Source organism: Capra hircus, chromosome 21 (genome assembly GCF_001704415.2).
Source record: "Capra hircus breed San Clemente chromosome 21, ASM170441v1, whole genome shotgun sequence".
Lineage (NCBI taxonomy): Eukaryota > Metazoa > Chordata > Mammalia > Artiodactyla > Bovidae > Capra > Capra hircus.
The window spans coordinates 64,967,742-65,089,637 of NC_030828.1; the positions used below are offsets into that span (position 1 = coordinate 64,967,742).

General features: G+C 52.4%; 2 protein-coding genes, 2 long non-coding RNA genes and 6 other non-coding genes across 15 annotated transcripts; 9 read left to right on the forward strand and 1 right to left on the reverse strand.

Annotated features, from left to right (window-relative positions):
* Nucleotides 27,226-62,248, forward strand: LOC102191280 (proline-rich receptor-like protein kinase PERK8). Of its 4 annotated transcripts, XM_018066001.1 has the most exons (8): nucleotides 27,228-27,345; nucleotides 30,070-30,215; nucleotides 30,380-31,102; nucleotides 32,772-32,887; nucleotides 36,835-36,943; nucleotides 37,340-37,473; nucleotides 47,149-47,224; nucleotides 61,874-62,248. In XM_018066001.1, the coding sequence occupies exons 3-7, from the start codon at nucleotides 30,979-30,981 to the stop codon at nucleotides 47,212-47,214; spliced, it is 549 nt and encodes a 182-aa protein (XP_017921490.1). In that variant the 5' UTR covers nucleotides 27,228-27,345; nucleotides 30,070-30,215; nucleotides 30,380-30,978; the 3' UTR covers nucleotides 47,215-47,224; nucleotides 61,874-62,248. The 4 variants fall into 4 exon arrangements, 3 of the variants coding, with proteins under 3 accessions (XP_017921490.1, XP_005695466.2, XP_005695467.2); XR_001919850.1 differs by lacking the exon at nucleotides 61,874-62,248 and adding an exon at nucleotides 47,548-51,407 and having other exon boundaries at nucleotides 27,226-27,345; nucleotides 32,772-36,943; XM_005695409.3 differs by lacking the exon at nucleotides 36,835-36,943.
* LOC108638502 lies at nucleotides 54,002-60,187 on the forward strand. Its single transcript, XR_001919851.1, has 2 exons — nucleotides 54,002-59,701; nucleotides 59,740-60,187. It is a non-coding gene; the product is annotated as an uncharacterized LOC108638502 (long non-coding RNA).
* MIR493 (microRNA 493) lies at nucleotides 69,411-69,525 on the forward strand. Its single transcript, NR_129767.1, has one exon. It is a non-coding gene; the product is annotated as a microRNA 493 (primary transcript).
* Nucleotides 78,081-78,176, forward strand: MIR665 (microRNA 665). Its single transcript, NR_129789.1, has one exon. It is a non-coding gene; the product is annotated as a microRNA 665 (primary transcript).
* On the reverse strand, nucleotides 81,149-86,173 carry RTL1 (retrotransposon-like 1). The gene has a single exon (XM_018066614.1). The coding sequence runs from the start codon at nucleotides 86,091-86,093 to the stop codon at nucleotides 82,092-82,094; it is 4,002 nt and encodes a 1,333-aa protein (XP_017922103.1). The 5' UTR covers nucleotides 86,094-86,173; the 3' UTR covers nucleotides 81,149-82,091.
* On the forward strand, nucleotides 83,221-83,350 carry MIR433 (microRNA 433). Its single transcript, NR_129753.1, has one exon. It is a non-coding gene; the product is annotated as a microRNA 433 (primary transcript).
* Nucleotides 84,318-84,434, forward strand: MIR127 (microRNA 127). Its single transcript, NR_129569.1, has one exon. It is a non-coding gene; the product is annotated as a microRNA 127 (primary transcript).
* MIR432 (microRNA 432) lies at nucleotides 85,818-85,907 on the forward strand. The gene has a single exon (NR_129752.1). It is a non-coding gene; the product is annotated as a microRNA 432 (primary transcript).
* Nucleotides 86,002-86,093, forward strand: MIR136 (microRNA 136). The gene has a single exon (NR_129585.1). It is a non-coding gene; the product is annotated as a microRNA 136 (primary transcript).
* On the forward strand, nucleotides 95,681-121,415 carry LOC108638533. 3 transcript variants are annotated; one of them, XR_001919934.1, is made up of 7 exons: nucleotides 95,681-96,184; nucleotides 96,669-96,831; nucleotides 99,828-99,941; nucleotides 110,877-110,947; nucleotides 113,737-113,824; nucleotides 120,537-120,622; nucleotides 120,880-121,415. It is a non-coding gene; the product is annotated as an uncharacterized LOC108638533 (long non-coding RNA). The 3 variants fall into 3 exon arrangements; XR_001919933.1 differs by having other exon boundaries at nucleotides 120,537-121,415; XR_001919935.1 differs by lacking the exon at nucleotides 99,828-99,941 and having other exon boundaries at nucleotides 120,537-121,415.

Sequence of the window (121,896 nt, forward strand, 5' to 3'; positions counted from 1 at the left end):
CCATATAGCAGAAAATTGATAGAGAAAAATCAATGAAACCAAAAGCTGGTTCTTTGGAAGATTAGTAAAATTGATAAACTTCTTGCCAGGCTGACCAGGACAAAAAGAGAGAAAATAAAAATCACCAGTATCAGAAACGAAAGAAATGCTATCACTACAGAGCTACTGGTATTAATATGATAATAAGGTAATTTTATGAATACCTCTGTGCCTATAAATTCTGCAAGTTATATGGTATGGAAAAATTCTTTGTAAGAAACAAACTATCAGAGTTTATTCAAGAAGAAATAGATAACCAAATTAGCCTTGTATGTGTATTAAAGAGAAGGCAACGGCATCCCACTCCAGTACTCTTGCCTGGAAAGTCCCGTGGGTGAAGGAACCTGGTAGGCTGCAGTCCATGGGGTCGCTGAGGGTCGGACATGACTGAGCGACTTCACTTTCCCTTTTCACTTTCATGCATTGGAGAAGGAAATGGCAACTCACTCCAGTGTTCTTGCCTGGAGAATCCCAGGGACGGGGGAGCCTGGTGGGCTGCCGTCTCCGGGGTCGCACAGAGTCGGACACGACTGAAGCGGCTTAGCAGCAGCAGCAGCATGTATTAAAGACATTGACTTTGTAGTTAAAGACTTTCCCGCAGAGAAAACCCCAAGCCTACTGACTTTACCAGAGAACTCCACCAAACATTTAAGGAAGAAATAACATTAGTTCTACACAAACTCTTGAGAAAATTCAAAAGGAAGGAATATAGCCTACCTTATTCTATGAGGCCAGCATTAACCTCACACATAAACTGGATAAAGATATTACAAGAAAAGAGAACTGTACACTAAAATCCCTTATTAACACAGATGCAAAACTTTAGCAAATTCAATCAAACAGTAAATAGATAAAAAGCAAATATTCATCGCTTAATGGAGCTTATTCCAGGAATGCAGAATTTAACATTTGAAAATCAATCAGTGTTATTCACCGTATTAACACACTAAAAACAGAAAAGCCATAAGGACATTTTAATAGACACAGAAAAAGCACTTAATCAAATTCAACATCCATTTATTATAAAACAACTCCCAGTAAACTAGGAACAGGAGAAGACTTCTTCAACGTGACAAAGAGGGTCTGCCAAAATCCTGCCCACAGCTAGTCGGGAAAGACTGAATACTCCTCTTCAGCGGACAGGAATCAGACAAGAATGTCTGTTTTCACTGTGTGTGCCAGGGGATCTCATCTTTCCGCTAGCGTCTCCATTAGAAAGAAAGGAAAAGAGAGAGAGGGGAAGAGAGCGAGGGAGGGAGAGAAGGGGAAAAGAAAGAAGAAAAGGCATTCAGATTGGAAAGGAAGAGGTGAAACTCTGCTTGCAGATGACAGGATCATCTCTGTCAGAAATCTCATGGAATGGAGTACAGGGCTAGTAGAATAATAAGTATGTTTAGCAAGACTGCAGATGACAAGAGCAATATAAGAAAAAAATCAAATTTTTTTATACACTAGCAACAATCAGAAATTGAAATGAGGAACTTGCCTGGAGCTTCCATTGCAGGGAGCACAGGTTCGATCCCCGGTCAGGGAACTAAGATCCTGCCTGGCCCGCCAAAAACAAAACGAACAAAGAAATTGATATGGAAACACCATTTACAATAACATCAAATATATTAAACACTAATAGGTTGATCTGACGAAAGATGTGGAAGATCTGTTCGATGAAAACCATAAAACTGTTGACAGACATTAAAGATGTAAAAAAATGAAGATATACCTTGTTCATGGACTGGAAGACTCACCGTTGTTAAGATTTTATTTCTCCCCGAATTACCCTCCAGGCTCCTCTGTCCATGGGATTTTCCAGGCAAGAATACTGGAGTGGGTTGCCATTTCCTTCTCTAGAAATTAATCAATAGATCAACACAATCTCAGTGAAAATCCCAGTCAGATATTTAAAAATAGTAGCTGGTAAATTCATTCTAGGCTGTTTCTCAAATTCATTCAATAATGCAAAAGATCGAGAATAGCCAAATCAACTCTGAAAAAGAAGAATAAAGTTGGTAGGTTAACGTTACCTGGTTCCAAGGCTCATGATAAAGCTATAGTAATTAAAACCATGAAATATGGCTTAAGAGAGAGAGAAGATAGATCAACGGAACAAAACAGAAACTCCAAAAACAGAGCACGTGTATATGGAGACCTGCTTTTGACAAAAATCTGTTCATCAATACTGTTAGAAAAATGCCAGTTAATGCCATAATGATAATGCGGTGGATGAACCTAGAATCTATTGTACAGAGTGATATAAGACAAAAAGAGAAAGACAAACATCGTGTATTAATGCATATCCATGGGATCTGGAAAGACAGTACTGACGATCTTACCTGCAGGAAAGCAAAGAAGGCAGAGACATAAAGAACAGACTTTTGGACATAGTAGGGGAAGGAGAGGGTGGGGTGATTTGAGAGAATAGCATTGAAACATATACAACACCATATGTAAAATAGATAGCCAGGGGGAATTTGATATATGATGCTGGAACCCAAAGCCGGAGCTCTGTGAGTGATGGGATTGGGGGAGCAGTGGGAGGGGGTTCAAGAGGGAGGGGACAGATATATGCTATGGCTGATCCATGATGATGTATCACAATACTGTAAAGCAATTATCCTCTAAGTAAAAAATTTTAAAAATGTTTTTTAAAAAAATCATTATAAGATGCTGCTGCTGCTGCTAAGTTGCTTCAGTCGTGTCCGACTCTCTGCGACCCCATAGACAGCAGCCCATCAGGATCCCCCATCCCTGGGATTCTCCAGGCAAGAACACTGGAGTGGGTGGTCATTTCCTTCTCCAATGCCACAAAGCTATTAAAAAGGCAAAAATTATAGCCTGATCATAACAAGTTTTAGCGAGAAACTGGAACTTTAGTTTATTGCAGAGAATGTAAAATGGCTCAGACACTTTGAAAAACAGCTTGACTGTTTTAAAAAGTGGAAGACAGGCACCTTAATCACTCCACTCCTACACACGCATCACCCCCAAGAAAAGGAAGCATATGTTCACTCAGAGATTTGCACATGGATGTTCATAGAAGCTTTATTTGTAATAGCCCCAAACTGGAAACAATTCATATGTCCATCAATAGGTAAATGGACAAATTGTGTGGAGAAACTTGGGTTGCTTCCCTACCACGGAATACTACTCAGCAATAAAAAAGGAATATGCTATTCATAGTGGCAACTGTATGTATGATTCTCAAAATAATCATGGTGAATGAGAGAAGCCAGGCCCAAAGAATCACATATGATGATTCCATCTTTATAGAACTCTGTAAAATGCAAACTAATCTACAGAGACAGAAGGCAGGTGAGGGCGTGCCTGGGGAAGAGGAGGCTGGCAGGGAGGAATTACAAAGGGGATGTTTGGAAATTTTGGATCATAGCGGCTGCATTCATGAGCTTAATTGTTCTGATGGCTTCATGGTGGTATACATGTTAAAACATTATTGTGCACAATTTAAATATATTCAGTTTATTGTACATCACATATGCATGTATTTTGTTGTTGTTGAGTCAGTAAGTTGCGCCTGACCCTTTTGTGACACCATGAACTATATAGCCTACCAGGCTCCTCTGTCCATAGGATTTCCCAGGCAAGAATTCTGGAGTGAGCAGCCGTTTCCTTCTCCAGGGGATCTTCCCAGTCCAGGATCAGATCTGTGTCTTCTGGCATTGGCAGGTGGATTCTTTACCACTGAGCCACCTGGTCACATGTACACATATTTTTACGGAGGTAAAGATATCTTGAGGGCAAGAGGCTAAGGGGGCAGCAGAGGACGAGGTGGTTGGAAGGCATCATTGACTCAATGGACATGAGTCTGAGCAAACTCCAGGAGATAGTGAAGACAGGGAAGCCTGGTGTGCTGCAGTCCACGGGGTCTCAAAGAGTTGGATACAACTGAGCAACTGAACAACACAAACAACAATATCTTGTCTTCTTCGGCGTGATTAACTAGGGTGGAGGTGAAGGGGTCTCCAAGATTTCAGGGTGGGAAGGAAACTTCTGGCAACTTCGACTTGAAAGAGCCTTGCTTGACCTCCAGTAATTTTATAGCAGGACTGGGAACTCTGGACCATTCGCTGTGCCCTTCCTTGCTGAGGGCTGGCTAAGTGTGGGTTCACCGGGGGGATGGGCCCCACTTCTCGGGAAACACCTTAGTGATTTGAGTGATGGAGGATCAGGATGAGGTAGTGTGTGGCTATGACACAGAAGGTCTCAGAAACACTTCACACCCTCCATCCATGTCGCTTTTAAATTCAATTTTGCCTGGGAATACTCTGAAAGGCTTATAGAGCATTTGCCCCCAGATATCCCTATGGGTAGAGGCCATCCCAGTTGAGAAAGGGAAACTTCTAGAGAACCCTGTGCCTGGCTCTCTAAGCTTGTCCCAAGACCCTCGAACAGATGAAAAACAGTAGGCATTTGCTGGCCCCAGAATGCCCTCCCTTTCTTCCCAGGCACAGGCCAATAAACATCCGTCACCAGCGGTCGTCATGCCCGGAACATTCCGCCTTGCAGCTATTTTCACTTTTTACTCACCAACTTCTCCACCATTTCAGTTTCTTAAGGACCCAGGAAGAATGATGTTTGTAAACTGTAAATTAACATTGCACAGCTACCGTGCGGCTATTATGACGTGATTTCCTTTGTGTTATGATCCCAACCCATCTCATGTGAGACAGTATAGGATTTAAGGGACGTGACAGAGCTGAAAACGGAGTCACCACCGCCAATGCAAACTTCGTGTTCGTTGTTTTGAAACGTCCGGTATAGGACTGCGGGTGTCTTAGGGTGATAAGAGTGTTGCTTTAGATAAGGAATTCATTTGGCAGCGTCCGCGGCAAGACTTCACTGGAACAGAAGGAGTAACTGATAGGGCCCCGCGGCCCAGAGCCGTTCCAGATGGACGCTCCCGAGGCTCTGGCAGAGCAGGGGGAGACTTACCACTCAGGCTTGTCGGGGGACCGCTTGCTGGACCGGCCACCACCGCTCCTGCCGAGACGCCTCCTCTCCGCGTTTCTCTCTGCAGTGACTCATGGCCCCTTTTCTCCTTTCCCTACGTTGACTAACCTGTGCTGTGTTCAGGTTGGATTCGGTAAAGCCGCGTGACTCACAAATTGCAATTGATCATATTTTTGGACGCCTCCAACCCTGTGATTCTTTCTGGCATCTTCACTGGACCCTGCGACAGAGGCCTAAGTGGGAGATAATTCCATCCTGGGGATGGGTCATTGTCAGCATGGCATGTCTCCCCTTCCTTCTGGCTGGGTTACCAGGGGGAAGGACATCAGGGATGCTCCTGACACAGGCAAGAAATGAGTAGGGTGGGGATGCGACCTCCGTGGGCCCCAGGTAGAGGCCCCCACCCCCGCCAGACTCAAGCCTGTCTCTCTGCACAGGGCCCTGAGGTCACAGTGGCTCCTGGGCTGGCCTTGGGGTCTCCCCTCCGCTGGCATCTCACTGCTGGGGTGAGGGTCTTCCCTTTGACAGCTGCCCCACGGCCTACTCCTATGCTGAGAAGCCCCGAACAAGTATCCCCTCTACTGCCTCCTTCTTTTATTCTTAGAGGATGGACAGTGGTGTAGGAGGTCAGAGATGGTGTTCTGGTGTTGTCCATGCTGTCCAGGCCAACGCTGAGCCCTGGACACAAGCCCTGACCTTGGCCTTCCGATTGAAAAGCAGATGTGTCCAGATCTCTGCCGTTGAGGAAGGTCAGAAGAGATGAGCCCAGGTCTGAAGCGGAGAAGCGGCTCCTATTTTCCAGCCTGGTCCAGCCGCAGACCGCTGGGAGTGAAGGTGCTGGGGCTCTGCGGTCCTGGGCCCCGGGACGGCCGTCTCTGGACTGCTGCTGGATTCCTGGGCCACCAGGGTTCGCTGTCCAGAAGGGGATCGTTGGAGCCTGGCCTTGGCCGCCAGCACCCCACTCCCTCCATCCAGCCCCAGGAGGCCCAAGTCCAGGCCGCCACACCGACGTCACCCAGGCCCTGAGCGGCGGGCCCTGGTGGATGGGGGCAGATGAATTATGGCAGTCAACCGGCGGCCGCCAAGCTTTCCCTAGAGACTCAGGGACGGCAGAAGGGCCGAGGGGGGGGCCCCGCCTCCCGAGGGCTCCGGGGGCACCGAGCTTCCTGCCCTGGGTCAGTAAGCAGAGCGGATGGAGGGCGGCCATCTCATTAGTTTCATCCGACTCCCTGCTCACCCCGTAACAGAGCCCTGGGAATGAGGGTCTGGGACTGTCTGGGGCCCTGCTTTCCCCCGGAGAGGGAGGGGACAGGGAGGTGCTGGGTCTGGGGTCGGGGCGGAGGGGAGTGAGGGAGAGCTGAAAAGTGAGCCCCAGGAGGAAGGAGATATACAGTCCAGCCGCGGACACCTGGCCGAGGGGAAGGGAAGAGCAGACTCCCCCAGGCTCTGGATCTTTGTTCAGCTGAGTGATTTCCACTGACCCCAGTTGCCTCTCATTTCCTCCTTGGTTAAAGGAGAACCTGCAAGCCCACTCCCTGGATGTTGTGAAGCTACAGCCGCCCTCCCCATCCCCCCGACCTCCCCCTGGAAACCATCCCCTACAGTTCCCAGCCCAGGAGGGCCCATCAAGAATTCATTCTTCTGTTTGCATTTCTAGAGGGAGAAGGTTGCAGGAAGGAAGGGATTCCTAACTCGCATCTCCCTAAGTCAGCGATGTCCCTCCCCTTCTAAGCCTTTTGGGGTTCACCCTCTACCCCAAACTCTCTGAGATCGACCTCAGCAGAGCTGATCTGAGAGGGCTGGCTGCCTTCACAAGACACAGAGGGGCCCCCTGATCGGCCAGCATCTCCCCCCACCCTCCTCTTGGCTCCTTCTAAAACCCAGTGTGCCCTCTGACCCTCTAGTGATAACAGGGACTCTATGGAGAATAAACTCTTCCGTCCACATCCACCCTCCCATCCCCAGCATACCTGGAATCCCAGAAACCCACCTGGATCAGGATCCCCCCTAACCCCAGGCAGCTGGGGCGAGAGTTTACGACGGGAACCAGAGTCACACACCACTGCCTGCTTGGGTTTTTGTTTTGTGTGGTTTGTTCTTATTTAAAAAAAAGAAAAAGAAAGCAACTGAGAAACAAGAATCATTCCCATAATTGTCTTAAAGGTTAAAATATTATGACAGTTCCCTGATTGGGCTGTTGGAAGAATTAAATGAGATAAGGCTCCAGGGAACATCAGAGTGGCTTTCTGGAGCTTTCCAACTGTGCAGGAAAAAGAACGGCCCTTCTGCCACCAGGCTCCTTTGCCTCTGCTGTCTGTGGGGAGCTGTTTGGTACCCGAAGCTTGTCACTCATCAAACCCTGGCTACTGGCATCTTGCATGTGACAGATTCTCCTACAGGTTCTCCAGGGAGGCCTTGCATCTTACTGGCGCACTTAAGTCTTTGAGTGGCATTTTCAGTCATAAAGAACTTTCAGGGCACAATTCTTATTAGAATATTCAACCCCTTCAGACCTGCCATGCTCCCATCCAGGCTCGCCTCTCCAGCCAGGGCGTGGATTCCAAAGCCAACCGCCTGGACACGGCTCCTGGCCGCTGCCTGCCCGAATCCCTGCTCCAAGATCCTGTGCTGTGGGGTGGTGGCGGGGGCGGGGAGTCCTGTGCCCCCATCTTGGCCTTCTGGGCAGGACACAGGCCTTGAGTCACAAGACTGCAATCCAACCGTTTTAGCGCAGTGAATGCAGACAGTCAAGTTTAGGCGTCTGTAATGTAGAAGAACAGAAAACACACCTCCAGGGATGGTCGTGAGGATTCTATCAAATAAATGCCGAGTAAAGACTCTGGAGATCGCAGCTAAGTGAAGAGTAGGCAGCAACCAGACGCCTGGGGTCCCAGCAGAGTTGCAGTGGGGAGGGAGTGTGGGCCCTGGGCCCCAGAAGGCAGCAGGGAACCTGCTCAGATCTAAGCCTGGAGTCCGGCAGCTCCCCTCTCCCAGCATGAGGCAAGGGGAGAGGACGGAGCAAAGACCCCCAGGTGGGGGGATCTTCAGAGGTTCTCCAGCTGCTCATTTAAGAAGGGAAAGAATTCCCCTTCTTCCCACCCCCACCCTCATGCTTCCAATAAGCAAAATCCACATTATCTGGCCCCCAGCGCAGTGGTGCTAGCTTGAAAATGCCAGAGAATTAGGGGATGGGGAAGTTGAGGGGGTAGGGGGAAGGACTGGAGACCAATGAAGCTCCAAGCAAGGGGAATCGGGCCTTTAGGTACCTGCAAGGGCCACCCCAGAATTACCCAGGCCACTTGGGTGCTTCTTGGCCACATGCTTACCTTTTGGAGCAAACAGAGGGAGTCCTAATGCCCAAATGTGTGGTGGGGCTTCCTGATGGTTGGGGGGGTAAATGAAAGTCACTCGGTCATGTCCGACTCTTTGTGACCCCACCGACTATACAGTCTGTGGAATTCTCCAGGCCAGAATACTGGAGTGGGTAGCCTTTCCCTTCTCCAGGGGATCTTCCCAACCCAGGGATCACACCCAGGTCTCCCATTGTGGGCAGATTCTTTACCAGCTGAGCCACAAGGGAAGGGCTGGGGCGTAAGGGGGGTGCTAAAATGCACTGAAGGTGCCTGGCTGCCAGTCCATGATTTCAGTTGTTAGCGAGGCTGTGAGAGGGGACAGCTCCTGGTGGGGCCAAGGCTTGCCGTGGTCCCTGTGCTGATCATGGGCCACGCTGCTCAGCTCAAAGGCTGTCCTGCCATCGTTCACGGTGCTGTGGCTGCCTGGCACTCCATCACTGGCTCTCCACATGGGCTTGTGGTCCATTGTGACCTTGAACTCCTAGCAGAAGCTCCTTCAATGCCTTATGAAGGCTGGGGATAGGTAGGGGGAGGGTTTGTTACGTGGAGTCTTTGCCCTAATTTCTGTTTTCTGGACTGAATTTACCTAGGATATGGACATTTTATTGTTGTTTAGCTGCTAAGTCGTGTCCCACTCTTTGCGACCCCATGACTGTAGCCCACCAGGTTCCTCTGTCCATGAGGTTTTCCAGGCGAGGATACTGGAATAGGTAGCCATTTCCTTCTCCAGGGAATCTTCACGACCCAGGGATTGAACCCTGGTCTCCTGCTTGGCAGGCAGATTTTTCACCACTGAGCCACCAGGGAAGGATATGGACATGGTTGGGCCGAATAACAGAAAGAATTTTGAACTCTTAAATCGGACCCTCAAACTTTCATATAGATCTGACGTTGAACTCTTGGGGCAATGGGTGTAAATATGTATCTTTTGCTCATTTTTATAAAACTTTTGAATACTAGGATTTACTTGCAGTAGGACTAGGTTTTAAAAGTGTTTGTGCTTATACGAATAAGAAGTGCTATTTCTTTCCTGTCCTGCAGCTTTAGAAAAATAACTTTTTTCCTTGCTAATTATATATTATGGTGTTTTTGATAGATTTTTATCAACTGTGGGAAACTAACCACAGAGCTGGTAATTTTTCTTAAAAACAACCCATAGTAAAAAAGACATAAGACTTATGGAGAAATATTTTCCCAAGGAATTAGAAAAGAAAAACTGTCTGTATTCTCAAATAAGATGCAACTGAAGCAAAAAAAAAAAAAAAAAGTGATCCCAATGTACAGTTTTATGAGTTTGAACTTCAAAAATTTGACATTCCTCTAAATTATCTCATGGAATTTTGGCTAAAATTCAGCGATGCAAGTAGCTCACAGTCTGTTTTTGTTGTTTTAGTCACTAAGTCGTCTTCTACCCTTTTGCGACCCCAAGGACTGTAGCCCACCAGGCTCCTCTGTCTATGTTATTTCCCAGGCAAGAATACTGGAGTGGGTTGCCATTTCTTTCTTCAGGGGATCTTCCCCTCCCAGAGATCAAACCCGTGTCTCCTGCATTGCAGGCAGATTCTTTACTACCTTATTGTAAACATGAAATATGAATATTTGCTTAGATGGTAGCTTTAACTAAAGCATAGTGACCTAGGCTGGCCACATCAATGCTCATTATTGGATTCCCATGTTTCCCAGGAAAAAGAAAATTTCCTGTTTTGAGGAAACTATTTAAAATGCCACAATTTCAGTGTTACAGTTATCAATGTAAAGTGTGTTTGGTACTTACTAATTAAAATTTTGTCCTAAATCCATTCCCAGCAGAGCCTGACTGTGACTTCTCATGGCTGCTCCTAGGTTTGTGTGGTCTGGTCTTCCGCAAGCCTGAGACAGAGCAGTTTGTGGTTTTATTGGGTTGGCCAAAAAGTTCATTTGGGTTTTCTATAAGATGTACCAGAAAAACTTGAACAAACTTTCTGGCCAACCCAATACAAAACTGGAAGTTAGAAGACCCATTTCCTAGGTTTGTTGTGTTAAGTAAATGCTAAGGTCCAATAAAGCACTATACATGGTAAGTGGGCAGGACCCTCACCTTCTAGATTCCCCCAAATCTGATACACGGAATGGAGTGTAGGAAGGAAAATGACACTAGCTTCTCCCCAGATATAGGGAAAGGATGATTTAGCCAGAACTGTTGTCAAATGCAAGTACATATGCCCGCTGCACAGTGAGGCCAAACAAATAGAAACTTTGGAGTTTGGAGCAAACAAAGGTTTATTGCAAGGCCAAAGAAATAGAACAGGCAGCTCACGATTGAAATACCTGAACTCTCCAGTGATCTTCAGGGAAGAATTTTTAAAAGCAAAATTTGGGGTGATGACTTCAGGGGCATGGTTGTCTTCTGAGGTAACACGGTGTTCCAGGAATGTTAACCGTCAACCTTCTGGTTCGGACCAGTCTGAGGTCTCAGCAGGTAGTGACCTGGGTGGGGGCCTTAGTTCCTGCAAAACAACTCAAAGATGTGTGCCAGGTTGTTCTGTACGTCCCTTGAGGAGCTGCTAGGACTCTGCTCTACGGCTGTACTTGTTTCTTGACTGCTTTTCCTTTGTTTTTGCATTCTCTTACTTCCCTAATCAGTAATTGCTTGAATCTGTACTTTGAAACTCAGGGAAAGTTCAGGAAACTAAACCCTTTTTCTCCACAAACCAGAAACAGAAGACAAGAAAAGGCTTTTGTATCCAGGAGGGCCCTGCAAGGTTTCAGAATGACTGGCACTCCCAACATCTTTGGATACAACTCCGTGAGTCCCCACCAGGGAGATGGTAGAATATGTACGTGCTTACACACACACATGCTCACACCCTGCTGCTGTCCTCAGCTCCCAGATGAACTAGGTAATTTTCCAACTTGAACTACCCTTTTAAGGCTGCCTAGAGATCCTCTTCCCCTTTAAGAGAAGACCCACAGTGTAGGAAAAGAGGAAAGAGCCAAAGGAATTACCATATTCTCTATCTCTGGACTACCCTCCTGCTGCGTTGTAATGGCCCAGTCTACTGGAGGCCTGCACGCCGGGAAGGACAAAACCCCCCAAAGAGTGGGAACAAACCCAGCCCTAGGTTAAAGAGAGCACAACTCTCTTTTTTCAGCCCTGGGGGCTATAGAACTGAGCTCTGGGATTCCAGGTGTGGTTTGGCCCCTGCTGGGTTCCCCTGTGATCTTCTAGAGTGCCCAGCCCAGGCACTGCCAGTGGCTAGGAAGTGAAGAGGATTTCCATGCCACAGACCCTAAATAGGGGTTGCAAAATTTGCCGGGCTGTGAGAGGCAACTTCCTCTGGGTCGCGGTTTGCCAGTGGCCCGTGGTCAGGCTGCATCCGGCCCCGTAATCCTGCACAGATGCTGAGGCTCACCACGGTTCCTCTGGCCTCCCTGCTCCACCCCTGCCAGACCATGATCTGTGCCCACAGTTCACCATGATTTGCCAGGTTTCATAACATTTGCTCAGCTCTCTGATGCTTTAAGTGGCATGCGATTACTCCCGGGGTCTGGGGGACCAAAAGGTCTGGGGGTACACTCTGCCTCTCCTACCTGGGGAAAAGGGATCTCAATGTAGGGGCTAAAAACCTCTCTAGGACAACTTGAATGTCACCCTTTGGGCAGCTCCTGAATTACGTGTGACCTGTTTCTTTAAGAGGGAACTCAAAAGCCTACAGAATTCTGAGGGAGGCTCACACACCCCTTACTGTCTCGCAAATGGCTCACTTAGCCGCGGTGGGGCTACCGCAGAGACTGGCGGCATCTTTCTCTTTGAGTCCCCGGGTCTAAGGAAATGAGTCCAGGGTCTTCGGGGAGGGGGGGCGGTTTGGCACCTGCAGCGTCACTCCAAAATCATTAGCTATTCCTTTGGCCAAAAGGAGCACAGTTTGAACCAGGCTCTGCCAGTTGCCCACGGCCCACAGTTGCCTGCGGTCCATCAGTTGCCCCTGGCCCGCTAATTCCCCAATTCTGCCAGTATTCCATGGATTGCCAGATACCCACGGCTTGCCAGTTTCCCAATGTCTGCCAACTGTTCGCGTCTGCCAGTTGCTCAGAACCCGCCAGATACCTGTGACCTGCCAGTTGCCCGAGACTTGCAAGTTGCCCGCGGTCCTCTGCCAGATGCCCATGCCTGGCCAGATGCCCATGACCGGCCAGATGCCCGTGACTGGCCAGATGCCCAAGACCCACCAGTTGCCCGTGATCCACCAGCTCCCCGCGGTCTGCCAGTTCCCTAAGACCCGCCAGTTGCCCACGGTTCACTAGTTGCCCGCGGTTCACTAGTTGCCCGCGGTCCACCAGTACTCCATGACCCGCCAGTTGCCCACGGTCCTCTGGAGGGTGAGTCCCACCAGATGCCCGTGACCGACCAGATGCCCAAGATCTTCCAGTTGCCCGCAGTCTATCAGTTGCCGCCACTCTGCCAGTGGCCCGTGGTCCGCCAGAGGCCCGAGACCCGCCAGTTGCCCGCGGTTCACTAGTTGCCCGCGGCCCACCAGTACTCCATGACCCGCCAGTTGCCCACGGTCCTCTGGCGGCCTGAGACCCCCCAGACGCCCGTGACCTGCCAGATGCCTGCAGTCCATCAGTCGCCCCCAGTCCGCCATTTGCGCGTGGTCTGCCAGTTGCCCGCGGTTCGCCAGTTGCCCCCAGTCCATCAGTTGCCCAAGATCCGCCGGTGGCCCGAGGCCCACTGAGCTGTCTTCCAGCAGCGTTGTAATTGCCTCATCAGATCTGCCCTGATGCCCTAGGGGTCCCAGCCTTTCTTGGCTTCTCTGTGATTTAACTGCTATTCACCCTTGTTTGGGACTTCCCACACCTCTGTGATTTTCAGGTTCTCATTTCAAGGTACACACGATATAGTGCCAACCCCAGTGATTCTCGGGCAACTCTGGGCATCCTCTTGAGGGTGTGCTGAAATTCTGCTGTGGAGATGGACCCTTCTTCCTACTTAGGGAAACCGTTGAGTGGGGGGCGGCTCCAAAGATCCAATTCTCCTGCTGAGAGCCTGTCTGTAACTCTGTCTTTCCTCGGACAGTTTGTGTGGTTCTGGCCCCCCACCTGGTGAATGAGAGAAGCCAATTTGGGATTCTCCCAAACTGGAAGACAAAAGACCCATTTCCTCTCATTGTTGTGGTAAATAAATGAAATAAGCGTTGTAGTGTGGTTCCTGAAAATACTGTGAATTGTGTGAGCATGCCAGAAGAATCAACGCCCTCCAGAACCACAACATGTGGGTGACCACGCTGGCTTCTCTCCACATCTGGGGAAAAACAGTGTTGACAGAAAGGCTTTGCCTGGGCTGTGGCAGTAGCTGACCTCCCGCCGAGGTGAACCCTTATATTTCATCCTTAGAAGCTGTTCCTTGCCGCCCAACTGGGGACACCCTGCTACTTTAAGAAGAGAAAGAGGGGTAAAGACTTACATACTTCCTGACTCCAGAGGTGGGGTGGCCCCCAACCTAGCCTGCTGTTTGGCAAATGTCTCTCCCCTGCGGCGCTGAACTGTTGGGGAACTGTTGGAACTGTTGGGGTGGGGGCAGCCTGATGTTCCTAGAAGGAGATCGGCACACCCGCCTCTTTCAGGCCCGGGATCTAAACTGTTGAGTTTTGCAGATTTGGTCCCTATAGCTCCGCTCTTCGAGCGAAGAGACCACAGCTCTGGTGCACCGAGGGGAGGCTGCGGGGCAGCCCGGGGGCCAGGGCAGTATGCAAGCCCCAGACTCAATCGGGAATTGCTAAGAAGTCATGGGTCTGAGAGGAGACAGCACTTGCCAGCCTGATGCTGTAACCGGCACACCGCTTTGCCTTGACCCCTGGGCTTCCAGGTGCTTCTTTGCCCAGATGCATCTCCCTTCAGCACAGCTTCCCGTGATTCACCATCATTCGCCATGGTTGGTGATTTCACGGGTCTCGGTGATTCTCCGTGCTGCAGGATATCCACAGTCTGCGGGCCACTTTGCGCGCAGTCTCCAGTCTTTAGGGGAAAGGCTACAGCCAAATTGCTCTGGGCCCTGGTCCTGCACCTCCCCCATCTGAAACTCCGCTTTTCTAGAAGGACTGATACTTGACTCTTAGGCGACCCTCCCTCCCCCAAGGCTCTTGGTTCCCAGGGAATTATTCACCTATGGTGGGGGATGGTCATCTCCTGCTGCCTGAAGACTTCAGCCTTCTAGGCTGTCGGAGTCGAGTCCAGAGGTGGTCTAGAGGTGGTCGAGTCCTGGGGGTCCCAGATGTGCTTAGAGGTGATGCCGAGCTGGGCATCACACTCCTCCAGGCGTAAGTCTGAGCAGTGTCATGTGCTACAACCTGCCTCACGCCCACACCCGCCACATGCACACGTATGTCTGGGCCAGCTCCATCCACAGGAAGTGGCCTTAGACTGCTTCCTAGTTCCAAAGATGGGGGGCCTCCAGCCCCGTTACTCTGAGAAGCAGCAGTTTTGCTCCCTAGCACTGAGCAGAGCCCCGGGTCCTGCTTTTCCAGAAGCCTCTCCCACGACAGTCTGGCCCTCATCTTAGAGTTGCCAAATCGGAGCTGGGGAGCTCAAACGAATCTCTGGGCTGCCGGGAACCTCAGCGGAGGCTTTTATGAAAGGGAAGAGTGGGCAGGATTTGGAGGCACAAATAGGAACATAGGTCATAGCACGATCCCCCAAGTCACGATCCATTGTAAGGAGATGCCTAACTGGTTCCGCAGGGACCCAGAAAGAGCACCCCACCCCCATCCCAGGCTCTGGCATGAAAACTGCCCACGGACGGGATCTCTGGGTTCCCTCCTGGAGCCTGGAGTGTGGATAGTGCCGCTGAGCCCGGGAAGGGAAAGAAAACGAATTTTCTCAGGGGAGGTGGTCTTTGGTCCAGGGGCTGCTCCCAGCTGGGGATGCTCTGTTCCTTTAAGAAGGGGAAGAACTCTCCTGCTGGAAGTTTCAGGCCCCCAGCCTGGTCTGGCTAGTTTGCAAATGACCGGGTCTGCGGTGGGGGGAGGAGTGAAGCGGCCCTTCCCCCTCTCCTCCTGCTCAGTCTTGGGGACCAAGGAAAGGGCTTTAGGGTCAAGGAGTCTCAGAGGAGGCGTGACACCTGCAGGTTTCACCCGAGACTTCCGAAGCCCCTTAGGCAATTACTAGTAATATTTACCTGTGGAGTAAATGCAAACGAGACTTTGGGAAGCGCCGGTGTGCGCCTGGGCTGCTTGGTGGCCTGGAAAATACGATAGTTTAAATGCTATGGGCTCCACACCAGTGGTTTTGAACTGTTTGTGTTCCCACAAGAGGCCAGGATCCTTGGCTGGTACGTGCGCCTGGCCAGTTACCCTGGGCTGCTGCGCTTCGGCTCAGCGAGCTTCCCCTGGGCCCCACGGCCTCTGAGGCCCCCGGTGGGCGACGCACGGACACCTGTTCCCCTGGCCACGGGGCCGCCGTGTGCAGCACCGCAGCTCACTCGGCTGGCAGTGCAGGGAGCCCCGGGATGGCGGGGCTGGGGTCCTCCTTCACCGCACTCTCTGCAGCATTGCTGGAGTCGTGGTGGGAACTGCGACAGGCCATTCTCCCCAGCTAGGGAAACCAGGAAGCCCAAAGACCCCAGGTTCTCTGTGGAGGGTTAGCGCAACCTGGTTTCTGTGTGGTATCCTCACACCAGGTGCAATGATGCCCCACTCCCCAGGATGAATGCGGGTCTTATCACAGCTGGAGGAGAAGGCATAACCCCCAAACTGGAACGTCCTGCCCAGAGGATCTCCCCCAGGGATTCCTTGTCACCGGCATGGCCAAGACCAGAGTTCCACGGCTTGAACCTTGGCGTGTTCTGTGCCTCCCGGTGGGCAAGGTGGGGGGTGTGGGGAAAGGTGATTGCAGCGCAACAGAGAGAAGCGCGTTGTGGCAGGAACCCCAGGGTGGCTCCTCACTAGCTGTTTCTCTGTGCCTCAGTTTCCATATCTGCAGACAGGCGTGATGAAGTGCAGGGGTGAAGGTTAAAGAGCTATTAAATAGTAAACAGGCACTCAGAGAACCCGCCGGGCAGAGCACACGGTCGGCATTGTTTTCCGTTTGCCTGCTGACAGCCCCATGCGGCTCTGCGTCTCCGCACCCTGCACAATCATTTCCGCGGGAATCGATTCTAGAGGAAGTGGCAGGGCTCAGACTCCTGCGCACTTAAATGTCGGCGGCTCTCTTCTGCCAGAGGGCTTTCCAGAAAAGTTGTGCCCATTTAGATGGCAGGTGTGGTAACAAGTTGATGAGGGAAACTGCATGTGTGCCTGTGTGCCTGTGTGTGTGTGTGTGTGTGTGTGTGTGTGTGTGTGTGTGTGTGTGTGTGTGTGTGTACGGGGTGGGTGGCATTTTACGATGAATATTCCAAATAGTTTAGTAAAAGAATGTAGATCTTAAACAAACAGAAGTCCTGTGGAGACAGTCTGCCTGGTCCAAATCAGGCATTGCCCTTTTCGCTTTGCAGCCCCCTTGGGGCGATGCTGGCCTGGGATCCAGAGTCTCCCTGGCCATCTCTACTGGCTGCAGGTGGGGGCGAGGGATGCTGGAGAGTCACAAAGCCGTCGTGGCCTCGGAACACGGTTTTGCCTAGAGCAAAGGCTGAGACAGGTTTTTGCACTTTTTTTAGGGGGAACATGGGTTCAAGTGTGAATCCTGATCTAGGGGAACGCAGCTTGGCACCCAGGCTCTGCTCAGCACAGACGCCCCGCGGGGGGCTGCGTGGTAGCCTGAGCCCCAGTCCCTGGTTCAGAGACCCCCGCCCCAGCCTTCGGGGTCAGGATCCCCCGACCCCGGGAGCAGACGTTCAAGTCCCTCACATAGCCTGTCTCTCCATTTGGTTCAAAATGGAGGCATAGCGCTGCCTTCACCACATGGGAAGTGGCAACAACTTTTGCCAAGGGCCTAGCCCCCTCCTGGGACCTGCCACAAGGTCGGGGGGCGGGGGAGGGTAGGAGTGCTGCTGAAAGGCAGCAGGGTGAATTGCTCCCTGTGGTCTGGGCATTGCCCTTGTGAGCAGGCTGGGCACAAGATGCCCTCCTTTTCGGCTGCCTTCCTGGACCCCCAATCTTTCTCTTCACTCACAGGATGTGCAAGGACCCTGGGGCAGGGCGGAGCGACCAGGGGCTGCCTCCCGGGTTCCTCCAGCTGTGTGGGTTGGGGGCTCCCCTTTCTGGGTGCCAGGTCAGCCTCTTGTTGGGGTGTACGACTCCAGACTTGGGACTCCCCCATTCCTCCCAGCTCAGGTTGCTCGCTAGGCGGAGAGGGGCAGCGTCTCCACCAGGCTCTGGGCCCCTGCCCCACCTTCTGCCTCGGTCACCACAGGGCTGTTTGTTTTGAGCCTCTGCTCTCCGGTGAGCTGGACTGCGGGAACTCAATGCGGATGTTTTATTCTGAGACTACAGGAATAGGATGCGGGAAACAGAGGGGCTTCCCTCGGGAGTCGGGGCCTTCCTGCTGGCCCCTCGCTGTCTATATTTCTTCTGCCGCAGTTGTTCCTGGGCGGGACTGGCCAGCACATCCTTTATAAAGATAAGGTCCTGGGACAGGGCAGGGTGGAGCCTTCTGGTTTACTGTGGACATGCTCTTCCCCTGTGGAAACCTCACCCAGAGAAGGGACTTTGAGGGGCCTTGCCAGAGAGCACCCAGTCACCTGGGCCCCCTGCCCACTCCACCCCCATCGTCCTCTCTCCTCCACATTCTGCTCCCCACCGTCCCCCCCCACCCCCCTCCCCCCGTATTTCAGGCTCCCTCTCCAGCTTGGTGGGAGATGGCAGTTTACGCACATCCGCAGTTTCTTCCTGGCACTCCCATCCCCCCTTGTCTAATTGCACTGGGGTTTCTCCCAATTAGGGCTTTGAGTTGGGGTGTGGAAACCAACCCAAATCCGGGCCTGGGTCTGCACTGTCTGTGTGTGAGGGTCCCGTGGGAACCCTTGGAGCAGGGGGCTGGGGGGTACACTGAGGCCTTCCGGGGTCAGCTCAGGCCAGGCAGCCAGACAGTTTTGCTTGGATCTCTGGGGCTGCCACATGGCCATATGTATACCGCTCTGAGACGTGGGTGCCCCAAGCCAGCCGGAAAGGGACTAACGGCCGAGAGCAGGATTTGAACGACTTCTGTTGTAGGGAGGCCCCTCAGAGTAAACAGGGAGAATTTCTGGGAAATGTACATGACGCCAGACTGTCGGGAAAGGACGTGGGCTCAGAATTCCTGATAGTCAGACCCGGCAGAGAGATGGCAGCTTTCCCCCGGGTGTCCTGGCCCCTAAGGGGCTCTCTCTCTTTTAGTTAAATGATAAAGCTGCCCCTTGCCGATTCCTCCTTCCAGGGAGGGTGGGAGGCGCTCACTTGCTTTCAGGGCCTGGGCTGAGCACACCGTCCATCCGAGATGGGAGCAGAGGTGGCCAGAGCCAAGCCTGGTGCACAGTTGGTGCAAGGCTCAGCTCCGTGAGTCCCAGAGGCAGGGAGCGTGCCCGGCACTGGCTGTCCTACCCCCCAGCACTTGAAACAGTGCCAGCCTTAGGCATCCAATAGGTGTTTCTTGAAAGGGGTGAATAAATGAATGAATGAATGCATCAACAAAACTGTCTGGAATTCATCTTTCAAAGTTAACAAGGCACTGGCTAAAGATGCGGGCCCTCGGTGGTGCATCTTGGGGGCAGGCAGTGCTGGGTGTCCGGGCTCCGCTGCACGTGTCCTACCTATCGGGTGACTGACTCAGATGGTCCACCTCTGGCCATGGCCACTGACCCTCGTGGCCATTGACCCTCCTAATAAAGCGGGAGGCTTTTTTGTTCTTAGCACTCTGTTCTTAGCAGTTCTTAGCATTCTGTGTTCTGGGCCCACCTGGGGTGTGAATCCCTGATTTCCATATTTTTGCAGAGGAAACCAGAGCTCAGTGGGGTGAGTGGGCAACACTCTACTCTAAGGGCCTGGGCTCCCCAGGGCCTTCCCGAAGCCCTCTGCCCCCACGGTTCACAAAGGCGTCGCTGTCTTCAGGTTGGAGCAGGCTTTGAAAGGTGGCCTTTGTTTGCTTTTCTTTATCATCAAATGTGCAAGGGCAGCTCTGTTTACCTAAAGGCAGGCGCCTTTAAGCTCATCCTTTCCGCAAACACCTAAAGGGTATGTTGAACATTTGAGCCCGTGTCTCCGAGGGCCAAGCGTTTGCAGAGCCGTAAGCCTGAGCAACTGGGTAGACAAAGGCAACGAACAGGGGACCTGTGGTGCTCAGAGATGACCCTCTGTGACCTGTGGTCACCCCCAGCCACCTGGTGGTGGAGCTCCCTTCGTGGTGTGGAGGGGGTAGCTTCTGGGGAAACTGAGGCCTCAAGATGTTTCTGCACTCTGGCTTGAGGAAGGGCACGCAGCAGGGGCTGGCATACAGGGTAACTGGTCATCCTTAGAATCTTTGCCTCTGTCCCTACCCCACAATTCCCAGGACGGAGAAGCTCATAGCTCTCATCTGCCAGGCCCAGAGCTATCTCTCCTGAACCAAGAGACTGTCGCCAAGGTTTCTCGCTCTGCGTCCCCGTGGGAAGGATGGCCTTGTGAGATCAACTCTCTCTGGGACAGCACGGCCGTCTGTGTGGGGGTGGGGAGGATGCCACCTCAGTTACCAGGGCACCACTGGGTACTCAGGCGCTGCTCTGAGGCCTTCACACGTACGCCTCCCTCCTCCGTCTCAACAACCCTTGGGGGGTGGGGGCGGGCACGATGGTTGTCCCCATTTTACAGATAAGGAAACTGAGAGACAGAGGGGCATGAGACCTTCCCTCGAGGTCAAGTTACGAGCAACAGATGGTATCAGGTTTGAGTCGGGCCTGACGTCAGAGCCTGCATTCTCACCCACCTCTTCCTTGGCTGTCAAGGCTGCCTCCTTGACAAATGTTTCATGTTGACCCCAGAGGGCCTGAGTCCTACCAGGGACAGGAGAACAGGAAGAGGGGGAGGAAGCAGGCCAAGTGCTGTGGGGATATTTTTATCTGGACGATCTCTTTCCCACCAAGCTTGTGGACTGTATCTCACATTCTCATCTTTGGGATGGGGGTCCTGTTGAGGAGGAGACGGGGCTCTTGGTGGTGGGGACAGAGGGTGCTGGGCTGGGTGGCTGCACCAGGGTGGCCAGCCTGGTCTGCAGAGAACCCATGGGGCTGAGCAAAGAGGCTGAAGTTGCGGGGGCATGATTCATTTTCCTCTCCGGCTGATTGTGGGGGCCAGCAGAACCCATTCCTCACGCTTTGAGGAGCAGCAACCAAGCTCTCAGGCATTTTTGAGACAACAGCAGTCAAGGTTGTCCACCCATGTAGGAAGGGCATCTCTGTGTCCATGGCAGGGTAATGAGGCACCCAGCACAGACCTTGGCTCACTTCTAGCACGTACGCTGGATTTAATTTTTGTAAAGTACAGAATAAATGCATGCTTCTTATACAGTAAAAGCAAATAACATAGAAAACAAGATTTCTAATTGCCATCTGCACCCTTGGTGTCATGCGGATTGGAGACACATGGTGATACAGCGTATGTTTTTTTTGTTTTGTTTTTTTCTGTCCACTTAATCTTACCTCCTGAAGGAGACATTTACTCTCCAATCTACAGACTCTGAAAACGAGGTTAAACAACTACCTTAAGGTATGTGGGTAGCAAGCGAGTGAACTTGCCTCTGAAGTCTAAACTCAGAGCCCAAACTCTCACCCACTGGCAAGACTACTGGTCTACCCAAGAGCTGGGACCAAACACTAGCAATCGGCACCGTGATTACAGGGTCTCAGCCCTTTCATTTGGGCTTCCCTGGGGGCTCGGTGGTAAAGAATCTGCCTGCAATGCAGGAGACGCAGGAGAGATGAGTTTGATCCTTGCGTCAGGAAGATCCCTTGGAGGACAGCATGGGCAATCTGCTCCAGTATTCTTGCAGGAAAATCCCACGGACAGAGCCTGGTGGGCTACAGCTCATGGGGTTGCAAAGAGTCAGACAGGACTGAAGCAGCTGAGCGCGGCACAGCACAGCCCCCTCAGTTCAGGTGGCCAGTGTCACCAACTCAATGTAGGGCAGCCCCTGCTCAGAGTGGTCCCCACCTGCACGTCGCTCTCTGCCCTCCGCTGGTTTCTGATCTCCTTTCACCCCTAGGAGCACCGTGGGTGGCAGGCACACCACTCCCCTGGAGACTGTTGCAGATGAGCTTCTGAGCTCTGCTCTCAGGCAGGAGTCATGTAAGTGTGGTTCCTTCTGGCTTTTTGGTGAAGGGGCGGGAGTCTCTCTGTTTCTGGGTGATCTCTCTGAGGCCACGGACATCAGTACACCTAGGGTCAGCCAAGGAGGATGGTGTGTGCCCCGGAAGTCAACCTCTGAGGTCACACGGGCTCCAACTACAGGGTCCTCTGGGTGCCCTTGACTCTACTGGTGAGCTAGTGGCTTCTGGGTGAGCTCGGAGACTCAGGTATCAGCAGACTTGGCCCGGGGAAGCCAACCGTGGGCTTTGGAAGGATCCAGACCTTGAATGTTTAAGCTGAAAGTGAAAAGTGAGTCTGCAAATGGTCCTCTTTCCTTGGCTGTTAAGGAGACAGGTCTTTGCGACGGACCTCGCTGAATTCTAGCACAGATGTCTTCTCCTGGGGCCTCTTGGGTGGGGTGGCAGTTTTTCAACTGTCAGCAACCTTTTAGTTTAAAAAAAAAAAAGCAAACTTTCCAGTCCTGTTCTACCTGGAATACATTTTCTCCTTGGGGGCCCCTCCCCAGGCCTCTGCAGTTCTGTCAACATAGCAAAGCCAGCCCCCTCCCTAGCCGCAGGCAGTTGAATGAAGCAGTTCTTTGCTCCACCGAAGGAAATATTTCCATGGAGTTGGGCCAAAAAAACCCCTTGCTTGAATCCGGGCTGGCCCACACCCAGAGCTAGGGGGGCTGGGTGGGGGCGTGGCTGGGCAACGTGGCCACCTTCTCCTGGTGTCAGGATGTGACTTCTAAAATCCACCCTGTGGTGGTGGGCTTCCTCGCCAAGACCCCATTCTTGGCCTGCCTCGTCCCCTAGTAAGTGGATTTCCTTAGGTCCCTCTGTGCACGGGTACTCACTGACATTCCATTTCTTTTACTGTTATCAGCTTGGAATTTGTTCACCTCCACGATGGGATCAAGAGAGACTTTCCAGGTATCAGGTGTGGCTGTGGGGCTGCCCCCAGACCCCTCACTCCCATCCCACGCCCAAATGTCTCCATCCGAGGACAGTGCCTTGAACTACTCAGGAGGGGGAGTCCTGAGTCTCGTGATTTTTATTTACTTACTAGAAAAATATTTCCTATTTGAGGCCTGTCAGAAAGAGGCTCAAATGGTCAGTCTTCTTGGATTGCTGCATTTTCAAAGAAAAATAAAAGCAATACATGTCAGTAGAGAAATCCATAAAAGTGGAAAGAAGACAAACCACTCAGAATTTATTCGCCCAGAACAGCTAATGGTTTGGGGGTAATTTGGAGGTATTACCTTCCAACTCCTTTTCATTGGCTCTAATCATGAAAAGGATCTCTAAAGAGCAGCCCACCCTCTCTCCCCCACACTACACACCCCAGAGTCAAACACAACACACTGCCTGGAAGGCCAGCAGTCTACTGGGAAGTCAGCTTTATCCGTGGCCTTTCATGAAAGGCGCTGCATTTTATTTGTCTTTTAATATCTACAGTTTGGCAAACTCTTCTATGCAAAGGTTGGGGCTGCACCCGGAGCTCAGGTTTCCAGGGAGCAGCATGCTCCTGACATTGGGGTCGTGGGTAGAAAATCCACATGTGATCAAGAAGCCATGAGGCTCCCTGCTTACCAACCACAGGATCACGACACACCACAGGGACCACCAAGACTCTGACTTGCAGGGCGTGTGCGTAGGAATTGTGTTTGGATAAGTGAGAGCAGAATGAAAAAAGGGAATCCCTCCTATAAGTCCTTAAATGCCAAGCTCAAGTGTTCAGGCTTTATGTTGAGGGCAAAATCAAGTTCTTGAAAGGTGGTTAGTGTAGGAGTCACAGATGAGTGTGTGTTCTAGAAGTGAGTGATAGTCGCTCAGTCGTGTCCGACTCTTTGGGACCCCATGGACTATAGCCTGCCAGGCTCCTTTGTCCATGGATTTCTCCAGCCAAGAATACTGGAGTGGGTTGCCATTGTTCTAGAAGAGTTACTGTCAATTCCAGCATCCCAGAAGACAGGATTGTGTTAGATCATTCTCCCTGAATCCTTGATGCCCAGTTTTGTACTTTACAGGAGGCACAGAGGTGGCATCTGATAATTCCAGTCTCCCCCACCGCAAAGCAGGTTCATAGGAAGACCCTCTGTGTGCCCTTCTGCTTCTTTGCCTTGGGATGAGGTCTAGGGGGAGTGAGGGTGGTTCAGGGATGTGTGATTTGGGGGGTTTTGAATTGTCAGAGGCTGGCACTGGTCCTGGCATCAAGAAGGCAGAAGCATCAGCCATCACTGTGGCCAGCCTCAGGATGTGTGGAAGGAAGACAGCTCGGGGGAGAGATTTCTGGGGAACACTAGCATTTTACCTGGAAGACTGAGAAGGTCAGCTTAGAGGGGCAGGCACTCAAGGGTCGCTGAGCAGTAGAAGCCTGAGCGTGGTTTTGAATAAGGGAACACATTTACCCACGCCTGGAAGACGGCTATGGGAGGAGCTTGTCTTCATTTCCTGGCTGAATCTTAGGACGTTTGTCTACTTGCCCACAAGTATGTACATGTGGATAGGAGACTGCTCACATGGCTTTTGAGGGCTCCCAAGAATGAATTTAAAAAAGAAGAAAAATGTATGCTTTGAATTAGATCTACGTGAAAAAAGAGAAAGAGAATGAGGCAGCAGGCTAAACTGTGTGTCTGGGCCACTGGCTCTCCTCCAGGGATCTTCAGGAGAGTTGGGTTTTAGCATGTACAAAAAGAAAGTGAGCCATTTCTCAAACTTGGATTTCCTTGTCTGTTTTGCCCTATCGATATGATCTGAGCCTTCATATGTCTTTTTTCCAGCAAGTAAAGCTTACATGACATTGTTCAGATTGAGAAGCAGTTTGGATCCAAATATTACCATAGAGTTAGCTCTTTCAAGTTCTTTTTTTTTTTTTGCTTTGGACCAACAAATGTTTAAAAAGTTAGGTTCTGAGCTCCAGAAAAGCCAGGAAAAACATTTAAACATATGGACTCTGTGTGTGTGTGTGTGTGTGTGTGTGTGTGTGTGTGTGTGTGTGTGGTTAAACCAAGCACAGTAGAGATTAGTTTACAGCAGTCTGTCTTTCTCTCTGCCTTTTCCCCCTTCTATCTCTTTCTTTCTTTCTTTCTTTTAGGAAGCCAGAAGGATAAACACGTTGCCATGGAGTTCTGTTTAAAATAAAATACAATGGAAAGAAAAGCAGCATGATGAAGTAACCACATGGACGGCAGGATACACCTGATACTAATTACTGTCATGCAGAATGTTCTGGAAGACATTTGACTCGCCTGATGTATACATTCAAATCAAGCAGAGCAGGACTGGAAGGCTCCTTGGGGACCATCTTGTCCAACTCTTTCCTTTTTCCAGATGAGGAAATAGGGGCCCAGAGTGAAAGGCCTGGACAGCAGCCACCCAGTTAAAGAGGGAGCAGAGCTAGGATTCAAACCCGCGGCGCTTTTGTCGGAAACACAGGCTTTCCAGGGTCTTTTACCTTGGCCTGTCACTGAGACCTTGAAAAAGAGGAGTGGGATTTACTGTGAAGCTCTGAGCAGCAGGCCAAGGAGCCAGGAAAAAAAAAGCAGAGAGGCGGACTCTGCGCCGGGAGGCCCACCTCTCCTCCTGGGGGCCAGGCCTCGAGGACGGAGATGCGCATTGGCCATCTGGAGTTTCTCTTTCCAGGGCCTCTCGGAGGCACCCCAACCAGAGCTGGGGGCTCCTCCCAGAGCATCGCTCATGTCCATTCGGGGCTGCAGGAATGACGCCAGGAGGCCGTCTCTGGAACAGCCTCCAGGGACCCCTAGTGCGTAACTACTGACGCTCTCTGGTGGCCGCCTCCGCTCCCACGCAGACTTCCCACGCGCGCGGAGGGTGATCTGGCGCCCCCATGACAATGCGCACCCCTCTCGCCTCTGCCCCCGAGAGGCTAGCAACCGGGCCTGCGGGTGTCTGATTGGCCGCGCCGGCTTGACGACAGGGGCTCCTGGCCGCTGATTGGTCCCTGCTGGCTCCGGCTGTTTCCTAGCTATTAATACCGTGGCTAATAAACGCTCTCCTGTTGACGAGGATGCTCGGAGCCATGATTTTTTGAAGCTTTCTTGACACCCGTGGTTGGTGCGGGCCTTTCTGTTTTGCAAGTCCTGCGGCCGGGGCTCTAGTCTCTGGGGCACCTTGCATGCTCTCAACCAGGCTATAAAGGGGGTTCTCGTCCCCCTCTTACGTTATCTGACACTTTTAGGTAGCTCCTCGCCATGGACCCCAAAGGCCACTTTATCTTCATCTGCCCAACAGCCCGCCTGTAAATGAGCCCCCTGCCCAAGGCTCGGTGTCTCGTGCGACTGGGTGGTCCATTTTCACTTCCCCGTCTCTTGTGGTGGGCTTACAAATAGCTCAGTCCCTTCTTTTCTGCCCGGGAATCTCCCGACAGTTTTATAGTCACCTACAGGATCGCTGGCCACGGCGCGGGGAGAGGGCGAGGGGGCGAGGGTGTTGTTGGCTCTGAAGCGCCTCTGAAGCTCCCCACAAGAGCATGGGAGCTCTTTCTAACTTGATACCTCCTGCGGAGCCACTCTGTCTTTCCCCTTAGGGACCCATCACTCATTCTTACCCCTCTTCTGTCACTAGGCGCTTCATCCTTGTCCTCCCGGCTGCCACCCACCTGTCGCCCTAAGATAGATCCTTAGTCCCTTTCAACAGCATTTTGACCTTTTCGAGAGGACATTTGATTGACGGTTCTGCCCACTCTGCCGCTCGGTGCCCGGCAGAGCTGCCGAAGGCGGCACCTGTTAAGGATTAAATCTCATGTGCCAAGTCCCGGAGTCCGAGGCCGTGAAGCTCTGGTCTGTGGCAACATGTGTCGCTGCCTGTTTCCCCGGGGGCGAGGGGGGGTGGTTCAAAGTTGTATGTGTGGGGAAGTGATCTCAAATTTGGAGGGGGGTGCCCTATGGATCTCCCGGTGGGACACGGACCTCCTTGAAAAGTACTTTCCCTATAGGGACACATCTCGTGTCTAGACTACGACAACTCCTTTTCTTAGGGGTACCCCCGCTTTCTTTAAAGTGGAGGAAACGGACCTCTTGGCAGAGGAGGGGGACATTGCAGGGTTCTGGGTACCCAGGCTGTAAGCGGCTGAGCCGGGAACTCACAACCCGGTTTTTCTGAGTCGGAGGTGCACTATGGAGTCTCCTGATCAGAAAGGGACGAGTAGGCTAGAAGGAGGTGACAGCCGCCGACTTACGTTTGGGTGCCGCTTGTCTTGCCTAGGGCATTTTATTTCCCAGGACAATAAGCAGAAAGCATCATTTTCTTTCCCTAAGCTGCATCCTCTGATAGAGGTTCCGAAATAGCCAGGTGTGCGATCTGCCGCCCTCAGCGCCCCAGCTTTGCTCTCCGCCCGCCCGAAGACAACCACCCCTTGTCCAGGTCTCCCAGCAAATCGTGCACAGAAATCTCCCCCGCTCGGCGCGCGGGCTCGTGGAGGGAAAAAGCCCCGGCGGGCTCAGGGTGTTGGTCATGGCGGCGAGGGGCACTGCGGCAGATTTTTCCCTCCCTTCTTTGCTGCAATCTGGGTGCGGCTAGAGCAATTTGTCATAGAATCTGGGGGGCTCATTTTTCCGGCCAATCACTTTTGGAGAAATGAGCGCATTGCAGCAGAATGCACTGACGTCAGAGACCACCCCTTCTGCGCTTCCATATAAACCCCACCCAGCCAGCCCCTAGCGCAGACGGCGGAGAGCTGGGATGGAGCGCGCCTTGGCCCGCTGGCCTGGGCCGCGGCTCCTCCGGAGAGCCCGGGCGCCCACGCGAGAACCTCCCTACCCGGTGAGTGGTTGGCCATCCTTCGCCCGAAAGGATGTGCGAAAGGAAGACGACACCCCCTTCTGGGCTGGGCTCCGTCCTACTGGACCTGCCGCGAAATAGATACCCGAGACCGTCTCCTGAAGGCGACCACTTAGCCTGGTCCCCGAGCATCGGCGACGGAATCGGGTCGTGAAGGAAAGTCTCGAGGCACATTTTCCTGGAGGACGGGGGAAAAAAAAAAAAAGAACCACAGGGCCCCTTTCCAGTCTGGTCACTGAGGGCAGGCTGGGTGGTCGCAGCTTCAGTTATGGAGTGGGAGGAATATGAGATCAACCCCTTGTCAGAGGCCAGTGTGCCGCAGTCATCGCGGTCCAAAACCGAGATTTTCTGGGTTTGAAGCCACCTTGAGAATCATGAGTGGTGAGAGACGTGGTGGTGGATGCATTCCACATTCCCTAAGAAATGGGGGGAGCACCCCAAAAGCCAGAGTCTCCCGGGCATATTTTCCCGCTAGTTTTGGCCAGGTTCTTGGTGGCCGTAGGCATCAGGAGTGGAGGTACTTATCCGCTAGGGGTTCCAAATCCAAGTACACAGGTTAGTGCAAAGCCTACTCCAGTCAAAATTCAGACAGTAGCATTACTACCTGATATCATCTGGTTTATTAAAATAGTGGAGAGATATGGCGCCCAAGTGCAAACCTTCCAGAAGCGCCCCCACCCCTGGACGGGTTCCGTGCATAAGGGCGGCTGGGGGGGTGGGTCAAGTGATTAGGGGTGCATGCAGAATAGAGGCAAGGGGTGGGTTGAGGTGGAGGGAAGGCTGTGTCCTTGGGTCTGGAGGGGCTGGTCAAAAGGGAAGAGAGAAATACAGAAAAAGGGGGCGTGTTGGGGGAGTTCTGGGCTCCGGGAGCGGAGAACTGAGGGATCGGGGGGTCTTCTCGGTGTTGCGCGATAGTCCCTGGAAGGTTCTGACGTGTTGTGGGCTTTTGATTTTTGATCGAACCGCCTCTTGCCATTTCCTTTGTCCCTGTCAAGCACCCCCCCCACGCTGCCCCCTCCCCACGGTGGGCCGGCGGGCTTGGGGAGGGGGAGCTCGAGCGGGTTGCTACGTGGCAGGTTTCTGGAAGGTTTTCTCGCTGGCCGCCAGAGGGCGCCCGCGGCACTGCGGAATTTGGGGGGGCGGGGAGGGGAGGTGGCCTTTGTTCTCCTGCTGGAGGGGGTCGGGCGCGGGATTTCCTGGAGAGTTCTGGGTGCATCTACCTAGGGAAGAAATGTTTTAAGACCCCTAGGGAACCTGTGGAGCGGTTGCAGGATTTCGCGCTGGGTCGCGATGCCGTGGTCGGCACTGATTGCGTGACCTAGGGCGTCGTGGAAGAGCGTGGACACAGATGAGTTTATTTCGGCCGGTTTGGGTTTTGAGGGTCTGAAAAGGTGTGGCTCATCTGAGTAGGATGGAGAAGCCGTAAAACGGTTAATTAGGCGCCATCGTGCGGGGGTCTTGAGATTCTTACTGTGGCGGAGAAAAGGAGACGAGATTTGGGGTGGGGTGGGGGGCTCGGTGGTGGTCTGGGTAATTTTAGGCGGTTTTGGCTACCTTTATTTTATTTCCTAGTGGTACCGTATCTGTATCATGTGTCCAGAGACACATAAGTGTGTGAAAATAGTGTATTGAAAACTGGGCCATTTTAATTAATGAGTGTGTAATTGCGTTTTCTTGAGGTTGGCGCCAAGATTACGGTGTTTTTACCCATCAAAAGTGGAATCTTGTTCTGGAAAGACCCCTATGGCGACTGTCCCCTTGAAATGCTCAGCTCTTTCTGGTGCCAGATTGACCCCCGCAGTTGGGGGGCGCAGAAGGACCTCAGGACCTGAATGGGGGCGGCGAGCGCCCCCCCATAGAATCCACAGGTGGATTCTGGCTGGTGTCGGCCGGCGTGGCGTTTAGGGGACCCAGCGGCCCTGCGCGATTGGCTGGGGTAGGCTCTGCCCCCCCCACTTTCTTAGGCCTGAGACCTGTTGGGCGCCCCCTCCACCTTATGCCAGCTGTGCCCCTGGCAGCTGCGGGCCGGGCGCGGGCGGGAGGCTGGGGTGCGCGCAGGTGTCTGCTCTCGGCTTCTGGGTGCTGGCCGCGCGCCCCCTAGCGGTCGGTGTCTGCAAATGGTTCTTGGCCCGCGAACCTAGGCCTCAGGTTGCGCATGCGCACACCGCGATCACTTGTGCTCTGTCAATCAAATCTTCCTTACCCCCTCCCACTTCTCTCCCTCCTCCCCTTTCCGCTCTTCCCTCCTCCCGTTTCCGCTCCTCTCCCTCCTCCCCCTCCCCTTTCCTTCCTCCCCCTCCCATTCCCCAGCCCCTCCCATTTGCGTCACTCCTCCTTTCCCCCTTCCTCTCTCTCATTCCCTCTCCCCTCCCCTCCCCCTCCCCCTCCCCCTCCCAGTTCCCCCTCCTCCCTCCTCCCCCTTCTTTCCTCCTTCCCGTTCCCCCTCCCCCTTCCTCCCTCCTCCCCCTTCTTTCCCCCTTCCCGTTCCTCCTCCCCCTTCCTCCCTCCTCCCCCTTCTTTCCCCCTTTCCGTTCCCCCTCCCTCTTCCTCCCTCCTCCCCCTTCTCCCTCCTCCTCCCTCCTCCTCTTTGTTCACTCCCTCCTCCCTCTCCCTCGGACTGCCCCCTCCCTCCCTCTGCTGTTCCAGTGCCGGCCGTTAGAGGTCATCAAGACGGTTTCTAATTGTGCCCCCCTTCCCCTGCCCCAGGGTCTGTCTTCAAGGATGACGCCTTCCGTCTGCCTTCCTGCCACCAAGGACCACCTGTGGATGACGAGCTGATGCCCACGTGCTTGCTGCTCACCTCCGTCGTATGGTACCTCAACCCATCCTGGTGGCAACTGAGACCCAACACGGTGGGCAGACCCCCCACCCCTGCCACTCTGCTTGCAGCACCCCCATGCCCATTAGCAATGAAAAGGCAATTTAAAATGTTAACTAATTAGGTTTAGTTGTAATTAATTCACTTCAACTTTAACTAACACCTAGACTTGGCCTTCTAACCTTTGATCTGTTGCAGAGGACGCCAGGAGCAGGGGTTCCTGGATCCCACCAGCAAACAAGGCCACCACTGGGCAGTGACCGCCCCCACCCAGGCCGCCGAAGGATGAAGAGGACTCGGACTGACCAGCCCGCTGTCCCTCTTGGCTAAGTGTTGAAACCAGCGCCCTAGTGAGGGGGCGCTGGTTAACCTCAGACTTTCAATGTGCTTCTGCCTCAATGCTTTGCTTTTCTATGTGCGTCTGCTTCTGTTAACCTTACATCAACCTGGAGGTTTCACCATTCCCAGGGAGGTGTCAGTCTTTCTCAGTCCACCCCGTCATTACTCCCAGGATGGTCTGAAAGGAAGGGTCCCTTTGGGAACTTCTCAGGAGGGAGACCTGGGCCAAGGGCTCGACCAGCATCTCCCTGGCAATTCCAAGGCCCAGGGTGGGCTTCTGGAAGGAGCATGATTCCAGAGGCCATGCTACTGAACTGCCAGGGGCATCCCCACCTCCTCCAGATCTCCTCATCCTTTCTGGGGAACGGGATTGAGAAAAGCAGCCTCCCAGGGTGTTGTGAGTGTTGGTCCGATTCTGGGAAGCCGGTAAGGCCGGGCATAGACGAGGCGGTCAGTAAATGTTTTTCCCAAACAGGTTGGTCGACCACGTCCCCCTCGCCCCTCTCACCAGTCTCACGCTTCTCGTTTATTCTCCCACAGCGCTCCGGACAACCCCAGTCCGCAGGGCTCTCGGTGTACCAGGTAGGGGCCGTACTCAGCCAGGGCTCGGGCTGACCTGAGTCAGGCCCTGAGTCATTTCCAGAGCACTGTGTATGTTCTGAGCCTATGTTATCACTATGTCAGATGTACATGTGAGCGAGGCCGCCTCATTTACAAATGAGAATGGATGTGGCCTCAATTTGAGTAATTTTAAAAGGTGGAGGACAAGAAGACAGAACTGAGCGCCCCTCCCTGTGGGATGGGAGTGACTCACACTTAGAGTGAGGTCGCTGAGGCTGGAGGAGTGTGAGCGTTTTGTCCCGTTCCTGGCAAGAGAAGGGGTCAGAGTTGGACCCTGGGTGCCATCAGGGGCTGCCCCTTACCCCCGCCTCCGCCCCAGAGTCCTACCAAGAGCCTTTTGATTTCCACTCCAACGTTTGACAATGGGACAGCCTGTTTGGAATCCCAGCTGCCCGGGGTGGTCTTGGGGGTCTTGGGTGGCCCCACTGCTGGTACCATGTGCTGGTCCCACCTCTCAATAACGGTGTGACCTTAAATACGTTGCTTAACTTCTCTGAGTCTCAGCTCTTTTCATGGCCTAAATGGGGATTAGAGGGGGAAAAAAAAGCAACACAAAAAACACCCGCATTTATCTACCCCACATGGCGCTTTTGAAGGCCAAATGATGTAACCACTATGAAAGTGCTTTGTAAATTGCTGTGGAAATTGCGAGATACTTAACACCAGGAGGCTGTCCCTCATTATCACATGCCCAGCCTTGTCTCCCCCAACGCCCCCCCCACCACAGTAATAACAGCTAGCACCCACTAGGTGCTGTGTGTTTGCACTCAATAAATAAATTCCAGAAGAAATAAAAACAGAATTAATTCAACAAACATTTTCTGGACTGCCTACAATATGCCCCGCACACCAGGCCTGGAATGTGATACAAAGATGATGAAAACAAGTCTCTTGGAAGCTAATTGGGGTCCTCGTTTGACCAGCACTTTCTTTCGTCCCCTTTTAAGCCAACCAGTTTTGTCCGGACGAGACAAAAACAACTCGGGCCGCTTTAGAGAAACCCGGCTTGGTGTAGACAATAGCTCCCGGGCTTCTGAAAGGGGCTGATTGGATTATGTGGCAAATGAAGGTGGAAAGATGACTTGGGAGGTGGCAAATGAAGTGGGCGGAGATCTGCTGTGAGTTAATCCAGGCTATTAGGAGGGACCTTTTGTCTTCCAAAGGCTGGCAGGAGCTTTCACCACTGGGTTTTACATCCTTAATGTAAGGACGCATAATTCATGGTCAGTGAAAACTCAGGCCCCAGTGAGATCTGAGTGGGCTGTAAAATTGAGCGTCCTGCTACCAGTGAGTAATTATAGGGGACGTTTATGTCTCCCTTCGCAGTTGGCAAAGGCCTTTTGGCAACCATCAATTCATGTGAACCTCACAACTCCCTGTCCGGACCCCGGGCTGGCCTGCACCTCCTCGGGGAACAGAGGCTGTCAAGCGGCCTTCAGATGAGGGCATCTGAGGTGTCTGACATGGTAAAGGGAGCGGAGGCCCCCCACCCCAGCCCCTCCAGTCTCAGACCTGGCCCTTCGGCCGCAAGCGAGTCCCTCCAAATTCCTAACTTTGCTTTCTCTGCAGCTTCTGAGCCTCCGGGCCTCTCCTGGCCTCCTTTCCAGCCTCTGTCTCTTTCCTTCCGCAGCCCCGCCTCCTGTACAGCCTATCTACATCCGCTGTCTTCCTTCCTCACCTTCCGTTTCCCCTCCAACCCACCGCTTCGTGGTCTCCTCAGGTCCGTTGAACTCCACCAGCTCTAAGGTAATGACTTTTCTGGAGCTTAAAATTCCGGACACGTTTTCGGCTCCCGGACTCACGGACGTGTATTTAGTGTTTCTCTCACGGCCTTCCCAGCTCCTGGTCTCTGGTGTTGACAGACAGCCCTCTCCGCTCCACCCCCTGACCTGTATGTAGATGGTACAGAGTCACCTGCCTCTGGCCCTCCTTCTTAACCTCTCCTAGAAGAGTATCTAGCCCTTCCAGAACCTTCCAGAACCTGCCTCTTGGCATCTTCTCTGGGTTGGAGTCCTAACCACCTAGAGCCGAGGCCTCGAGGTAGCTCAGTGTTTCCAAGCCTTTCCACCTTTCTCTCAGTTGCAGACTAGTTATCTTTACCTGGCAGGTCAGGTGGGCTATTGTACAGGTAAAACCTCACATCCCCACTATTCGAGGAACTTGAAGTAAATTCAGTCAAGTGTTCATGAGAAAATATAGCAAAGGTCGCCATCCGATTTTCTTGTAGGTTAAGTTCCCACAGGAAGGAGCGCAAGGGAGAAGAAAGAAGTGGGGGGAAGGGGGGCGAGAAAGAAGCAAAGACTAGAAAAGGGCCCCTAAGGGAATAAAAAAAAGAAGCAAGGGGAGACTTAGAAAATACGAAAACCCACCCCCCAAAAACACATCCAGAGAAAGGTTCCTTCTGGGGTTAGGCAAAAAGAAAGTAAACAGGAAAAAGGTTTCAATTGATTATCCCAGTGACAAGTCCCAGGAAGCTTTCAAATCAAATTGCCCCATTTTAGGTTTTTTAACTCCTTCTATCGGGTTTAACCTCTTTACCTCCCGCATCCTGGTTAAACCCTTCTCCTGGCCCCCTCGCTGGTGATTAAATCCCGAAGGTACATGGAGCCTTTCAGTGAATGAATGGCCAGCAGAAAGAGCCCTCCCCCTCCCCCCAGCTGTGTTTTTCAGTTTTATTCCACTTTCTGCCCTTTTCCCTTAATGAACACAGGGCTAATCTTGGGCCTTGTCAAGGAAGAGGCTGTAGACCTTAATGAGGTAGCTGCTGGATTCCAATATTCATCTCATAAGGAGCCTTCTTTGTCTGAGAAGGAAAGACACACTGATTATCATAATGAGGTGAACGGCGGCTGCAGGGCAGGGGCGAAGAGGGTCTGAAGCCACACTTCTAATTTTGGTGCTGGAGCCCAGGGACTTATTCTGCTCCCCATTCAAGTCTTTGCTTCTGTCCCAGCTCACGGTGCATGGAGTGAGGTAGAAAGTTGCAGGCAGCTTTGGGCCCCAGATGAGGGCTGCTCTGCAGAAGAGTTCCTTTGTTCGACCCTGTGTGCAGACCAGCCATGGGCCAGGGTGACTCAGGCCTCTGGGATCAGTTTTCCAGGAGCAGAGAGACAGATGCCGGTCAGGCTCAATCCGGACTCATTCTTAGGGTTCCCGGGTGTTAAACCTATAAGACTTCCAAAGGCTAGAAAAGTAAGGCCTAGGTGTAGACCCCGTGCAACTGTAGCCAAGCCAGCGTCTGGAACGCCCCTCTCAGGTCAGGAAGTGGATGGGTATTGGTACCCCAGCACAGCCCCATCCTCGTAGAAGGGCAGAGCTGGGGGCTCACACTCAGCCCCTCATATGATGAGAGACCCCAGCGATCTGTCGGGACCACTCAGATCCAGTTCCAGAACCCGGTGTCACCCACTTCACCCCCTAACGGTTCCCATGTCCTGCGCCCTGCCCCGCCTGTCAGTCCTCTCTGCCCTCATTCTTAAAATCCCTGGAGCCCTTTCATGTCTTTAGGGAAGGTGTGCCTGAGTCAGAAACTTACCTCACCTGAAGGCAGATCAATCACAATTAGATCACTCCAGTTAAACCTCAGACTCCAGCCAGACCTTCCCCCAGATGGGGGGGTGGGGGGATGGGGCGGAAAAAGGAGGGGGGTGTGGAGAAGTGCAGTGTTTGGAGCAAGAAAACTTGATTAGTTGAAAACTTCTAATCCTCCCTTCCTCAACTTACCTCTTGGCTAAAGGTCCCCTGGTGTTGGTGGATGAGATTTAGACACTTCCTGAGTCAGCAGAACCACCTCCCATCCAGCTCACTAGATGACTGTGGACGGCTGCCCAGATGGCCAGCTGGGCCCACTCCATCGCTTTTGGTGGTGGTGACCCCAGATGTTGCCTGGACTTGGGGACTGGATGGGGTGGGCACTTCTGAGAATAGGGGGTCCCACCAAAACCTGCCCTCTTCTGTGCAGTTTGTGGAGAGTAAACTTACAGGGAAGCTCCTGATGTTTCTAGAAGGATTCATTTTAAGTAGGAAAAGGAAAATCCATAGAACCCTTCATACTCTCAAATACATACCAATAATTAAAACATCTGCCCCAGAGTCGTTAATATTTTAGCATTTGAGAACCCAGGGAGGAGGTGGAAGGCAACTGAGCTCCTCTTCTGAGGCCACTGGCAGGGAGGTGTCTGTGTTCGTGACTCCTGAGTGGACGGTGACTGCTTTAACCTGTGTCCTTGTTTCTGCGGCACCCCCTTCTGCAGCTGAACCGACACAGCTCCCAGCTCCCTGTGCGCGCGGGACACCTGCCCCCCACTCCTCCAGCCTGGGGGTCCTGCCGGTCTTCCTGTGTGGGCACCGGGCCCCAGCGGGCTCAGCCGTCATTCAGTCAATCCTGGAGGCTCCCCCCAGTTCTTCTGATTATTCCAGTTTTTTCTGCTTTCACTGCCCCCTTCTGTGATCCATCCGTCTTCTCTCCCTGACTCCCATTTCCTCATCTGGTCCTCAGGGGGGCGTCCTAGGCCAGCCCACTCCTCCTTTGGGTGTCCCAGAACCAGCCTGGCACAAAGTGGGGCTCAGTAAGAGTATGTGGGATGTATGTTTGGACAGGTGAGTCAATGAAGGAACTCGACTGTCAAACTGCTAGGTGGGAGTCACTGGGAGTGCAGGAAGCGTCAGGTCTAAAGGGTGGAGGGTGGACGTTCTTTAACAGGGCGGTGGGTATTGCCCCACCCCCAGCCCCCTTTGAGCGGGGCCCCACCAGTCTCACCCCTTCCTGGACTCACGCATCCATCCCGTCATCCAACAGTTGATCCTTACTGAGCAAGCCCATGGCTTGGCCCCGGGCTGGGCACCTGCCACCCTAGCGCGTCCCTTGATGGCCTCTGCCTCCCCAGGGTAGGGGGCCGGGGGGTTGCTTCTGCCCAGGGTGCCCTGTCGGCTCCCAGGCGCTGGAGCAGCATGCTTATGCTCTGTAGAGAAGGCAGGCCGGGGCGGGGGGGTGGGAGGGGCAGGCCTGCTTTGCCTTGCTGTGGTCGGGTGGCCCCCTTTGAATCCGAAGCCTGGGGAGGGGGCCCCGAACCTACCCTTCTCCAGGGCTCAGCTGCAGGTCCCAGCTGGCCAGCCCCTCCTGCTTGCCCGGCCTCCCTGCCCGTCCAGTGGCTAAGTGCGCATGGTTGTCCTGGGCCCCCAGCCCTGAAGTTCAGGACTGAAGAGGGGACCAGGGCAGCCGTGGCGTGTGTCCCCTTGGGCTCTGGCTCCACCGGGTCTCCCTCTTGAGCTGGGGGTCCGCAGGCTGGACCCCTCCCTCCAGGATGCCCTCCTCCTCCTGGGACTACATCCAGCTCCCCGCCCCCACTTTGCGGGCGGGCACCTGTCCACCGCCAAGGGCCCTGGCTGGGAACCTCCAGGGGACCTTCAGGCCTCACCTTTCCCAGCTGCCCACCTGGGTCCTCCTCTATCTGGCAGCTCCTCCTCTATCTGGCTGCTCCTCCTCTGGCTTCACCCCACCCCCCGGCTCTGCTTGCCAGATCCGACCTGTGTGCCCTTCCCTGTGCCCCTTTCTCTGGGTTCAGGACCCTCTGCGTCTCGGCCGTCCACTCTCTGCTTAACATGATGGTTTCCTCACTGAGCCCACACCTGTGGTTGCCTGCGTGCTGCCCAGCCCACCTCTCACCTGTGTGCCTTTTCCCTGTCTCCCCCAGTGCAAGAAGGCCTTCCCCCTCAGGGTGACTCAAGTTTCCAGTGGGTCTCCAGTGGCCAGGGCGCAAGCCCCCCAAAACCCGGCAGGCCACCTCCCCCTAGCATCCTCAGGTACCTCCTCCCGTGGGCCTGGCCTCTCAAGCTCTGAGTGACCCTGGGCTGCAGCCAGGCTTTTGCCCTGTCCTCTTCTCCCCACCCTAATCCCCCCAGACCCCCTTGCCATCACATCCTGCCAGGCCTGACTGTCCAAGCGCTGTGTCCTGGTGAGTCCCAGGCTCGGCGCCCCCGCCCCCCAGGCCTTGTGGCCCGTCTGGGCTGCTCCCTGGCTTGTCACTTCCCACACCTCTTCCCGTCCTTGCCACCCCCAAGAGCCACCTCCCTCCACCAAAAACCATTCGGCAGGTGAGACCAGGCTCTCTGCCTTTTCTGGGTCTTATGTATGTGTGGCTTTTCTGGGGGGCTCACCTTGCTGTCCTTCTGACGTCTGCCTGTTCCCCCCCAACCAAGGAGCCCCGGCGGCCCCGGATCGTGAACGCCTGGACGGAGGAGGTGGAGGAGCTACCCTGGAGCAGCACGTCTTCCGGAGGGTCACCCGGCGTCTCGCGCCCGCCCCGAGCCGCGATGCTGCTGCCTGGATTGGGGTGAGTTGCGTGCTTTTTTGAGACACCACGATTTCATCAGGCTTACTCAAACATGTCTCAGTTCGAGGAGGTCCACATGCAAACCTTGGGAGGGGGTCACTTCCAAGGGCAAGTTCTCTGCCACCCCGACCGTGGGGCTGGGCGTTCTGGAAGCCGCCAGGAGCTGAGACTCTTCTGCACCAGCACGGTAAGTGGGGAGCATTCCCTCGGGTCTGGGCTCCTGAGAACCGGCGTGGGCCAGGCACACACATAGTAGGTCCTCACAGAGCTTTGCTGAGCATGGTAACGAAATGAATAGCAGGACATTTGCCCTCCGCCTAAAGCCCAGCTACTGGGCCCCTTTGGAGATGCAAAAACAGCCGTGCCTGTCCGCCTGGAGCTGGAAAGGCGTTTCTGCCCACACGCCATGGAAACATCAGTGGCTGTGAGAATGCTGGGTTCTCCCGTGCGAGGCTTTGATAATGTCCTTTAATCAAACAGTGGTTTTTGAGGGAGTTCTTCCCTTGGCCTCGTCTCCTCACCCCTGACATTGCAGCGGGATGGGAATGTTTTTGTGTGTTTAAATGAAATCAGTAATAGTGGAACACAAGAAAGCTGGGGTTACAGCTCTACGAGGCTGTCTGGGCCCAACACTTGTTTATGGGACCTTCATTTATTCAAGACTCGTTAATGGAGCCTTGGGGGCCTGGGGATGGGGCTCTTCTCCAGGGGCCTGAGGCCAGCTTTGCCTATAGGACCAGAGGGTCTAGTTGGATGCCTGGGCGGGTCCCGTATGGTGATGTGGCCTGTGTGGCATCCAGGTCCGGTGGACAGGGGTGGGGGGCTCCCCCGAGGGCACCTTGCTTTCTGTGGTCGCAGCAGCGGAGCCCACGGCAGGGCTCCTGGAGGGGCCCTGGGGGTGTTTTCACAGCCAGCAGCTCAGTGGAAGGTGGCTGGCTCTGTGCACATGTCTGAGACGTTCGGGGTAGCCACTGGGGTGAATGAATGAAGGCACTTAAATGGCCGGGATGGCTTTGGATGATGGGGTGAGAGTTGACTCAACTCGCCTGCTGTTTATGGAGGCTCAAGTGGGCCCAGTCCTGTCCCTGTCCTGGTGCCTCGATGCTCCACACAGGGTCTCTGTGAGAGGAAACGGGGGCCACGTTGGAACTGGGGGCCCTGTCTTGGGGTGCACCCGCCCTTATGAGCCCTGCAGCCCAGTGAGCAGAGAGGCTGGACCCCAGTACTCCCCAAGGGTCTCCGGTTTCCACTGCAGCTTCTGTGAGGCTCTTGCATTAACCAGATTTGGGGGACAGCTCTTCCACAGTCCTGCCCTCCTGCCCTGAGTGGGGAATGGGCTGGGGATGTTATTTTGAGCAGGCAAGAAGGGAAGAAGTATCCATACAGGGGGCTGACCCCTTTGTCCGCTTGTTTCCACTCCCCAGAGAGGTTGCAGAGAGGTGGAGAGCATGTGCCCAGGCCTGATTCCAGGGAGGGGGCACCAGGCGGGCTCCGCCCCTTGACATTTACTCCGAGGCTGGCATTTGCCACCTGCAAACATGATGATGTGGAACGGAGCCCGGGAGGGGATCTTTACAAAGGGCAGGATCCGGGCTCCGGGATGTTGTATCTGGAGCTTACCAGAAAGATCTATGTGATTCGTTGGAGCCAAATGCCCACGGTTCCTGGACGCCTCCCTCCTCAGGGACATCTCGGGAGCCCCCTCCAGGTGGGCTGGGCTGATGGGCAGAGTCAGGATGGAGGCCGATCCCCAGCCAGTCCCGGACTTTGCCAGACCCCTGCCCCTTCTCTTCGGTATTCAGGATGCCTCTCTTTGGGCTGTGTTGAATTTGAGAGGCTTTGGTGAATGCTCAGTCTCAGGCAAACACATATTTTGGATTTTGTGTGTCATTATGCAGAAAATTGGAGAAGGCAATGGCACCCCCCTCCAGTACTCTTGCCTGGAAAGTCCCATGGACAGAGGAGCCTGGTAGGCTGCAGTCCATGGGGTCGCTAGGAGTCGGACTTGACTGAGTGACTTCACTTTCACTTTTCACTTTCATGCATTAGAGAAGGAAATGGCAACCCACTCCAGTGTTCTTGCCTGGAGAATCCCAGGGACGGGGGAGCCTGGTGGGCTGCCGTCTATGGGGTCACACAGAGTCAGACACGACTGAAGTGAGTTAGTGGCAACAGCATGCAGAAAATGGGGGCTTCCCTGATAGCTCAGTTGGTAAAGAATCCTCCTGCAATGCAGGAGATCCTGGTTCGATTCCTGCATCAGGAAGATCCCCTGGAAAAGGAAGAGGCTACCCACTCCAGTATTCTGGCCTGGAGAATTATGGGGACCGTAGAGTCCATGAGGTTGCAAAGAGCTGGACACTTTTCATGCAGAAAATAGAGTAATAGGTATAATAGGTCAAGTTCTTCATTTAAAGAAGTTGAAACGTAGCATCATCCATCTGCCATCGTCCAGTGTTGAAAGAAAGGGTCATTTTCAGGAAAATTCTTTTTTGGTGGATTGGCCCATCCCTGAGCAGTAAGCGGTGAAAATGAGGCCCTAGCCAGCCAGCCAGACAGGTGGGAGGGGTTCCCTGGTCGTTTATCGTGGTGCTGGGCCGGTCCTCAGGGCCGCCTCTAGCTGAATGCTTCCTGGTGCGCGCAGGTATCAGGAAGAGATGGTGGTCTTGCTGGAAAGCTGGTCCTTGGGCCCCCCCTGCTTCCCCCACGGTGGAGGGGGGATGGGGAAGGGGGCTGAGAGCATCACTGCGCCCCTGCGCGTCTGGAAAGGAAGAAAATGCCCCCTTCCTCACCCTTCAGTCTCCCACCTGCCCGTTGCCTGTGGGGCTGATGGCAGCTTTCAGGGCCCCTGACCTCGTGTCTCCTGACTCGTGACTCAAACCCCAAACGTATTTCTCCAAATAATGTCAAAAACTGGCAAGACTTAAGGGCAACGGGAGGCATGTGTTTCTTATTCATTCATTTACATGAAGGAACTTAAGTGTGGTTTTTTTTTAATGACCAATCTGACTTCCAGAAAGAAAAAAAATCACCCGTCTTTAATGAGCTTGCTAATGAATTTTTCCTTGAAAAGAGGAAGGCAGCTTTACACAGAAGGGGGTGTGGAGGGAAACAAATTAAGGCCCCAAAGGGTTAAAGGGCAGTGGACAATGTAGAAACCGCCATTGTGAGCTGAATCAGAAGGTCTGGGGTGCTGGGAGCATTTTCTTTTTAGAAGACTGACATTTAACAAGTTGCAAATAAGCCCCAAGAACTGGTTCCTTTTTCCATCTGCAGCTTTGAGCTCTGCCCCTTGTCCTAAAGAAGGACTTAAAGGAGTCTGACTACCTTGGTCTCCCATCCCCGGTTTGAACAGATGGAAAATTCTGGAAAAGAGTTAGTTACAGCTTTCCAAATGAGTCCATCTGAAGCATGGGATCCCCATGTTGAAAGGAAGAGAATGGTCTGTAGGGGAGAGTGGAGGCTTTCACTCTGGGGCACCCCCCAACAGTTCCAATGGGCAGCCCCAAGTCCCAGCTGCCTGCCTATGGCCATTTTTTTGGGGGGGGGTGTCTAAGGCAGGAGTTAAGCTGAGGTAGTGCCCTGTTATCGGCGTTTCATGAGTCAGTGTTTTGGGGCCAAGAGGGGAGAGAGTGAAGGGACTCTTGGAAATCCACCGGGAGGAGGTCAGCCCCCTACAGTGTCCACTGCCAGGCACACCCCCCACACCACATGCAGCAGCAGCAGCAGCAGGAGGGATCTCAAGGTCACTTGGATCCAGCAGAGGTCGAGGGTCCCCTCCTCAGTGCCCAGGCGACATGCTAGCAGTGCCCAAGAGGCTCATTTCTGAATGCCCACACATCCTCGAATTCCTCATGCCTTCCAGATTTTAGATACTTGGCCCCTTATCCCTGCCTTTGGGGAACTCACCGAGGGCCTTGGCAGTCGTGAGGGGCCTGCAGGCAGAGCAGGTGCGGGGCGGCCGAGGCCGGGGCAGGCCCCAACTTGGGAAGGGTGTGTGTGTGTGTGTGTGTGTGTGTGTGTGTGTGAGAGAGAGAGAGAGAGAAGAATTAATTAAGGGAGAGGAGAGTGGTGGAGGGTATAGTCATGACTCTCCTAATTGCTCTCCAATTTCTTTGGGCTTCAACAAAAATCCAGATGGAGGGTTCTTAAGTCCTCCTTCCTGGGAGTCGGGGGGCCAGGGTGGCGGGGGAGGAAGGCTGCCCACCACCTTCTGCCGGGCGTCTCTTTGCAGAGTGAATAGGGTCTTTGGCAGGGGTTTAAGGAGGGGACTTAGCCTGGGAGCTCCCAGGGCGGTGCAGATGGAGACAAAGGCCTCGCAGAAGGAATGTGGGGAGCCCCCCACGGAGAACAGCCACCTGGGGATAATTGGGAGGCCCAGCGCAGATGAGTTTTCCCAGGTTCTGTGAATACATTCTCTCAATAGAAGGTGCCCTTTCTTCACATGAAAAGAGGAAACCTCAATTACCTCCCCCTGAAACTGTGTGCGTGTGCGTGTGTTCCCTCCGGGGGCTGCGGCAGGGCCCCTCGCCCTTGTGTGCATGGCGGGGGCTCCGAGGCGCATAGACGAGAGGCCGTACAAAGCATGTCCAACCAGCCGCCCCGGCGGTGCGACCCCAGACCAGCCCGGACTCCCCCGACCCGGGCCTTTCTCTTTGCGAGTTTCTCAGGAGGGGGAAGCAGAGTCCCCCTGCCTGTAAACAAGAATCTGATCAAACCGGGCCCAATGCCTGAGAAACAGCTGAAGGAGACAGAAGTCCAGGGTGGAAAGTTGGGGAGGAGGCTGGTCGGTGGCGGGGCAGAGACTGACCACACGTCTGTGCTGGCCGTCCAGACTCACAGCCATGCTGGTCCTTCCAGCTCTTTCCCTGGGCCGTTCCATGGAGCGGGGGATCAAGTCATTCCTTCGGGTTAGGAAACTGGGGCTTCTGTGGCTCCAAGATCTGTGGGGCTGATGCTTGCACTTAGGAAAGGTGAGAGAGGCAGACAGTCAGCAGGGGGCTCAGGGTCGGGGCCACCCTGAGCAAGGAAACCCTCTGAGCTGGAGAGAATCAAGTTGGCACCCTCGCTGCCCCCAACTGTCCCGAGGACTCAGGCCCTTCTGGAGGAACCCAGGGCAGAGTCCCTGCCACAGGATGAAAGCGTCCTGGTTCTGAGTCTCTGCTGGTGCCTTTGTGGCTGCTGGCTTCTGGGCCTCAGTTTCCCCATCTGTAAAATGAGGCAGGGATGTCGGCACTAGAAAGACAAGGGCTCTTTTCACCAGAGGAGGGCATGGGGTCCCCAGGTGTTCAAATTGGGCCCCCACTGGCCTCCTGGCTAGGGGCAGGGACCCCCTCCTACTCAGGCCTGTTCAAAGGAGAGAGTCCAGATTGGGCACTTTGGGTGCCCCAGGGTCAGGCAGCAGGTCTGCATTGGTCCTCTGGGGACCTGGTTCCAGCCTATGCTCAGCTCCCACTGTGACTATGACCTTGGTCCCCAGTGGGCCTCAGTTTTCCTCTCTACGAAATGGGGGCAGTGCAGGATCACGGTCACCTCAGGGTCCGTGGGGCCCTGGGTTCCTTCCAGCTGCTCGGGGGTTTGTTTGCTGAGTCTTGAGAGTCAGAGGGCTGGAGATCACTGGTCTTCCATCTCTCCACCCTCTTTTACTTCCAAGACAAGGAAAGCAGAGACCCGAGGGAGCCGGGTGTGAAGCCCACCGCCCGTGGCCAGGCAGCAGGGTTCGAAGTCGTCAGCCAGTCCCCTCGGTCAGCTCTTTGTGAACACAGATCCTAATAAGGCTCGTGGCCCAGAGCAGCTCAGTGGACTATTCTTCCACGCAGGTGGGCTGCCAGCCAAGCCTGGAACACCTTTCTGGGCCGTGTAATGAGCCTGGCCCGTGGCTGCGGTCCCAGGAGGGTGTGCCAGGCCGCACCTTCCCCTGCGGCTCGCCCCGGGGCCTTTTGGTCACGAGACCTTCTGCGGCACCTCTGTGGGTACCCTGGCCCGCTCCGTGGAGAACTTCCTGAAAAAGCCATCAGGCAGAGAGGCAAAGTTCTGGAAAAGCGATTAGTCGCCTGCCCCAGCTGCCCGTCCTAGACTCAGTTTTGCAAACATCTCTAGCTGTCTCTGTGCTTCGGTGCACGGTAGTAAAGAGCGCACAAACCCGCGGCCAGGCCTGCACCCGGTGATTACCACGGTGGGCTACAGCCTTTGTTTGCTGACCTTGGTTGCTACAATACCTGCGAGCTGAAATGAGGGATCGGGAAATTGCCAGCTTCAATTAGACCGGCAGCCTGCCTTCCCAAGTGCCTCTGCCACTCTATCCATTAACGGTAAACATACGCCAAATAGGCCCTAATTCTCTCTAATTGCCCACTCCTGAAGCAAAGAGTGAAATTCCAGGAAGAGGCGTATGTAAACAGCCCCCTTCCCCCGGCCAACTGAAATTAGAGGACTGATGGGGGCCGGCGAGAGGTTGGTGGTGGTGGGGGGGACGTGATTTCAAAAGCTGTCCCAATTACCTCTCCTATTTTCATAAATGAGCCCGCAATGTTCAGGGCCCTGGCCTTCACAAAGGTACAGGAAATGAGGTCCGCCAAGAGCTTGCATCTGTTAGGGAAAGTTGTGAGGGGGTGGTCTCTCCTCAACAGGTAGGAGGGCGAGGCTGATGACTCTTTGGATAAACTGCGGGCTTCTATTTCTGAGAATCACCATTTTATGAAAAATCGTCCTTTTCCATCTTTCCCCTGCACTCAACACCCACAAATGATACATATATATTTTTTTCAATTTCAATACAGTATTTATTGTATAGAAGAAAAGTAGATTAATTAGTAAATAGTAAAAGGTTTGGGAGGATAAATATATTACAGTAGGAAAAATTCTAAAATTTTATTTCTTTAAATCTATTTTTTAATCGGAGGGAAATTGCTTTACGGTGTTGTGTTGGCTACAGTGTTGCGTCTGCCCTACAACACAAGTCAAGTCAGTCATATATACACACACACACACACATATATAATTATGACTGATCCACAAACGATTTGTACCAGACACCAGATCAAGGAGGTCCCATTTGCCCCTAAAATAGAGGAACTTTAAAAATCTTGAGAGGCAGTATACGGGTAGCTGATTCATGATGCTGAACAGCAGAGACTAACGCAACATTGTAAAGCAGGTATCCTCCGATTAAAAAAAATATATCCTATGATAAACCGTAGTGGAAAACAATATTAAGAAAAGAACTAAATGTGTGTATCTCTTTGCTGCACCTCAGGAAGTAGCAATGTTGCTAATCAACCATACTTCAGTAAAAAGAAAAAGAAAGAAAACATTTCCTGAGAAGCAGAGCTAGGGTTTTCTAACCCTTGTAAGCCCCAGAGGATGATTTTGGAGTAGTTAGCAGGGCTTCCTGCGTGCATCGGGAGCGCAGCACGTGCGTTTATGAGGTCTCCGATCAGTTGCTTGCGACAGTTGTTCCTCTGGACCCTAGAAGGAAGCTTGTGTTTTCCTTTGGTTCCAGACACTGACTCATCTCTGCAGTGTTTTCGTCTGTCATGACTGCAGCCCAGCACCGCAGTGCTAATCCATCACCACGGTCGCAGGGCTGGGACACACACGGAGCTCAGAAACCAAGGCATGACTTTGCCGGGGCAATGTCCTTAGTCGCAGCCTGGGGGTCTGTGCGAAAGTTGATTATGAACAACTGGGAAACTCTGAGGGCTCCCGCGGTCCCTGGGGACAGAAGCAGGTTAAAAAACCCAGATGCCCTGAGCTGCTTCTGATTTCCCCAGTCCTGTTAAAAGACACCAAAGAGAACCAAACTAGAAAGACATAGCAAAGCCATTTCCTACCTCTTTGTCCTGTGGGAAAGGGCGGTAACTGTGGTCTTGCTGTGTGTTCCGGGTCTAGAGCCCGGTCGTCCTCTTAGGACCGTGGTGATGATGACAGGGTCACCCCTGGGTGCTCATGGGTCTCTGGGGAAGGGCTGGAAACTCTCCTGAGTGATGGGTCTGCAATACGGCCCAGAGCCCCCTTAGATAACCGGTCTATCCTGATCACCCATGGGCTGATGACTGCTTGATTAACTCTGGTTTTTTAAAAAGACTTCCTGTTTCTTGCTTATAAAATCAACCAGGTAGGGGAATAGAGTGTTTGGGAAGCTCAAGGTCAGGGGAGGAATTCTTAGGAGGCTTGGGAGCAAGAGGTGAGCCCCCTGGGGCTGTGGCCAAGTCTCGGGCACCCCAGTGAGTGAACCATGGGCAAGAGGGTTGAAGTACCCAAATGGCTTAAGTCAGGGCAGGGGGCTTGGAGAGGACCTCTTCCTTCCTTGGGTTTCCTTGGAGGGCTACTGGGCTCTCCTTGTTCTTTCTTCCTTTTCTCAAGTTTTTATTTCTCATTCTTGCCTTGATTTGGCTGCCTCCTCACCTCAGTCATCAGATAAAAGAATTAACAGGGACCTACTGTATAGCCCAAGGGAACTCTATTGAATACCCTGTGATAACCTATCATGGAAAAGAATCTGAAAAAGAATAGATAAATGTATTTGCATCACTGAGTCACTTTGCTATACGCTTGAAACTAACACAACATTGTAAACATCAACTATGCCTCACTATAAAATAAAAAATTAAAAAAAGAAAAACACACCAAACCTCCCTCAGTCATCACAGGCCACCTGTTGGGCACACTTACCTACCAGAGCCTCCTGGGTATATGTTCAATGTCAACTCCTTTAAAATATTTTTAGAAAATGACTGACCTTTTTTGTTTTTTTTTCCTGAGCAGTTTTAGATTTATAGAAAAAGTAAGTGGCGAGTACAGTTCATACTCGTCACCTGCCCTCCCACCCCCGTTTCCCCCGAGGTCAGCATCTGGCCTCAGTGTGCGGTGCTTGTCGCCATTGACGAGCTGACCTTGATAACATAGCTGTTAACTGAAATTCATGGTTTCTGTTGTTCTTTGTATCCTATAGTCTGTGGGTTTTGACAGATGTATCGTGACACGTGTCTATCACTGCTCAGCTCGTTCTTTTTAAACTTTAAGGCAAATACTTGACGTCAGAAATTTGACATGCCTGGTCAGGGCTTTTTATATGGGGCTGGTGAAAACTCGTAGGTAATTGTTCAGGTGAAGCCGTTTGTCCAGGCAGCCCTGTCCCTTCATCTTCCATCTCATGGTTTTAGGACATGCTGCTCGTTCAGGACCCCACAACCCTGGTGTGGTCCACAGCATACTTTCCTAGTCTCAGCCAGGGCCTGCTGCCCTCGCCCTTCATCATGCACACGCTACCCTGCGCACGCTAGCCCTGGCTCAGCTGTGCCCTGCAGCGCCCTTCTTCCTGGCGGAGTGCACTTCCACGAAGCCGTCTGTGCAGCCTTTGAGTGTGGCTAGCTGCAGCTCTCACTCATGCAGTGACCCGGAGCATTTGGGTTCCGTGAAACAGGGTCTAGCATCATGGTGGCACCAGCCCACCCTGAGGGCCCTGGGGTCAGGAGCCATGTCCTCGCCAGCCCCCGTCAGCTCCAGATATACCTGGAGCTGGGAGAGGGGGAGCTTGGCAGGTGAGAGCACTCGTGAGTGTGTGTAAAGAGAAGAGAAAGGCTTGATTTCATCAGTTCCACTCTTGAAGTTGGGGCGTCTCTGCTTCGGTTGGGTGAGATTCTCTTTGAGTGACCCAGTGCTTTCTCATTCCAGCCAAAGCCATCATCTGGAATCCTCTGTGGTCCAGGACCTCGAACCCGCCACCCCAGCACCCTCTAGCTCCATAATCGTAAGTTGTTGGGGTGTGAGGGCCACATCTGAGGCTGGTCACTGAGGGAGGTGGGCTGCCGCCCCGACAGCCTCGTGGGGAGGGATGGGTGAGCACTGGTCGGAGGTCCCTGCCCAGAAAGGGGTGCCCAGGGAGCCGAGCTGAGTATGGACCTCGGGGGCTCGCGTTCAGAGGTGCACCCCCACCCTCCTCACGGCACCTCTGTGGCAAAGGGATGCTACAGGTGGCCTCAAGTGCCGCACCCGCACAGAATTCCTCCTCTTTCACAAAGGAAGTGAATGGCCCTTTCATGACCGAGCCTCACTTTGGCTCTTGTGTGGCAGGGCAAACTAGGATGGAAGTGGCCTAGCTGGGGGGCCCTTCGACGGGCCAAGGAGAAAACGCAGGCGGTGGCACCAGCCTCTGAAGCCGTCTCCGAGCTCCAATAATCTTCGCTTGCCTCCCCCCTTGAAATGTCCAAATGGACAGACTTTCTGTCTTCAAAGCTTCCGGCCAAACCTCTTCAAGCTTTTCATTGTTTGGGACTGGGACGCTTAGCAATAGTGATGGGTAGTTCCTTTTTAATTTGCCTCGAAAGGCGAAAATATATTTTTGTGTGTGTGACTATAGACAAAGCCGTCTGCTTTCAGATGAATTCTGTGTCCGTCGTCTCCCACCAGGGAGGTTGTGTATACCATGTGTGCCTCTGTGTACTCTTGGGTCTTGAAACAGGTTTCTCACAGGGATGACCATTCAGAGGGGTCCTTGGGGAAGCGCCTGCCCCACCAACGGGCCTGGGGAGTCTGACCCCTGTCTGTGTTGGGTGTGGGCCCCGGGGGGGGGGGAGGGCGTCTGCTGCACTCACATGTGTTCTGCCTGTGCCTGCATCTGCCATGCTTACGTGTCAAGGACTGTGGGTTTTGTGCACCTTGGTGCTCAACTGGGTGAGAGGGGGTGGGAGGTCAGAGATACTGTGAATGCCCTTCTGTTCTGGCTGGGAAGTCGTTTTGCTGGGCTCTGTTACCTGATCCAAAGAAGCGAGTGGATGGGTAAATGAATGCAGGTGTGAAAGAACGAATAAACAAATAAATAATGTAAAGAAGTATACCCTGAGGGAGATCCAGTTGGATACATAGGAGATCAATAGATTAGTCGATGAAGCAGGGAATCAGTATGTAAATAGGGCCATGCAGAAACCAGTATCCGGTTATCCTGGACTAAGGCACACGAGCAATTAAAATACATAGCACCTATCGTTTGTCCATAAGGGAAGAAAAACCTACATGACAGAAAGGACGAATAAGGAGTCTGGATGTGTAAGCCAGCGGTGAGGCTGGGATGGTGGGGCCCGTCAAAGTGGAAAGATGGCAGAGAGGGTACCAGGGATTGAAAGTGGCAAGGAAAATGGAAAGATGCAAATTAATATGTAAAAAATAAGGTAGCTTTTAAAATTAGGGGGTGAGAAAAATACTCCCCATAAGGAGGACTATGTCAGGTTATTATAAGCCAAGCATTAGGATTAATCCAAATACGTGCTCTTGGCAGCAGAAAAAAAAGAGAAAACATCAAAGGAAGAGCTCAAAGAGCAGTTAAAAGTGAAGAAAGACCCAGGGGACCAGAGATGAGATTTACCTTTAACCCAGAGTTTTCTAATTCTGGGCACACATACATAAAGACTGAAATGAAAGAAAGTCCAAAAAAAGAGAAAAAAATGAAGGGACGAATGGGTGAGGAGTGGACATACCTGAATCCTGAAGGGAGCATGGCAGAAAGGGTTTTGAGTCATCCAGTCCTGTGAGCTGAGGTCTGTTCCATGAAGGGATTAAAAAAGAGAATAACATAGCTAAATAAAAATCTAGAAATGTGGAAGAAAAAGTAACAGGTGTGAAGTCCAGAAAAATATTGGTGGGTGAGCAGATCAATACACAGAGGAAGGCAGTGCTAGGAGTTGAGTAATAGGCGGTCGTGAATCGAGGGCCGTGGTTAGTCCGACCCTGAAAGCCACAGGACTATCAGAATATAATAAATATCTCAGTGAACAGGTGAGCGAGCATCTAAAGAGACAGAGACGGCGTGGAGTGAGGAGGAGGAGAGGCTGTGGTCACACCACAGCTCCAGGAAAATGAGAGAAGACAAGTGAGAAAAAGTGAGAAAGGAGGAAACGTGGAAAGTTGCAACGGAAGAGAGTAGAAGAAGGTGAGAAATGAGTAGATCCTTGGAAGCAGGCGAGGCTGAGAATCCAAACTGTGGATCAATATGGGTCAAAATCTGAACAGGCGCTCGATGAGTAGAGGAGTTAATACCTAATAATAAAAAGAAAAAGAAGCAGGAAGGAAGACTGGCATGAGTGAATGAATGAAGGGCAGCCAGAAGGAACCATGACTGAGAGGCGGGGCTGAAGGGCCCGGGGGTGCTGTTTGCAGGTGGCGTTAGGCTCCATCAGGTCGTGGCACCTGAGCTCCAAAGAATGCAAGAGAGAGAGAGAGAGTAAAGGCGAGAAACGGTGAAACTGCAAATGGGAAAGAAACGGCAAGTCAGAAGCCAGATTAGAGATGCGAGAAGCAAAAGGAATACACTAATAGACAGATAAATGCATCTATAAGAGAGGGTTGTTCTAGGAATAAGAATGGGAGGGGACGTGAACCATGCGCACGGATGGATCCACATCTGGGCTTCTGAGATGGGTCACCACCCACCCAACCAGGAGGCAGGTCCAAGCTGAAATACGTGAGGGAGGACCTCAGAGAGGCCAGGGCGGGGAGGATCCATTGCTTGTAGATTATCATGTATCCAGTCAGGTACCCTGCCATCTAGAAGTGTAAAAACAATTACCAAAGAGAAAGAAAGCCTGAATGGGTACATGAATGCACGAGAGAAAAAATTTGCAGTGATCCATGAAGCTGATGTTGTGAGGGGTGTTAGGGTGCAGCCGTTTCCTGGTGCCCAATCTCCAAGAGAAAGAAAGGCAGTAAGAAAAAAGCCTGAGAGACTGGTAGAAAAGAACAATTAATTAAGATGGGAGGGAAAAAAATAAAAAGTTTTTATAAAGAAGTAAAAAAAGATAGTAAGTATGTCAGTGAAGTCTGTGAGAGGGGACTGGTTTAGCACAGATCATCCACATTCATTCAAATCTCCGGCCCCAAAGTTGATAAATAGTAAAAAGAGCAATAGCATAAATAAAAGCCTGCAGGGATACACACATGCGTTCCACGAGACGGTGTGGAATGAGTTTGAAAAATTGAGGGGGAGACGGGGAGAAAGAAAGGTATGGGAGAAGAAATGGAAATAGATGGATGGAAGAGAAAAAGGCACTTCCTGGATAAGTGCTTAAGAAACATATTATTCATTTAATATAAAAACTAGTAAAAGCTGAAGTTCATCAGAAAGAAAGAATAAATAAGGGGATGGCTGTGTGAATGAATGAATGAGGAAGGGGACTTTGATGAATTAGCCTCTGCACCTGAGGCTCTTGAGAATAAAAGAATACCAAAAGAGCCAGTGAGGATGGAGGAGGGGCATAGGCAATTATGACAAGAAGGATATTAGCAATAAAAGCATATTGAATGAATAAATAAATATGTACATAAATTACGAGAGACAGGGCCATGCTAGAGCAAAAAAAATGAGAAGGCACCATGCAGCAGGAATTGTGAGTGATTCAGAACTGGGCTCCTGAGAGAATTAAATAAGTCCTCCCGCAAATCACCAGTACGAGGAGTTAACGAACCAAAGGGGCCCTACATGGACCGGTGCCGAGAAGCCTCCAGGAACTACAAATGATAGTTAATCCAATTCTGTGCACCTGAGGTCCATAAATAAAAGAATAAATATTGAAATAGAAGAGTGAGAAAATGAATGAATGGACCCACGAATGACTGAATCAGTAATGGGAATGCCTGAGACGGCCCATGGGATTGTCACGCATCTCACCCAAGACACCTGAGGTTCCTAAGAGTAAAAGAGAAGCCGAGAAAGAAACGAGGCAAAAGGGAAACCTAAGTGAAAGAGAAAGGTGGGGGGCCCAGCAGAAAGGCAGTGAAGACGTGGGTGTGTCGGAGAGAAGGGTCTGTTAGGATTAGGGGTGAGGTGTTCATCAACCCTAATAATGGATAAGGTCACCCAGTCCCCTCTTCTAAGGCAAAGGAGGATGGAGAGATTAAAAAAGAAGAAGCGAAAAAAAAAAAAAGAGAGAGAGAGAGAGAAAGGAAAGACAGTAAACCAACCACCAAAGTGATAAATGGTTCGTTAAGAGAGGTTGTCTGAACAGGAATGATAATTAGTTTACATACTACTCCTTAAATAGATGAACGCATTACACCTTTCCGAGAATAAATGAAAAATAGAGCAAATACCCAGCCCCAAGACAAGGCTGCACCTCCAGCCTTTTATTATCTTTATATCATAAAATATAGGCAATGGAGGTCCATAAATAAAAGAATAAATAGCAAACTCTAAAAGGTGACTAGTGGCGAGGAAGAAAGATTGCAAAGGGAAGTAAGCACATGGGCCGATGGTGGTGGTTTTGCAGGTGGAGTTTTGGCCGCTCTCATGATTTCGCAGGATAAGCCAGGATGAGAGTGAAAGGAAGGGCAGATGCGAGACGGCATGAGTGGATGAATGAGATGGTGTTGCTTGGGCCAGGGGTGTTGCCTGTGGGATCCTGACTCATCCTTCTTGACCTGAGTTTGTAAGAATGAAGGGATGAAAGTAAGCGTGAGAGAAATAAGAAAGCAGAAGTGGAAATAATGTATAAACAAGTAAGGGAGGCCTTCATGAACCAAAGGCTGCGATTAAAGCCATGCTGTTGAAGTCAGTAGTGAATGAGTGGAAGAAATGGCCGCATGGAAGGAAGAAGGGAAATGAAGGGAGAGCGGGGGAAGCCTTCCTGTCTAGGGCCCCCGGGTCCCCAGCAGCTGGGTGGAGTGGGTGGCCCTTGGCATGCGGGGTGCTTGTGGCGTGCACTTCCGGCGGGGAGGGGCTGGCCCGGGGGGACCCTTGCCTGGAGTGCCACCGTCACGTCCTGGCTGTGGGGCCATTTCACCTCATTGCTCTCGTCCTGTTTTCCCCGTGTGTAGACGTGGAATGGCATCGGCTCCCTGCTTGGGTGGATCGTGGGGGCAAATGCTGCCCTGCCTGTTGGCAGTGCCCCGTCTAGAGCCCCGGAGAGGCAGAAGGGCTCGGGCCCCAGGAGCCTGCAGAAGGTTGCGGGAACAGGGGGTGTTGGGCCAGGTGGGTGTCCTGGCCCCTCCCTGGGCCTGGGTCACCTGTGGAGGAGGCTTTTCCCGCCAGGGGGCAGCAGAGGGTAAGGGAGCAAGGGGCCCTGGGTAGAGCGTTGTCCTGGTAGGGGTGCCCCCTGCCTCCGGGGCCCGCTGCGCTATCCTGCGGCGGGGTGGGGGCCCCCCTCACCTCCAGGACCCATGCAAGGGAGAGGCAGGTGGGAAGGGGGCCAGCACGGCCTCATCACAGAAACCTTGTTCCCGCAGCTTTCTGAAACATGTCTGGGAGCCCTCCAGCTGGGTCTTCCGTGGGTGGGCTGCTGTCCCTTCCCAACTCGGGGTGTCCTGGGGCAGGTGCATCTCAGCCCGGGGTTGGCAGAAGTGGTCCCAGGACCCTGCCCCCTTCCCCCTGGCATCCCCGGAGCCCGTTTCAAGGCCTTGCTACTTTCTCAATTGTTTTACGATGTACTCTCTGTATTTCGGCAAAAAAAAAAAAAAAAAAAAATGGCCTTTGCATGGTGTGTTGTTGAACGCGTCTTCTCTCCTCCCGCCCTGCCCCCGCCCTGCCCCTCGCTGGGGCTGTTCGTACTGATCATTTTGAATCCCAGGGACACCCTGGTTCTGTGTAGTCCCTTTTTCTCTGTATTGGTAGGATTTGTGCACCTGTGTGTGGTGTGCCTGTGTCTGTCTATCAATCCAAGGATCAAAGTCCCTCTCGACTTCTCGATTCCAGTCTGGGACATTTAAAAAAAAAAAAAATTGGATTCCTAACCAGTGCCCTGAACGTGAGGAGCCCACTTGGCTGGACCCAGGATTCGTGGCTGGGAGCACGGGGAGCCCCGGGGGTGGAATCTGGTGGAGGTGGGGCTGGAGCGTTGCCTGGTGGGTGGGGCTGAGGGGCTGATTACCCTGCTAGGAGTGACTCTGGGCCCCGGGTGGGGACAGGGAGTGGTCGGGGTGGGATGGAGTCGGTGGGTCTAGTCCAGCCCAGCAATGCCCCAGGCATGCTTGGATGTCAGGCGGCAGGGAGGCGGAGAAGCAGGAGCCGCAGCTACAGACAGGGTGCAGGGAGGGAGCCAGGGGCCCGGGGCCAACCTCTGCGCTCTTAGCGCGGGCCCTGAGTGGACACAGGTGGCCTTTAGGAGAGGAGGACGCGGAGTCACATGTCAGGAGCCACCCTTCCCTGCCTCCAGTGCCACATGTCCGGGCCACGTGAGCAGGGCTTCATGGGCCCGAGGTGGTGCTGGGGCTTCAGGGCTCTGCTCTCTTCTGTTTTGGAATCTGGGGGCCCGGGTTCTGCCTGAAGCCTGGGGTGGGGGGTGGCGCACTTCTTAACTCCAAAGACAGCTACTCAGAGAAGGGTCCCCAAAGAGCCCCCCAACCAGCCCAGGAGGGTCTTTTGGAAGAACCTGAGTGTGGTTGTTTTAAAAGGCAGCTGAGGGTTAGAAGATGGAGAAAGTGTTAGGTGTAGAATGGGAGGGGATGGGCAGGAACAGAAGCAGACTCCTAAGGAGAGGGGCCTTCTCCTGGGGACCAAGGGGCTGTCCAGGGTCATGTGGGTGGAAACAGGCAGGTGGGGGAATGTCCCGGGGGGAGGGTGGGTTGGGATTGGATGAGTTCTGTCTTAGGAATGCTGGGGGCCTGAGGGTCCCTGGGTCAGGGTTTCTGAAGGTCTCCAGTTCTGGGACGCTGGGTTTCAGCCCAGGACTCCCAGGGCCGCAGAAGCCAGGGGTGGAATTTCCACATGGGCCCTTGCCTGGTTCTGTCCGTGCCCGACCCACGAGGTCCACGGTTGGGCTTCAGCGCTCCTCTCTGATCACGGCCTGTCTCAAGTGTGTGCTGCTCCGTTCCCTTTTCAGAGAAAGAACAGATCTTGCCTGTTGACTTTGACCTTTTCAGGCACCCCTTGCACAAACCCTTCCCTTGATGGTACCAGGAGCTGCACGTCTCCTTGGACTTCTGTATGACTCCCGACTCAGGGAGGTTGGCCTTGGGGCTGGCCTGCCAGAGGGTGGAGGGCAGAGGCTGGGTCTCTGGGGCAGATGGGCCAGAGGCCCTGCTGTGATCTTGACTGTAAATGGTGTGGATAGCACATGACTTGGAGCAGATCACCCATCATTTGACATATCACTCATCTTTATTTCTCCCCTTCAGATTCTGTTTATAAGCACACTGTTTTTTTAATGGACATCTAATTTTTTTAAAATGAGCATCCATTTTTTAAACCTAATTGCTATTCTTCACCACATACACTTTTTTTTTTTTTAAATTTTTGCATCCCACCTTTTCCATATTCCGCTGTCAACATTTTTCTTTCTTCCATATACTTCATCACCTCACTGGCTGCCTTGTGTCTCACTGAGTGGCCGTATCAGTCATTCACCACATCAACCTGCAATTATCACTCTGGCTATGCATAATTCATCTTTTTTAATGTTACAAATTATGCCACAGCTAATAACTTAGCACACCCCCCTTTTTCATTCTTATGAATTATTTTTCCACACCTGGAAGTGATCTTTGCTTTGTGGTATGTCAATTTCTCCTGCTAGGCTGTGAACCCTTGAGGGCAAGGAGCTTGTTGCATTGATCTTTGTATCTCTAATGCCTGAAATGTTGTAGATATAAATGTTAGATGAGAGGATAGGAGGATGGATGAAAGTGTGAGTGAGTGCCTGGTTGGCTGTTGGAGGAGAGGATGGGAGAATGGATGAATAAATTGGAGTGGTGAATGAACAAATGAATTTTCTGGTGTTGAGTTTCTTGAGGAAAGGCCAGGAATTTTTGTATGACTACTAATTTCAGAAGGCTTGTACCATTTTGTGATGTCTAGTGATGTATTAGCATTTTGTTAAGATGTTGCTAATTTATCTCTGTTAAAAAGTGTTTTTCTGTCATTTTAACTTGCACTGCTTTGATGACTAATGACGGTTGAACATTTTACTGTGTTTGTTAAAAAAAATTACATCTTCTGTGAACTGTTTGTCCAAGTCCACTGGGTCATGGCTTTGTGGTAAGACTGGCCAAGGGTGGAATGAGGGTCCTTGGGATGTAGTGAGCCCTTCATCTCTGGGGTCATTCAAGGGACAGGACAGGCAGATACTCGATGAGGGTAGCTTCAAGGAGATTCAATTAGTAGGAGTGGGGTTGGCCTAGATGACCCTTCAGGTCTCTTTGACTCTTCCTGGAAAATGCACATTGGGATGATATTCTCCCTTTGGCAGCCCAGTGACGTTTAAGGCTGCCTCTCCTGGGTGGGCTTGTGCATTTATGATCTATGAACTCTCAACTCACCCTCTGTAACTCTTGTGGTGCAAGAATCTCTTTGACCCTCCAAGGTCCAGACAACTGTGCTGCCATCTTGAATGTTAGTTAAGTGGTGGCCTTCCTGCCTCCATCCCCTGCCCCCATTTCACTTTGAGGAAGACAACCCCTTGGATCACCACTTGGCACCTCTCAGGGCAATCAGCTGAGGCAATCTGCTGCCCTTCATGTTCCTAGTGCCCTCTGATGTGTGAGCCATTGTCCCGCTGGCCTCCATGGTGGTCTTTGGGGTTTAATTAAGTATTTCAGATCAGGTCAGATAGTGAATCTGCCTTCAGAAATGGGGCAACTCAATTCCACAAGCCAAAGAGTAGAATGGCCCCCATATTCTCCTTGAGCTTCTTCCCTCATGGTTCACCCCAGGGGTAACCAGGTCTCAGAAGTCATCATGGCCATTTGGGAAGGGCACGTGACCCAAGAAGGCTTGCCCCTGCTTTCCAGGATACCCTCTGCTTGCAGCCGAGGGCCGTGTCTTCCCACCGACCGTCTACTATAGCACTGAGCGCTGTTTGCCCATGTCAGATTTCTCACCCACATGTTTGGGAGGCCAGCGATGATTCCCAGCATTCCTTGGATCCATCCATCCATCCATCCATCCATCTATCCATTGCATTTGGCCTCTCAACCTGGTGCTTTGGCCTTTCCCTTTCCTGAAAGCAAACCTTTTCCTTGTGGGCAGGCTGTGTAGCGCCATGGGCTGTGGTTATGAAGTGAACGCCCTTACTTGTGGCTTCTTCCTCCGGGGTCACTGCTCTGAGCATGTCCCAGCTGGATGTCGTCTGCCACATCACCCACACGGCTTCCTTCCCCATGGCGCGTTCCCATGCGTCACACACTGCGAGGGATCCAGGGCCCGGGGGCCCAGGGTGGCCCCCGTCCCCACCCGGGAGTGGAGATGTCCCCGCCTCCCAGGCCACCTTGCCTGGTGCATGGTCCCTGCCATGAGCTTTGCCCTCAGCCTCTCCACTTCCTCTACCAGATGACAGCGGTTGTAACTCATCCTTTCATCCCTTCATTCACTCCACTCCCAGCCCGCAAACATTCGAAAAGGTCAGCTGGTGCTATACTAGAGCTGGGTCACAAGGTTGCATTGCGACACCCCCTCTCGAAAGAAAAGATGAGTGTGTTTGCTGGGGGCTAGTCACAAGGCGGGATCCTTGATTCAGCGTGCCCACCCCTCGGCCAAAGTTCTGTCGAAATTTTGATTGCCCTCTCCAACTTCGTTCCTCTGCAAACTGGGTTGATTAGTAATCAGCAAGCTGTGTTCCCTGGGTGCTCAGAAATCATAGCCCAGAGTCTCAAGAGGCCAGAATGATAGCTGGGATGGGGATGGGGGGGATCTGAAACAAACAGCTGATTCTGGCCGTGAGCAGGATTTCGAGTCATTAGGACATCTTCATCTTGCGCAAAGGGCGAGTTTCAGAGCCCTTCCTGTCCCTTGGAGATTGGTTCATTCTGGGCTCTATTGAGAGAAAATTGGGGGAGACGATTGCTGGTTTGGATGGTGAGGGTCATGCCCCACCGTGAGGTCTGCACAGAACAATCTATTGGCACAACAGGGCATCCGGGCTGCCTGACGCTTGGCAAACCCGAGATGCATCTGTGATCCAGGTTCCCAGCCAGGTGGGGCTTCCCACCATAGATCTTGGGAGCTCTCCTGGGAATTCTGCGTTTGACTTACTGCCTTGGACAGTGGGTGTAGTGGACAAAGCCAGGACCCTGGAGCTGGACAAGCATGTGGTTTAGACTCACGGGCATGGCCGAGTTCTGGCTGCTGGGCAGAACACGGCGCCCACCTCTCAGGGCTGTTGTGCGCATCTGCTGTAACCGAGGTTTTGAACTGTGACCCTGTAGGGTGGTGCGCGTGCCCCCGGGAGTAGGCGGCGGGTGGCGGGGTGACAGGCCGGGAGGGGCAGCCTGATTGGGACAGCTCAGTGGGCAGTCTTTCTAGCAAGCACACAGCGGGTATTATGGGATCGAATGCTGAATTCGTATGGCATTTGAAAGGTAGGTAGGGGTAATTTTGGGGTTGGGGTTAGGCTGGGGAATGGGGATCACTCTGGGCAATGCCCTGGCCCCCTGGGGTACGCGTTCGCACCCACCTCTGGAACAGGTTGTATCTTGCCTACCACTGTGTCTGGCCTGTGGGCGGCACTTACCCTCCACAAGTGACCCCTCCCAGCAGTATCCTCCCTGTAAAATATTAGGCACCGGTTGTCAAAGACACTACGCCCCCATCCCCCAACCCCCCACCGCCCAATGTCCCCTCTCCCCCTTCTCAACATTTGGGCTCAAGTGTCAGCTGCCTGGGTGCCTAACACAGTACCAGGCCAGTGGTAGGGGTCGCCTTCCATTTCTGTCGGAAGGATGGATGAGTAGATGGTTGAATAACACAATTGTAACCCAGTGTAAGCAGCGATTGTATATAACCTTGACTAAGAGATTGTCCTCCGCTCCTGATTAACCTGTTAACCAGTTACTGTATCTTATGGACCTTTGTGTGATATATGTTGCTCAGAAACCAGGACTCTGGTTTCAGATGTCACTTGGTGGAACTTTCGCTGTCCGATGAACGAGTCGATGTTTTGTGTTAGAAACGAGAATCTGGCTGATATGTAACTAACTGTGCACGGTCGGTCAAGGCACTTCTCTGTGACTATCGGTCTTCTTTTGGTCTCCTTTTTTCTAAGCCGTGGGTCACCGGAAAGCTTACCTCACAGGGCTGTTGTGAGAGCTCAGGGTTGGGTGAACATAAACAGCATTCATTAAATGCTGGCCGTCACTGAAAGTGATCATGTGTTGGGGGCTGTCTGGAAGGGAGCAGGGAAGCTTTTGCTAGTTCTAAATGAATAAAAAGTTGGTCTTGACCTTATAATAAGATTGTATTTCCGACAGTCACTGGGACGTGTGAGACAGAGGTCAAGTAGCCTGAGAGTGTTCAGTGATGCAGGTCCAGAGTAAATATTGCCTCAGTTAATGAGTGATGGCTTTTCTCCTTCCTTGGAGGCTCCTTTCCTCTCCCCGCCTCCCACCCTGGGCAGCTGTTTGTCACGCGCAGGTGACTGTTCCTGCCAGGTCTGTGGAGGGACTTTTGTGAGTCCCCCAAGGGTATTTGTTAGGGGGGAGGAGCAAGGACCGTTTAGAGAGAGCCCAAGGAAGGGTTTCTGGGTAACATCTTAGGGACTAAAACTCCCTCTTCTGCCATTTAGGGAAAAGGCTCCTGCTCGATTGTCATGCGGGCCCATTTAACAGATGAGCGAATTGTGTCCAAGCCAGGATTGAACAGTCCTCCATGAAAAGCCAGAGGGTGCTCTCTCAACTCAGTCAAAGCAAACCCTCCCAGTTCCACGGCTGGTCTCTGTCAGCCCAAATGTGCCCCAGGGTGTCCCTGTCCCCACCACATGCCTAGGAGTGCCCGTGTGGAGCTTCAGTGGGACCTGGAAACTTGGCCGAATTAGATATTGCCCCTCTTCCTGCTTAGGAGACATCCCCTTGGGGTCACTGTGGATCCAGGGGTCTCCACGAGTGCACGGAATTTCTTTCCTGGCCCTTGTCTCACATGTGGAGAGCGGGGTTCTGCAGAACACCCCCAGATTCCATTCCAGGTGGGCTGGAGTCGGGGGTCTCCTCTGGCCCCTTCCCCTGCAGAAGCCTCCCTGACCCCTCATTTGGCCTCTGGCTTTCACAGCCTCAGTGGGCTGTGTCCACACGTGGCCACCCTGTGTCCTTGAGAACTTTTCTGAAGCTCCCGAGGGGATCCACGGGTAGAGACAGGTGGCTAGGGCCCTCCTCCCAGGGGACTGTGAGTCTGTGTGTAGGTGTCTGCTCCTGGACGGTCCTCGGGCCTGTGTGCCCAGGGGTGAGGAGTGTTTTCAGGGCCTCGTCCTCCTGAGCAGGGCAGGCCTGGGTCCCTGTCTCCAGAGGGTGGGGAGAAAGCTGAGGTTCAGTGAGGGTTAGGGTTTCGAGTCAGGGTCAGGGTCCTCAGTGAGGGTTAAGGTTTCGAGTCAGGGTCAGGGTCGTCAGTGAGGGTTAGGGTTTCGAGTCAGGGTCAGGGTCCTCAGTGAGGGTTAGGGTTTTGAGTCAGGGTCGGGGTTCTCAGAACCCCCTCCCTGACTCTGAGACTTAGACTTCTCTGACCCTGATGGTCCTGCTTCCTGTGTAGTAGGCGCTTAATAGATGCTCACTGATGGGCGAGCGGGGTTTTAGTGGATGTGAAAAGCTGAACTGACTGTTGGCTGATGGACATATTGACTCTGCATGCATCTCTGTAAGGAAAGAGGGTGTTTCTTGGCAAAGACTCTCCAGGGCAGACCCTGAGGGTCTCTGTCTGAAGTGGGGGCTCACCCTGGGGAAGCTTCTGGATGCAAATAGCTGTCTTCTGACTGTTTCTGGAAATGTTTATATCTAGAATAAAACTTTGTGTGGGCTAAAAAATGTACTCCTATGTGCTGTGGTCCAAGTGATTTTTTAAAAATGTTGTTGGCATGTAGTTGACACACAATATTGTGTTATTTTCTCCTGTACAGCAAAGTGACTTGGTGTTACATATATATTCTGTTCTCATATTCTTTCCCACTATATTGTATCACAGGGTATTGAATTCGGTTCCTTGTGTTACGCAGTAGGTGGTCCAGGCAATGTTGCTAATGCGGCGTTTGGCAGGTCCCCACTGGCAGAGGTGTTCTGGCCACCCCCTTGCCCGCTCTGGGTCTCAGGAGCCCTCGCTCTTGGGGAGGGGAGGTCTTTGACCTGAGAAGTCTTTATCCTCACCATTGGTGACCAACCACCTTCGCCTGTAAGGTACAGGCCTGGTCTGAGATGCTGCCTGGTCACCCAGAAAATGAGGGGGGATTGGATCCCAGACCTTAATTCCTGTCTTTCGCTCCCTCTTGTCTCCCCCAGCTGGGGCTCTGGGGGGATGAGGATCTTACCCATTGGAGTTCTGGGTGTGGCAGCAGCATTTGCCAGTGCAGTGGCCTTGAGGGGTTACTTGAACCACCCCAAGCCTGGTTCCCCTCTCTGTAGAATGGGTACATAATGGCAGTGTCTGCTCAGGGGCTGCTGGCTAACCTGTCTCGATGGGCCCTGTACACTGGTCCTGAGAATCAAGGTCTGACGTTCAAAGCTATCTAAGCACCTATATGTGTGTGGCCTGGATGGGTTTGTTCACCTGTAATCTGAAAATAGTCACATCTACCTGGCGTGGTTATTGTCGGGTTCGAGGAGGTTGTTTATGTGAAAATCAGTGCTTTGTTACCTGGCCTCCTGTTTGAGGTTGGCCACAGCACCCTGCAGCCTGTGGGTCCTGATCACAGAAACCCTGTGCTTTCTGGAACTATGGTGGCCCCAGAAACTGCTGGGCAGAGTGGAGGGTGTCAGGGGAGCACCCGGCCAGCCTAGGGGACTCAGTGAGGAACAGGAAGCTTTGCTCTTCAATACAGAGATGTAACAGGTTCAGAGGGGAGGGGACTGAGGTCCAGGTAGGCAGAATCAGGGAGAATTTTGAGAAACTCCCAAAGGAGGAGTAGGTTTCCAGGTGGCTCAGATGGAAAGAATCTGCCTGCAGTGCAGGAGAACCGGGCTTAATCCCTGGGTCAGGAAGATCCCCTGGAGAAGAGCATGGCAACCCACTCCAGTATTCTTGCCTGGAGAATCCCATGGACAGAGGAACCTGGCAGGCTACAGTCCATGAGTTTGCAAAGAGTCGGACACGACTGAGTGCCTGACACTTTCTCTTTCAGAGGGGGAGGAAGCTGGTAGTTTAGAAAGTGCCCTGGTCTAATTGGTAATGGCTTAGACAGGAGAGCTGGGGTGGTTTCTCCGAAGGCCAAGATTTCTAGATTTCAGTTGGTTAGGTGAGGACCATCGGAGTTACTGATGCAGGAGCGTGTGATGCTTCTGGAAATTAGAGGAGGAGGAGACCAGGGAGGGGGTGATGTGAAGGGTGCCAGGTGGAGGGCAGGAGCTGGTGGCTGGGTGCTCCCCTCTCCCTGTGTGGTCCAGGCCCCGAGCATCCCTTCTCCTAAATGTGTCGGCCCCTTGCCTGCTGCCCGCCTGTGTGCATAAGAACTCTTGTCAGCCTGTGAGCCCGGGAGCGGATGGCCTTCATCTGCGCCTATGTCTCTCTCAGCCTCCACAGCCACAGGGGACACCTGCACGCGTTCCCACGGGACAGGCTGGACCCAAAGACTCTGGACCTGGGCCGACCCCCCTGTGCAGAGGGGCGTGTCCTCCCCTCCTCCCCTCCCTCTGACTGATGGACTTCACTGATCTGAGTGTCAGACACGCGGGCCGGACCCCCTCCCCGCCCCTCACGAACCCTGAGACTTGGGAGAGCGCCGGGTCTCGCTGTCCACATCTGAGAAATGGGCTCGGACACCTACCTCACAGGGCTGTTGTGAGGAGCCTGTGCCAGGGTCGGAAAGCACCCTCCCCCAGTGGCGGGGGCGGGGCTTGGCACGGCCCATTGTGCTCTCAATAAATATGTTTCTTGTCTTAACAAAAACAGCGATGGATGTGCTACTAATCTGAGGCGGGGTGAATGTTGGGATGCTGTCTGGCTGGGGGCTTCCTGTCACCTTGGGCCCGTGTGATGGGGGAGTGGGGGAGCCAGCTCGGGTCCCGGGAAGCCACCTGTCCCCTGCCCGTCGGGCACTCAGGGGCGATGGGAGGCCCAGAAGCAAAGCTGGCCTGCTGGGCTCCTGAGGCAGATGCATGTTGGGATGAACTAACCTGGGCTGGTCCCCTTCTTCTGCTGGTTTGAAGATGCCAGGTTTCATTCTAGAAAGGCATGTAGACAGGAGATGGAGGTGCCACTCCAGGGCTGTGACTCTTCCTCCCATTTCTCACACACCCCCAGGGCCCTGGCAGGGGGCCTGGTAGAATAGTCGTAATGCTTAAACCAATGGTGAGTGGACTGCCATGCGGTCCAGCCGGGCTGTGACCCAGGGCCAACATTCATCCCACCAGTTGGCTTCTGAGCAGGTCTCAAGGGCCCGAAAAAGTAGCTCCTGAATTGCAGCCCCTGCCCTCTGGCAGGGGGGCACCCCTTGCACCCCCATGGCTCAGCTCAGGAAGGTCAGACTATTGACCAGCAGTATATGGCTGGAGCCGAATGGGGACAGAGGGGGACAAGTGCTAGGGAGCTTCGGACCTGAGCCCACGAGGAGTCCTGGGACAGCACGCTTGGCTTCGCTGGAGCAGATGATCTGGACCCTCACCCAGCGGGAAAGAGGGGCTGCCCACTGCCACTGCCTCCGTCAACGCCAAAACCACCAGCACCGCCACTGGCAGCGCCAAGGCCACCACCAGCCCTGCCATCTCCTCCTTCCCCATTTCCTCCTCTTCTCCGTCCTCCTTTTCCTCCCCCTCCCCTCCCCTCCTCATGAGGAAGTGCCTCAGGAGAACTACAGGCAAGTCCCACCGTGATTGCACGGGGCTGAGAGTGGCCCCTTTGCAAAGAGAAAGCACCACCTCTGGACTGTGGCCATATCTCAGCCAAGGAGGCTTGACCCCAGTCCCTGAAGGGGATGTGGACAGTCCAGGCAACACTGAGATGAGGAGAAGACCACCTCTTAATGTGCCCACCAGATGAGTCTATGCCCGGGCAAGTGAAAGCTGAGAGTCCAGGAGAGTCTTGCTTGTAGTGGGCAGAGTCCCAGTCTCTGATGAAGCTCACACATCCAGAAGGAAGGTCCCCTTGATGTTCCAGAGCCGAGAGCCCAGCTCCACCCTCGGATGAAGCTCACACATCCAGAAGGAAGGTCCCCTTGATGTTCCAGAGCCGAGAGCCCAGCTCCACCCTCGGATGAAGCTCACACATCCAGAAGGAAGGTCCCCTTGATGTTCTTGAGCTGAGACTCCCAGCTCCACCCTCCAATGAAGCTCACACATCCAGAAGGAAGGTCCCCTTGATGTTCCAGAGCTGAGATTCCCAGCTCCACCCTCCAGTGAGGCTCAGCTGTCTGTGATGAGGGACCTCTTTGATGTTCCAGAGCTGAGACCTCATCTCTGGCCTCCCGTGAACCTTGGTCATCCAGACTGAGGGCCCCTGTGATGTCTAGAGCTAAGAACCCAGCTCTAGCCTCTGATGAACTTCACATTGTCTGTGATGAATGACCCCTGTCTATGTTCCGGCACTGAGACTCCAGCTCTGGCCTCCAGTGAACCTCAGGCATCCAGAATGGGGGCCACTTTGATATTTCAGAACCGAGACCCTAGCTCCAGCTTCCGATAAAGCTCAGACAGGTGGAACTGAGAAAGTCTCGAGGCCGTGGGCTTGCCTGGGCAGGACTTGATGTGGCCAAGGTTTGACTGGACTGGAGGCGGCAGAGGGGACTCTGCTTTCCACGTGTGGCCTGCAGACTCCTCACTAGCAGCGCTGGAGGTAGCCTTTGCATCCCGTAGGAAGCTGGGTTCCAGATGCGTAAGGAGAGAGGTGCAGCAGGGACTGCTGGCGGCGGAGGAGGCGAGGACGAGCCCAGCCGCAGAAGTCATGGATCGTGGGTGGGCCCTGCAGCTGAAGCCCGCCCCCGAGTGTGCAGCAGAGCACTGTTCAGTCGTGCTGGACTCATGGCTGGCTGCGCACCAGACTTGACCCATGGGGCTGCCAAGTTGGCCGGACCCTGGAATGTAACCCAAGCTCGTTTCCCTGACTTAGCTCCTCTCCCGGGGGAAGGTGCTAAACGCCCACTGGCCAGTCCAGCATGAGGCCGAGACCTTGGGGCTGGTCAGATCTGGTTGCCTATTTCCAGCAATGGAAGCTTATTATTGAGGTTGGGGCTGCGAGGGGGCCAGGCCATCGCCATGGGTGGTGAAGATGGCATGGACAGCAGAGGAGGCCCCAGACAACACAGGGACTTGATGGTTGCACGTGCCGCCGTGTTTTGAACTGGGACCCTACTCCCAGCACCTGGATGGTCGCCGTGATCCCTTGGACGCTGGCTTGACCCCAGTCTGTCCATTAAACTAAAGAGGGGTGGCAACGAATGAAATGAGGCCAAAAACACTGCCTTGCTCAGAAACCCTAAGAACGTCGTGGGTTGACACAGTCGAAGTGATGAAAAGTGTCAACATTGTGGGAAGAGAATGCTGAGTGTTATTCTGCATGTGCTGACTTTAAAATCTGTAGACTGGGAGGTTCTGAGAATCTGATATCATCATTTATGCCATTCAGACATAGCTACAATGATATATCCTAGAAACTGACTTATTTTCTGCAGTTGGAGTCTGCAGGAAAAGGGAGCAGCTAGCGAGCATTCTTGGAAAACACATCCCAACGATGCCAGCATCGTTTTGGTGATGTTTCCTGGAAATTCATTCGAATCTGGAACTGTGCACACAAGAGCTTCTTTTATGAGTAATTGGAACTCGAGCCCTGGGTTGGAATGGAGGAGAAATGTTGTCTTAGAGGACTGCCCCACCCCCCACCATCATTGCGCCAAGTTATTTTAGGAGATTTCCAAGAACAGGCAATTATTAGAATCACTCCTTGCTGATTTCCTAGAAGTCCTCACAACAGTCTCTTAAGCCAAATGTGAAACGGGTGTGCCAGCGGGCTCATAATGTTTGTGAAAAAAATGTGAAGTTGCTCTGTGACATCTTCAGCTGCAGGAAGCAAGGCTCAAAGTCGAATGGCGGTGGTGGAAATCAGGACAGAGGGAGCTTCTGGACCAGGGGGCAGAGCCTCCAGACTTGACGCAGGTCGAAGATGATGATACAGCCCCTCCCAGGAAGGCTGTCGAACTGTCGAAGGTTTTCTGGAGTGTGCTAGGTATTGTGCTGAGACTCTGGGAAAAGAGACAGGTTTGATTCAGTCCCCGTCCTCCAAGTGCAAAAGACTAAATTCCAGGTGCTGTTGCTGCTGTGGTCTCAGTGTAGAGGGCTCCCCTTTGATCAGGTCCATGGTGGTCTTCTAGTCAGCTCCCATTTTACAGATGGAAACACTGAGGCTGAGAGACAGATTGGTTACTCGATGTCCATTTAGACCAGACCTCTCTCTCTGGAGGTCACATCTTCCAGACAACAGACTGCCTCTGACTGTACTGAGATTCAGGAAGAGACCGGAAGGCTGAACAGACTGCCCACAGACGCCCATCAAGAGAGCAGAAGTGGGAAGACTTGGCGCCAGAGCTCCTGTCTCCTCGGGCAGATTGACTGTGATGGTACCCGTGCTCCAGGACCCCAGCCCCAGCGCCACACTGGAAGGCCAGAGGGAGTGAGGCTGCTCGGCGGGATGGAGTGATGGGACAGGAAGACCCCCTTCTGGGGATCTAGGGAGCCAGGCTCAGCCACTGTTTGTCTCTGACTCTCCTATGGGGCTTTAGTTTACCCCGTCAGTCACTCTGTCCTCCTCCTTCTTTTTGGAGGAATGTTCTGATGGGAGCCCCCACTTTTGGTGAGTGAGTAGTGACTACTTGGTGAAGTGGATTCATGGCGAGGAGGCAGGCAATCCCTGAGGGAGATGAAAATCACGGCCTTCTTCCTTCCCAGGAGGGGTCGGCTCGTGCCCCAGGTATCGTGGATGCTGCCAGCTCCGCTCTTAGAGGAAGCAATAACCCAGAAGATGCCCTGGGCTGCCATTTTCCCCCAGATGACTGTAATCTTCCCATCTTATCCACACTGGCGGCCACCATCTCGTTACCTAAGTTCAAGTTGACCTGGGCATCCTCTGTTCTGTGGCAACCCTCTGTGTGTGCTAAGTCACTTTAGTCATGTCCGACTCTCTGTGACCCTGTGGGCCCTAGCCCACCAGGCTCCACTGTCCATGGGATTCTCCAGGCAAGAATACTGCAGAGGGCTGCCATGGACGCCACCGGGGGATCTTCCTGACCCAGGGATTGAACTCGGGTCTCTCTTAAGTCTCCTGCATTGGCAGGGGGGTTCTTTACCACTAGTTCCCCCTGGGAGACCCTGGCGGCTGGGGAAGCTGGGGGGCTGGAGTGAGACAGAAGCCAGCAGACTGCAGAAAGCTTTCTCTCAAGCCCCCTTCACGTGGAGGGGTGTCCCCCACACAGGCCGGTGGGAGGCAGGACACCCCCCGACTCCCCAGCACTTCTCAGGAGAAAGTTTGGCCTCTAACCCTCAGCCCTGCACCCTGCACCCAGGTTGAGCCTTCAGGGAAGTCAGTCCCAGGAGCGGCAAAGACTCTACAGAGGCTGGGCCCACTCGTGGGTGGGTGGAGGCGGGTTGGAAGGACAGATGGGCAGGGCAGTGAGGGGCAAGACGGCAGCCAGCTGGTCTAGAGTCAGACCAAATTCCAGCCAAGTGTTACTCAAGTGATTGGCGGAGGAGGGGGAGCCCCACCCCAGGGAGACTTATATCAGGCTGATTTGGTAGCTGGTACTTGCCAGAAGCCCATAGTCCGCTGCCTCCCTGCGGCTGTGGGGCCTCCAAGGCCAGAGCTTCTCTGGGCTCCAAGTGGCCCTGGGAGTGGGGGTGGTTGGGGCCGGGAGGGGGCTGGCAGGGCGTTGTGGAACGTTACCTATATACCTGCACTTCACAAAGCACTTTATCTGTCTGCTTGGTGTTGGTTGATGGTGGCAGGAGTGGATGGATGTGTGCCTGTTGGGGGCTGGGTACCCCTTGGGCCCCCCACGTCACAGAGGAGACCTTAGGGCTCAGAGACAGATACTCCCGTGTCCATAGGGTGCTGGGCCCAGAAGCGGTCTTTTCTGAGATACTCTGGCCAGGGCCTCGGTGCCCAGGAATCAGGCCACGCTGCTAGGAGCAAAGCCCCCAGGGCACCCCTGCCTGGTCATCTGGGGTTAATGACCCAAGCTGGAACTTGCCTCTTTAGAATTGGATGTGACCTTGAAGGGTCTTAGCCAACACTCCCCATGCAGCCCAGACTCATGCCACCTACAAGGGGGCTGTTTCTGAAGGTTCCTGCCACCTGGAACCCCTGACTCAGAGATCAGTCTGCACCCCTTCACCCCAGCTCCTGCACTGTCCCCAACATCAGAGAGGTGCTTGGGTGGCTGCCCCAGGTTAGTCTTGAGTGCTCTCCCGACCCTGGGGGATGGTGCTCGTGGTGCAGGGGGGCCCTAGCCTCGGTTGGGGGATGGATGTGTTTGAGCCTGCCTGTGTGTTCATGGGTGTGTGCACGTGTGCAGATGTGTGTGTGCATGTGTGTGTGAGAGAGCGAGAGAGATGGTGGAGGGTGACTGGAAATGAGAGACAGTGGGTCTCTCCCTAGCCTCCGATGCCCTGAATCTGAACTCCACATCCATTCCCTCGCAGACCCACTCTCTGCAGTCCCCCCGGCCACAAGCCCCCTGTAGCTCCCCGCCAGCCCACCTGTCAACGAGCTTTGCCACCATGAACATGAGGGTGGCATCCTCGGTCCTCGCCCCTTACCCTTCCCGGTCCGTGCCCCCCAGCCCACCACAGTGCCTCTCCTTGGCAATCTTGCCCCCAGGAGCTATTGATGCCCCCTCTCACCAGCTGTGTTCCCGAGTGGGGCCTCCCCCGCCTGCAGCCCCCCAGTTCCTTCCTCCCTTCCTGGGACTCTGATCAGCTCCCCCAGGCCAGCCCCAAGACCCCAGCTTCCCCAGCAGCTCACAGTATTTGTCCGGCCACCTCCTGGATGGAGGGATAGGGTGTTGAGCTGGACATGTTGGATCCTGCCCAGTGTCTGCAGCCTGCTCAGCCTCCCTGGCCACTGCCTGGGGTGTCTGCCACCCACGGGCGCTGGCCAGGACCTCTGGACCCAGATGTTGGCACCACACTGCGGCCTCGACAGAGCCTCGGACCTGGACGATGCCTGCAACCCCGGCACTCAGCCCAGAGGCTGCTCCATCCAGGTCAGTTCCCATCTGGTTGTCCTAGGTGCGCCATCCCCTTCTCATCTGGGGGATGCGTGTACCTGAGATTCAGAATCCAGAAGGGTAATATTTGTCTTTGCAATGCTTAGGGTTGCGTTGATCTGGATTGAAGGTGCTAAAAACGCCAGACTTTTGCTGATGAAAGTCTGTTTTGTCTGATTGATTTGCCAGTGAGGTTGAGAGTGGATGAATCCAATGAGCTCTGTGCTTTTGACAGATACATATCCACATATTACATATTTTTTATATATATATATATCTCACATAAATATTATGTGATACCCAGGAAGTCACATCACTGCAACTCTGTAAGCTTTACACGAAAGCTTTGTTGCCAATTTAAAAGTGGGCTGGGGGAAGGGGGGATTAGGTGGCTTTTCAAAATTCCTTCATGGGGAGTGCCCCCACTCTAGGGCATCCACTGTTCCTCACTGGCAAGCTTCTCAGCTTGGTAGTTGTTCTCTGAGCTTTGTACAAGATGAGTATGCTGTTAATGCAGGTGGGCAGGGGTGTTAGTTGGCATTCCCGGTCCCATCTTGAGCCTCAGAGATTTCTAGGCCCAGTCTGTGGGTCCTGGGTTCCTCCTCCACCCACCTCTAGTATTTGGGGTCCATCGCATGCATGTCTGCCACCATGGGCCCCTCAGCCTGGCTCCCCTCACCCAGCACTGCTTTACTGTACGCCACAAGTCCTGGGTCCCGGCCCATCCTTCCCCATGGGCTGGTCATCTCGGGCTCTCATCACCTCCACCTGGCCTCTGTCATCCTGAGCACAGCATCTCATCTCACTGTGGACCTGGCCATCACCCATCCATCATCTGCCTCACTCCATCATCCTCGCTTCGGGGCTCCCTCTGGCCCCCAGGGCCTTGTACATGGTAGGCTTTCATTCATTCGTTTGCACATTCGGTGAAGGTCTACTGTGTGCCAGGCCCTGTGCCAGGCAGCAAGTAAATGGACATGGACCGTGGGAGTGCACGCCTCGGGGAGACGCAAGAGAGCCGGTGGATGGCAGAGAGCCTGGGCCAGGGCGGCTTGGGTGTGCAGGGCGGCTTGGGTGTGCAGGGTGGCTTGGGTGTTTGGGTCTGACTGTGTGGGTACGAGGAGGCTCAGTCCAGGTCCTGTTGGAATGGGTTCTGCAAGGAGAGCCCACCTGTGCCTACCTTTTTCCCCACTGGTAGCTGGCATCTCAGAATGGCACCAGGACCCCAGACCCTCCCAGCCTGCTCATGGGGGTCGTTGTCCCCAGGGCCCTGGCACAGGTCTGGCCCCACTGGTAGCCTTAGCTCCTGTACTGGGCACCCCATTCCCTGGGTCAGCCTCTTCATTGTCCCCTTTGTTGGGGATCTCCCATTCCTGCCCAGATCCTTTGATGTTGGTTCACATTTTTCCCTTTTCAGATGGTAAAACTGATGCTCAAATGGTTCCCCGAGTGTCATAAAGGACTCAGAGGGAGGGTTAAGGATTGAATTTTGTGCTCTTTCCACAAAAGTTGGAAGGAATGAATGAATGACATGAGAGAAGGGAAGTGGGTGGGGAGGAGTGCATGGACTTCCCAGTCTTGGGATGGTTTTGAATCTTAGTGGCAAGGATGGTTTGATCTATTGACGTGAATGTCTTTGGTTGGTCAAGTGGTGATGGTCAAAATATCCATCTGGGAAGTTTCCAGGTCTTGGAGAGTCAGAAACAGGAACCTTTTAGTATCCATGAAGACCTTGTAGACTTTCTGGTAATGGGGGGCCAGTTTGTGTGGTGCCGTGGTGGAGGTCTTCAAGGCCCTCTCTAAGGATTGGAGTGGACTCAGCTTTAGGGGACCTTGAGGGTCATCACATGGTTTAGGTTTGGAATTCTCCCTTTGGTGAGGGACTTCTTTAACTTTCAGGATTGTTACATTACCTATTAGAGTTTGAAACAATCAGAAGTAGTGTGGGATGTGCAGTCTTGACTGAGAGTCTATAGGGATGAGGGGGCACTAGGAAGGGGGCCCCCATGAGGATGTCCATCATCTCCCTTGGTGGGGCTGCTCTTCATGGGATGATTGAGGCTGAGAAGCATTCCGAGGTTCATACCACAGGTATACTCCTCCCTACTGAGAGTAAAGACCTTTTTCTCTACTTAGGGGTCACACAGAGCCCTTCCTCCACAAAGGTGTCACACAGATCACATATATGTCACATAGAATCCCTCACCCACTTAGGTATCATGTAGAACCTGTCCTCCACTCAGGTGTCACATAGAACCCGCCCTCCATTCGGGTATCACATAGAACCTGTCCTCTACTCAGGTGTCACATAGAGTACTTCCTCCACTCAGGTATCACACAAGCCCCTCCTCCACTTTGGTGCAACATAGAACCCCTCCTCCACTCAGGTGTCTCACAGATCACATAGATGTCACACAGAGTCCCTTACCCACTTAGGTATCATGTAGAACCCAGCCTCCATGCAGGTGTCACAAAGAACCCGTCCTCCACTCAGGTGTTACATAGAACCTGTCCTCCATTCAGGTGTCACATAGAACCCCGCCTCCACTCAGGTGTCACAAAGAACCCCGCCTCCACTCAGGTGTCACATAGAAGCCTGCCTCCACTCAGGTGTCACAAAGAACCCTCCTCCACTCAGGTGTCACAAAGAACCCCGCTTCCACTCAGGTGTCACAAAGAACCCTCCTCCACTGAGGTGTCACATAGAACCCCTCCTCCACTCAGATGTCACAAAGAACCCTCCTCCACTCAGGTGTCACATAGAACCCCGCCTCCACTCAGGTGTCACATAGAACCCCGCCTCCACTCAGGTGTCACAAAGAACCCCGCCTCCACTCAGGTGTCACATAGAACCCCGCCTCCACTCAGGTGTCACAAAGAACCCTCCTCCACTCAGGTGTCCCATAGAGTCCCTCCTCTGATCAGAGTCACAGAGACCCTGCTCCACTTGGATGTCATACAGAGACCCTGCTCCACTCAGGTGTCACATAGAAGCCCGTCTCCACTCAGGTATCACACAAGCCCCTCCTCCACTCAGGTGTCACATAGAACCCCACCTCCACTCAGGTGTCACACAGATCACATAGATGTCACACAGAGTCCCTTACCCACTTAGGTATCATGTAGAACCCAGCCTCCACTCAGGTGTCACATAGAACCTGTCCTCCACTCAGGTGTCACAAAGAACCCTCCTCCACTGAGGTGTCACATAGAACCCCTCCTCCACTCAGATGTCACAAAAAACCTGTCCTCCACTCAGGTGTCCCATAGAGTCCCTCCTCTGATCAGAGTCACAGAGACCCTGCTCCACACAGGTGTCACCTAGAGTCCCTCCTCCACGCAGGTATCCCACAGAAGCCCTCCTTCCTTCAGGTGTCACATTTAGACCCTCCTCCACTCAAGTGTCATTCGCAGAGACCCTCCTCCACGCAGGTGTCACAGAGGCCCCTTCTTCCCATCTTGTGTCACCCCGCTCCCCTCTCCACTCAGGCGTCACACAGAGTCCCTCCTGGACTCAGGAGTCACCCTGAGCCTCTTCTCTGCTCATGTGTCCCATGGAGTCCTCCTTCTCTCCTGTGTTACCCTGACTCCTGCTCACCTGTCGCACTCGAGTCCATTCTTCTCTTAATTATAACGCAGAGCCCTTCCCTGACCTGTCGGTCACTTTCTGTCCCTGTTCCACCCGCAACATCCGCATGTTTCACGGAGCCTTCTCTCTGTAGTCTCCTACTGGCCCTCTCCCATCTTGAGCTACAGTGACCCCAGGCCCCGTTCCTGTTTCACACAGAGCGCCTCCGCCCCTGTGTGTTGTCGTGAGCCTCCTCCCCAGCCACTGGGGACTGCCTACTCATGTGTCTCACCTTCCCTCCCCCCCGTGTAAGCGTCACACTGAGCTCCGCCCACACTTAGCTGTCCTACGAACACCTTGTGGCGTCACCCGGAGTTACTCTTTGGCCTTGTGTCAGACCGAGCCCTCCCCGCTTCTCTGTCACGCTAGCCTCTCTCCCGTATTTATGCATCACTGGAATCCCTCCCCACCAGGGTCACACACGCCCCCCCCCGCCCCGAGTGTCACACTGAGTCTCTCCTCTGTAGCGTGTAACACTGAGCCCCCCCACTTCTATGTCAGGCCAAGCCCCTCCACCACACGTTTTTCACGCCAGTCCCTTCCTGGCTCGTGAGTCACATGGAGCCCCTCTTTACCCGTATGTCACCCAAGACCCCCTGCTCATGGGTCACACGGAGCCTCTCGTCCACCCTGGTCACACTAGCACCCCCCAGTTACGCGTCATATGGATTCCCTCCCGCCACCCATGTCACTCAGCGCTCCTTCCCCACGTCTGTACCGCATTAAGTCTCTGAATGCGTTTGGCTCACACTGCGCCTGCCTCACGTGTCACCCTGAGCCCCGTGACCCGTGCATGCGCCCGCCGAGCCCCTCCCCTTCCTCCTGGTCACGTGGTGCTCTTCCTCCACACACGGCCGTCTGCACCGCCCCACGCACTGTCGCACTGAGTGCTTCCTTCATGACTGAGCCACGCTCACCCTCTCTCACTCGTGTGTGACACCGGGTCCCTCACTCAGGTGTCACATGGAGCTTTCCTCCCACCTGTGACTCACCTGGTCTCACCTGCACTTGTGTGTCAGGAGAGGTCTCTTCCACCACGTGTCCGTGTGTCACAGCGGACCCTCCCCCAGCCGTACATTAGATGCAAGCCCTGCGGCATACATGTGTCCGACTGAACCGCTCCCCTGGAATGTGCCCCGAGGAGCCTCTCCCCCTGTCCTGTGTCCCACTGAGCTCCTCCCCCTTTCTCGTTACTCACTGACACCTTGCCTGTCCTGTGTCCATGAGCGCCACTGAGCTGCTCACTTTTTCTTAAGTCCCACTAGATGCTCTTCCTTCCATGTGTTCCCTGGGGCTCCTATCTGTGTCCTACTGAACTCTTCCCCTGTTCCTGGGTAAAACTGAGCCCCTTACTTTTCCATGTGTCCACTGAGGCTTCCCCCTTTCATGTGTCCTGCTGAGTCCCTCCCCCTTTCATGTATCCTGTTGAGCCGCTCCCCCTTGCTTATATCCCTCTGAGCCCCTCCCCCTTTAATGACTTCCTCTGAGCCCATCCCCCTTTCATGTCTCCCTCTGAGCCCCTCCCCTTTCATGTATCCCTCTGAGCCCCTCCCCTTTCATATCTCCCTCTGAGCCCCTCCCCTGTCATGTCTCCCTCTGAGCCCCTCCCCCTTTCATGTGTCCCTCTGAGCTCCTCCCCTTTCATGTATCCCGCTGAGCCCTCCCCCTTTCTTTTATCCCTCTGAGCCCCTATCCCATTCATGTGTCCCTCTGAGCCCCTCCCCTATCATGTGTCCCTCTGAGTTCCTCCCCTTTCATGTATCCTACTGAGCCCTCCCCCTTTCTTGTATCCCGCTGAGCCCCTCCCCTTTCATGTCGCCCTCTGAGCCCCTCCCCTTTCATGTATCCCACTGAGCCCCTCCCCTTTCATGTGTCCCGCTGAGCTCCTCCCCCATTCTTTATCCCTCTGAGCTCCTCCCCTTTCATGTATCCCGCTGAGCCCTCCCCCTTTCATGTATCCTGTTGAGCCCCTCCCCCTTGCTTATATCCCTCTGAGCCCCTCCCCCTTTAATGACTCCCTCTGAGCCCCTCCCCCTTTCTGGTCTCCCTCTGAGCCCCTCCTCTTTCATGTATCCCTCTGAGCCCCTCCCCTTTCATATCTCCCTCTGAGCCCCTCCCCCTGACTTATATCTCTCTGAGCCCCTCCCCTTTTCATGTATCCCGTGGAGCCCCTCCCCTTTCATGTGTCCCTCTGAGCCCCTCCCCTTTCATGTGTCCCACTGAGCTCCTCCCCCATTCTGTATCCCTCTGACCCCCTCCCCTTTCTTGTGTCCCTCTGAGCCCCTGCCCCTTTCATCTCTGCCTCTGAGCCCTCCCCCTTTCTTTTATTCCTCTGAGCCCCTAACCCATTCATGTGTCCCTCTGAGCCCCTCCCCTATCATGTGTCCCTCTGAGTTCCTCCCCTTTCATGTATCCCACTGAGCCCTCCCCCTTTCATGTATCCCACTGAGCCCCTCCCCTTTTCATCTGTCCCTCTGAGCTTCTAACCTTTCATGTATCTCGCTGAGCCCTCCCCCTTTCATGTATCCCTTTGAGCCCCTCCCCCTTTCATGTAGCCCACTCAGCCCCTCCCCCTTTCTTGTATCCCTCTGAGCCCCTCCCGTTTCAGGTGTCCCGCTGAGCCCCTCCCCTTTCATGTATCCCCGCTGAGCCCCTCCACCTTTCTTGTGTCCCTCTGAGCCCCTCCCCTTTCATGTATCCTCTTGAGTCCCTCCCCTTTCATGTATCCTGCTGAGCTCCTCCCCCTTTCTTTCATCTCTCTGAGCCCCTCCCCTTTCTTGTGTCCCTCTGAACCCCTCCCCTTTCGTGTATCCTGTTGAGTCCCTCCCCCTTTCTTTTATCCCTCTGAGCCCCTCCCCTTTCTTGTGTCCCTCTGAGCCCCTCCCGTTTCATGTATCCCACTGAGCCCCTCCCCCTTTCTTGTATCCCTCTGAGCCCCTCCCCTTTCTTGTGTCCCTCTGAGCCCCTCCCCTTTTATGTATCCTGTTGAGTCCCTCCCCTTTCTTTTATCCCTCTGAGCCCCGCCCCCTTTCATGTCTCCCTCTGAGCCCCTCCCCTTTCATGTGTCTCTCTGAGACCCTCCCCTTCATGTGTGCCTCTGAGCCCCTCCCCCTTTCTTGTATTCTGCTAGGCTCCTCCCCCTTTCATGTGTCCCTCTGAGCCCCTCCCCTATCATGTGTCCCTCTGAGCTCCTCCCCCTTTCATGTGTCTCTCTGAGCGCCTCCCCCTTTCATGTCTCTCTCTGGGCCCCTCCCCCTTTCATGTGTCCCTCTGGGCGCCTCCCCTTTCTTGTGTCCCTCTGAGCCCCTCCCCTTTCATGTGTCCCTCTGAGCCCCTCCCCTTTCTTGGGTCCCTCTGAGCCCCTCCCCTTTCATGTATCCTTCTGAGCCCCTCCCCCTTTCTTGAATCCCTCTGAGCCCCTCCCCTTTCATGTATCCTGTTGAGTCCCTCCCCCTTTCTTTTATCCCTCTGAGCCCCTCCCCTTCATGTATCCCTCTGAGCCCCTCCCCTTTCATGTCTCCCTCTGAGCCCCTCCCCTTCATGTATCCCTCTGAGCCCCTCCCCTTTCTTGTGTCCCTCTGAGCCCCTCCCATTTCATGTGTCCCTCTGAGCCCCTCCCCTTTCATGTATCCCACTGAGCCCCTCCCCTTTCTTGTGTCCCTCTGAGCCCCTCCCCGTTTCATGTATCCCTCTGAGCCCCTCCCCTGTCATGTATCCCACTGAGCCCCTCCCCTTCATGTATCTCCCTGAGCCCCTCCCCTTCATGTGTCCCTCTGAGCCCCTCCCCCTTTCATGTCTCTCTGAGCCCCGCCCCCTTTCATGTCTCCCTCTAAGCCCCTCCCCCTTTCTTGTATCCCTCTGAGCCCCTCCCGTTTCATGTGTCCTGCTGAGCCCCTCCCTCTTTCTTTTATCCCTCTGAGACCCTCCCCCTTTCATGTCTCCATGAGCCCCTCCCCTTCATGTGTCCCTCTGAGCTCCTCCCCCTTTCATGTATCCTGCTGAGCTCCTCCCCTTTTCTTTTATCCCTCTGAGCCCTGCCCCCCATGTCTCCCTCTGAGCCCCTCCATTCATGTGTCTCTCTGAGCCCCTCCCCCTTTCATGTCTCCCTGAGCCCCTCCCCTTTCATGTGTCCCTCTCAGCCCCACCCCCTTTCATGTCTCCCTCTGAGCCTCTCCCCTTCATGTCTCCCTCTGAGCCCCTCCCCTTTATGTGTCCTTCTGAGCCCCGCCTCCTTTCATGTCTCCCTCTGAGCCTCTCCCCTTCATGTCTCCCTCTGAGCCCCTCCCCTTTATGTGTCCTTCTGAGCCCCGCCTCCTTTCATGTCTCTCTCTGAGCCCCTCCCCTTCATGTATCCCTCTGAGCTCCGCCCCCTATCATGCCTCCCTCTGAGCCCCTCCCCTTCATGTCTCCCTCTGAGCCCCGCCGCCTTTCGTGTCTCCCTCTGAGCCCCTCCCCTTCATGTCTCTCTCTGAGCCCCTCCCCTTCATGTATCCCTCTGAGCCCCGCCCCCTTTCATGTCTCCTTCTATGCCCCGCCCCCTATCATGTCTCCCTCTGAGCCCCGCCCCCTTTCTTGTCTCTCTCTGAGCCCCGCCCCCTTTCATGTTTCTCTCTGAGCCGCTCCCCTTTATGTGTCCCTCTGAGCCCCGCCTCCTTTCATGTCTCTCTCTGAGCCCCTCCCCTTCATGTATCCCTCTGAGCCCCGCCCCTTTCATGTCTCTCTCTTAGCCCCTCCCTTTCATGTCTCCCTCTGAGCCCCACCCCCTTTCGTGTCTCCCTCTGAGCCCCTCCCCTTCATGGCTCCCTCTGAGCCCCGCCCCCTTTCACATTTTGCATGTCTACTCCCCTTCTCATGTCATTCTGAGTCCCTTCCTTCTCCACTTCCACCCGGAGCCTCTTCTCCACCCGTGTGTCACACCAATTCCTTCCCTTGCTCGTGATCCCCATGAGACCTCTGGCCCACAAGGTCACGCCTGGCTCCCCCGGCCCCGTGTGTGACTGAGTCCCTTCCCCACCCTCGCCGTATACTGAGCCTCTCCTCCTGGGTCCTGGGTCACACTGTCCTGGGTCACACTGAGCCCCCCCACTTATGTGTCCCGTGACAGCCCATCCCCGCTCATGTCACACTGAGCCCCCCGTGCCACATAGAGTCCTTGCTCTACTCCTGGGTCCGTCTGAGCCCCTCCTCCTCCTGGGTGTGACGCTGAGCCCCGTGCCCACTCTGTTCACATACACCCCCTACCCCACCTATGTGCCACATGAGTCCCCCATCCTGTGTTATACTGAGAAGCCTCACTTCTCTCCTGTGTCCTCTTGAGCCCCTCTCCCTCTCATGTATCCTGTGGAGCACCCCGCCCCCCGCAATACGTGTCACCTGGAGCCCCTTCCCGGTCATGTCATATGAGCCCTGCCACTTGTGTGTAACGCTGACTGGGCGAGAACAACTTCACGCAGGCGTTGTTGCACAGTCGCCAGCTTCTCCATGATGCCTTTCTTCGTCCCCTTCATGCACGTGCAGAGCCTGGGCGCTCCTGGGGGGGTCCTGGCCACACAGGGCCATGTCCTCAAGCTTGTCGACCACCGCCAGCCTCTTCCCGGCCTGGGCTGGGCCGTCTCTGAGGGCCCCCCTCCTCGGAGGGGGAAGGTTAGGTCTGTGGTGGGACACTCCCGAGGGGTGGGTTCCGGGGGCCCACCATCGGACTTGGTGGCCAGGAGCAGACAGGCCGAGAGGTGGGGACGGGGCCGGCCCTGGGGCTTCTCCTGCTGACGGGGTCACAGCTGTGTTCCCTGGAAGGTGCACTCTCCGAGGACCAGCCCCGGGACAGACAGGTGGACATCAGAGAGACCGTGGTGCCCTTTGCTTCCAGGACTGGGGGCACGGGGCCTGGCCAGGGCAGGGCTGCCCCTGGAGGAGGGTCTCCTTGAGGGGTCTTGGCCTCTGCCCAGGACTCTTTCATGACCAGTAGGCCGAGGCCCCTCACAGGCGGCTGCTTACTCTCCCTCAAACCCCGTCCGGAGACGCCCCAGCTCCCCTGGGATTCCTAAGCTCTGGGTCCACTGCGGGCCTTGGCCGGAAGCAACTGGCAGGTGTCCCGCCCTTCTCGTCTGGGCTGGGTGCCTGAGGACACTGGACTGGTGTCCCCTGGGCCCTGGCTCCTGCTGTGGGGGTCTCCTGCTAGCTCGGGTCCTGTGCGTGGTGGGAGGTGGCGCGCCGAGCCCCTGTGTGACCGGCGTCATCCGCCCATGGAGCGGGGGCCCCGGCACACGTGTGGGGCGCTGGGTGGCGGCGGCCTCGCCTGCAGCGTGGAGACCCAGCCCCTCTCCTCTAAGGCCTTCGCCCCTTCCCCTCCCTCTCCATATCAGGAGGTCCCTGTGGAGGTCAGGGAGGCCTTCCTGGCCAGGGGACAACTTTAGTGACAGCGGGGCCTGCCAGGATGGTGGGAGTGTGTTGTAAATGTGTTTGTCAGGCGTAGGTGTTGGAACATGACGTGACATGCAAAAGATGGAGGTCCCACCACCAAAGGCCTTGATGTTGCCCAAGGAGAGGCCTTCCCTCCACTCCTTGATGCGGGTTCGCTGGGGCTGGGGCCCTGTGTGTTGCCAGCCTCTTGCTCACTTCGGATGTCACCCTGGGGGCAGGGAGGGGTCTTGAAGCTCCTATCACACCCCTAACATGGGGGCCTGTGTTGGGGGCCCCTAACCCCACCTGTGGCCACCAACAGGAAGAATGGAGAATCGACCTGAGTGGTGAGTAGCCATCCTCTGCTTGTGAGTATGCGTTGTTGATGGTTCCAGAAACAGGCCCCTGTGTATGGCCTGGTAGCTCTTGGGCCTGGGTGGGGTGGGGTGGCCTGAGAGGGGCAGGGAGGTGGCGGAGAGGCTGGCAGCCTCACTTGGGTGGGACTCGGGGCTCCCCTGGGTCTCAAGACGCTGTCCGAGCTCGCTGGATGCCAGTGGTCTTAGCAGGGGAGGGGGCACCTGGGCACAGGTGGTTGTGTAAGCTGTCTCTTCTCTTGACTTTCCATGTTTGTTGCAGTGCCCTGTATGTCAGTCAATATCAACTTTCTTTTTTTTTTCTTTCAGGAGACAAACAGGTTTGCATTGTGTTCTTAAAACTTTTTCTAGGGAGGTGGGGAATTATCACCCAGGTAGTTTTTGCCTTGTCAGGAGTTGGTCCTCTTGGCCTGAGAGTGGCCTCTCTTTTCTGGAAATGGGTTTAAAGCCCCTTCTGGCTGGGTTGGGGAGGGGGTCCCAGTGAGGCCAGGACACCACTGTCCGCTGTGTCCAGGTTATGTCTGCTGTGCCGGCATGATGCTGGTGATCCCACTGGGGCTGGCACCTGGGTAAGCGGGTGCACCTTGGTGGGCGTCTGGGCCCCTACATCTGGGCACGGCTGGGTTGTTCAGTGGCAAATTTGACCTTGGCCGTCTGTTGCCCCTCCCCCTGCACAGCTGAGCTGGGGGTGGGGCGGGGACTGGGCATGGCTTCCCCCCTGTTCCCCCAGGCCCTGCCCCTCGCCGAGGGATTCGGGAGACCCCAGAAGCACGTCACCTGGGAACAGGGGATTTTAGGAACCAGAGACCCTTGGAAGTTGTGTCTTGTTGCCCCTGAGGCCCCCTCCCCTCTTCCTACCCCACTCCCCCCACATTTGGTGATGGGAGAACAGGCCTGAAGACCAGATGGCTACCAGCCAGGCCAGCCAGCACGTTAGGGGCAGGGCCACTTAGGGGGACTTGGGGTTCCTGGAGATGAGCCCCTGACCTTGAGCCCTGGGACTTGCTTCCTGGGGAGAACCCTGGGCTGGCTTCTTGGGGCTGTTTTAAGGGAGCAGACAGGAATGGGGTGGCCTGGGCTCCTGGGGCCGTGGTGATGGTGGCTGTTTATGGGGTTGCTCCTGGGTCCTGTGACAGTATGTGTGCAGGGCGTGGTGGGGGTGGAGGGCCCAGGGGGAGAAGGCAGAGGCCACCAGTTCTGGCTCTGTTCTTGACCCCTTCACAGCCACCCTCAGGCCACCTGCCCTCTTTGGGCCTTGGTTTCCTGAGTTTATTCTGCATAAGCGCCCGGGGTGCGGTGGAGGACAGGAACTAGAGTGTGACTTCCATGGCTACAGCAGCTCCAATGGGCCCGAGCGACAGACAAGGAGACGGAGGCTGGGAGAGGGCTGCGGGCAGTCAGTGGGGGCCCGGGGCGGAGGGAAGCCCAGAGGTAGAGCGGAGCCCCTGGCTTTGAACCTGAGACCTGCTTGGTGGTCTCATGGTGCCGCCATCAGGGGTAGAGCTGAGCTGAGAGGGCACCCTTGGGGCACATGACATGCTCCGTGTTGGACCCCTCCCCAAGTGGAGGTTCCGTGTCCCCCACCAGGAGTGGTCTCAGTGTGGAGGGGGGGGCAGTTGTGCTCTGGGAGGTCCAAGGGTGGGCCCTGCGGCCAGGCAGAGGGGCTCTGGGTCAGCATGGGCCAGGCTGGGGGTAAGTGGGCCTTGAGGGCCTGAGCGCCCCCTCCCTGCTGTCCCCATTCACCTGGAACCCCCTCCCCGTTTCCCAGGGCAGTGCACCCTCAGAACAGCCTTTCTGCCATCTTTAGGGCAGTGTGACCTTGACCTTCTAACTAGGGGTGATAGTGGGAGAGTTGGTTGAGGCCAAGGCTCCTTGGTTTGCAGACCCTTTGAGTTGAGGGGGGAGAGCCCAGCCCACCCCCTACCCCACCCTCATTTTTCTTGTGGGAAAATATGGGACTTGAGTTTCTGGGGTTCCTAATCCAGGCCCTCGGGAAGAGGCAGCTCCCAGGGTCCCTCCCCACATCCGCCTCCCCCAGACAGAGTGCCAGGCGCCAGGTGGGCCTGTCTTCCCCACCCCTGCCCCACTCCACGTGCTTCCCCTCCATCCCCCTGCCCTGTCTGCGCCCCATCCTGCACCTTGGGAACAAACCACAAAGTCAGATAATCTTTTATTCTGCTTTATTTTGGGGGGTGGGAAGGGGCAAAGGGGGAAGGGCTGGGGGCGGGGTCTCCTCCCCGTGGCATAGAGCAGTGGTCTGGTAGGAGTCCTCTTAGCTACTTGGCACAGTCCGCTGGCTGACTCAGTCTCTCAGTCTCCCTCGGAGCCCCTCCGCCTCCGGGCCTCTGTGTTGTCAGTGTTGGGAGACGGAGGAGGGAGCTGCACCGGGCAAGGTCACCCCATCAGTGTCCCAGGAGTCGTGGGGGACTCCTGAGGATGCGAGTCTGGTAAGTACTGGTACGTCGGGACCCTCTGTGGAGCAGCACCATCCAGGTGAGAGCCGGAGGTCAGGGTCAGACAGTCAGTGTTGAGGGAGCTGGACCAGACTGGGGGGGCACTGGTGGGCGGGCGCTGCTTTGCAGGGAGGCGGGGGTGGGGAAGGCACCACGGCACACACCACGAGACGTCGGGGCGGGGGGTCGGGGCCCAGGGTAGCAGGAGCACCGCTGTGGAGGTAGAAGAAGCCAGTGGAGCACCCGAGGTCAGTGTCCCATGGTGGCCCAAGGCGGCCCCTCGCCACTCCAGGGGGTGGTGGGTCCCTGGCACTTGCTTGCTTGGCTGCCTTTGCTGTGCTGAGTTTTCACCTGGCCTTGGGTCATGGGGTCATTTCCTGCTCATCACTGCCCTCTTCTCATTGATCTCATGCCCAGTTGCAGACCTGGCACCTGTTGAATTAAGACGGAATTGTGTAGCCCTGAGCTGGCTCTGGGTCTCTGGTGGTGGAATAGTCCGGTTGTTGGTCCGTTGGTACAGAAACTGTTGCTGGTTGATGAGTTGGTTGCGTGCCCTTTCTCAGGTGGTTCCCTTTGGGTCATGAGGGGCAGGAAGGGGGTGCAGGGGTCTAAGCGAAGCAGGCTGAGGCACGGGGAGGTGCTGGAGGGAGGTTCTGTGGGGTGGCGGGGTGGTGGGGAGGAGGCGCGCTCAGTCGAGGTCAGCATCCTCGTCGGAGTCGCTGGGCAGTTCCTCCAGCGTGGCTCTTTCGCTGGGTGGGCTTGCCTCGACCAGGGTAGGCAGAGCCTGGGTGGAGACAGCGGCCAGGAAGTCGGTCAGGGCTCTGGCCATCAGCTCCCGGTGGGTCACGATGGAGAGCCCTTGGGTGCTGCGGATGTCGGCCAGGCGGGCCAGGGCCTCGGCCTGGGTGGGAGGGTGCTGGAGGGGCCTGCGGGCCCACGCGCCGCCCTGCGCGTCCTGCGCGTCCTGCGAGGTGTCTTGCAGGCCGTCATGCAGGCCACACTGACGGAAACGTTGCAGGTCGTCTTGCAGGGCGTCTCGCAAGACGACACAATCATCACCCTCGACATGCGGCACGAGGCGTGGGCTCGGGTGGGTCTGGGTGCCCTCGAGGGCAGGGCCCCCGATGCCGAAGAACTGGCACAGCATCTGCCAGAACCTGGGCGTGATCTGCAAGCCCTGCAGGGCGTGGAGCTGCCAGGGCCTGGGGCCCAGGAACAGCTCGGCCAGCTCCTCGGGCGGGAGGGCATTGGTGCCTACGAGAGGTGGCATCTGGGTGAACAGCTGGGTGATAGCGCTGGCGATGCCGCTGCTGGTGAGGAGGGACGCGTCCAGGAAGAGGCGTAGAGAGCGCTGTGGGGGCGGCCGGGCTGGGTCCGCGGCAGGCGCGGGCAGCAGGGCCAGGCGCCTCCTGAACCGCAGCATCACGAGGAGTGCGGCCATGGCCAGGAGGTTCTTCCAGAGCAGGAGGCTTCGGTAGAAGTGCAGCATGACTGCCCTGATCTGGGCCATGCTGAAGTGGGCTAGGAAGCTGCTGAATATCTGGTCCACGGGTATCAGCGCCAGGAACCCCTGCTGGAGGTTCTGCCCGTTAGACTCATCTGGGTGAAGGGCATCTTCACTCTCCTCTTCGTCCTCTGATTCTGGGGACTGACCCCCAGGGGGGGCCCGCATGGTGACAAGCATTGTTGGCCTGGTGGTGGTGGCGGCCTGGCGCTGCTGGACCCTCTTGCGGAGTCTCTGCCGGCGGGGCAGGGGCTGGGCGTCCTCCGATGTCGGCATCTCCTTGACGTCGAAGTTGAAGTGGGCGAAGAAGAAGACCCAGTGGCCGGGGAGAAGTACGGTGAGCCTGTCATTGTTCAGAGAGGCTAGATCCTCCTTGTTGAGAAGGATCATGATGGGCTCCTCGGTGTTCTCCAGGTAGCGGCACCACACCATGAAGGCAGCCCGGATTGGAAGGATCTTCATCTCCGCCGGCGAGGCCTCCACCTCCATCGGGGAGATGTTACGGGAGTAGAAAGCGCAGCACGCTTTCTTGCCAGTCCGCTTGTCCATTTGGATCAGGCTGGCGTACAGGGACGTCTTGGTGACGCCCGTCTGCAAGTAGAACTGGTTCTGGGGCTTGGGGTGGTAGAGGAGGGGCGCCTTGCGGAACGCCCGCTTCAGGCCCACGAAGGCCTCCTGCTCCTCGTCACCCCAGTAGAAAGGCTGGTCGGCCCGGAGCTGCCGCACCAGGGGCTCTGTGATGTCGGCGAACCGTTCCACGAAGTGCCGGTAGGGGAAGGCGAATTCCAGGAGGTTTCTCAGGGACTTCCTCGAGCCTGGGGTGGGGTACCCTGTGATCGTGCTGACGATGCTCTTGTTGAGCCTCACCCCCTTGGGGGTCACGACGAAGCCCAGGAACTCGGCAGTGTGCCGGTGGAACTGGCTTCTCTGCAGGGAGCAGTAGACGTGGTGGTAGCGGAAGCGGACCAGAACCTGGCGCACGTGGTGGTAATGCTCCTCCTGGCTCATGGAGTAGACCAGGACGTCCTGCCCGTAGGAGATGACAAAGAGGCCGATCATGTCCTTTAGGATGAAGTGGATCACGCCCTGGGAGATGATAGGGTCTGCGCAGATCAGGAAGGGCTGGTAGCTCGCCATCTCTTGGAGCTCCAAACCGAATGCCACTCTCCATACGTCTTCTGTCTGGTGTATGTCCATGCTTTCCTCCACGATGGTCCCACGCAGCTCCAGCTTGGTGAACCATGTAGCTCCGTGTAACTGGTCGAACAGCTCTGGAATCATCTGTATGTAGTCGTGCCTGCTGGTCAGCATGTCCTGCAGGTCCCAGAATTCCTCCTGCTTGGCTTTTTCTTGCACCCCGGCACCCACAGGTTCCCACGGCGCGGTGGAGGCGCAGTCGTAAAAGGTCTCCTCGCTTTGATCACTGTCTCCAGCCTGCTGAAGCTCAGAGGGCTCTGATTCAGAAAGATCATCGGATCCGTCTGAGCTTGGCTGGTCGGAAGTCTCCTCATCTGCTTCCTTCGGGTTAAACACGTCGGCCAGGTCGGAGTACTGGTGTGGCAATCCGGGCAGTAGGCTTACGGCATGGTGTTCCAGAGCAATGCATGGTGGGGGTGGGCGGAAGCAATTCTTCAGGCAGTAGGGAGAGTGGAAGGTGCAGCGGCCTTTGACCCAGTCGATGTCGGGGGCGTGGAGCTGGAGCCACTTGATGCCTAGAATCACGGAGAATTTGGATGAAGCGACGATGTCAAATTCCAGGGACTCCTGGTGGTTCTGGTGCAAACACACCAGGGGTTCGGTGTAGAGCCAGACAGGTTCGTTGCCGATCAGCGAGCCGTCCGCGGACTGGACCAACTCTGTGTAGGGCTTCTGGTAGAGCTCCACGTAGTGCTCTTGGGCGAACCCCTCATCCATGTAGTTGCTGGTCGCTCCCGAGTCGACCAGGGCCTGGACCGCCACGCTGTGGTAGGGGTTCACCCTCACGAGGAGCAGCAGGAAGAGGTGCTTGCGTTTGATGCCAGGGTGGAACTCGTTGGGCAGCCAGGTGCTCACGGTCCACCTCTCGGGAACAGGTGAGTCGAGCCAGGTCAGGTGCCGTGGGCGGGCCTCCGGGGGCAGCCTGAGCATCGCCCTTCTCTCAGCCAGCTTGTCCTCTATCTGCAGGACCAGCGCAATCAGGTTTTCCAGCGAATTCGGCTGCGGGATGCTGAACAGATACTGCCTGATGTCTTCCTTGAGCCCCTGGCACAGGTGGGCCTGGAGGACTTCGTCTGGCCAGCCCAAGGTGGGTACGAGGCTCTGGAACTCGTTGATGTATTCGATGGCGGCACGGTCCCCCTGCCTGAGGTTGAACATGGCATCCTCTGCTACCCGCAGGGCCTGGCGGTACTCAAACGTGTCGTTCATGGCTTCCAGGAAGGCCGGGAAGTCGTCAATCATGGAGCTTTCTTTCTCCACCAGGTCGCTGGCCCATTCCATAGCCATGCCCGAGAGGTGACTGATGACGTACCCCACTCGCAGGCGGTCGTTGCAGAACACTCTTGGGTAGCTCTGTAAGATCAGCTGGCAGAGCACGATGAACTCATGGTATTCTCTGCGATCACCTGAGAATTGCTTCGGGGTCGGCAGTTGGCCTTTGTTGATCGCGTTCATCAGGATCTCTTCAGCCACTCGCTGCTGCTCTCTCAGGTCTTGCATCCGGAAATACAGAGAGATGATGGACCTCACCATGCCCATGACCTCCACTGTTGAGCTGTCTGGCTCTTCGGGACTCTCGTCTTCCTCCGATTCAGCCAGGTCAGTGTAGTAGTCTTGGTCTTCCTGGGACTCCCATGGGTTGTCCTCTTCTTCTTCTTCCATTCCACCAGGTGCCCCTCCAAATGGACCCCCCTCTTCCAGATGAGAACCCTCGCATGACTCCTCCAAGTCTTGGAGTAGGTCATTGGGTGGATCCTTTATTTCCCTATGTGGGCCACTGGATGGCTCCTCCATGTCTTGGCGGAGGTCAATGGACTGCTCTCCCGTTTCCTGGGCCAGGCCGCCGGCCAGCCCCGCCGCCTCCGCTCTGCCGCCTGGCGGCGTCTCCACGGTGGTTTCGGATGAGCCCTCGGAGGACTCCATTTGTTTTGATGATGGATTCTTACGCTCCATCATCGTCTCAAATGAGTCTTCAGAGGGTTCTATCATTTCGTCGGATGGAAAGGAGTGTTCTCTGAAGACTGGTAAGGTCGTGACGCGTCTGGTCAGCGCCTGGGACGTCAGAGATCAGAACCTGGCAGTGGGGAGAGGCGAGAGTGGGGGAAGAAAGGCAGTGGTTTAGGGGTCTCATGAGGTCAGGGTCTCTAGGACAAGTCAGATGCCCACCTGGTCTGAAGCTGGGGGGAAACTCCCTGGGTCTAACTTAGGGCATCCTGTGGAGAGAAAAGATCCTCAACCCCCGTGACCTTTGCACCTGATCTCCGAGGCTTATTCTGCCCGTCTGGCCTGCCTGCTTCCCCCATGGCTGTGAGAAATTCACAGTTCATAAATTCTGTGGTGTGCTGTGCCCAGAGTGGCCCTGTGGCAGGCTGGCACCTGGCAGGATGCACTGGCCACTTCATTTCAAGCCTGGCACACAGGCCTGGTCAACTTCCCTGCCCTTCTTTGGTCACCAGAAGGTCACAGAGGTCACATCTCAGCGCCATCCAAAGCCACCCCTGGCAGGCTGGGCCCCCTCGGGGCTGAGGTGGGAATCTCCAGGAGAGGTGCCTACTGGTTAGCAAGTTCAGGGCGTGAGCAGAAAATGGGCACTTGGCTGTGATCCCTTCAGCTGGGTCAGCTGCCCCAAATAGCTCTTATTTCTTCTCCTAGATTCAAAGGAGACACTGGGGACAGGTGGAAGCCGTGATCTGGATTCTGGCTTTTCTATTCCCACCCCACCTCCCCCCAGAAATGTTTAGAAAGTACCTACTGTCTGCCAGAGACGTGTCATTTGTGACTTAATTCTGACTCGGAATTTTTGCTGATTTTTTTTCTCTTTCACCGACTTCCAGGGCTGAGTTCTCTCCCCAGCTCTGAGCTGTCAGGGGAGACCTACCAATCATGTCCCCACCTCTCCTAAAATCTGCACTCTCCCAAGACTAGCCCTCCTTGTCTGCGGGGGTTCAGGAACTTCAAACATCTGGCCTCAGTTCCACTCCTGCAAAAGTCTTTACAGACCCTCCAATCTCTTTGCCCCAGTGGACGCACTTCCCTGTCCTGGGCTGGTTTGCCCCCAGCATTGGGGTGTAGCTAGTAGAGCTGGGATATTCAGTAAGGCATGGGGGTGTGGGGAGGGCATGAGATAACCTTGACATCTGAGTGACTGAAGAATTGATTTTGGAAAATCTTTAGTGGGTCAAGGCTGAATGGACAGAGATGTTTTGATTGGGATTGTTAACGTGCTTTTCTGCTGCAGCAGGGCAAATTGAGTTCTGGCTATCCAATTAATTAGCTCTACAGTTATCGTTCTTGAGCCATTTAACACTTTTTGTTGCTTCTCAGTTTTCTTTTTAGCCTCTGGGCCAATCTATTAAAAAAAAATGCATTCCCTAGCGAAAAACTCCTCATTGGCTAAAATCCAGCCTTTCCAACATGATATGCTGCTTTTCAAAATTAAATGCATTCTTGTAAGCATGACAGTTAAATTTGATTCTGCAGTCCCTCTGATTAAAGCCTTCTCTGTTTATTCGCAGTATATGATATTAAATGCAAACCCGTTAGCATAAAAATTCCTGACACATAAACTCATCAGAATCATTTTCTGGATAAAATTTAAGGTCTTAAAATAATAGAAAATTCTGATCATGTTTTTATTTCAAAGTAGAGACGACATTTTTTTTTTAGGTAAAACTGTCATCACCATCCTCATATCCATTATAATAAGATTGTATGTATATAGCACGTCACATAGATTAACTCATTTCCCCTTCATAAAAGTCCTGTAAACTATATATTATTATTGTAAAATTCCAAGTCTCTAGTCAAAATACAAAAGTTGACAAATTAATTCATCTGCCAACTCATGTATTAGAAATAAAAACCTCACTCAGCATGTCTCTTACAGCTCTGAAAATCTTTTATTGGTTAAAATTTTAAAATTTAAATTGTCTAAAATTTAGACATAAAATCTTATTATGTATCTTAATCTCATTATGTATCTTGCAACCATTAAAATGCTTTATTGTCTAAAATTTAAAATAAAAAATTTAAATTGCTTAAGATTTGAATTTAAAAATTAAAAATTTTAAATTGGTTAAAATTTAAAATAGAAAATCTCAGTATGTCTTTTACAACCCTTGAAGCCCTTTATTGGCTAAAATTAAAAAATTCAAATTGGCTAAAATTTACAATATAAGATCTCATTATGTATCTTACAACCCTGGAAATGCTTTATTCGCTAAAATTTAAAATTTAAATTAGTTGAAATATGAATTTGAAAATTAAAAATTTTGAATTGGCTAAAATTGAAAATATAAAGTCTCAGTTGTCTCCTAAGTATTTTATTGGCTAAATTTAATATTTAAGAATTCAAACTGGCTAAAATTTGAATTTAAAAATCAAAACATTAAATCGGCTTTATATTTTAAACTAAAAATGTTAAATTGGCTAAAATTTATAATACAGAATCTCAGTATGTCTAAAAATTATTAAAAGACTGTACTGTCTAATTTAAAATTTAAAAATTTAAATGGGCTAAATTAAAAATTTTGAATGTAAAATCCCTAAATGTCACCTACAACCCTTAAAACCATTTATTGGCTAAAATTTTAAATTGATTTAAGTTATAATATAAAATCTCAATATGTCTTTTAAAACTCTTAAGGTGCTTTGTTGACTAAAATAAATTGTTTAAGTTGAATTTTAAAATAAAAAAACGTTAAATTGGTTACAATTTAAAATACAGAAGCTCAGTGTGTCTCTTAAAACCATTAATTAGCTAAAAACTGAGCACCTTAGCACAATGATTTAAAAACTAGATTATCCCCTTCTTAATATAAAGTCTACTCTTAATATATTTATAAATTTGAGGCACCTGATTAAATACTTCAACTTTCCCAATTTCAACCTAAAATCTGATATCCTTGGCATGTTGTTAAAACCTGATACTACTATATTCCGGATATTACCTGATATTACTAATATTCCTTAACATAGGATTTAAACTTTACCAAGATGCATAAAAGTTATCCATAACTTCTCTATTTAAAGCTTACAAAAGTTTCTTTTCATTGCCTATAACATGAAGTTCCAATCACTTAGGATAAAATAAAAAAATTTTATTATGAATTTATCTGCAAACTGATGGATATAAAACCCCAAATCTCACTAGGTCACTTCTTAAACTTTGTATTATTGGCTTAATTCCAAACCAGTAATTAGACATGATATTAAAGTCTGACCATTTCATTAAAGGCCACACTTGCAAGAAACATGAATTTGGTCTTGTAACTTCTGCTTAAAGTCTTATAAAATCTCTAGTCACTAAAGTCCTTAGCATATAGGACCTAAACTCCTTAGCATAAAAGACATATTTTACTGTACAATTTCTATGTAGCCTTTGTTTATGAAACACAGACATTTTGCCATATCACTCTCTGAGAATCTCTTAATGGCCAACATCCAAATTCCTTAGCCCGACACAAAAAACTGACACTGTTCCTCAGAATAGAGCCCAAACTTCTTAGCATGCTATGTAAATTCAACCCTATAGCCCCTGTATCTCCTGCCCCGCCTCTATTTTACTTGCCACAAGTGCTCAATTCGCCTGCATAAAGCACAAGCTGGGTTCACTTTTGCCAAGGGGTGCCTCCCCTGAACTGTCGATGCACCCTCATTATCTGCTTCATCAAATCCAGACACCTTAGCCTAAAATATGTTTTACCAGCTAATTCCCCTGGAGACTAAACTCTAGTCAGTCATTCTTTAAAATCCTTTATTGGCTAAAATCCAGACGCCTCTACACGAGGTTCAAAAATGAGATCATATCCCTCCTTCGAATGAGATGCTCCAATGCCTTCAATTCATTCAATTCACACATAAAATCACATCTACTTGGCATGTTATAAAAATCTGAACATATTATCTTTGTCATAAAAATCTGCTCTTGTGGCTCTCCTGAAATGTGTACATTTGATCATGTAACTCTCCAATTCTAAACTCTTCAAGGTTTTTTCATAGCCTATAACATAAAATCCCAACTACTCATAAAATGCAACATTTTATCATATAATTTATCATTGGATCAGTCTATTAGAAAACCCCACACATCTTACCCTGTCATTCCTTGAAACCCTTTATTGGTGTAAATCCATCCTTATTAGCATGATATAAAAATTCGATCTTGTCATTCCTTAAAATAGAATTCTCCCTTTCTAGCACAGTCAGTAAACTTTGATCTTGTCGCCTCACCCTAAGAATCTTACAATGTCTCTGGATTGTGGAATTAGGGAATAAAAATTCAAAATCTTAGCATAAAATGTGAATTTTATTTGGTAATTTCACTGCAAACTCTTTATCAAATACAACGAAACTCAGCACATCCCTCTTAGAACTTTCTATTGGCTGAAATAAAATTCCTAGGCACTTGCAAAAATCTCATTGTATCAGAGCCTCAAAGTAAATTCCACATTTCTTTGCGTATTCCCAGTGTTGGTCATGGAACTTTTCTGATCAAAGTCTTTCAACGTTGCTGTCAACATCAATCAAATTTCCTTGGTATGCTCGGAAAGTCAGACTTTAACACCCCCTCAACTAATAAAGGATGTTTTAGCGTGATACTTAAATGTGTGGCTTTCACTTTTCCGTCAACAACTTCCCAATGTTTCCTCATTGTCCATTCATAAAATCCAAAGCCTTAAAATATGTTTTATGTTTTTCTACTTACTTACCTCCCACAAGCAAAAAATCTCCCCATTGTATTTCTTCAAACCCGTGGGCAAGAATCCAAACTCCTTAGCGTAATTATAAAAGTTTGATTGTGTCACGTCTCAGTAATAAAGTCCAGACTACTTCCCTCCAAACTCCGTATCTATTCATGAAACCGCCCCCAGCCCCCGCTTAAAATCTTTTTAATCATCACTAACAAAATGTCTTCACATCTTAGCGTGGCACCTCCATTTAGTCATGATATCTTCAGTTTAAAATCCTTAACATTTCATGTCTATAACATAAAATCCAGTTGCCTGAGCATGAAATGAAAATTGGACCAAGTGTTTGTTATATTGAAAAATCTGTACATGGCTCTTTATTACTTAGAGTAGAAAGCCTAAATTTGCATGAAATCAAAATTTTTTACTGTCTAGCTTCAGTTCCTTATTCCTTTCACACTTCCCTCCTGAAAGACTGGGGTTCGTTACTTCTTGCACCCCCAAACGCATCTTGATTTTATTCTCACAGATTCCTTGGTTTTTTTTGAACTTGTCTCTGTACCTGTGATTCATTAATTCATATAGAATGTCCTGACTCTTTCTTTTGGGCCAGGCATTATGCTAGACCCCTACTCTAGCATGAAGAAATGGAGGCAGCCTTGCCTTGCGAAACATCACCAGTAAGAGAGGAGGACCACACGCCCTCGTGTTCAGTACTGTGCCGGAGGTGAGCCTGGGGTCTCGGGGCAGCGCCAGGGGTCTCCCTGAATCCCTGGTGAGAGCTCTCTTGAGTCTCCACTGGGCTCAGCTGTCTGTCCCTTTGCCCGGACTTTGGGCATCGTCGGGGCCCGGGTCCTGCCTCATACTGCTTTAGAAACCAGTGCGGGCTTCCTGCTGACCCCTGTCCTCCATGGGCCTGCCTGCCACAGTTCCACACAGCCCAAGAGGCTGCCCCTGCCTCTTCTCTGGGCTCTAAAGAAGTATTATTCCCAGTCCTATAAACGCAGCTGGGATCATGTTGAAGTCTCAAGGCTCATGAAAATTTCTTTGAGCAATATCTACTGACTTGGAAATTCTTAATCTTACCGGAAAACAAAAACAAAAACAAAAACCAACCCTCCAAAATCCAGGCTGTGCAGCTGGTCTGGGGTCTTTGCGTTGGACTCTCTTTCCCCTCCCGACACTCAGAGACAGACAGTCCAGCCTCACCACCTTCAGTGCCCGGAGCCTTCGCGGTCAGGTCAGCTCCTTGCTCGCCTCTGAGCAAGTGGCCCTTTGGGTCAGGGCTGCCAACGTGTGTCTATGAAGGGTTGGGTGTGGAGGAGGGGCGGGGGGCCAATCCCTCAACGAATACCTTCCCCGCCCCCTGCTCACTGTCAGCTCACTTGTGCAGTAAAGGAAATCTGATTTTAAAAATAGAGCTTGGAAGAGGAGATGAGAGGATGTTTAGGGGCAGGGTTTGAGCCTGGGGCAGGGGGCGGGAGTGGAGGAATTAGGGGAGAGGTGGGGACACCTTGCCGGCCTCCCAGGTGCTGGCCGCCACACCTGGAGCCCCCCAGCTCTCTGGGCACCTGCCGTCAGGCGAAGACCCCGGCTTTCCCCGCGTGGCCTGCAGGGGGTGCTCAGAACCACGTGGACTTGACCACGATGGAGACAACCGGGGGTCGTGGGGCCTCGGTGGTCTCATTGTCTTCACATGCCCCTTCTGCTGCCCCGGTCCTGCTGGCAGCATGGACAGAGGGGAGCATCCAGGTGTGGGTGGGCACGCAGGGGAGCTGGAAGGGCCGCAGGCTGTTGTTCGTTTTTCTGTTAGATTAATGCCAAGGTCAGGGTGTGCAGACTGAGGCTGGGGGGCCTTCTTGGTTCCCCTGGTACGGACCAGTGGCGTGCTCCCTCTCTGGATTCAGCTGGCTGGTCGGGAGCAGAGGAGGAGGAAGGTGCTGGGAGTTCTGAGGGGGATTCCTGGAGGGTCCCGTGGAGAGCTGGGCTGGGGCCCTGGGGCCCTGGGACCTTCAGGGACTGCTAGCCGAGCAGAGTTCAAGTCAGGGGTCCCCCACTCATGAGCACTCAACCCCCTGACGTGTGTCAAAGACCCCCTTGGTCCTTCCAGATGGGAGACCCCTCTCACTGACCCCGAACAGCGAGTCTCCATCCTCCTTTTCCTCCCCCTGGGGCCTGGACAGAGGGGCTAGGTTGTCAGGCCCCATTGGGCCTTGGACATCACTGGGGACACTAGTGTCTAGAAAGGGGACATGTGACTCAAGAAGACAGCGAGTACTGTCCCCTGGGCTCCTCCTTCACTTCCAGCCCAGGCAGGGCAGGGGTCCTCCTGGAGAGGGTCTGCACAGCCCCTCGCTACCTCTCCCCCGGCCATCCAGGGGATGGGCAGTGCCCCTGACCCAGCCGTGTTCCCTCCGCTGAGTGCCTGCCCGCCCTTCCACTTGACAGGCGGCTCCAGGGGGCAGCTGGCTTACTCTGCCCAGAATAACCAGGGGACGGGGAGAGTGCCGCCTGCGGGCGGGGCTGGGAGAGGGGTCAGGCGGCCAGTGGCCTCCTTCTTTGGGCTGCCCCGATTGGCGGGGCCAACCAGCTGCTCCCCGGGACTGCTCTTGCCTTTCAAGGCAAGTGGGCAGGGGAGGGCGCCCGAACCAGCTGCTAGCCCCGGGCCCTCACTGACTTTGAGCGTGCCCTTCTCCTGACCCTCAGTTTCCCCAGAGCTGCAGGGAGGCTTGGGAAACGGTCTTCTCACGTGGCTCCTATAGTTCAGGGGTCCTGAGAGGGGTCAGAGGGATGACCCTGGGGAGCAGGGGTGCAGGGAGTGGTTGTCTGAGTATGTGTGTGCGTGCTAAGTTGCTTCAGTTGTATGCAGCTCTTTGTGACCCTATGGACCATAGCCCACCAGGTTCCTCTGTCCATGGGGATTCTCAGGCAAGAATACTGGAGTGGGTTGCCATGCCTTCCTCCAGGGGATCTTCCCAATCCAGGGATTGAACCCATATCTCTTACGTCTCCTGCATCGGCAGGTAGGTTCTTTACCACTAGCGCCACCTGGAAAGCCCCTTGTCAGAGTAGGTGGAGCTCAGTTCCACCAATCGCTCTTAGAAATTGGGTGTTCTTGGGAACACAAGCTGGGGGGCTTATTCTAGTGCTGGTCCAGGTTTAAGAGTCAGGCTGAGAGGGGCTTCAGTGGGCTTTTTTGAGTCTCTGATGGGTTCCCTCTGTTCCTGGGGTGCTGTGGCTGCAGGCCCAGGAGCATGGGGCTTCTTGGAGCAGGAGGGTGGGGCCTTGGTGCCAGGCAACTCGGCCCAGACTGGCCTCAGTCTCTCCATTTACTTAATGGAGGGAGCCCCGCCTTCCCAGGGGAGTGGGGTGCCGCAAGCCCTTCGTGTACTATGAGATGCTCCAAATGAGTCTGGGCTTGTTATTATCATTAGGACTCTTGTTATTATCACTTTTATCAACCCACTATAATTGTAATGGTCAGATGGATTCAGGCAGCGTTTTCACGCATGGCATCAACTTTAATTTTCCCATTAACCCCACGAGATGACAACGCCCTGCCTTGTAAGTGAGGGAGCCAGAGTCCAGAGGGTCACGCGCCCTGCCCGGGAGCCGTAATTAGTGGTGGCGAGGGCCCCTGGGATCAGGACCATTGAACGGCCCCAGCACTGAGCAGGTCGTGTCTGGAGCTAGTAAGGGATGGGGTGTCTAGATGCAGAAGGCACGTGTCCTTCAGACCAGGGTTATTAGCATTCACTTATTAAAATGGATATTTCAGGCCTGACCTTGGGCACCAGGCCCCTAACACTAACTTTGTTCCTTTTAGGGTGGGGCGTGTTCCCTGCTTCACGGGTTTAACTGGGATTCAGAGAGCCCGGTTTAGGAAGGAAGAGGCAGAGGCAGTGATCAAAGCCAAGCTTAGGCTTTCTTCTCTGCACTGGTGGATGGGGTTGGGGGGGTGGCAGGAGCTGACACCCCATGGGCAGTGGGCAGTGGCCATTCAGAGCCCCCTGAGGACCGGAGGAGCTACTTCCATTTCATGGTTCGATGGGAGGCAAGACTGAAAGAACGAGGACCTCAGGGTCTGCCCTCGGTCTCCCGGAAGACCTCCTGTGGTCATTTCCAATCGATTTGGCTACTTTGGGTGTGGGCAGAGGGACAGGACAGCTGGCCCAGAGCCTGCTAATTATAGCCACTCAAGTGTTTGTACAGAGCCATTGAGTCCTCCATGTCACGGCTTTTTTCTTGCAGACAGACAAATCCTTTAACCTTTGTTTCTGAGCGGCGGCCCAGCCCCACCCCTCCACCCACCTTGGGGGCGGGAGGTCAGCATGGGACCCCCTCACCCTGAGCCTTACCTTTGACACAGGCGATCAGTGGCTCTGCTTCTGTCCCGTCAGCTGGAGCTCCGCTTCTTTCTAGAAGGTTATTGGATAAATAGGTTTCTTAAGTATGAAAGGCCAGGTTGGGGTGGCACACATACTCTCCACAGTAGGGACCTCAGTCCACTCGGGGCTGTGTCCTGCTGTTCTCAGGGGCCCACGTCATGTCACATGATACAGTCCCCCCAGCACTGTGGCTCCCTCCATCATCTAAGTCCTTACTCTGTGCCAGGTGCTGTTTTCATCCTCTTAATCCTCGTAACACCCTTTGAAGGTGTGACTGTTTTCTTATCCCCATTTTGCAGAAGAGGAGCCTGAGGCCCAGGACAAACCTCAGACCCCATGGGCCGTCCTCACTTCTCTCTCTGGGTCTGACACAGACTGCGAGTCCCGTTGGCCTTGCCCACGTGTCAGGCCAGTTGAGGTCCACACTGGAGGCCCTGCGGCCCCGTCCTTGCTCTGTGACCCCCAAGCTCTGAAGCCCCTTGAGCAAGCCCCTCGACGACCCTGCAGTGTTCAGTCCTGTCCCTGACAGCAGTCTGCACTAGCTACTCTTTCTGCCCTCCTTCCCCCTAGGCACACAGTAGGGCTGTCAGCATTAGGAGGGGAGGCCTGGGGGTGGGATCTGAGAGGTGGGCTGCCCCTCAACCTGGGAACCTGGGGGGTATTTTCTCTTCTCCCTTCGCAGGAGGCTGGCAGGTTGGATGGCGGCTTTCTCCAGGAAGGGAGTAGATGCCTGGCCCAGGATCGAATCAAAAGGTCTGAAAAATGATTGCTTTTTATCCCCTGATTGGTACATGTGAACAATATGTAAACGTGTAGAGTCCTCAGGATGGATCTAACCTGAGCTCTTTGTCCTGCAGCTGTGGCTCACTGCCCCCGGCGGGCAGTGAGTCAGTGGGCTCCCAAGGCCAAGGAGAGGCCTAGCCCTGGCCCGCCAGGATGGCAGCCCCACCCAGGGGAGTGTGAGGCTCTTCTAGGCTGACCTCAAAGACACCTCTCTCCCCAGGTACGTATGCCCCGCTCTGCCATACAGACAGCCTCTTTGGAGGGGTAAGGCCCTCAAAGGCTGGGGGTGGTGGTTGGGGTTACACAACCTTACAATGGTAGTCTAATTTAAAAATCCAAAACAATGCTGTTCCTCTTGACTGTCCCTTACATTACGTGCCCCCCAACCCAGGGTGGTGTTAAAATCTTTCACTATGATTACGAGGAGGGGTGAGGGGGCGTGTTTGATGGGGGTCTGCTCTGGGGGCAGAGAGGGTAGGCTCCTCTGGGTGGAGGCTGGTGGCCTTGGTCAAGGGATTATAATTCCCTTCACTGGCTCCTCTAGGATGGAGACAGCCATCTTCAAGGATCACCTTGATGCTTTTAATGGAGGAAACTAGAGAGTGCCTGGTGCACAGTAGGTGATCAACTGATGCAAAAATGGGTGTCATTTCAGTGTATCTGTCCCCTAACTGTCCCTTTCAAAGCCCTTCTCATTTTTGTAGAATCCAGAGGGACACCTGGAGGGATAAACAGGTCAGCCGTGGGTCCAGAGGCCCTTTCCTTGAGTCAACCCTGTAACTTTTATTGGCCCAGTGGGACTCACGCAGCCTTCTGGAGGAAAGAGCATCTTCACATGGAATTACCCTGGCCCGGAGGCAGACGCAGGTAACCTGGGAACTGTATTTTACTTTTATTTATCATAAGCATCTTTGGTATCTGCAAAAACTATGACAGACATCTCAAAGTATTCACCAGGATCAAACCCCATCCAAAATAAAGTGCCATGTAATAAACAGCAGGGGCTTGTGCGCGGAAAAGGTGATTAAGAGCTGGTCGTGTTGGTGGAGGGTTGGCTAACCTGGGCTCACATTTCTTTTGTGCAGAGTCATGGTTGAAAATAAGTGTCTGCCTGGCAGAGGGGCGAGAATTCTAGAAGGTCCTGCCTGGTCAGCTTAGGGAGGGGAAGACCTTAAGCAGCTAACTGATCAGCTCATCTGTGTGGATGGAGGCCAAGACAAAACCTGACTTTAGATTGATTTGGGCTTCAGGTTGGCCTGGTTTTGTGTTCTTGGGATCTCTGGGCCTTGATGTCTTTATCTGCATAAAGATAAAGGGTCTTCTTAGCTGCGCAGTTAGCTCCATGCCTGCGACAGCTGGAGGGGGCCTGGGGGGCTGGGTCTGAAGCTTAGTATGCAGGCAGAGGTTGGAGTGTCTGAGGGAGGGAGGGGTTCTGATGAGAAGTCAGGGTGTGGCATGCCACCCTGGACACGTGGGGAGCAGCAGGCAAGGACCTGCACCCCATTTTCAGGGAGCGTGTCAGCCACACGCCCTGTAGGTTAGAATTGGGGAAGGGCAACATAAGAGCTGTGGGTTCTGCCTGGGAATCAGCGGCAGAGGACACAGCGAGCCCCCGGGTCTCCGCCAGCAAGCCGCAGGGTTGCCGGAGCATGTGTGCTGCTCCCCTGGGGCTCCTGTGTCCCCTTCGCCCGGGACTGTCTCGTCTCACATTCTCTTGAGTCCTGATTTCCACTTTGCTAAGCTTCGAAAACATGGGCCAGGGCATTAGCTCTTGGGCCTGTTAAAGCTCTTGCGGAGGAAAGGGACTTCTCCCGAATAGGTGCCTTGCAGACACACGCCCTGTGGGTCTGAAGGGATTGGGGCCCATGGGAGGTACAGTTCCAGCCGGTGGGCACACACCTGCTGGCCTCATATCACCTGCTAACCACTCAGAGACCTGGGGCATTCCTGCTTTAGAGCAGAAGATTTCAAAAAAAGAGTGATCTGGGGGGCAGGATAAATCCTTCGTGTCTGCAGAAGTGATGTGTGTGTGGGGGAATCTACCCGCTCCCCATCCATCAGCCAAAATGTGCTTCCTTTTGTACTTGTAAACGAAAAAAAAGAAGCTAAAAGCTAACAAACCCCCACAAACAAGTCAAAACAAAAAAACCCACACACAAAATGCTTATTTTAATTATGCAAGAAATGCATTGATAATTAATATACCTATTACTGAAAATCAAACACTGTGGATAAAAGCTAAAACCATCATCAACTCCTCTCTCCTCCCCAACTTCCCACCTCCCCACCAACCACCACCATTTTAAGTGCTGTTATCTGAGTCAGGTGTCTGGTTTCAGATTTTTTTTTTCTGTGCATTTGCATAGATATCTAAATAGACCCCCCTCCAATATATGATTCTGTTTATTTTCTATGTAAGCTATATCACAATGTACATTTCTTTTTGCACAGCTTGTTTCTCTTCACTCAAGATCCTGCTTGGAGATCATAAAAAAACACCATTCCTTATTACAACACCTTAGTAGCCTGTAATCTGAACACATACTGGAGTTGGGTTAACCATCTCGGTGCTGTCACGAAAGCCCCAGGGTTCTTACCCCATGGTGGGGGGTGGGGGTGGTGCTGGCTTGTGGAAGCAGGTGTTAAGTAATTGCTAAGGTCTGGATTTGAGGAGTGGGCTCACGAGTGTTTATGTCGTTATTACAAATGAATATATGAATGCATATAGTAGAAAAAGAAAAGCAGGCCATGCCTGGATCTGTGATGAAAAAGTGTGTATGAACAAAGGATCATGATTAATCCAGTTCTGCACAAAATACTAAGGTCCATTAAAGACAATAGGTCTCGGCTGTTTCATTCTTTTTAAGAGCTGTTTAATATTCCGGGGTGTGTTTGCACCATTGTTTATTAGAGCCTCCTTTATTGTTGAAAACCCCAGCTGTAAGTCTGCCGGGGGAGGCGAGTGTGTGCATATAGACGCTTTGGTCAAAGTCCTAGTCATCGGGCGGGTCACTGGTTCATGTTGTGCTTGTTATATGATTTAAGAAAATAAATAAGAAAGACAGATAAAATAAAAGTGGTCCTGGCATAGATAAATGAGGAGAGCGTGTCATGAACCGAGGTTTTAATTAATAGGATTCTGCTGAACTGATGCCAGCTAAAAAAGATCTAAGCTGTCCCGTTTTTGTTTTTTAGTTGTGTTATTGCTAACGACCCTGCAATGAGCATTCTTGTAGCTGAATATGTAAACACATCCCCAACTGTGCTTTTACCCCGGCTTCTTAGAGGTGGGATAGCTAGATTAAATGGTTTACAGCGAAGTTTATTTTCACTGAGTGATCTTTCTAAAATGCCATTTTGACCTTGTCACTGTCTTGCTTTAAATCCTCCATCTGACTTCCCGGAGCTTCTGGGATGTGGTCCAAGAACCTTAGCCTGGCATGTTAAGACCCTTCAGGGTCTGGCTGGAGGCTCCCCAGCCCTGTGCCCCCTCCCCATGTGTGCATATGAACACACACACACACACACACACGTATACGTGCACATACGTGTGCTAAACGCACTACGGCCCCCACCAGCTGCCTTGTTCTCTTTGTGTGCCCTGCCTTTTACCCTTTGGGGCTCCAGCCAGCTTCGCCTTGGCCCTTAAGACCAGGCTTGAAATATTTCCTTGGTGAGCCCAAATTTAGAGGCACGTCTTCCCCCCGACCCCAACACCTCATTTAAAATTTCAGCAAAGTATGGTCTGTGAAATTCTGACATGCCTGACTTGTTTGCCTTGTCCAGAAGAACGGTTTGCATTTTTCTAGAATTTGTGAAACTGGCCACATGTTAATTACCCTTTTTCCCTTGACCCTTTTCAGTGACCTCGGCTCCCGTGTTGCCTAGATCTGACCTCCCCTAGTTGAAAACCGCCTCGTGTTCCCCTGGGCCGAGGGGCAGCTTCAGAGGACTGGCTGAGTGCTCTGCGGCACTGGGTGAGTCCTCAGAATGCCGTCTTACTGCAGACACATACCCGGGGGGGCGGGCTGGCTTCCCCTAAACTGCTCTGTCCCACCCTCCTGAGTGCAAATGCCAGGCTCCCCGAGGCCCTGGGAACCCTGAGTCCTGGGGTGCAGGGGTCGGGCGCTTCACATCTGAGGGTTGGAGTGGCAGCGATGTGTTTTGGGAGGATAATTACACCCTGGAAACGGTTCCTTGTGCCTTTTGTGACCTGCTCCTTGCCAGAGAGAAACGGGCTCTGGAACATGAGACGGAGGAACGACAGCTGGGTTGAGGGTGACAGCTGGTGTGATGGGGACGTGCTGGGGAGAGGACCGGGCTAAGAGTGGTGCTTGGGATATGTCACGTTCTAGAAAGAGTACTGGCTTCCAGGTGTAGAGGGGCCGTGAGGCCATGCCTGCTTCGCCCTGGGGTGGGGGCAGAGGCCTTCGCCTGCTTGTCGGGAGGAGCAGAAGCACCAGGGCATTCCGGGCTTTGTTCCCCTCTCTTTCCCTGGGGTGGGGGTGGGAGGGAGCCCCCCATCAGGGCAGCCATCTTGAGCACACACGTGGCTCCAGGGCCACACACAGAGCTGTGTGTCTTTGGCAAATCCCCAAGGATTTTTGGGCCTCAGTTTCCTGATGTCACAGGAGGAATGCTAATCCACCCCCAGAATGCCGAGGGGTCGAGCGGGACAGTCACACAACTAAATCACCCTCTGCAGCAGCCTCCACGCTGTTTGCAGCAGAAACCAACAGCCTTTCCATCTCATCCTGTCCCAAGTGCTTAACCTCCCTCCAGAGGCACAGGCGGCTCCTTTTCAGGGCAGGGAGACCCACAGGGGCCAACGGAGCTGAGAGGGCAAGTGCCGGGCGGGGAGCAGCCCGTTCCCCTCTCCCTGGCGCGGACACCCCCAGGGGAGATTCAGGGCCTTTCCTCAAGCCCTGCAGGGGGCCAAAAGGGGCTGCCCCCACTGGTCTTAATTGGGTTCTCCTAAAAAGTTTGGCCACCATTTATTCTTTTTTTTATAAATACATATAAAACATCGGACTGCTCTTCAGGCAGATTTTTTAGACTTGTATTTTATAGACTTTGGCAAGAGCGGTTCACAAGGAGCAGTGGTTACAGTCTCCAGAGGTTAATAATTCCTGGAAAAACTTCTGGCTAAACCTGACTTCTCCTAAATTTCACAGAAACGGCTCCCTGGGCCGGGCCCAGCCTAAATGAGGTTTCTGTGCCTCGGTGCAGCCTCACCTAGTTGGAAGCATGGCTGGCCTTTGACACAAAAGTGAACTTCCTCAGCCACAGAGCACAAAGACCCCTCTCTCCTAAATTTTCGGTGTATTCACTCCAGAGCCTGGGCTTGGGCTGACCCACGTCTTGTGCTGCTTCTCGCGCTGTTAGGGGAGCCGTCTGTGCCTCTAGCGTGCAGCCCCTTGCATCCCCAACACCCTTGTGTCCAGGCAAGGGTGCCAGGCTGTGTCTGTGTGAGGGGCAAGACGAACTGTTAGTGGGAGGCCCCCTCCCCTCCGCAGTCAAGCTGACCCGCCGGGGCCCAGAGGTGGGCTGCCCTGCAGCCCCTGCCCCATTAGAGATTTGGGGAGGTGACTTTTCTCATCGATACCAAAGCTATTCAAAGAATTCTTTGGGGCTCTCCCCATCAGAAGCCTTTCTTTGCAAAATTTTCTAAGTGCGTGATTTCTTCTGCCGCACCCCGCTTCCCCCCTCCCCCCTGCACCTCCATGCGATGCCGCAGAGGCGGTGACGCACTTGTAAATACTTAACCAAACATTTTCGCAGCGACAGTTTCAGAGCCATCTTTTAATTGATTAAAACAACAGCAAACAACCGCAAAGCCCCCCCGCCCCAACACTCTTCCCCTGAGGCTCTGAGAAAGCAAACAGTTCCTCCCAGGGCTGCTCCCAGCGCCTGAGCAGTGTGGTGGGGCAGTCTGTCTGTCTGTCTGCGGAGCCAGCCCGCACTCCACCTGCAACACGCTGCTGCCCCCCCACGGCGGGTCCGAGCAGCTGTCGGGACCCCGAGGCCGACAGATACAGCCCGCCCGGCAGATCGGGCTGTCAGGAGGGGGACAGTGAGGCAGTAGTGGCAAGGGGCTCGCCCTGGGGTCTCTGGGTGCCTTGGCCCTCCCCGAATCTTTTCTGCCTGCCCATGAGAGGTGCATCCCTACCCACAAGAGAGACTGAGGGCAGCCTGGTCATTTCGGACAAGGACCCCAGGCTGGCCCCTCAGCCAGCCTGACAAACACACACACACTCACACACACTCACACACACTCACACACACTCACACACACTCAGTGCCTGCACCGGGAACAAAGACAAGAAAACTCCTTTAGAAACTGCAGAACAGAGCCTCGTCTAGCGGGGTCCCCTGATAAAGGCCCCGTCCACCCAGAGTTCCTGGGAACCGAGCCCCCATGAATGGGCCTAAAGGGCCAGCGCCTGACACACAGCCCGGGCCGCACTCATCAACATGCAGGCCCCTCGCCCCCATTGCCAGGCGAGGGGGCTTTCACTAGTCCTCAGCGCATCCAAGTCACGGTCCAGCAGCCGGCCGAATCCGGGGCTGCGGCCCAGTCTCCAGAAAAGGGTTCTGCTTTTCCCATGACCAGGCCAGCCCCTCAACTCAACAGACAAAACCGCCACCCGCTCTTCCCTCGCTGCCTCTGTCCCCCCCACCCCAGAAAGGCTTCCCCCACCCTCTGCTCCAGCCTGTTGCCTCAGAGAGGACCCAGGCCAGCGTCTCTGGGCCTGGGAGCCGGGGCGAAACCTTGACCACTCCAGGTGGCCCAGCCCATGAGATGGGGGTTTGGCTGCAGGACAGCCCCCCACCCTCCCCCCTTCCCCGCGCCGGCCCGCACTCACCCCCATTCTCCGCTCCTCTCCCTCACTGCCTCACCGAGACAGAAGCGCTCCACCGGCTCCACCGGCATCTCGGTGCCTCTGCCATTGAGCGCAGGGCTAGGGACCTGGGAACGCGTCAGCATCCTTGCTGTGACCCCAGCCCGCCTCCGCCGCGGCCAGCCCCGCGCGGGACTTCGCGCTGCAGGAGCTTCTCGAAGGCCTAGACGTGCGCGGGCTGCCAGCCTGGGCAGGGAGCCGTGCGGCAGCCTCCCGGCCAAGTACCGGCCTGCCTCTCTCTGCTCGGATGCCTCCCGTAACAGGGAGCTCCCTCTCTCCCCGAGCAGCCCGCTCGGGGCTCGCACACCGAGCTGCTTCGCGGAGCCCTCCCCGCTTTCTGCATCTGCCTCCGCGGCTCCGACGCAGCCCCCTCGCCCCCTCTGCCCTCGGCTCTTTGCAGGCGGCAGGCTCCTTCCCGGGGCTCTCCAGAGCGAGCCCCCCGTCCACGGTGGGATCAGGCGAGGGGTTCCCCAGCCCCGTCCGATCTCGGCCGTCGACACCTGTCCCGGGGCGCGTCTGCCCCGGCCCGCCCGCCCGCATCCGGGACGGAGCCCTTTGCCCTGCTGTTCTACAGAGAGCCCAGGGGAGGGCGCGGGTCTCCCCTCCCGGGTCCAGCTGCTCGGGAGCTATCTGTTAAGCGGCTTCCGAGCCCTCTTGTTTTTTTATGGCCCCTCTGCTAGTTGCTAGGGAGAACGCTCTCTATGCAACCCCCCTGCCTTTTCCGCAGGAGCCGCCGGCAGCCGGGCCGGCCCTGGTCAGCCCACAGCGGCGGCGACAGCGGCGGCAGGCGCCCGCGGCGGGGCTGGGGGCTCCCTGGCTGCGCTTCCCGGCTCTCTAACTGGGAGACCACGCGATTCCTCTTACTTTTCAGAGCCTCGGGTTTTCCTCTGTGAAACGGAGATGAGAGGGGCTTCCGCACCGGCTCAGGGGGAGGCTAAATGAGATAAGTGCAGCCCAGCACTCACTAGACAGCTCATCAGGGCTGCTAGGGTAGACCATGGGGCTCAGGGAGCGACGCACGCACGCATGTAACAAGTGTCGCAGCAAAGAATACCGCCCGGCCTTCGGAGGCCCTGCTCCGAATACAGACAGGGACTTCACAGGGCAGAGACCCCTCTGTGGGCTCCAGCAGCACAAATTAACTCAGCCAGAGGAGGCCTGTGGGCCTGTGAGCTCACAGTAGATGCTTAGAGTAGGCCACAAAAAAGATGGGCAAGCCCACACCTGCCTTTAATATGGCAAGCATTGGCACTGTTTACAGATAGCACGACGGGCCCCCCGGGGTAAGGCGAAAGGAACATTTTTCTTGGCTGCTCCCTAGAAGGACTAGCTTAGACAAAGGGCGGGGGTGTCTGGGAAGAGAAGCCCAGTGGAGTCCAAGCATCCCACAAACTGTGGGGTGCAGCCATCCTTCCGGGCACTCAATTCTCCAAACCACTGCAGGGCACCTACCTTCCCGGGCCCAGATTTGGCTGGAAGGCTGGACACAGAGCAGTGCCAATCGGCTGGCTTCTTGTCCTCCAAGCTCAGTCTAGTGGGGGAAAGAGAAGGGAGTCAGTCACTGTTAATCAAGTGATGCAACTGACATCATGGAGCCCTGTCTTCTAGGAGACAAGCCCCGAGCTGGGCTGTCTGTCTAGAACTCAGTCCCAGCAGGAACTCTCTTGAGCACCAGCCTCAAAATTCCCCATTGGCCTGATGGAGAAACTGAGGCAGGAAAAGATGAAGTCCCATACTCACCGACTCTCAAGCTGGTGTGAGGGCCAGCTAGGCTGGAACCTCAGTCTGTCCGAGACTCCCCACCACACCCTGCTGCTGGAGAGAGCTCAGCGAGGCTGTGCTGAGTGCTGGGGGTTGTGGGTGGGCAGGGGACGAAGTGAGTAGTTATAAGCACCTCCCAGCAGTGGGTGCTTGAGATCCCAGCTCCTCTGTGGCCCAATCCGTTTGAAGGGCAGATTCCAAATTAGGTGGTAGCACCTATTGGCAGAGGCTTATAAAAGTGGCATTATTAACCTGACGTAGAGGGGGCCCTGCCCACGTCAAGCAGATTGCAGATCAAGGGGGCTGGGTCTTGTTTGCGTGGATGGGGAGTTAGAGGGAGGGGCGGGAGAGCATCCAGGGGGCCCACTAGGGGCAGCTTCCTGGGCAGGACTAGCTGTGGCGTGGATGAAGGCTTGATGGCTGAGGGCCGAGAGAGGGAGTCCCCTCCCCCAGGCAAATGCCCAGCCTAGAGCCCACTCTCAAGGGCAGAGACCCCAGCCCCTTTCTCTGACACAGACGAGGTCGGAGGCCCACCCTGCCCCTCAGTTTCCCCATCATCTCTGTCGGAGAGCCCCTGTTCTCATGCCGTCCCTCCAGCCCCCACCCCGGCCACAGTGCACATCCCCGGACACCTGTCTGCTCCTCTGAGCAGTATTCAAAACAGGAGACTTCCATGTCCGGGAGGGAGGGAGCCACGGGCAGTGCTGTGGACAGGAGGAAGGAGAGGGGAACTGCGCCCCCCACTCAGAGAGGCGGCTCTGCAGCTGGGCAGGAGTTGGGTCACTTGAGATTTGTGCCAACTCACGGTGCAGTGGAATCAAGACAGTCTGAGTTCTTCAGACACCAGCCGAGCGTCTGTGGCGCCCCCAAGTGCCACAAGGGGGCTGCCTGGGCCACATTTTTGAGCCCGGAAAGTGAGGAGGGGGAGGCAGACCCGTGGGGACCGGGGCCCTGTTTGGTCTTTTTTGTTTGGCTTCTGCGGAGGCGGCGATTCTGATTTTTCTTGCCAGCCCCAGATACCTGCATGCGCGGTGCATGCCAGGGGGATGGGGGCAGCCAGGGAGGGGCGGCTCACCCTACCTTGGGGGTGACTGCAGGCTGCGCCCCGCCCTCACCGAGAAAGGACCACGCTGCAATGCAGCAGGGGAGGGTCCCGGGAGCTGGGAGCTGGTCCGATGGCTGGCTTTCCAAAGTGGGGAAGGAAGGCTGAGGGAGGGAGCATTTGCAGGCGGGGCAGAGGATGCTCAGGCGCCCAGGAAGCAGACTGCAGTCTGGCAGCTGCAGGAGGGCCAGAGAGGGGAGAGGCGGGAGGGGGGCAAGGGGGGGCAGGGGTGAGGGGCCCAGGGGTCTGGGAAGCTTGGTGTGGACCTGGGCTCGGGCGTCAGTGAGTTTCCAGTGATGTCACTGGCCGGAAACAGGAGGGCTGGGGTGGGGAACAGAGGGGCTGGTGATGGTGGGGCCAGCTTGGCACACAGCTGGAGGGCCAAAGCCACCTCCGCTTGTCCCCCAAAGAGCCAAACAAGGAAAGAAAAAGGAAAAGAAGTTAGACAAGCTCGATAGCTGAATCCTGTCTGAGGTGGTCCCAGGGAAGGAGTCAGCAGGTGACCAGGTCTGCCGTGGAGAAGGGGGGCTCCAGCAGGCCCTTTAGGAGTCAGAAGAGGGTACACGGTACTAGGAGGACCTGGGGGTGGGCAGACGGGGCTGGGGAGGGGCAGGAGTGCCTAGGAAAGGGACCAGATGGCCCTGGGCGTCCGGTGGAGAATGGGGAGGTCTGAGGGATATAGCAGTGACTGGGAGGGGTACGTAGGAGGGTCTGGGAGGTAGGGAACTGGGGTAGCAGGTAGGTGTCTCGCTCTGCACCCTTGTGCTTTTTCTCCTTAACCTCCCCACCTTAGAATGGCTTGCTTTCACCCATCCAGGCCCCTCTCTTGTCCCCTTTCCACTTTGAGGCTTTTTTTTTTTCTTTTTGCCTGTGAGTCAGCCCCCTACGGCCCTCCAGGAAGGAGTCAGCTCAGACCCTGGACCCCTTTGCTCTTTTGTGGCTTTGCATCTCCTACTTCCTTGGCTCCTGCACTTTAAGATATTGTTTATTATTATTATCTTCATTTCATGACTACTGCGCACTATTTTCACATGTTTATTTTAAAAACCTTTGATTACGATTACTTTCCAACAACATAAAAGTGGAGAAAATGGTAACCTGTTTTCATCACAATTTGCCGTGGTCCTACTGCTGCAGGCCAACAACTCCCAGCCCCTCTCCTTCCATCCAGACTCCATCCTGCCCTTCCACTACTCCCACTTGCCCCCAGACTCCTGAAGCAAATTCAGACACCATACCTTTTCCTCCAGCATTTGTCAGTATGCATCTCTAACAAAGAAGGACTCTTTTCTGTTTTGCAAACATAACCACAAGGCCATTATCACAGTTAAAAAATTAACAGCATTTTCTTAATGTCATCCAATAGCTATTCGGCATTCAAATAGCCCCAACTGACTCATAAATTTCTTTTACACTCGGCTTGTTCAAATCAATGTCCAAATTCTTTCCTGCACTTTCAAGGGGGGCACCGGGATTGTAGGAAGTAAGTGCAGCTACAAATCCAGGGGTTTGCATAGCTACTTTCCCCTTAAGTGAGTAACCCAACCTCAGGAAGCTTCAGTTTTCTCACTGAAAGTGAAGCAAATTCTGGGTCTCCGCTGGGCTAATTGAGAGGATTTGAGATACTGCATATGAAGCCCCCAGCCCTGTATTTAATACATAGCAGACATACTAGCTAACAGTGGCTGCTAGAGTTATCCTCTACCCAGCCCCCCCGGAAACTTCTAAAGAGAGGCTGGGGTAGGCAAATCAGAGTTGGCAATCATCCACAAAACAAAAGGCTCCTGGCAGTCCAGACCCTCTGAGTGATGAGGAAAGTACGTGCACTAAATCCCAACAGAGCAGCCTACAGTCAGGGAGGCTGGGACCTCCCAGCTGGCTTGCAACTCAGTTGTCCTACAGCCGACAGCAGCTGCTGCAACGTGGGACCCACTCAGGACCCCACAGGTTGCCAGCCCACTAGGTGGCACTCTCTGCTGTGTGTCCAGGAGGGACCCCCACCTTCACTTGCCCTGGCCACCGCCCAGTTCCAGGTGCCACAGGGGGTTGCACGCCACAGAAACATTGCAGATAATTCCTAGAAAACATCGTGCAAGATACAGTGGCTTTCTTCCCTCGTAAATCCTAGCCCCATTGTAGACACAGTGGGAAGGAAGGTTTTAGGGTCCTTTGCTCAGGCCAGTTGCTGGTGTGTCCATGCGCTCTTTAAATCGTTGCCCTAGCTACGTCTGATGTTCCTTTATGTCACAGATGAGAGGACTTGGAGAGGTTGTGACTTGTCCGAGACTGGCTAGGAAGCAGGACCCAGGATCCCGACCCAGGTCTGTCGGAAGGATGGATGCATCAAGATAAAGCAGTGGAGGGGTGGCTGGCCGGCTGATGAAGGCTGTTGATTTGAGGGAGTGAATTAAGGTGCAGAGGGCGGATGGATGGATAAATGGGGGAACAGTCAGTTTCTCACCAACACAAAGGGCTCACTCGATCTGTGAAGAGAGGTCTCCTCTGAGTGGAGCTTGCTGGGAAAGCTCCTGCCTTCTGTTCTGCCTCTGAGCACAGTCGCTGTCTCGGGGGCTCCGGGCAACGGGTGGGTTGCCAGGTGGTGGGGACCTAGTCCCAGAGGTGGTGCTCGAGCTGCTCAGTTGCAGCCCTGCCTCTCCTGGATGACCGAGCCCTGAGCCCAACCCCATGCTCAACATAGTCTTCAGTCATCAGAGTGGCCCTCCACCGCAGCAGCTATCATCCTCAGTCAAGACAGAAGGAAGTGGAGGTTCGAAGCGGCCCATGTCTTGCCCCACAGCATGTGGGGGCAATTGCAGAGCTAGGATTTGATCCCTTGTCTGCTCTTCCACCAAACCCATACTCTCTTCCTGTTTCCTTTTCTCTCTGACCATGCCTGGAAAAAATCTGTACTCCTTGGGGTTCACCCATGTCACACTCAGCTTCCTGGCCTGTCAGGGAGCCAAACTTCTGTCTCCCAGACCTAAAATTTATTTCTCAGGCAACTCCTTCTCTGGTTGATCTCACTTTTAATTATCGCACATATAGGGGTCAAACTTCTCATTGACACCCTGCAGTGCAGTTGTCCAAGTAAGCTCCGATTATGACTGAATGCTCAGGGAAGCAGACGTAGACTCTAGAGGCAGAAGGGGTGCAAGGCAAGGAGAGAGGGAAGCAGCCAGGGGGCTGAAGGGGCAATCAGTGGTACCCCTGGAGACCTGGCTTAAATCCAGCAGTTGTGTTTTGATAATCTGCTTAGGGGCTAAGTCCTGTTACACACACCCCACATGCTCAGATTTCAATCCCAGCCCTGCCATTGATGAGTTTTGTGAGTTCGGACAAAGTGTTTAACCTCTGTGCCTCAGTTTCCGCATTTGTAGTCTGGAAATACCAGTAGTGTTCGTACTTTTTTAATGGGTGCTTGAAGATGAAATGAGTCAAACACTTAAAGTGCTTTGAGCAATGTTTCCCATATGGTGAGGATGCAATAAACATTTCATTATAATTAAAATTGCAGTTGTTATTGCTGTTTTCCATGAGATGGCATTTAGTATGTCTGACTGGTAATCTTTATCCATACTTTACAGGCAGCTGAATAGGTACCCATAGAGGTGTGTGAGCCTTTGCCTTTGGAGAGGGCAGTCAGTGAAACAGAAAAATGAATATGCGTTGACGATTTCATTTGTAGTTATGTACACAAGAGTTATATGTACCCAATGGACATGATCCATCTGACGAAAGTTTAAGCCTTGGAATAGGTGAAGCTGCCCTGCAGGAATTTTCTTGGGGGTCTTGAGAGTTTTAGAGAGATTGGATGGGAACTGAGAAGAAGCTGAGTAGGTGAAGGGCAAGATGAAGAAATAACGTTGTCTTGGTTCAGCTTCCTGGCTTCTAGAAGCAGTGGGCAAGTTTCCCATGTGTACTCTCACCAAACTTCTTTCACTATGTGTTTTTTTGGGGGGGTGGGAGGTGCAGGGGGGCCTAGAAAATAGCCACATTAGACTTGTTTCTTGTTTGGTCTTTTGAGGTTGGCCAATTGGCACAAAGAATGGTTCCAGTTGAGTCTCACACCATGTGAGACATGAGGGTGGGTGACCTCCTCCCATTCCTGGGCAGAACATTTGCAACTTAAGCCTAGGTGGCGTGTGGCTGCGTGTGGGGTGGCACCAGAGGGAGCGAATGCATTTGGATGCCCTAACAACCATGTGGTAGGTTTAGCATCTCTGCTGACTTGCTAGGCCATGCTGGGCATATTTTCTCAGGATGACCTGATCCTGGAATCCATGCAAGTTCCGTGGGAACTGTCAACCACTGCCATCTCCCTCCAAGAAGGTTCGCTTATTTGTCCAGGACTCTTAGTCCATCCTGGAGATGCCTGTGTGGCAGGGGAGGTGAACCCTCCTGTAGGACTGCACGTACATTCACACATTCACTTTGTGGGCTGACAGTTGGATAGCAGAGAGCAAGAGCTACTGCAAAAACGAGGCAGTGGGGTTCCATGATTAAGGCGGGCTGAGGCCAGACTCACCACCCTGGCTGCCAGTGTCTTCCTAGCTGTGTGACCACCTGTAAGTCACTTAACTTCTCCGAGGCTCTGTTTCCTCGTGTGTTAAATGGGACTAATCATGCCTTTGCTCAGATATCACCTTCTCAGTGAGACATTCTCCTCCTTGGTGTTTTCTTCTTTCTTTTGGCCATGCTATGTGGCTTGTGGGATCTTAGTTCCCTCACCAGGGATTGAACATGGATCCCCAGCAGTGGAAGCATGGAGTCCTAACTACTGGACCTCCAGGGAATTCCCTCTTGTTTTCTCTCATTCTTTTCCCTGCTTCCTGTACACCCCTGCAGTTCTTATCAACATCTTAGAAACTGCATGTTGTACTTATTTTGAATATTATCTGTTCCTGTCTCCACCTGCAAGGATGTTAGCTCTCAGATTTTGTCTGTTTCATTCATTGCTGTCTTCCCTGGCCTGTATCTGGCACCAAGCACATGCGCAAAACATTTTTTGGGGAAATAAGAAAGATGCTGTTGAATTGTTCTCATCCCAGAGCATTGTCAATGACTGCAAAGTAGGCAGCATGGTGCCTGGTGGAGAGTGTCCATCCAGTAAATGTTGGCTCACTGCGATGATCATGTCTCACTCACAGGACCGTTGTGAAGATCCGATGGGACATTGGACGCCAAGGCATGCTGCGGACACTACACTCCAGGGCAGGAGGTACAGCGTTAACGGTCCTCTGTCTCTTCGAGGAAACTTGCACTTGAACTTTATGCTTTTCATTTTCACACCCTCTGGGAGGGAGGGAAGCCCAGGAGATCACTGACCCCTGAGGTTCAGCAAAGGGAGCGCCCAGTGCTCCGAGATGGGGTCAAGGCAGAGGCAGGAGCCTGGGTCAGGATCCCCAGCTACGGGTCTTCCCATGACTTCCTTATGTAGGTCCCCACGTGGGTATGTTTGTGTGTATATATTATATCATATGCACAACTGCATATGTTTTAACATATGAACATATTAGAATATGTTTTAACTTGTCATTGTATTTTTTATTTTTCATGCCTCAGAGTTGCTCTGGGGCCAGCATGTTGGGCTCCCACCAGGCCAGTCTGGGAGGGCAGGAAGGAAGCTTGCTGTATCTTGTCACTAAGGTCATGGTTTTTTGGTTTCTGGGAAACAATGCTACCATCAAGAATCTCAGGGCATGGACTCCCCAGAAGGCAGGCCCATTTCATGAAATGAATTTTAGTTTTACAAAGCGCATCCCTTAGTTGGATTTCTGTTTTCCAGGGCACTTGTTTAAGCTTTGATGCCGGGTCCAAAAAAGAACAGATCCCAACAATTTCCGGCCCGAGGCCCATCCTTTCGGAAACCCTCGGCTTGGCCTGAGCATCGAGATCACTCGTTTCTCTAATCAGATCGGGGGTGTTGGACCCGAGGGGTGGGCGATGTGGGGGCGGGGAGGGGCAGGGTGAGTGCAGGGTGGGAGCTTGCGGAAAGGTCTGTGGTCCCACGCATCCCCGCACTGGACCCTCACGGGTGTCGCTGTCCACAGTCGACCGGTCGCACGAGTCTGGGGCACAAGGCAGAGAAGCCAGGTCACGTCTCTGCAGTTACACCGCTCTCGAGTGCCTGCTGGGGTGGAACCTGGTCTGTCTGTCTGTCTAGCACCACAGCTGCTGCAGACGGAAGAAAGATGTGGGGGAGGGGCTCAGCGCTGGGGAGGGGAGGGATGGGTTCCCCAGCTGACTTTGGCATGCAGAGAATAGCTGATGCTGCTTAGGGACTGCTGCTGTGACTGCGAGTGGGGAAAACGGGCATAGAGAGAGTGGTCAGTTCACTTTCCCGAGGTGGCCCAGCTAGCCAAGACTGGAGGCTGAGTGTGGAGACAGGCAGTGTGGCAGGCATATGTGCTTCAGCCCCTGGGCCACACTGCCTCGTGACTGCGAGCACAGATAAAGAGCTTCTGGTCCTTTTACCCACCCCTTGATGGGTGTGCTCGGAAGTCCATCGTGTGTATTTAATTCTCCCCCTTGACACAGGCCCTGCAGAGGCCCAGCCAGCCACTGAACTGTGGAAAATACTTTTTAAGAATACATATGTGGTAAAATTTTACGTGTGTAAAAGGGGAAGGGGAGAGGACACAGGGGATGTGGGGGTCCTTGTTTAAAGTAGAGGGCAGCAGGGAACTAAGAGGGGAGGCGCTGAAGGTGGGGACCCTGCATGGTTACTGCACTGCTTTGCGTAGTCAGTAAAGTACGAGGGGCATCGGGAGGAGAGGGGTCATGAACCAAGGACTGTGGTTAATTCTTCACAATCGAGGGATGTGAAAAAGAGATCAGAGTGGTTTGTGGTCCTTCATTCTATTATTTAAAAAAAAATCAAAGAATAAAGAAATAATGGCCTTGAGTAGCACAGTTGTGAAAATGGGTCTGCAGAAAAGGCGATGATTAACCCAGGTCTGCTAACCTGGCATTAACACACAAAAAGGTCTGGGCTGTTTTCTTCTTTTTCGTGGGGGTTTGCATTGCATAGCATGAGCACACTGGGGTTTGTGCACCAGAAGAGATCTTGGCTGCGGGAAGGGAAGTGTAGACAGATAAAAGCAGGCACTAGTGAGTGTTTGCTACATAGTTATTGTACAAATGAATAAATGCAGAAATCGAATTAAAGAGAGCCAAGCAAGCACCACTGATGACCGTGCTTTCAAACAAGCGTTCTGACTAATTCAGTTCTACCCAACAGTAGTTATTAAAAATAACAAAGCAAATACCCAGTAAGTTTTAGGACTGTTGGGACTGTGGGTAGGAGGTGTGTCTACAGGGAGCTAGAATAGTCACCGGTCTTGGGCTGAACGGTGGCTTCAGGTGTTTTTGATATATTACTCGGAGTGAATTAGATGAGTAAATAAAATACACGCCAGGATGAGAGCCAAGAGTGGGCCACCAAAGATCACGTTTTATGGATTTTGGCTAAAGATTAATCCATTTCGATACTATTGTGGACTATTTAAAACAGCAATACAGAAACTCTGACCTCTGTAGATCAGAAGCACTGGTCTGTAAGGACTAATCGATATTTTTGTTGTGGATTAGTGCTGAGTTCATGTGTGCTTGTATTTCAAAAAACTAAGTGAAAACAAGAACAACGACAGCCAGGAAACAAGGATGGGAATATGTCTGGAGTCAAAGTTCATTAGTATCACAGTTCAGCCTAGCTGAGTCATTAGGAAGAAGATCAGGGCTGGTTCTTCTGTAAGGAAGAAGAATAGAGACGGATGTTTGTCGCAGTCACTGTGCTTGTTTTTGATTAGGGTGGTGAATTCAGGCACATTTATTGTAATAAATACAATTATTAGATGGAAAATATGTACGATGAGAGCCATATTGGGCCAGTGATGAGAATGTGTGAGGAACTGAAGATGGTGATTAATTCTGTGCTGCTCACCCGATGACTGTCAGAGAAGATCTGGGTTGTTTCACCGTTTCGAATATCTGCCTTGTGTTCCACAGCGTGGAGGCCCCAGAGTGGGTCTGATGACACTGTTGATGAAGACCTTGGCTGTGACCTCTGTGGGAAATGAGCCATGGACCAGCCAATGTAAGTGATGGTTAGTGGTGGTGTTTTGTGGTTGGGTGGTTGGTTGATGGGTGCCTATGCGCTGTTGAACATGAATGGGCACAAATAAAATCAAAGATGGCCAAGCACAGACCAGTGATGAGACACTGTCCTGAACTCAGGATGAGGACTCTCATTTGGCCTGTCACTGAATTAAAAAATGATATAACTGGGCTGTTCTCTCTGTAAGAAATGAGCAAATAAAAAAAGTAATTATATATGTGGATCATTATGTTGATTTATGTATATATATGTGTGATTATATTACACATTAATAATATATATGTTTATATAAATATAATTGTTACTTTCCCTTAGCCTTGGGATGAATAGTGTGTTCTTATATGTTTATTGATTTATGATAAAGAAATGGGTGTTTATATTAGTAAAATCAAAATTAGTGAAATCATGGACTAAAGAAGATGATATAACATGACCCAAGATTTAGGACTACACAGTTCTGCAAATTTGAAGGAGTTGAAACAAAAATATGCTATTTCATGTATTTTAGAAGCATTCTACTATTATGCACTATGGTTTTAGCAACATTTTCCTCTTGATGAAGTTTAGACTGTTAACTCAGTGAGAGATACACACAGAAATGAAAAGAATTGGTAGCTTATTATATTTTGGGTAAGATTCATGAGTGTCCTTTTATTGTTTGTTTTAAAGGGATACATAAAATTTAAAAGGACAAAGCACAGAGCAGTGAGGATAATGTTTCATAAACTAAGGCTGATTAATTCAATTCTACACAAGTGAGACTCATTAAAAATGATCCAGGCTGTTCATTCTTTTAAAAAGTTGCTTTCTGTTGCATGAAATAGACACAGCATAGTTTATTTAATCATGCAGTTTTTATGAGAATTTTGACTCTTATTTGGGTGATAAGGATAAGGCAAAGAAAATGTAGGTAATAGTTGATGTTCTTAAATCTTCAGCTAGACAGTGGTTTAAGGGTGTTCATAAGTAAGTAAATTAATGAATAGAATGAGAGGGCAAACATGAGTCGCTAATAATATTTAATTATTCCAGAATTAAAATTTTTCTGATTCTGTACATGGGCCTTCCCTGGTGGTTCATGTGGTAAAGACGCTGCTTGCCAATATACGCTAGTTCCATCCCTGAGTTGGGAAGATTCCCTGGAAAAGGAAATGGCAATCCACTCAAATATTCTTGCCTGGGAAGTCCCATGAACAGAGGAACCTAACTAGCTATCATGCATGGGGTTGCAAAAGAGTCAGACAAGACTTAGCAACTAAAACAACAATTCTGTACATCCCAGGTCCATTTAAAGTATGGTTAAGGAGCAGATATTCAGTATCCCTGTTTTTGCACGATGGTGTGTTGGATGTTAATTTCAGTGCTAAAAAAAATACATTTATTTATTTGTTGACCAGATCTACTGAATTTCAGGCAGATTCTTTACCATCTGAGCCATGAGGGAAACCCATGATAAACATATAAGATACAGAATTTCCAAAATGTAGACTGGTGATGAGACCGACCCAAGGATGAACGGATTACAGTGAACTTAGTCCTCTGCTTTTGACATGTTTCATTCCTTTCACCAGCTCTTTCATATTTCATGGTGTGTATGTGCTTGGCTTATTTAAACAGCCCTCCATGGATAAAGATTTAGGCTGTTAACTCACTGAGCAAGGAACACAAACGCAGATGAAAGACAGCCTGGGTGTTCTACCTGTGGAGTCAGAGATTGGATTTATGGATGTTAATTAAAACTCTTTTAGAAATGATCAAAGCCAAGGAGAATCAGCATAGACCAATGATAAAGAATTATGATCAGTCCCATTTAGCTTCATTAGAAACAGTTCTAGCCTATTAGCTACAGGTAAAGAATGTATTTTGTGTCCAATAGAAATTTCTGCGCTGATGGACATGATCTGTAATTTGTTCTGTTCAATATGGTAGCCACCAGCCACATGTGACTAGTGAGCGCTTGAAATGTGGTTAATGAGGATGGAGAACTGAATTTTTAATTTTACTTTATCTTTATTAATTTAAATTTAAATAGTCATATATGGAAAATGGCTACTCTATTAGTTGCATTGGGTGGTTAGTTAATGAGAATTTCTTGAAAATTAGGTATGAATAATTGAATACATAAATTAATAAAAGAGGGTTAATTATGGGCCAGAGATGAAAATGTACTGTGTGAAAAAGATGATAATTAATCCAGTTCTGCATGGCTGAGACTCACTGGCAAAAAAGTCTTTTGTTCATGAAAAATAGACATAGGCTTATTCATTTATTTTATCAACTATTAAGTATACTTTGAATGCATACCCCGAAGTTTATGTGAACATTTCTCTAACATTGAAGGTTTGTGTATTTTGGTAAGAGAGTATCAGGCAGTTATTTTTAAGTTGGTAGGTTGAAGAGTTGTTTTGCAGATACTCATTGTAATAGTATTGTTTATTTAAAAAAAAATGAGTAATAAATAATAGAGACTCCATGTATGATGCAAAGAAGAGAATATGCCGTGTACCAACATTTGTAGTTAACAGGTTAATAGTAACTGTTGTCCATAAATAAAAGGTCTCCTTTACATTTGTTGGTGAGAAACGTGCAGACAGGTGTTACTAATTGTCAGTGTGTAGAGAACTGGACAAGGGCCAAAGAAGAAAGTATATCATGAAGCAAATATTTGTATTAATACCTTTCTCTACAGTTGAAGCTAATTTCATAAAGAGTTTATGGGTAAGAATTGCAAAGATTTAGCCACCTTTTATATCCATGCCTTGTATATATATACATGCATTACTGAGAAATCCCATGGACAGAGGAACCTGGCAGGCATGGGGTTACAGAAGAGTGAGACATGACTGAGGAAACAACAGCAACAAATTGCTGAGATGGATAGACATTATAGTTTTTGTTAGGGTTGATGGTACCTTCGTGGTGACTTCATTGACTATTATAAAAAAACAATACATGAATCAATTCTTAAAAATAAAAGGGAGGAAATGTATGAGTTAGTCATTGTTGCAATAGCACTGCATAACAAGTAGCCCACAATTTCACTGGCTCACAGAATAACAATCATCACAGCAATAGTCGTGTTTATTTCTAACATAGGTGTCTTGCAGCAGCATTTGTGCTCTAGGCTGTGGGTTGACTTCACTTCTTGCCTTCTTATTCAAAGTCCTGAGATGAAGGAGGTGTAGTGTCTGGGTCATGCTTGTCTCATAGTGAAAACCTGAAACTCCAGAGGCCGAGCAAAACCACCTCTGTACCTTTTAAAGCCTCTGCTGGACATTGCACGTATGCTCGGTTGTGTCCGACTGTGCAATCCTGTTGACTGTAGCCGCCAGGCTCCTCTGTCCATGAAATTTTCCTGGCAAGGGTACGGAGCGGGTTGCCATTTCCTTCTCCAGGGGATCTTCCTGACCAATGGCTTGAACACGTGTCTCTTGTGTCCTCTACATTTGTAGGCAGATTCCTTACTAGTTTGCCACCTAGGAATACAATGCTATAAATATATCCATAGGTTTGTTCTCTATTATCTGTTTCTGTTTTTCATATACATTTACTCATATCATTCCTTATTTCCACACATAAGTTTTATCATACAGGTTCTGTCTTTCTCTGCCTGACATATTTCACTAAGCATGCTATCCTTTAAGTTCATCTGCATGGCTTTAAATGGCAGAAATTCATTCTTTTTTTATGACTGAGTAGTGGGGCTTCCCTGATAGCTCACTTGTGAAAGAATCTGCGTGCAATACAGGAGACCCCAGTTCAATTCCTGGTTCGGGAAGGTATGCTGGAGAAGGGATAGGCTACCCACTCCAGTATTCTGGCCTGGAGAATTCCATGGATGGTATAATCCGTGGGGGTCACAAAGAGTCAGACACGACTAAGCAACTTTCACTTTCAATATACCATTATATATACACACACATATAAAATATACATATGTCTATGTGTATATATATATCCATTTGTCTGTTACTGGAGACTTGGATTGCTTCTGTATCTTGGCTATTATAAATAGGACTGCTATGAACATTGGGGTGCAACTATCTTTTTGAATTAATATTTTCATTTTTTACCAGATATATCCTAGGACTTGAATTGTTGGATAATATGGTAGCTTTATTTTTAGTTTTTAAAGGAAGCTCCATACTGTTTTCCACCGAGGCTGTACCAGCTTGCATTCCTTTCATATCCTCTCTAACATTTGTTTTTTGTAGACTTTTTGATAATAGCCATTCTGACAAGTGATGCCTCATTCTTGTTTTGGTTTGCTTTTCTCTGATAGCAATATGAACATCTTTTCATAAACCTGTCAGCCATATGTATGTTTTCTTTGGAAACTTGGAACTTGGAATGAACTTGGAAACTCAAATCTTTGGTCTATTTTTGGGGGGTTGTGTGTTTTTATGATATCGAGTTCTGTGAGCTTTGATTTACTCTTGTCAATTATCTTTCGAACAATAGACATAGGATTATACTAATTCATAACTAATCAAATTAAATAATAGACAGATAAATACATAAAAAGAATCAAGAATGAATACTGGTGAAATGTGCAGGGAAACTTTTAGATACACTTGACGTTGCTTTTCTTTCAATTTTATTTATTTGTTTATTGGCTGTGCTCAAGGTTTGTGGGGTCTTAGTTCTCTGACCAGCGATTGAACCCATGGGCTCTTTGGTGAAAGTTCATAGCCTTAATCACTGGACCACTAGGGAAGTCCCAGAGTAGCCCAACTTTGAATGACTGAGGTCCACTGAAAGACAAGATAAAGGAAGATGCTTCATTCATTTTACAGCTGTTTCTATTTCACTTTATTTATTTGTTTTACCGTGGTCGATTTACACATTCTGCTGGGAATAAAGATTTAGACTTTTAATCTGCTGAGACTACTGAGTTGGAAAATTGTTAGTGAAGTAAAATAAGGTGTTCCTGGATTGTTTTGTTGCACATTTAAAGTCCAAACAAATTCAAGAAGCATTAAAGAACCAAGAATTGCCTTTATGAGTGTGGATTTGCATGAAATCCCACAGTGAGGTCCCTTATAGATACAGTGTTTTAGTTCTGAGAGAAATGAGCAAAACCCAAGAGTTAGTAATGTTCTTAAAGTCTTGCTTTATGGTTATTGAAGGATATTGACTCATTATTAATCAATGAATCAATGAATTAATAAATGTATAAATGAAAGAAGAATGACCCAGGCCTAGATCACTGATGAGTACTCTGAGGTGTCCAAACCAAGGATTTTGACTAACCCCTAGAGCGCTGAGGTTTTTAGCAACAAACCTGATTTACAGCTTTGGTAGGATACGAGATTGTCACTGAAGTTAGGAATACAGGCTTTGATAGATCTTAGGTGTAGATCCTTTTATTAATGAATCAGTAATGAGTAAATAAATAAACATTATTTAATGAAGACAAAGAGATAGAGTGAGATAACCACCAATCATGAGAGTGCATAATGAGATATCAATTATTCTTGAAACATTTCTGTAAAGTTGAATTCCAATGAATAAAGGGGCCAGGGTGTTTAACATGTTGATAAAGAGCCTATGGGCAGCTCTATGTAAGAGTCAGTGTTGTTCTGGGTTGGTGGTTGTTAATTTTATTAAGAAAGGGGAAAAATGGAAATACAATAATTGATCACAGAACTACCTAACTAAAGAAGATCAAGCATGGGCCAATATTAAGAATTCATGATATGAGAAGAGATCGTTTTTAGTCAGATTGTCTCAACCAATATCATTTTTGAAAAATACGTTTAGTTGTTGTTCTTTGGGTGTTGAGCTTATGGGCAGATGTTCGTGTTATTTTGGACTCTTTCCTGGGGTATGTAGGTGATATTATCGTTAGCTAATGAAGGAGTGAGTGAGTGAAAGTCACTCAGTCGTGTCCGACTGTTTGCAACCCCATGGACTATACAGTCCATAGAATTCTCCAGGCCAGAATACTGGAGTGGGTAGCCTATCCCTTCTCCAGCAGGTCTTCCCGACCTAGGAATCAAACCGTGATCTCCTGCATTGCAGGCAGATTCTTTACCAACTGATCTATCAGGGAAGCCCCAGTGAAGGAAGAGGTTATTTAAAAGAGGGCAGACATAGACCAATGAGGATATTGTATCATTAAAAATCATATATTAATCTAACTGTACTCTTCTGATGTCATATAAATAAAAGGGGATTGGGCTATGCCCACTTTAGGTAAAGAACTGTAGAGACAGTTCTCTATATAAATGTGTATCTAAAAACACTACAATAGTGTTTTAGACCACTTTGCATTGTTTTGGAAAAAAAATGGACAAATTATTCTACGACTAAACAAATAAAAAATAAATATATGAATGAAGTCATAAAGTAAGGTCAAACATGGTGAGAGACAATATGAAGAAAGAATGATGTAAATTTACCTCACTCATAAAGATGGTCATGTAGGCTCTTAACTGTGTGGGTAGGGTTTGATAGAAAGAATTAGGAACAGACATAGTTCTTAATTATTATACTAGAATATAGACGGAGCAGTTGTCTTCATTTTGTACATTAATAATTTAAAAAATAAAAAGAGAGCTCTTCTTGGGATAACTGAATGTGATTAGAAGGAGATTTTATGATAGATTTGTTTCAGCAAGACTAAGGTCTCTTAAAATAATCTACACTGTATCTTCTGTTTTCTAAAACCCTTGTTTTTACTCCACAGATTCAACACACCTAACCTGGTTTATTCATTACCAGTGCTGACGATCTTGTCTGTCACTTCTGTGGATAGAAAGCAAAGGGACTCATGTAAGTAACAACGTTTGTGTTCTTGGTTTGAAGGTAATTCATGTGGTCCATGGCACTGTTTCAAAGGAATGAGTGGCTACTGCAGACAAAGTCAGAGGAAGCCACCTGTGGACCACTGCTGAGACTGTGTCAGGAACCATGGATTAAGAGCGATCTCTGTTAGTGCAACAGAGAGCCGTTAAAAACAAAGTTCGAAGGTTTCGCCTTCATTTTTGCAGTTGCTTCATATTCCATTTTATTTTTGTACCACATTGTAGGAGTATTTCTCAGTTGATGACAGTCTAGGTTGTTAAATCCTGGAGGAGGGAGCGCCTAGCAAGAGAGAAACTATCGTCAGTCCTCTAGTTGTGGGGTAAGATAGTAAGTTCATTGTACTACTTCTAAAATATGAAGAAATTACATGAAAGCTGAGCAAGTAGAGAGTAGTAAACCACATGGGAAGGGTATGAAGCACGGTTATTGATTAATCTATATTGAAACATTTGAGATTCAATGAAAAATAGACCTCATTTGTTAACTGTGCAAAATAAATAGTTGTAAACAGCTCTCTGCAATATTCAAAGATCTTGCTCTTGGGTTTTTGTGATTCATAGAACTCAATTTTTTAAAAACATCAATGAAACCATGAATGAAATGATAAATAATGTGCATAAACAATCCATAAACAATTATAAGTAATAAATAAAGAGTATTGAAGTAAATAAAAAAAAGAGTATTGAGCTTGGATCGGTGATGAGAGTTCTGGGGTATATGAATCAAGAATTTTGAATAAACCCTAACTCAGGTCTGGAGAAGGCAATGGCAATCCACTCCAGTGTTCTTGCCTGGTGAATCCCAGGGACGGGGGAGCCTGGTGGGCTGCCGTCTATGGGGTCGCACAGAGTCGGACACGACTGAAGTGACTTAGCAGCAGCAGCAGGTCCATTAGAAAAAGAGTTGGTTTTTTCCCTTTTAGGGGATAGAGTTTAGGGCAAATTGGCGGTCTGTTCTCGGGTCTTAGTGGTTCCTGATTATGGGGTTTATTGATGTAAATGAATCAGGGAACGCATGAATGAATAAATAAATGTGGGAGTGAATGAAGACAGAAAGGGTCACACGTGCGTATCCATGTTGGCATTCAAAGTTGGTGGGAGGATGATATAGTCACATATTTCTGTGGGTAATTAGCCTGGTGGCCATTGTTAGCATTTTTGGTATTCAAGTATACAGTGTGTAGATTCTCAGGTAATTGAGATAATATGATTTATCTTGAATGATTATTTTATTATTTTATT

Coding starts and splice junctions, on each gene's coding strand:
- LOC102191280 (XM_005695409.3), top strand. CDS start 30,979: ATGTTTTTCCCAAACAGGTTGGTCGACCACGTCCCCCTCGCCCCTCTC. Junction 32,888..37,339: donor TGAACTCCACCAGCTCTAAG/GTAATGACTTTT, acceptor CCCCCAACCAAG/GAGCCCCGGCGGCCCCGGAT. Junction 37,474..47,148: donor ATGCTGCTGCCTGGATTGGG/GTGAGTTGCGTG, acceptor TTCTCATTCCAG/CCAAAGCCATCATCTGGAAT.
- RTL1 (XM_018066614.1), bottom strand. CDS start 86,093: ATGATAGAACCCTCTGAAGACTCATTTGAGACGATGATGGAGCGTAAG.